The sequence below is a fragment of the Phacochoerus africanus genome, chromosome 14 (assembly GCF_016906955.1).
Source record: "Phacochoerus africanus isolate WHEZ1 chromosome 14, ROS_Pafr_v1, whole genome shotgun sequence".
NCBI classification, from domain to species: domain Eukaryota; kingdom Metazoa; phylum Chordata; class Mammalia; order Artiodactyla; family Suidae; genus Phacochoerus; species Phacochoerus africanus.
Window position 1 is genome coordinate 47,336,912 of NC_062557.1, and position 127,880 is coordinate 47,464,791.

Below are 127,880 nucleotides of genomic sequence, written 5' to 3' on the forward strand. Positions count from 1 at the left end.
TCCGATTAGAACCCAGGTCTCGACCCCATTCCCGAGTGTCTGGTCCTGCACGACACCACAGCTGCCTGGCTAACTTTGGAGGGATCATGCCACTTCTTTTTTTTTGCTGTTTTAGGGCTGCAGTCGTGGCACAGGGAGGTTCCCAGGCTAGAGGTCAAATTGGAGCTGTAGCTGCCAGCCTACACCACAGCCACAGCAACGTGGGATCCAAGCCACATCTGCGACCTACACCACAGCTTCCAGCAATGCTGGATCCTTAGCCCACTGAGTGAGGCCAGGAATCAAACCCGCATCCTCATGGATCCCAGTCGGGTTCTTTAACCACCGAGCCACCTGACGCCACTTCTTCAAGCTTTGGTTTCCCTGTCTGGTTCCCAGATGAAGGGTGCTCTGTGGCAGCACCCACAACGCCTGTGCCTGTGAGAAGTGGGCAAGTTCGAGGGCTCAGGGTTCCTCAGGTGTGCGTGTGTGCCAGGGGCAGAAGTTACCATGGTGACCTCGGGGCAGAGAGAAGAGATGGTGAGGTGTTTGGAGAGCTTAACCCGGGGCCAGGGCTCCAGACTAAGGGGGGAGGGAGTGCCAGCTGGGGAGCAATGAACCTCGAGAGCAGAGTGAGCACCTTGCTGAGAGCTCAGTCCCAGGAAACCCATCCTACCTACTCAACAGCAGAGTAAACCAAGTACCCAACAGCGTAGGTGACACGCCCCACCTGGGCCAGGGACCCAGAGGGCCACCATCCCAGAACCTCAGCCCATTCCCACCTGGGCAACATGTGTCACTCTCAGACACAGTCTAGCCTGGACGACAGGTCCCTCGTCCTGGGGTCCAGCCAGGGCCCATTACCATGTGCCCGCTCCCAGCACCATCATGACGGAGTCACGTGCAGTTGTAAAAGCCATGTTTCTAATTATCCACCAACGCAACAGCCACAGAACACAGATTGGCCATGGCCTGCTAGAAGCCAGAGGGACAGTTCTTTTTTTTTTTTTGCCCCCCCCTCCCCCACCCCTGCCCCTGATGGCATATGGAGTTCCCCGGCCAGGGATCAGATACGAGGCACAGCTGCTACCTATGCTACAGCAGTGCTGCTGGATCCTTAACCCACTGCACTGGGCCAGGGATCGAACCTGCATCCCAGCGCTCCACAGACACCGCTGATCGCACTGCACCACAGCAGGAACTCCGAGAGGGACAGTTCTTGATGGCTCCCAGGGTGGAGTAAGAATGCAGGAGTGTCCCTCAGTCGCAGGTGGCAGGATGGGAGTGACAGTCACAGAGCAGGCTCCCTGAGGTGTCTTCTCCAGGGAGAAGGGCCGTTGAGTCACCAGAGGCTGAAGGCAAATGGTGGGAATAGGGACAGGCCAGGCCCATGCAGCACCTAGAGAATGCTCTTGGAAGACCCCCGGGGCCAGATTCTCCACAACGGCTGGATTCTGGCTCTCCTCTCCACCTGCCCTCACTCCGAGGTCCCACAGCGCTCTAAAGAGAGAGCAGGGTTCTGGCCGGTGACAGCAGGTAAAGGTAGGGGCAGATGAGCTGGACTGCGCAAGGCCCACCCTGTGAAAGTCTGTGGCCACAGCTCCTCTACCACCTGCCAACACTTCACGGGAGGGCCGGTTGGGGGCACGGAGCCTGATCTACTAGCAGAAGTGAACCAGGGACCTATTCTCTGCTCACACCCTGGAACTTTCTGGGTCAGACTCTGGGGGTGAGGATGGAGGTGCTGGCGGAAGGACACCATCAGCCTGCCCACAAAACCTACGTAAGAGCCTGGGTGGAGGCCCCCCTCCATCCTGCCTACTTAGCCATTTGCTTCTGCAAAAAGCAGGGACCCCAGACCCTCTGCCCACCCCTCAGGGGGACAGGCAATGAGATGCCAAGACTCCTAGAACCCAATGCTGCCTTCGCCAACCAGTCTACGCAGCCTGCACAAACGTGAGCATCTCCCCCTCCCAGGCAGCCTAAGGCCCAGGGTGGCGTGACAAGAATGCGGGCCTGTGCCAGATGGGGCATGTGCCCGGCGGGCCTGCTTGGGCAGGACTACAAGTGTGTGTGTGGGGAAGATGGAGAAATGAGATGCAAGCTGGAGGGTCCTTCCTCCAGCGGACTGTCTAGAGCTTCACTGCTGACAAACTAGCTGGTTTCACTCACACCTGAGCCACAGAAACCTGTATTGAAGGGGCTGATCCTGGAGATCTGGACTGGGGAGAGTGAGGGAGTGTGGCTGGAACTCGCCCTGGGAGGTGGAGGAGACTTGCGGCCTCCTCAGGGGGCAGGGCTGGGCCCCCAGTGCTCCTGGCAGTGAAGGCAGAGCTGGCAGCCAGCGCCGGCCTCCGCCCGAGTTCACTCGCATCCTGGCTCAGATCTGTGGTTGGGCTTCATCCAGTGAGTCCTCCTCCAGGAAGGAGCGAGGCTGGATCTGCAGGAATAAAACAGGTGGGGAGCGCAAGGGGCCACCGCAGGCTTTTGCTCTGGGCCTTCCAGGGACCCCAGAAGGGGAGGGCTCCTCAGCCGGGGGCCTGGGGGACGTGACGATGGGCTCAAGTCTTCAGTGCCGCCCCCTCTCTCACTCACCAGCGTCCCTTACCTTGAAGGGTCTGCTTATCCCCACCACAGAACGCAGGCTGTTGCTATAGTAAAAGAGGAGAAACCCATCCTCAGTCTCAGGGATGTCGCTGAGGCTGATGTATACCTGCGGGGGGCGGGCAGACAGGAAGGGGGTCAGGCCCACAGCCCCAGGCCCAGCTCTCAGTGACAAGGGAACTGGCTCTGTTCCCTCCAGAAGACAGGAGCCCTCAGGCAAGCCTACACGCTGGAGGCGCGGAACACCTAGCTCAGGAGAAGGGGCAGGTACCTGGTTCAGCTGGTCGCCGAAGGAGACCTGGTTGTCCCCGACCCAGACATATGACACATAGTCATTAATGTGGCGCAGCCCCACCTGCGGGAGGGGGATCAGGGGGTCAGTGGTCTGGGAGGACCCAGGCCCCACGTCATATCCTAGGGAGAGGGTGGTCTCATTTCTGGGGCTGATCCTCTGCCTTCTCGGTGGGCAGGCACCCCTGGGGTGGAAGAGGGAGCTCCTTAGTCTCTGTGCCCCGCCCCGCCCCCACGAGCTCTTAGACCCCGGGGTGGGGGCGGGGTGGGGGCGTGGCCGACACGCTCCCTGCCCCGCCCACAGCATCACCTTGTACAGTCCGATCCAGTCCCAGGGGCTGCTGAGGAAGTCCGCGGCCAGGGAGTAGCTGATGAGCAGGTCGCTCTCAGTGGTGCACGGGCCCTCGGGGAGCAGGGTGATCAGCGGAGCAGATACCAGCGGCTTCAGCTACACACAGGGGAAGGGGGGTGAAATCCCACAGCATCATTCCCTTCTCGGAGAGAAACAGTCCGTACTGGGGCCTCCCAATAGGTCAGGGTCAGTGCGGGGAGGAGGGGCACCCAGGGTGCGGGCAGAGATCTCCGCAAAGCTGCCCTGAGGGCATCAGACCTTGGCTGGCCAGCTGGAAAGAAAGGGCCAAAGGCTTGTTGGACAGACAGCTGGCCCTGCCAAGGAGGATGGGACTGGGGCCGGGTGGGTAACCGAGCAGACAGCCAAGTGCTGAGGGGTGAGCGTGGGGGTGGCCGAGGTCTGGGGAGGGTGGGGGGGTTGCTGACAGGTGGGAGAAAGACGCTGCTCTCAGGCCTCCAGGGTTTCCGACCCAAAAGGGGCAAACCCAATTTGGGGGCCTCTGGTGAGCACAGCTACAGGCACAGGGAGTCACGATGGGATAAAGATGGACAAACAGCATGGACAGGTGAAGGCTGAGGGCAGCCAGCAGCTCAAAGGAGGTCAGCAGCAGCACCCTGGCCATCAGATGGTCATTACAAGGACAAGGACAGAGGGGCTCCCTTCGCAACCTGAGCCAGATGGGTTTAGGACAAATGAAAGGAAGTCCTACCTCACCCAGTAGGTAATAAGCATAATGGACCTCAGGAGCCCCAAGGGACAGAACCAAGAGGAAATGGAAACCTATTGACAAAGGGTTTCAACGGGTTTTTGACAGACAGAGCCATCAACAAGAAGAGCCGGGACACTTGAGCTGGGAGGCAGGGCAATCGTGTCCTCCCACAGGTCTCCCCTGGGGGATCTGCTGACACTGCAACCAGGGCGGGAGGGTTTGGGGACATGGCCCAGGGTGGCTGCTCCTCTGCCAGGTGCTGCCGGGCAGCTGGGCCGTTTACCTCCAAGTCAAAGGTGCCGGTGACAGGCTTGTGGTCACTGATGCTGTACATCATGTGGCTGACGTAGCTCCTCAGAACCAGGGAGAAGTGGGGCGCTGGCAGTGTGGGGGGGTGGCAGTCGGCCTGGGGCTGCCGCTTCAACCTCCAAAGGATGCGGTCGGTCCACGCAGGCTTGCGTTTTTTCTCACTGGGGGTGGGGGCAGAGGAAGGATGGGAGGAGAGGGGTCGGCACCCCCACGAGCTTAGAGGAGCCCCGCATGGCAGCAGGTGGGAGGGTGCCCCGTGGAATCAAGAGCATGCGGGCCTTTGTCAGACCCAGCCAAGGACCCTCCTCCGTCTAGCCCATACTTTGATGAATCAAATTGTGACTCAGAAACATGCCATTTCAAGCCTTTCCTATGTCTTAAACAAAGGCAGCCGCAGATCGAAGCTGAGGTTTGGATTTTGGAGAGAGACCTGAGCTGGACCTTGGCGTCCCCCTTCCTAAAGATGGAACCTTCGGTCAGGGAAGGGCAGCGCTGAGGGAAGGCTCGCTGCCTGCCTGCCTGCAATCAGCACCATGGAGCTCCCTCGTCACAGGCGGAGAAAATGAGTCTGAGGGGGAAGCAACTTCCCCGAAGCCTCCCAGCCACCGAGCGGGGCAACCGGGACTCAAGGCCAGGTGGCCTGACCGCACCGCATGGGCTCCTTATCACCAGGCCAACGCCTCTCGGGCCTCAGCCTCCTCCTTTGTAACATGGAGATAATGACAATAGTCATGTCACAGGGTTGCTGATGAACTGAGATCCAACACAAAACCTGTTCAGCACCGCACGTGGTACAACACAAGCTCTCTGTGGACACTGGCCACTATGAGGCTTTGTTGTCAAGAGTCAACCTGAGAACCATCCAGCCTGCTCTTCATCTGCCAGCTTCCCTGAGGGGTGTGAGCAAGGCCGCACAGCCTGGTCGGGTGATTCCCTATTTTAAGACCTGCAAGGAGTCTTCGCGGCCTCCAGAATAAAGTTCAAGTCTCCAAGTGCGGCTTTCAAAGTGGACAGGAGTCTGATGCCCCTGGGCTGTCATCTCCCACCTCTGGCGCAGACCCACCCCACCCTGGCAACCCTCTCAAGCCTCTGGGCCTTTCTTCTTGGAAGCTTTACTGCCTGGACACCCTTCGTCACAGGGAGAGGCCCAATGCCCGTGCTGTCTTTAGCATAAAGCCGTCCCTGACCTCTGCGTCCAAAGCATTTTGCACAAGTACATCTACGATTACACTACATCACAGTGTACTGTTTCCCAGTCAGCCCATCAGTCCGCGCGTGAGCTCGGAAGGCAGGCACTGGCTCTCTCGCAGCCTCCCGCGTATCCTCAGCCTGAGTACGGAGCCCTCGGACTAGGAGGGACGCCACAAGTGCTTGGGAAACCCAGATAATCCCCAAACCCCAAGCTCAACCCCTTTCCTTAAAAATGCCCATTTGGGAGTTCCTTAGTGGCTCATCGGGTTAAGGATCTGGTGGTGTCACTGCTGTGGCTTGGGTTTGATCCCTGGCCAAGGAACTTTGGTTGCAGGCATGGCCAAAAAAAAAAAAAAAAAAGCCCATCTAATCTCAATGTAAACAGTTTCAAACACTTATAATCAGTCCGAAATGCTATTTTTGTCTTCTGCTTTATTCACTTATTATTTATTTATTTTTTTTTTTGGGGTGTACATGCAGCATATAGAAGTTCCCAGGCTAGGGGCTGAATTGGAGCTACAGCCACAGCAACGCTGAATCCCCAACACACTGAGCGAGGCCAGGGATCGAACCTGCATCCTCATGGATACTAGTCTGATTTGTTTCCGCTGCACCACAACAGGAACTCCTGCTTACTACCTTTCTTTTTTTTTTTTAGGGCCACACTCATGGCATATGGGGGTTCCCAAGCTAGGGTTCAAATAGGAGCTACAGCTGCCAGCCTACACCACAGCCACAGCAACACCAGATCTGAGCCACGTCCGTGACCTACACCACAGCTCATGGCAACGCCGGATCCTTAACCCACTGAGCAAGGCCAGGAATTGGACCCAAATCCTCAAGGATACAAGTCAGACTTGTTTCCGCTGAGCCATGACGGGAACCCCATGCCTTACGACTTTTAACAAACATTTCTGATGTAGTCTGTTGCTTCGATAGGAATATGGTTTTCCAACCAGAGAGGCAGAATGGTGCCTCAGTGGTGAACTCTGACGCTAAAATCAGAGACCCACTGAAGGAAGGTTCTGGCTTGTTAATTAAGAGCTCTTCTGGGAGTTCCCGTCATGGTGCAATGGAAACAAATTCGACTAGGAACCATGAGGTTGCGGCTTCAATCCCTGGCCTTGCTCAGTGAGTTAAGGATCTGGCGTTGCCATGAGCTGTGGTGTAGGTCCCAGATGTGGCTCGGATCTAGCATTGCTGTGGCTGTGGTGTAGGCTGGCAGCAACAGCTCCGATTCAACCCCTAGCCTGGGAACCTCCATATGCCGCTGGTGTGGCCCTAAAGAGACAAAAGCCCCCCCCCAAAAAAAACCCAAAAAACAAAACTCTGCGGTTCCAGGATGAACACATGGAGATCTGGGGAGAGTGGCGCCTCGGGAGAGGGCATGGAAGCTTCTTGGCCTTCCCGACTTTGTCCTTGTCTTCCACCTGCCTGTTCCAACTTAAAGCTTTTTATAACAAATAAGTAATCCTTTTTTTTTGTCTTTTTGCCTTTTCTAGGGCTGCTCCTGCAGCATACAGAGATTTCCAGGCTAGGGGTCTAATGGGAGCTGTAGCCACCAGCCTACACCACAGCCACAGCAACGCAGGATCTGAGCTGCATCTGCCACCTACACCTCAGCTCACAGCAACGCGGGATCCTTAACCCACTGAGCAAGGGCAGGGATCGAACCTGCAACCTCATGATTCCTAGTCGGATTTGTTAACCACTGCGCCACGACGGGAACTCCACATTTAAATAAATAAATAAATAAATAAATAATAAGGTCTGCCCTTGGGCAAGTGACCTCACTATTCCAAGCCTCGGTTTCTTCAATCCTTAAGGGGGTGACAACGGTACTGACTTCAAAGGGACACTGTTGAAGGCGTGGTCAAGAAGTGGAGACTGGCCCAATCACCTCTGCTTGGGGCTCCTGGGTTGTTTCAACCTTTCACTCTTCTGGGGAGGGTTCAGAGGACACCGGAAGGTGGGATGTCCACCCGAGAAACGGCAGACACTAAATCTCCAGACCAAATTCCAACATTCAGCACCTAGCAATTCTTAACACTTGGTAATGAACCACATAAACGCATCGCTCTCCCCTTCAAAGCGTCCGTCCACCCCCACTTCCCTTTTATGGTAAGAGCCCAGGATTTTCCCCACATCCTGACCACAGCCTGACTCTCCTTCCCCTCCAGCATCTCAGCCTGTCTCCCCTTCCTCCTTTTCCATGGCCTGGTCCACGCTTGTCACGGGGCACCTGTATTGTTCGTTCTTTCAACAAGCTTTACGGAGTCTTCATTATATGCCAGGCAACTGGGGAATCTGCTAAATGGGATTGACAGAGTCGCTGAGGAGCTCATGGGACAAACAAAAGTCAGAAATACTAAAATAAATAAATGTTATATATATTTCCCCCAATTCTCCATTCCTAATAATAATAGCTAAACGTGGGGGTCTAAACGTGTTCTGATCCTCCCAACATGGGTGCTAAACGTGTTCTAATCCTAAACATCGGGCTCTTCTAACCCTCCCAACATGGGTGCTACAGGTCACATTGTCCTTCTTGCACAGGACACTGAAGTTGAGCGAGGTCATGCTGTCCAAGTGGAAGCCGGATGAGAGCTGGACGCTTGCCCAGGTTGCTGACTCGAAGTTGGTGCCCCTTCTTCCACCACACCTGTCTCCTGTAGCTTGCCCCATGGTGGCCCGTTCAGGGTGCCTCACCAGAACGGGGCCTTGCTAAACAAACTTTTTGCCTGAATGGTGGTGACGGAGTGCAAGGTTTGTTTCTGGAGATTGCAGGCACACCTCGTTTTATTGGGCTTCGCTTTTATTGGACTTCCCCGAAAATATGATTTTTACAAGCTGAAGGTTTGTGGCAACCCTGCATGGATCAAGTTTACTGGAGCCATTTTTCCAACAGCGTTTATTCTCTTCCTGTTTTGAGATCACATTTTGGCAGTTCTTGCAATATTTCAAGCTTTTTTTTGGTCTTTTTGTCTTTTTAGGGCCACACCCACGGCACATACCACAGCCACAGCAACACGGGATCCGAGCCGCGTCTGCAAACTACACCACAGCTCATGGCATTGCTGGATCCTTAACTCACTGAGCGAGGCCAGGGATCGAACCTGAGTCTTCATGGATGCTAGTCCGGTTTGCTAACCGCTGAGCCACAATGGGAACTCCAGGCTTTTTCATTAATTGATAATGGTGGTCTGTGATGATATTATTATTGAAAAAAAAAATTACAACCTGCCAAAAGCTCAGACAATGGTTAGGATTTTTTCTTTTTTTGCCCTTTACAGCCACACCTGTGGCATATGGAAGTTCCCAGGCTAGGGGCTGAATCAGAGCTGCAGCTGCCGGCCTGCACCATAGCCCACAGCAATGCCAGATCTGAGCCACATCTGCAACCTACACAACAGCTTGTGGCGATGCCAGATCCTTAACCCACTGAGCGAGGCCAGAGATCAAACCCATGTCCTCATGGATACTAGTCAGGTTCATAACTGGCTAAGCCACAAGAGGAACTCCCACTGAAGAAGCGTTTCTAAATTAAGGCATGTACATTTTTAAACATATGCTATTGCACACTTATTAAGCGTACAGCAGAAACATAACTTTTACATGTACCAGGAAACCAAAAAGTTTGTGTGACTCTCTTTATTATGACCTTCACTCTACTGCAGTGGTCTGGAACTGAACCTGCAGTATCTCCCAGGTATGCCTGCAGTGTGTCCTCACTTTCTAAAAATTAAAACCCTATGTAGCTCTGCCAGATTCTCTTGGCTTAAGAGCCTAGAAAACTTCAGCCAAGTTACTGACCCCAAAGTAACAGTGTGTTCCACTTGCAAGTCTGAAAGCACTCTTCCTTTGGCTTTGCAGGGCCAAACAGCAGCATATGGAGGTTCCCAGGCTCGGGGTTGAATCAGAGCTACAGCTGCCGGCCTACCCCACAGCCGCAGCCACACCAGATCCCAGCCGTGTCTGCGACCTACACCACAGCTCACGGCAATGCTGGATCCCTAACCCACTAAGTGAGGCCAGGGATAGAACCCATATCCTCACGGGTCCTAGTTGGATTGTTTCCGCTGTGCCCCAACGGGAACTCCTGGACTCAGTCTTGACTAGACTGATCATAAAATCTGCTCACTGCCCAGCAGAGAGGCTGACTGGCTGACTGGGTTGATTTCAACTGTAAAAGAACCTAATTGCAACCCCTGATTTTAACCGGATTTTCCACCTTTGACCCTTCCGCTGTCCCCTGACAGGTGGCTGACTTTGTTCCGCAAAGCTGCACACCCCGGCCCGCGCTCGGCTCACTCCCGGGGCCTTTGCAGAGCGGGTCAGCTGTGCTCAAGGTGCCTCTTCCCAGTGCTGCTGACTGTGCTGACCCACTGGAATGCCTGCCCTTCTTTCTGCCAACCCTGCTGCCTCCCTGACAACAGCCCTCATTGACTCCTCCTGGCTTCAGCTGCCCGCCTCCTTACCATTCGCTTCACCCTCCTTTGGCACTTCCGCACAGAGTTCTGGAACCTTCCACTGGCCAACTCTTGGACTTGAGAGTGTTTATTTGGCTCCCTTGCTCTGGGTGGGTCCCTCTCCTCAACTGGCTGCTCCTTAAATACCGTATCTGTTCCTTTTGTCCTCTCAGGCTCCCAGTTCAAGCACATGCCCGGCGCTATGCTACATACCAGGGATGGTCATAAATCAGGTCCCGTCGGTGCCCTGGGCATTCAGAGCACCTCAAGAAAGGCACGCTGTGTCTTAAAAGCAACACTGAAACCATGGTGCGGGCAAGGCCTGCAGGCAGCAGAAGGGCAGGGGCGAACTCTCTGGAAAATGGGCAAGGGAAAGCCTTCCAGCAGAGATGGTGTCTGAACTGGGTCTCCAAGGATGAATAAGAGATGGATTAGACGGGAATGTCTCTCTTCCCCACGTGGGGCTCAGGCCCTGCTCACCACAGGAACTCCCAGAGGGAATGTTTCAGATACGATGTCCCCCAGTAACGCCCCCTGTTCTGGTCCAGACATTCCTTCATTTCCTGGGCTCCGGGCAAGGGGGGAGGTGTGTGAGGCTGGAGTCACACAGACTTGAGTTCAAATTCTCTCTCTCTCTCTCTCTCTTTTTTTTGGCCTTTTCTAAGGCTGCACCTGCAGCATATGGAGGTTCCCAGGCTAGGGGTCGAATTGGAGCTGTAGCCGCCGGCCTACACCACAGCCACCGCAACATGGGATCCGAGCCACGTCTGCAACCTACACCACAGCTCACGGCAACGCCGGATCCTTAACCCACTGAGCAAGGCCAGGGATCAAACCCACAACCTCATGGTTCCTAGTCGGATTCGTTAACCACTGAGCCACGACGAGTTCAAATTCTTGCTCTATTACTTATTTTGTCACTTAGATCTTCTAAGACTCAGTTTCCTTATTTGTAAAAAGTCAGTATGAACCGTATCTCCCTGATGAGACTGCGTGGATTAAGGATGCAGGCAGAACATTCGGCACGAGGCCTGCTCTATGCTAAGTGCTCCGGAAGGCCGATCACAACATGGCCGGCATCTGTCGTGTGGATTGAAGTTTCGGCCTCCTCCTCAGCAGGCCTTTGCTCCCCGATCCTGCTCTCCTTCCTGCGGCTGCTGCTGCAAGACTGGCTGTGCATTCGGAGGCACTGTGGGCTAGAGGAGAACAGTGGGCAACACAGTCCAGAGAGCTGAGCTCCAGCTCCGCCAGCACTAGCTGAGCCACCTGGGGAAGGCCCCCAGCCTCTCGGAGCCGCTCTGTGCAGTCTCAGCGACTTCCAGTCTCCTGGTGTTTGTTTTCCCGGGGGGGTGTGGGCCAAGGGACACTTGGTCACAGGGCCTGTCAACAGGTCTCTTCCTGCTGAACTGAGGGTTGAAGTCAGTGGGTAGAGGGGCCCGGCCCCCAGCCTGGCCCACTGACGCCTGACGACTTCCAAGATGACCTTCGTTTCCAATGCATGGCTGGGGAGACGGGCAGCTGCGGACCCAGGCCAGCAGGCCAGCTGAAGCCTGCCCTCTAACCTTCTTTCAGGCTGGCACCGTTGCCCAGACTGGACCCTATTGCCAGTGTTCGTGGCCTCTCCTTATGTGCTCTGCCCCGGCTGTGACCCCACTCCGTCTTGCTCCACACTCGCGAAGTAGCTCACGTGTTCCCCCTTCCTTGGCGGGACGTCGTGGTGGCTCTGCCACACCACTGCCAGCACTGGGCCACCAGCTCCACCTCTCACACGCTAAGTCCCAGCACCCTGAGTTACCCTGGAGGCACCTCCTACCCCCCAAGTCCTGCTAGTGGAGCGCAGGAAGGAGCCGCACCTTGGAGATGAAATGAAATCCCATGATGTGCAGGGGGTTCTTCGTTCCCTTCAAAGAGATAAGGATCCTGGCCCTAAATTGGGCCAGGGACCTCTTGCCAGAGCGACTTTTGCCCCCCACCTAAGCCTAAGGTTTTCATGGTCGCCTGGCACCTTCTCAGCTTCTTAGACAGGTTTTTGGCAAAACTACCACCTGGGGACAAGAATCTAAAAATAACAACAGCAGTTACCACAGGGCTTACTGGGTGTGAGGTGCCAGGCTCAGCACATGCAAGGTCTCATTTAATCCTCAGCTCCACGAAATAGGTACTGTTATCAGCCCCCTTTTGCAGACGGCAAAACTGAAGCTTCAATCCTGTGTCCAAGGTCATGCAGCAGAGGGGCAGCGCTCCGGTTCTAACTATCAGAGGCACGGTCCCTGTGTCATTCCCCATTCCCTGCCCCACTGACAGCCCCAACTTCATCCTCCTCATACCCGACCCGCTCACAGCTGGGAAGGGGTGCTTATAACAGCAACAGGCTGAGCCAAGCTTTCTGCCCACTTCTCCGGGCAGGACCAGAAATCTCCAGGGAGTGGGGGCAGGGGTTCCCAGAATACTGCAGTACAGACCCACCCAAGTCACCCCTTAGCTCTTTTCCCCTCTCCTTTGGCTCCACCTGCCCTGCCCCCAGTTCCTATTCTTTTTTTTTTTTTTTCTTTATATGGCCAAACCCGAGGCATATGGAGGTTCCCAGGCTAGGGCTCAAATCAGAGCTGCAGCTGCCGGCCTACGCCACAGCCACAGCAACTTGGGATTCAAGCTGCATCTTGCACCCTACACCGCAGCTTGTGGCAACGCCGGATCCTTAACCCACTGAGCGAGGCCAGGGTTGGAACCTGCACCCTCATGGATACTAGGTGGGGTCTTAACCCACTGAGCCACAACGGGAACTCCTCCCAGCCCCTATTCTTGCCAGCACTGTCTCCCCTTTCTGCTTTTCCTGAGCACAATCTGGGACAGCTCCCATGGTCACCATCTCATGAAGGGGGCGGGAGGGACACTCCTGAGAGGTGATGGCCGCGTCTAGTCCTACTTCCCTGACACTGAGGCAGCTCCCACTGCCACGAGGGCCCCCCTAGGCCCACCGGCCTCCCGTCCCTCCTCCCGGGCTACTTCCAGATCTGTGACGACAGGCTGGTCCTCCCTGGTGGAGCCCCTCACCTGGTGTCATAGTTGTTGGAGTTCTTATCGAACTTGTAGGTGGGCGGGAAGAGCAGGGGTCCCTCCTGGAACTCCCGGAGCAGAGGGTCATGTCTCTTGGCAATGCTGAGCTGCAGAGAAAGGTACAGGCCCGTCTCCCAAGAGCCCCGACCCAGCGGCCCAGCACCACACTCCACCCAAGGGATCAGCACGTGTCATTGCAGCAGGCAGGACTCAGCCTGGCCACGCCACCTCCTCAGCGCCCCAGCCCCACTGCGTGGGGGGGGGGAGGCCCCCCCCAGGAGAGTGGCCCAATCCTTTTGCAAACATTACCCCACAGTCCCAGAGGAGGGAGCTGCCTGCTACTTCCCAGCTCTTGGACTAGAGGGACCAGGCTTTAAATTCCATCTCCCTGGGGGCCCCTAGCAGACTGTGTCAGAGGGGAGGCTGGGGTAGCCAGGGTCCCCCAAAGAGGTGACATATCCTCCAGGAGGCAAGCCAGGCTGGGGATGGGGAAGATGACAGGGACACAAGAGGGCTGGTACGCGGTGCAGGGCCACAGCGGGCCAAAGCCCTTCTCACTCCCCGTGTCAATCACACCTAGCAGCCGTGCCCCAGCCCCTCCAGGACTGGCTGCCCGACCCCAGGGGCCAAGCCCTATTAGACCCCGTCCGGCCTGGGAGCAGGGACGTCGTAGGCCTGGGAAAGGAGAAAGGTGCCAGGGAACCTCCCCTCGTTTCCTGCTGGCTCCCCCCACCTGGGGCTCAGCCCACCCCCTGGGGGGCCCTCCCTTCACCCGATACCTGATCCTTCTCCCACAGGTCACTGTAGCACTGATGTTTTATGGATTCCCGAACAAAGTGCAACCCAAAGTCCTCGATCCGAAAGTTCATGTCTCCAAACCAGAGAATGAGGCTTCAGAAAGAAAGGCAGGCAGGTGGCCTGAGGGTTTGTGACGCGGTCAGAGGAGGCGGGAGCTACAGGGGGTGAGCTCTAAGCTCACTCACTCAAGGACACAGGTGAGGAGACAAGGGCGGGGGCCCGACGGGGCTGTTCTCAAGAGACCAGCCGGAGGGGCAAGTGGCACATTTGGAGCAGGGTCTAGCCCTCCCCGCCCCCCTCAACTGTGCACCCGGCAAGGCTGAGAACCAGCCCTTCCGGTGACCTCAGCGAACCATGAGGTTCTTGACCCGGGATGTTCGGAAGCGTCCAGGGTTTCTAGGCGGGGAAGGGAAGGGGTCCCGGACTCCAGGCAGGCACAGCTGGATGGGAGAGCAGAAGGGGCGCCAGGAAGAGGCTGGGAGAGGGCGGGAGATGGAATAGACTGCCTCTGGCTGGGAAGCAGTGGCCAGGCAGAGCCCACTGAGCTGGGCTGGCGTGGGGGAGAGGGCCGGGGTGGCAGTTCAGCACTGCATGCTCACTCGTGGTCCAGGATGTTGGGGATATCCTGTGCCTCAAAATTCTGCATCTCCAGGATCCGGTCAAAATGCTCCAGCCGCTGGTCATTGTTGGCCATGTGTGGGGGCAGGTGGCAGTTGATGATGCTGACGTAGTAGCCGTAGAGCTTCAGGAAGATGTTGACGCCCCCTTTGTTCCCCTGGTAGGACAGGTGGGCAGAGGGATGGCGAGCTGCTCAGGGTGGGACACACCGCTCTTTTCCTGTCCTGGGCCTGAGGGCAAATGGTCTCACCTTTCAGGAATTCTCCCAGGGCCAGACATTCAGCTCCCCAGAGTGCTTCTCTGTCCACAGGGCCCAGCTCACCCAGCCAGCTGTCTCAGGGACCCTAAGCCCCGCTGAGGCGGGAAGGTGGCTGTGCAGGGCACTGGCCTCGACAGAGTGCTAAGATCCATTTCACACACACACACACCCCTATTTATTTTTTTGGCCCTCTGAGGCATATGGGGTTCCAGGGCCAGGGATCAGATCTGAGCCATAGTTGTGACCTAAGGCACAGCTGTGGCAATGCTGGATTCTTAACCCACTGTGCTGGTCTGGGGATCAAATCTGCGCCCAGTGCTCCCAAGAAGCCACCAATCCCATCTGGCCACAGTGGGAACTCCCTCACCCCCTTTCTTCATCGGCCCCGCTCCAAAGCCCCCAGCCCTTCCCAGCCCAGGGAGAGGCACCCCGAGCTCTTGACTCAGACCACAGCTCCATCCTTACCCAATACCCGAAGAGGCCAGTGGGGGTGGATTTAGCAGAGAGGATCTGGATAAAGGGCAAATGCTGGTACTTGGCAAAGACCAGTAAGAGGAGCCCCTGCATGCGGACGCTGGAGACCTGCAGGATGGAGGAGCAATGCTCATTCATGTGCCTCAAGGAGGAACTTAAAAGACACTATACGGGGGAGTTCCTGTCGTGGCACAGTGGTTAACGAATCCGACTAGGAACCATGAGGTCGAGGGTTTGATCCCTGGCCTTGCTCATTGGGTTAAGGATCCGGTGTTGCCGTGAGCTGTGGTGTAGGTTGCAGACACGGCTCAGATCCTGCATTGCTGTGGCTGTGACATAGGCCAGTGGCTACAGCTCTGATTAGACCCCTAGCCTGGGAACCTCCATATGCCATGGGAAGCGGCCCTAGAAAAAGGCAAAAAGACAAAGAAAAAAAAAAGACACTACACGGGCAGTGGCTCATGGCCAGCTCTGGGTTCAAATCCCAGCTCAGGCTGTTGTATTTGCTATTGGATGAGTCTAGCTTATTATTTTTTTTTAAATAAAAATTTATTTATTTATTTATTTTATTATTATTATTACTATTGTCTTTTTGCCTTTTCTAGGGCTGTACCCGCAGGCATGTGGAGGTTCCCAGGCTAGGGGTCTAATCGGAGCTGTGGCCGCTGGCCTACACCACAGCCACAGTAACACCAGATCCGAGCCACGTCTGCGACCTACACCACAGCTCACGGCAATGCCAGATCCTTAACCCACTGAGCGAGGCCAGGTATCGAACCCACAACCTCGTGGTTACTAGTCGGATTTGTTAACCACTGCGCCATGATGGGAACACCTCAGCTTATTTTCTCATTGATAAAGCAGGACTCTATCTCAAAGATGCTGGATTAACTGGCACCTATTATTTTTTGGTTTAAGGATTCTTCAGAGTAAATGTAGGGAAGGGACATGGGACAGTCTTCTAGGCTGCCATAAATATTCTCCAACGTGGCTGCATATGTTATAAAAATCCATCCAACAGTACACTTAATTTCTGCACACTGTTATAGCTCAGTGGAAATTAAGAACACGCTACTAAAAATACCATAGACTGTGGGCAGCTGGTGGCCAACGCAGAGGGGCTAAGAGAGAGAGCAGAGGAGGAGTCTGCGGGTTGGGGAGAATGGCTACCGTCCACTGACGGCTTCCCAGCGCACTTAACCTTCACGCCAACCCTTTAAGGGAGCGCCGTCCCTGTTCTGCAGATGGACTGAGGCTCACGAGACCGAGCCCAGGAGGAAGACTACGTGGATGACAAGGCCAAAGGCCCAGGCCTGCCCAAATCCCCCACTCTCGGCCACCACGGAGGCGGGGTGGGAATGGGCCAGTGACCCTCTCTCAGCCTCGGGCGCTCTGCATCCACCACCAGGAGCTATTTCCGGAGCCTGAGGTGCAGAGGCCAAGGAGGAAATCCCCGGGTGGGGAGCGTGTTCTGGGGCCTTCCAGGAATTATGAAACTTGATCCCACAGGCCGGGCGCTCTGGCACAGCGCGGGAGTCAAAGCAGGGGGAGCCCCACATCCAGGAGGTGCGAGAACCTAGGGATGGGCAGAGGTTGCTCCCAATGCGTCCCCCACCTCACTCTCCACCCCCAGGGCCCCCCTTTCAGGTGCAAACATGACAAGGGGGGTGGGGGAAGGGCTGGACCCTGAGGGGCTGACTCCCAGGGAACTGATAAAGATTCAGGAAGAGTTTCAAACTTAATCTTAACTCACAGAGCAGACTTGGGCCACCGGGGCTCCACCACCGAATCCACTTTGGGAAGAAGCAGGGAAGTGGGGGTGGGGCAGGGAGGATGGAGGTGGGGGTGGGGCAGGAAAGCTTCAGATTGGGAGAAAGGGTGGGGCTGTGGGGAAAGGCAGGAGACTTACAGGGGACATTGGAGCTGGAGGAAAGGAAGTAGGCGGAGCTAAGGAAGGGACAAGAGGGAGGCGGCTGGGAGCCTTGGAGCCTGCAAAGGCTGTCAGGCCCCGGGCTTCTCAACCCTCAGCCCATAGCTGGCAACTTCCGGCCCAAGCCACGGGTGGCAGGCAGGGCTCCCCTTTACCTCCACGCTTGGCTAGAGGAAGGACGGTCATCTGCTTTGGACGCCAGGCCCTCAGCCTGGTCTCCCAACCTCAGGAGGCCGCATGGATAGAATGAGCTGTGTCCACGCCACAGGATGAGCTAATTTCCTTGGCTCAATTCCATTCCACCAATCCCTTGCCAGTTAGCCGAGGTACAAGGAGGCCTCCAGTCTTGGGAAGGGAGTGGGTGGTGAGAGAGGAGTGGTTCTGCCCTCGGAGAAGATCGGGCTCTATGTCTGCAGGAAGAGGCCTGTGTGATCTGGAGGGAGCCCAGGGCCTGGGCACAGGCATTATCTAGCCTCAGCAGCAGGACCAAATCTCTCTCGAACATGCCTTTCTCAGGAGGACTCATAGCTCCTGCCTCAGGACTCTTAGGCATATTAGGGAGACAAAACTGATTCTAAGAAATCCAGTCACCCAGGAAAGGGATGAGAGGAATTCTGGTAGTTCCAAGAAGCAGGTGTTTTGAGTGGCAGTGTCTCATCCCTCAGCTGTGTGGAGCAGAAAAGTGAGATCCAGCAATCTAGAACCTGTCTGTAGACTCCCAACGGCTGAAAGATTCCCAAAGAATACTGGCCCTTCAGACTGAGAACCCTTTTCCTCGACATCTAGCTCCCCTCTCCTAACTGCTGCGCCCCTGAGAATTTGAGGTACCAGTCCCTTATGATCAGAGTGACACCCTCCGATACCAGCAGAGCTAGTCATGGGCTACCTGTCAACCTTAGAGACCACTAGTACGGTAATAAGGTATAGTAGTTAAAAACAAGGGTTATGGGGAGTTCCCTGGCCGCTCAGAGGGCTAAGGATCCAGCATTGTCACTGCTGTGGCGCGGGTTCAATCCCTGGCCCAGAACCTCTGCATGCCACAAGCGTAGCCAAAAACAAAACAAAACAAAACAAACCAAAAAAACCAAAAAAACAAAAAACAAGGGTTATGAAGTTTTCAAACTGGATTCAAATCCCAGACAGCCTGTATGACCTCTGAGTCTTAATACTTATATTTAAAGAGAGTTAAGGTTTTTCTTTTCTTTTTCTCTTTTTATGGCCTCACCTTCGTCAAATGGAAGTTCTTAGGCTAGGGGTGGAATCAGAGCTGTAGCTGCCAGCCTACACCACGACCACAGCAATGCCATATCCAAGCTGCATCTGCGCCCTATGCCACAGCTTGCAGCAGTGCCAGGTCCTTAACCTACTGACCGAGGCCAGGCATCGAACCTGCATCCTCACGGTGAAAGTTCCCAAACCAGGGATTAAGCCTAAACCTGCTGAGCCACCATATTAAAATAATGTATATAAGAGTTTATTTATAATGCTTCATATCAAGTAAGTACTCTATAGAGGACGGCAATCACTGTACTCCGGGCGGGGCATGTGAGTGGAGATGGGGTGGGGGCTGAGCCCTGAGGTGTTACTAAGCCCTGCTGCGCCTCCCTAAGGAATTCTCTCAACCTGAAAAATATCTAGCTGTTAAACTAGCCCCTGGGGTCCCAGCTCAGCTCCAGCTACCTTGGAAAGACACAAGGCAGGTAGGAGCCCCAGGGAACCAGCTGCGACTGCACCTGAGGTTGGGGCCTTTTAATAAAAGGGAAAGAGCCCGAGAGCCTGAGAGGGAGACCAAGGGACTAGGGATGAGTGCAGGAGGGGAGACACATTTCCCAGGTGCCCGTGAACTGTAAGTTACCTTGACGAAGCTCAGAGGGGAAAGCACATCCATGAAGAAACTGCTCCATGGGTCTTCAAAGGCAGTGTCAGAAAGGAGGCTCATGATCCCACAGTTCATTTCCTGCAAACTGCCCATCCCAGGTCAGAGGCCTTCCCCCCGCCAGGAGGGCCCTGCCTCTGCCTCGGACTTTTAGTCCTGCCCTCAGCTGGCCTCGGGTTCTCGTGACGGTGGTCTCCCCTCCCCTGGCTGATGATGGGCAGCCCCTTGCCCTTTATGACCCAGGAGAAGAGACGCTGCGTGGCCCTGATGCAGCCTGAAAGCTCCAGGCCTTCAGGCCCCAGAGGGAGGGTGTCCAGGCGACAGCGGTTCCCTACGGGGACAACTTGGGACCGGTCGGGCTTACCTGAGCTCAGACACAGGGATGGCGGACGGGCCCTGCAGACACCTACCCAATGACATACACGTCCAGATTCAGGTTCGGGGTGTGCAGCTGGAGCAGATCACTGAGGTCTGCAGGGGGTGCTGCAGAGGCCACGTTCCACGTCACGACATGTATGCTGAGAAGGGAAGCCACGGAGGAAGGAGGATGAGATGTCGTCCAGGTACCAGACCGGGGGGTTGGGTGGGCGAAGGGCTGCACCACAATCCCACAGTCGGCGGAGTGAGAATGGGAAACGCATGTTTCTGCATCCGGAGGAGGGCATAGGGCCCCTTCACCTCTGTCCCCTGAAGCAGGAAATTCCCACCCTGGATTGGCTCCTCCGTGTAGGCCCATGGCTGCCTATGCCTGGCAACGCCAGTGCAGAGCTGCCAGCACACTAGGAGAGCTACCAGCGTGGCCCAAAAGTCAGGCGAGGGGAGGGGTGGCAATGGGGTGGATAGTCCAGGGATTTATTCATTCCACCAGCCCCTCACACCTCAGCAGTCATCTATGGGTCAGTCAACTTCCAGCTCCCCACTCTCCAATCCATGGGTTCCGTCCACCACCAGAAAGATTCTGGAGGTTTCAATTTTCACCTTGTGAGACGGCTTAGGACTACAAGACAGAGGAATTTCAAAAATAACAGAGATAAAGACACCACATTTCCTTCCCACTCCTTCCTGGAGCATAACCAATTCTGCCAAGCATCTCAGAGAGCCTAAGAAGATTCCAAATAACAAGTTTCTCAACATATCAAGAGTCTAGACTCTTTTGGGAAAAGTCATCAGCTGGATAACATTTTCCATGTTCATACAAACTCTCGGGAAGCAACACATCTAATCAGAAGCTCTCAATAACACTGGATCCCATCTGAGGCTCCGGGGAAGGACAGACTCGCAAATCTCTTCATTTGAAGAGTTAAAGCAGCGCTCCCAGGAAGCCTCCAGACTGTGCGGAGTACAGGGCAGGCAGGGGCTACAAACCCTGCAGAGACCAATTAGAGCCACCAAGCCTCAGGTGAGTCCTAGGCACATCACAAGGAGGCGAATCTCTAACAGCAGTCGATCCATTGTGGGGGGTGGGAGAGAAGGACAGAATGTCCCTAACATCTCTTCCCCACCAGACGCTGTTCTTCGAGGTCCATGTTCTAAAAAGCACAACTACAAGAAATTCTTGGCCAGCGAACAGCAACTTCCTGCCCCTCCCGACGAACATCAACAAAACAATACAAAAACCACCTTCCCAGGCCCTCGGCCAGAGATTCTGTGCTTCGATTGTTTACGATCTCCCCCTGCTGTCCAATGGAGGAGGAAGGAAGGCAGCCCTTTCACTGCAAGGCTCCTTGTTCTTCCAGGGGCCTGCTCTAAGTGCATGGAGAGCCAAAGCCGGGATTTTTGGTTCCCACTTTTACGAAGGACGATTAGCAGCAAATCCTTGCATCGTGACCGGCTCTGAGCTGGTGATTAGCGTTGTTCCTCGTTAAAGAGCAGGCATGGGACCAGGCTATTATCACTTCACTAAAGGATCTTATCCAAATCTGATTTCGGATTTCAGGAGGTCACAACGGGATCAGGCAGACCCCATGATGTATGTGCTGATCCAAAGAATAAGATTTCTACTCCAAAGCTAAGGGGTGAATGCTTTGTTATGTTTTTAACTTCAAACACCTCAACAGTGCTGCCTCCTCAAGAAGCCAACTGGAACACCTACTTGGAGCCCCCAAGAGGGAACGAGCTTAGCAGCCTAAGTTTGGAGGGGGCGCGAGGTTCAAGCCCAACATAGCCCTCTCGTACTGACCTGGGAGAATGTGGGAGGCCTCTGAATTAGAAGCAGCCCTGTAGGTCTGGCCCCTTCTCTCCCAGTCTGGTTCTGCCCCAGATCCGCAGCCCCAACTGAGTCGGAGGCAGTGATTCCGCCCGGAGCAGGCGGGCCTGCCTGTAGCCGCCTTCCTCACCTGAGCGTCCTGCCTCTCGGTTCGGTCTGGGGATTCGTGGCAGCCATCGTCCCCACGCGGTGCCCCGGCTGGTTCGCGTCTCCCAGCCTCAGCGGATCCTGGCTTGATCTGCCCCGGTCGGGTAGCAGGTGCCGGTCAGCTCACTCGCTCGATTGTTTTTCTTCCGGATTCCGACCCTCCGCCTCGGCTTCCGTAAGAGGCGGGGCCTAGGCGCACGGAAGGCTCTGGGTGGCGCGGCCCGGGGGAAGAGGCGGGACTCTCCAACGAGCGCGAAACGGTGAAAGGCGGAGGGGAAAGGGGCCAAGGGGACGCGGGAACGCAAGGGGCGTGTCCTCCTGTCATCAGAACCCGACGCAACACTGCCCCGCCCGGCGGGGGCGGGGCGGCGATCCAGACACCGCCCCCGCGGCTCCCAGGGTGCCTCGCGTAAGGCCGGCCGGGAGGAGTCGTCTTCCGGCGGAAGTCGCTGCCACGCCCAAGCGAAGCTCCCCTGCGTGCCCAGGCTCACTGTTGCCGAACGTCGTCTCGGGCCTCGGGCCTCGGGCCTCATCGCTGCGTCCAGGTTCTCAATGCCCAGAGGGGCGAAGGGGCGCAACCCAGCCGTTGTCGGCCTATATAATCCAGTCTCCGCCCCCCCCCCCGCCCCCGTTACAGGTCATCTCCTTGATCACTGAGCGCCTCCATTCTCCACTCCCATGTTCAAGTGTTTCCAGCTTTTCAGACTCATGCAAACTATTACACATTGGACGTTTAGGGGCTCCTGAACTCTGAAAGTTACCCATCACTGAATGAAAACTAAGTCGCTGCCTCTGTTTTACGACCAAACGTGAATATTTACTGTGCCAAAGATTAACTATGATTTCCTTCAAATCACTGGTTCTTAACATTTGGGAGACGGAGGGGTGGGACAGTGCATGGGATTCCTTTGAAGACCTGGTGAGAGCCTTGACTTTCCCCAGAAACATGCACACTTTTACAGACAAGCTTCATGAGATTCCCAGGCCCAAAAGCCAGGGTAAGGACTCTCTTAAATAAATGTTTTGCTTGGTAGGATGGGAAAGGGGCGGAATGTGAAGAGGGAAGACAAAAGCGAAAAGGAAATATTGCCAGCAGAAAATGGTCAAGTTACATTCAGATATGGGATGTCTGCATAAGTAAACTAAGGGGATGTTTTAATTTACGGAAATAGACCTGCACAACTTTTCGGAGATATCCTGTACCTTTTCTAGTCCTTCCCCGGTAAAATGGGGGATGTCAGCCAGAGTTGGAGAATATCTAAATTGTAAAATGGACAGAAGGACATCACCAATAAGCTGGACTCCAGAAAGCTCTGTCTAGGATTTTATTAGACTGCTTTTTTCCCCCAATATATCTGTACTGGAAGATTGAGACAAAAAGGCACAAACTCACATGAAATAAACAAGGTAATCTAATCAGTTCTACAAAGTGTATTTTGTAAAAGAAGTAGCACTAGGAACCAACCAAAATAAGTCAGGGAGTCCCAGCAGGGACTGTAAGAGAATTTGGGAAGGTATACGCGTACCCACAATACTGACCCTGTCTCCAACCGCTCTCCATGAGAAGGCCAGAGCCCAGCACCCCTCCTACAGAGGCACTGCTGCCTCCAACTGGGACTACTGGCCCTGGAACTCTAATGGAAGCTGCTGGTCTGAAGGGGCATGGCACATCCTCAGTTGCCACCAGTGGAGCTGAGCCTTGTGTCATGTGCCTCTCGGAGTGCTAGTCAGTTTGAGGGGTGGAAAGGAGGGAAGGAAGGTACTTAAAAGAAGCCAACACCATTGCCCAGCAGCAACACTGTCCGTAGGGATGGAACAAACCAGGGACATCCCTTCTCAAGTTTATGTGGGCTGGAGCCCCAGATCCAGCGGACCTTTGGAAATTCTGGTTCAGTTCATGCAGATGCTTTTGAACTGGGACAGCAGGTGGAGGAGGAAGGAACCAGAGAAAAGAGCGAGACACCCCAGAGCTGGAGTGATACGCATGGATTTCAGAGAAGAGCTGAAAGGAGACAAGCATCTGCTGCCCCTCAAGCCACATCAACAAGAGTCTGCCTAGAATATCACTGTTTCTCCCAGGATAACCCACGGCTGGACTTCGCTTAGTTGATGAATGAAGAAGGGAAAGCTTTAAGCACAAATATAATTATAGCTAATACAGAGCTTGTAGGAAAACATTTACATTTTTCTCCAGTAGGAATGCCTCTTCGTCGTCTCCAGTCACATAAGTGCTACCAGCAGCTGGGATGCCTAAGACCAACTGAACCTCCCCATAGACCCCGCAAGGTGAGGAGCCTAAAAGGAAGGTGTAACAGGACAGTGGTCCCCAAGGGGCCTCGATGAAGGCAGGCGCTAACTATGCTGAGTCTGTCTACCTTTCCCCCAAGAGGGGCACAGGGAAGCAGCCATCAGGAAGTCGCGGGTGTCATCCTGTGAGATGCTCCCTTATTGCACTTAGACATGAGTAAGGCAAACTGACAAAAACCTAAGGACACACGATGCCATCCTACTTCTCACTGCCCCAACAGAGATTTGATCTCTCCTTAGCAGCTGCACCCAGGCTAGCATGGGCTTGAGTAACTGCACACTCAGCCAACATACTCCACAGGGTTTGGGAAACGTCAGGTGGCACCACAGCTATCTCAGATTCGCCCACTGGGAAGGCATATTCGGGTTCCGCCAAGTCATAGGGCACCATGACGCACTCAGCAGCTTCTGGGCCCCTGGAGCCTGGGCCTTCTCACCAGCCCGCTCTGGTAGAGTTCTGCTCTACGATCACTACTTGCTTTTGATTGTCCAGGACAGAACTCAGCGTGGGTGCAGGACGAGCTCAGCTCTTGGTCCCCAAATTCCTTTCCAGCAACTGGAGACAAGGGGTAACATATTCTGGGAAAAAAACCTTTTGCATGCTTGTTTTGTGCAGCATGAAGAGAGCAGGACTTCTTGTGTCCTGATCAGCCTCGGACAGAGGACAGGGATCTAAGAAAGCACGGAGGAAAGACGATTATTGCTGAGTGGCAGCACCAGCCCAAAAGGGAGGAGGAGTATGGACCTACAGAGCTCCTCGGGGGCAGACCAGTAGCTACGGATGGAGCAGACTCGATTCTAAGGGCCATACTGCACAGTTCCCTCCAGGTAGCGGGCTGACCTGGGCAGATTATGGGCTCTGCGGAGATTCAGACAAGAGCGGGCAACAGAAGGGCCAAGAAGCCTTAGGTATTTCTAGGGCTAGTGACCAGCAATGCAATGCCTGGGGTAGGGGTTATTTGTATTTGCTTAATTTTTGAAACAGAGACTGGCTGGGCCTTGGGTACTTTCATGGTGCCTAGAGCACTCTAACAAGGGGTTACTGGAAGCAGAGCTCAGAGTTACGAAGCCACATTGCTGTGCTGTGGAACCACGGGGGGCGGGGCGGGGGGAAACATCTGTATTTCTGACTCATCCCTTCTCCCCAGGTGAGCACTCCAAATTACAAAAATCTGCCCAGGAAGCAAAAGACCTCAGTTTATCCCAAGGTTGAAAACAAACAAACATAAATCATTTAAATCACCACATCACAAAAGGCAGCTATTTTGAAAGACTAAAAATGTCACTTGGACATAAGGGGGGTGGGGGCACAGAAAAATGAGAACACAATGGTTGGAGAGGGAGGAGCTGTAAATACAGCCACCTACACGCCACATATCTCGGAGGAGCAGGCTCCTGCGCACAGGGGCTTCATAACACCAGACGGTCTATTTGTTCACAATATTAAAGGGCATCTAGAATTAGCTACAGTGAGGGATCCAAAGTTGCCTGAAGAATGGGCACAGAAAGGCTGCGTCCGAAGGTGGCCTGTCACTTGGGAGGGTGCAGCTGCCGGGCCTTCCTGTTGACCGCTGTCTTGCAAAACTAGAAGAGAAATACAATTATTAAGGAAGCAAACAGAGAAAAACAAAAGCACACTGTAAATCATCGATTGGGGATTTTCAAAAGCAGGAAGGATGCCAGGCGGGGGGGAGGGGGGAGAGATCCAGGCCGTGACTGGGAGGCTGGCAGGGCAACAATCCACTCCATCCCCCCCTTTTATCTCCCAGAAGTCCTCCTCAGGCCTGCGGGGCAGGGCGCACGGAGGGAGGCTCACCTCACCCACTGGTGAGACCCCGGCCTCCTTAGCACCTTAGTACTAGAGCACGGCCAGTGTTTCTTTGGTGACATACTTTTTCTCTCTGATGGGGAGCAGGCCCAGGCTTTTCATGCCGCGACTAAGGGCCGCTGAGCCGCTGGAATAGCAGCAGGTCTGGAGGTGTGCAGGGCACTGGGAGCTAACGGAAGGAAGGGTCTTGGGAAAGAGTGATAACGTGAAACCAGAGACATCCCATCCTGGTCCTATACCAGGGCTGAAATACTCCAAGTATCTGAAAGATGCTGCCTCTGATGAGGGCAGCTACTTGGTCTGGGATCAGAGGGTAGAGCAAGGAGGGAAATGAAGCACCAGACCCAGAAGGAACACTAGGAAAAGCAGTCTGGCTGGTGAATTTTCTAAGGGAGGGGCAGGGAATGGCTCAGGCACAGGGCGTACAAGGGGCACCCAGAATGCCAGCTTCAACTTGAAATGGCTCAAGTTACAAGAGGAAGAGTAATTAGGGGCAGATAAGCTTTGATTCTCACCCACTGCCCCAGCCCAGCCCCGCTTCTCATCACCACCCTCGTGGCTGAGGGCTTCCTCACACAGTCACGTCTCCCTGAAATGTCTTAAGAGCCATAACCCCTTTCAATGGAAGCCCGAGAGCCATTTAGCGGGGCAATCATTCTTATGACTAGCACGCAGGACGCGGAACCATGCAGGTTCCTCACTGCATCCAGAAGGAGCTGCTGAGCTTCAAGGACCCAGACTGATTTGGGCATCCAGGACACGCTCCGTGAGAGTGCGGTACATACAGTGCAGAGGGGGGAAGGGTGGCTTTAGTCGTCCGCCGTCATTCCTTTCACTGGGTCCTTTTGTCTCATCTGGAACAGAAAAAAACAAACGAAAAATGGAAGGCTTCTGCCGCTGATGGAACTCCACCACAAATTCACTCCTCCTCCTCCTCAGTCCTGTCAATGGATGGGGTAGAGTGTTTCTTTGTGCACAAAGCAGATCAGAATAGAATTCTGCGTCCATACAGCCAAAGCCATGAATAGCTCTGTCTTTGGTCCCACCATCCGTGATTTCTGTTTCTCTCTCGTGTCCCAGTGTTGGGGCTTAGTTCTTCTCTTTCATTCATTCGACAAATATGAAGCATCTTTTTTGTGCCAGGAACTGCTCCAGGGCTGAGGCTTCAGACCAAGTCTCTCCCCAAGGAGCTCACACTCTGGGGCAGGGTAGGGGAAAAGAAACTGACTCCTCTATGGCGGGGCTGCTGGGGGCTGCTGGGACAAAGGAAGACTGCGGGGGAAGCACTATTCTATGAGGAGCTGCCTGGGGAGGGCCTCTCTGAGAAGTGACCTTGGAGTAGAGCCCTGAAGGAAGTGTGTGTGGCGGGAAAGCCTGGGGGATGGGCAGGGAGCATTCCAGGAACAGCAGTTCCCTCTCCTGAGCTCTGCTTAGAGGCCTCACCCAGTCACCCAGGTGGGCACAGTGTGGCACCAGGGCACAGGGATCACAAGTGCCGAGGAGGAGTTCCTGTTGTGGCTCAGCAGTAATGAACCCAACTAGGATCCATGAGGATGCGGGTTCGATGACCCTGGCCTTGCTCAGTGGGTTAAGGATCCTGAGTTGCTGTGAGCTGTGGTGTAGGTCGCAGATGCAGCTCGGATCCAGAGTTGCTGTGGCTGTGGTGTAGGCTGGCGGCTACAGCTCTGATTGGACCCCTAGCCTGGGAGCCTCCATATGCCGCAGGTACGGCCCTACAGCAAAGGAAAAAGAAAAGCGTAGGGGAGATCTCTTGCTTCAACGTGCAAGGATGCTAGAAAAAAGGACGGGGTCTTCTCAAAGCACTGAGCGGCCCCTGTCCCTGGCACCTTCCAAGCAGCAGCGACACTTCTTGCTGGGGAGACTGCGGTGGCGATTGCTCTCAAATCCTTTCCCCTTGAAACCTGAACATTCTATTCTGACTGCAGCATGTGCACTTCCCATTCGATACGTCTTCACCATCCATCGGTTTTCGGCTGGGCTTTCATTCTTTACTCATTCAACAACTTTTGAGCACGTAAGGGCCTAAGCGCCGGAATCAGATGGCGTGGATCACGTTCTGGCTCCATCACTAACTGTGTGCCCTTGAACAAGTCACTTCACTGCTCTGAGCCTCAATTTCGGTCATAATAAAAGAGAGAGAATAATGGCACATGTGCCAGGGGTTGTGGTGAAGGTTAGGACGTTCATGTAAAGTACTTAGCACAGCGGAGGGCTTGGCACCGAGTATGCGCTCTGAACGCGTTATCTGTGCTACGTCTTTGCTGCAAACGGCGTGCTGCGGGGAAGGCAATGTGTCCATACAGCTCTTACGAAACCAGACCTTTAAGCTATGGCCTCTTCGGTTATGCTTTATTCACTAGACTTTAACATGCCGCATTTTGCACATTCTGCAGAGATTCTATCTCAGACGGAGTGACTTTCCACTGGGAAACATTTTCAAATGACTTTCCGCCACCTCTCAAACCCACGTCTACTGATCGTGCCCCCCAACCATCACAATCAGTAAGTCCGTGTCTCCCCAGGGGGTGTGCTAGTTACACCAACGGTCTTAGCTTGGTCTTTTAGGCTAGAGTTTCCTCACACTTGATCAAGATAAATGCTTGGGATATTTGGAGGTTCATGGGCCCCAAACCTTAAGAATCAGAACCTAGGAGTTCCCGTCGTGGTGCAGTGGTTAGCGAATCCGACCAGGAACCATGAGGTTGCGGGTTCTGTCCCCACCCTTGCTCAGTGGGTTAACGATCCGGCATTGCCATGAACTGTGGTGTAGGTTGCAGGTGCGGCTCGGATCCAGCGTTGCTGTGGCTCTGGTATAGGCCAGTGGCTACAGCTCCGATTAGACCCCTAGCCTGGGAACCTCCATATGCCATGGGAGCGGCCCAAGAAATAGCAAAAAAAGACAAAAAAGACAAAAAGAAAAAGTCAGAACCTACAGGGGAGGGACCCTAAGCGAGTCATAAAGTCAGTTGGGGAGTTCCCGTCATGGCGCAGCAGAAACGAATCCCGACTAGGAATCATGAGGTTGCGGGTTCGATCCCTGGCCTTGCTCAGTGGGTTAAGGATCCAGCATTGCCGTGAGCCGTGGTGTAGGTCACAGACGTGGCTCGGATCCCTAGTTGCTGTGGCTCTGGCGTAGGCCGGTGGCTACAGCTCCGATTAGACCCCTAGCCTGGGAACCTCCACATACCACGGGTGTGGCCCTAAAAGGACAAAAGACAATAAAATAAAGTCAGTTGGTCTCGCAAGCCTTGCTTCTCATGGTCCCCAACAAAGATCCTCTGCTCCAAACACAAAGCCTATCCTCTGATATCAGCCAGCCAGTGCGTAGTCCTAGCTCTCACTGGAATGCCTCTCCCCCACAGATTTTGCTCAAAACTCACTTTCCTGAATGAGCATCTTTTAAATTTTTATTGCTCATCTAACTTCAGTTATCCACATGACTTAATACCTATTAATATACTACTTTTTTTTTTTTTGTCTTTTTGCCATTTCTTGGGCTGCTCCTGCGGCATATGGAGGTTCCTAGGTTAGGGGTCGAATCGGAGCTGTAGCTGCCAGCCTATGTCAGAGCCACAGCAATGCGGGATCCGAGCCGTGTCTGCGACCTACACCACAGCTCACGGCAACGCCGGAACCTTGACCCACTGAGCAAGGGCAGGGATCAAACCCGCAACCTCATGGTTCCTAGTCGGATTCGTTAACCACTGCGCCACGATGGGAACTCCTAATATACTACTTTAGAAAGGTCCATAAATTCAAGATTTTTCAACATGACAAACTGACAAATCTAGTAAGGATAAGGGAGTGTGTGTATATACATGCTTTTTTTTTTTTTTTTGCCCTTTTTTTAGGGCTGCACCCATAGTATATGGAAATTCCACGGCTAGGGGTCTAATCAGAACTGTAGCTGCCGGCCTACACCACAGCCACAGCAACGAGGGATCTGAGCTGCGTCTGCAACCTACACCACAGCTCACAGCAATGCCAGATCCTTAACCCACTGAGTGAACCCAGGGATTGAACCTACATCCTCAAGGGCACTAGTCGGATTCGCCTCCACTGAGCCACCGCAGGAACTCCTGCACTCAAATATTTTATAAGAGAGAAAGTTAGCCCTGTGGTGTAAGGGGTTGGAAGCACTGGTGTGAACAGAATATGTCAGATAGACAGAGAAATAACTACAGGAGTTCCCTTCGTGGCTCAGTGGTTAATGAACCCAACTAGTATACACAGCTCGGATCCCACGTTGCTGTGGCGTGGGCAGGTGGCTACAGCTCCTATTCAACCCCTAGCCTGAAAAACCTCCATATGTCGTGGGTGTGGCCTTAAAAAGACACAAATAAATAAATAGCTACAGAGGTTAAAGTTCCCAGCTCCACGCTCTGAGGAGGCCTGGGAGCAGCAGCACCCCAGCAGTAATGAGCACACCTAGCACCCATACACCACCCTCCAGTAAAGGAACCAGGGCTCCTTGGTGATACGGCCGATTCAAGGGTTAGTCATGGAAAGAGCAAGACGAGGCTGGAACAGCCTGCTGTGCTTCAGGTGAACAAAGGCAACTTCACCAGGACTGGACAGGGACAGGCAGAATGCAATGAAAGGGACTCACAGAGCCTCTGACGTTTTGGCCTAAAATACAGAAACTGGATCTAATCATGCACAGTCACTGGACAAACCCAAATGAAAGACATCTACAAAATGACTAGCCTATGACCTTCACAAACGTCAAGATCATGGTAGTCTTGGCAAACCGAGGAACTGCACCAGACCGGGAGGGCGCAGTGCGATGCTGGGTTGTACGTTTTCCCTTAAGAGAATGGGGTCTCTGGGGAAAAGGGTTCACGGGAGTTCTCCATACTCTTGTCATTTTTGCTAGCTCTGAAACTTTCAAAACAACATTTTTTTACGGCCACACCTGCAGCATATGGATGTTCCCAGGCCAGGGACTGAATCTGAGCCACTGCTGAAAACTTTAACCCACTACGCCAGGCTGGGGATGGAACCCAAGCCTCCACAGTGACCCAAGCTGCTGCAGGCAGATTCTTAACCCACTGCAACACAGTGGCAACTCCCAGAACATTTTTTTTTTTTTAAAGACAGGCACGTGCTCATTAAATGTATCTTCACTAATGACCATTCACATAAATTTTCGGGGAGAGGCCGAGATTTAGTACCTTGGGAACAAAGCTCCTTGGGCCTCAAGCTGATCCTTGTACACCCTGAGAGCTCACCTCCTTGCTTTAATTCACTAATGCAAAGCCAGTCCTACGGTTTGAAATTAGATGCAACTTCCCCTCAGGAAACATGATAGCTTCCTCTACGGCCAGAGACAAGGTCCCCCCACAGAGGGTGCCACTGAAATAAAAATGCATTAATTCATTCTTATAATGAAATGCTCCAAGAGTGCTTATTTCCTGTTTCCTGGGGCCTAAACAACACGAGAGATTTTATCTGATGTTTGCAGTGCTGCTCCGATCGAGCCACTGCAGGCTATATATACCCATGCCGTCGAGAAACATGAAAACAGAAGCGCCAGTCCTGGTTGGTTTGTTTTTAGCAGTGGTTTCCTCTAGGGAATGAGGCCAGGGGTTGGAGGAAAGGGACTTTTATTCATCTACGTATTTTATTTATTTGGATCTCTATTTTTAATATTTTTCTGTATCTTCTGAAGATCACTTTTACTGGCTGGGAGTTCCCGTCATGGCTCAGTGGTAACGAACCCGACTAGTACCCATGAGGACGAGGGTTCGATCCCTGGGCTCACTCAGTGGGTTAAGGATCTGGCGTTGCTGAGAGCTGTGGTGTAGGCTGGCAGCTACAACTCCAATTCGACCCCTCACCTGGGAACCTCCATATGCTGCAAGTGCGGCCCTAAAAAGTTAAAAAAAAAAAAAGAAAGAAAACCTGCTTTTACTATTAAGTATGAAATACTCCTCTGACTTAAAAAAAACCTGAGAGTTCTCTGGTGGTCTAGTGCTTAAGACTCAGTGCTTTTAGCACTGTGACCCAAGTTCAATACCAGGTCTAGGAACTAAGATCCCACATCAAGCCAGTGCACACCAGGGCCAAAAATGCAAACAAACAAATGTGTACAAGGATCAGTGTCAGTTTCTTGGATGTGATATTGTATCATTTATCGTTTTATAAGATACTACCATTGGGAGAAAGGGATCTCCTCCCTATTGTTTTTTTTTCTTTTTTTTTTGGTCTTTTTAGGGCCACACCCACAGCATGTGGAAATTCCCAGACTAGGGGTCAAATCAGAGCTGAAGCTGCCGGCCTACACCTCAGCCATAGCAACATGGGATCTTGTGGCAATACCAGATCCTTAACCCACTAAGCGAGGCCAGGTGACTGAACCTACATCCTCATGGATACTAGTCGGGTTCATTACTGCCAAGCCCCGATGGGAACTCCTCTATCAGTTCTTATAACTGGATGTGAATCTTATAATCTTCTCAAAATAAAAAGTTCCATGAGGAGTTCCTCACTGTGGTGCAGTGGGCTACAAGGATCTGGCATTGCTGCAGCTGCAGTGTAGGTCCCAGCTGTGGCTTGGATTCAATTCCTGGCCTAGGAACTTCCATATGCCATGGCTGTGGCCGTTAAAAAAAAAGTTCAGTGAAAAAATAAAGCTGGCAAAAAAAAAAAAATCAGTTTAAGACACAAGGCACATGTGGAACTGTTTCTAGAACCTCTTTAGAAAGCCATTCTCTTTACAAGCAGGTTTAGCCCTTTGGGAGAGAAATCTGGCACTAAATAACAAAAGTCTCAAATTCTCTAATTCTGTTGGTAGGAATGCTAAGTAAATAATCCTAATTACCCCAAAAAACAAGTGCACAAAAAAATCTTTTTTTACCACAGCATCATTTATAAACAGTGAAAGTCTGCAAATACCATAAAGGAAAATCCGACCACACAGGGAAATGACAGTACAGAGTGGCGTGTAGGTTGTCGTCAGAAACACGCCTGTGAATTAACTTTTTTTTTTTTTTGTCTTTTTGCTATTTCTTTGGGCCACTTCCGCGGCATATGGAGGTTCCCAGGCTAGGGGTCCAATCGGAGCTGTAGCTGCCAGCCTACGCCAGAGCCACAGCAACGCGGGATCCGAGCCGCGTCTGCAACCTACACCACAGCTCACGGCAACGCCGGATCGTTAACCCACTGAGCAAGGGCAGGGACCGAACCCGCAACCTCATGGTTCCTAGTCGGATTCGTTAACCACTGCGCCTACGCCGGGAACTCCTGAATTAACTTTTTTAGTGGGGAATGCTTTGTTATGTTTGAGAAAAAAGTGAGCGAACCATCCAGCACGTGCAATGGCCTCACCACTCAGCAAAAGCGTGCAGAGAGACTTAAAATGTTAACAGTGGTTGTCTTCAAATAGTGCGAGTACAAGGGGTTTTTCTTTCTACTCTTTGCTCTTTTCTGCAAAGATGTTTACAGCTTATATATTACCTTAATAGTGAAAAATGAAACTATTTAAAAAGAAAATAAAGCTGCTCTATTTCGAGATGTTGGCTGGTGTTCCAGGGGGTCTGCATGAAGCCAGTGGCTGCTGGGCAGTGCAGAGGGAACTCAAACGCCAGGAACAGGGATCTCTTGGCCTCGAAACCCAGCTCTGCTCTCTGCAGGCGCTATGGGAACCTCAGATTCTAATCTCCCACGGCCCCCCAGGTGAGCTAGGCCCTAGGTGGCTTCTCTTTATCACCCAATCCTCAGAAACTCTGGGACATAGTGTCCTGCCAGGCACCTCACTGCACAGGGACACTTACACAATTGCAGAGCCGAAGACTTAAAATCTAAAACTGATGGTGACCTATCAGTCGAAAAGCCACAGGATGGAGCAAGGGCCCCCTTCATCAATGTTCAGGTGAGGATAACGGGACAGGCACATGTACACGCAAGACCGGCCACAAGGAGGTTTGGAAACAGCCCCCAGGCTGGATCAGCAGAGCAAGAGCAGTGTAGCCTCTGAGCTCCAGCTGGAAATACCAAGTCCAAAGGGATGGGCTCTGGAGGGATCAGGGGAGCCATCAGGGACCTAGGGAGGAAGAACCACAGGAAAGGCTGGGAAAGAAAATGCTGCAGGAGTTCCTGTCGTGCAGTGGAAAAGAATCCGACTAGGAACCATGAGGTTGTGGGTTCGATCCCTGGCCTCGATCAGTGGGTTAAGGATCCGGCATTACCGTGAGCTGTGGTGTAGGTCGCAGACTCAGCTTGGATCTGGCGTTGCTGTGGCTCTGGCATAGGCCGGCAGCTGCAACTCAGATTGGACCCCTAGCCTGGGAACTTCCATACACTGCAGGTGCGGCCCTAAAAAAAAAGAAAATGCTGCAGAATCTTAACCATTCATCTTTTGCTGTTTTTCAGCAAATGTTCTGGAGGGTCCAGTAAACAGGGAAAAAAAGTTTTCTTAATTTTTTCTTTTTTTTGTCTTTTGTCCTTTTTAGGGCCACACCCGTGACACATGGAGGTTCTAATCGGAGCTGCAGCTGCCAGCCTACGCCAGAGCCACAGCAACATGGGATCCGAGCCACGTCTGCAACCCACACCACAGCTCACGGCAATGCCTGATCCTTAACTCATGGAGTGAGGCCAGGGATTGAACCTGCAACCTCATGGTTCCTAGTCAGATTCATTTCTGCTGCACCATAACAGCAACTCCAATTTTCTTAAAAATTTAAAAACGAGTCCTCTTCTCCTGGTTTCATTATCTATAGAGTTAACGACCAAAGGCCCAGGAGGTACCTGTTCACTGAATGAGAAGGTATCCTTAACTTCTCTGAGCCTCAGTTTCTCTATCTCTAAAATGAAAATACCTATGGCACTGGTAGCCATGAGGATTTCATGACAATATGTGTAAGATGCTTACTGCACACGGACAGGCACATGGTAGGACCTCAATAACTGTTAGCTTCTAGGAGTTCCTGTTGTGGCGCAGCAGAAATGAATGTGACTGGTATCCATGAGGATATGGGTTCAATCCCTGGCCTTGCTCAGTGGATTAACCATCCAGTGTTGCCATCAGCTGCAGTGTAGCTCACAGACGTGGCTCAGATCCCACGTTGCTGTGGCTGTGGTGTAGGCGACCCCTAGCCTGGGAACCTCCACGTGCCCATGGCACGGCCCTAAAAAAGCAAATAAGTAAATACATAAAGAAATAGATGTTCACATCCATGAATAATAACGATGTTGATTACCACTACGTTCATTAGACAATGAGCTCCGCATTACAGGAGGGGATCAAGCGCAAGCCGGGGGCGGGGGGGGGGGGGGGCGCTGCACTGGACTTGAGCACTGGCCACATAACTGGACTGAATGACCTTTCAGGTGCCTCCTTCCGCGTGTGGGAGGCCGGTTTCCTCAGGGAGCAGGAGGCACTGCCCCTCTCCAGGCACGCATTCCCAGACGGTTTTCTCTTGGGGGCAAAGGACTCATCTCTTGATCCCGGGTTTCGCAAATCCTTGAGGCTGCATCCAAGAGTGGGGGGGTCCACCCCGCAGAGGGACCAGAGATATGGCCGTGGGGACTGTGGCCTTAGAGGGACCTCTCATGACTCACGCGACGGTCCGCCCACACCAGACTACGGAGCATCCGTCTAAGACGAACAGTCAAATTTCTATCACAACTCGCAGTTAATCTTGGCAGACTGAATACACTCATGTACTGCGATTCCTCCCCCAAAACCCCACACCACGAGGATAGTACAGTAATAAAAACAAAGAAAACTACAAAGACAACAAGACCGGGGGAGACGATGGCAGATGAGAGAGGGGAGCAGCGTTCCGGAAGATGGAAAAAGGACGGAGGAGCAGGGACTGCCCCGAGCAGCAGCGGAAGCTGAGCCCGGCTGACAGGGAGGAGGGGGCCGAGAAGGAGCCGACCCGTGGGCGCTGCTGGTTCTCCAGAGGCTCGGGAACCGGCAGTGCCAGGTGCCTCCAAAAGTGGGAGTGCAGGTGGGGGTGAAAACAAGTGACTTCTTTGAAAGTGGGAATAAAGGAAAGTTTGGGCCTGCTGTCCCCGCTCCAAGCTCTGTCAAGCAATGCCCTCCTGTCCTGCAACAGCAAAGCCGGGGATGGGGACGGGGACGTCACTCCCTGGAGAGGCTGAGGGAAGCCTGAACCTGGGACCCCAGGCTCAGCTAGGGGTGAAGGGGGCACAAGGCAGGATACAAAGGGATTAAGTTGAAGCCACCAATGGCGCGGTGAGCCCACGGGGACCCGTCTCCGCCTCAGCTCCTAGGATGCTGGCCCTGACCATCTCCACAAGCAAAAGACTGGGGAGCCCTCTCGAAGCAAAATGAGCAGCCCAAGAAAAACAGACTTCTAATTTTTTTTTTTTTTTTTGCTTTTTAGAGCCACACCCGCGGCATATGGAGGTTCCCAGGCTAGGCGTCTAATTGGAGCTGTAGACGCCGGCCTACACCACACCTCACAGCAATGCTGGATCCTTAACCCACTGAGTGAAGCCAGGGATTGAACCCATGACCTCATGGTTCCTAGTTGGGATTCTTTAACCACTGAGCCATAAGAGGAACTCCTGAAAAACAAGACTTCTTTTTTTTTTTTTTGTCTTTTTGCTATTTCTTTGGGCCACTTCCGAGGCATATGGAGGTTCCCAGGCTAGGGGTTGAATCGGAGCCATGGCCACCGGCCTACGCCAGAGCCACAGCAACGCGGGATCCGAGCCGCGTCTGCAACCTACACCACAGCTCACGGCAACGCCAGATCGTTAACCCACTGAGCAAGGGCAGGGACCGAACCCACGACCTCATGGTTCCTAGTCGGATTCGTTAACCACTGCGCCACGATGGGAACTCCTGAAAAACAAGACTTCTGAAGCGGGGAACCCCAAGGGAACCACCTGACTACCCTTCAAAAGGCCCACCCCCAGATTCAGAGAGCTTCTGTCTGCTTTTAAAGCTTCACTCCTCACTGGGGACGGACAGTCAAGGACCACCAGTCGTTCCAGGGAAGCCCCCAACATGAAACACAGAATCCAACAGGAAACAGGAGCTCAGAGGCAAGAGAGACTCTCCAGGCAGCAAAGATACCTCAAAACCAAACACAAGACCCAACACCCAGGGACTTCCTGTCGTGGCTCAGCAGAAACGAATCTGGCTAGGACCCCTGAGGCTGCAGCTACGATCCCTGGCCTCCCTCAGTGGGTTAAGGATCCAGCATTGCCATGAGCTGTGGTGTAGGTCACAGACGAGGCTCAGATCTGGTGTGGCTATGGCTGTGGCGTAGGCCAGTGGCTACAGCTCTAATTCGACCCCTAGCCTGGGAACCTCCATATGCCACAGGTGTGGCCCCCCAAAAGACAAACAAACAAACAAGAAAACCCCAATACCCAGACCTTCAGAAAAGAAAAATGATGCAGGCAGAAAAAGGAATACAGAATAAATGTCTTAAATTCAGTAGAGGGGAGAAAAGATAACTTTAAAAAACCTCTCCCAGAAAGTAGACAAAAAGGGAGAGAGGGAAAAAAAAAAAAAGCAAATGACAAGGTCAATTCATGAAGTCCAATTTCAGACTAAAAAACCCTCCAGGAGGAGAACAAAGAGAACAGGGAGGAGAAAATGGTGACACAGGTAACACATAAACATTTTCCAAAACTGAAGAGATCTTTACATCAAAGTGCCCACAGCGTGGGAGCCAAGCGAAGGAGCCTGAACCAGCGTTAACTACATTATTGTGCAACCCACACAACCGACCATCCCGTGAGACTCCAAGATAAAACTTAATGACACCGCCGCGGAAAACCAAGCTCACAAAAAGAAAGAAGGCAGTGACCACTTCTTCACAAAACGAGAAAATTATCCAAAGAAGGAATGGAACAAAAGTATAATAAATGCTGAATAATGAGTTACCCCCAAATCGTGGTACTGAAGGATGGGCGGGAGGAGACTGTGAGGTGGGGGTGGAGTGAAAGATCGAAGGCATCCATAGGAAGAAACAGAGGATCCCCCCCCCCGCCCCATTTTTTGGCCACCCTGTGGCACTGGGAGCTCCTGGGCCAGAGAACAGATCTGAGCCACAGTCTCAACCTAAGCTGCAGCGGTGGCAACGCCGGATCCCCAACCCACTGTGTTGGGCTGAGGATCGAACCCCCGAAAAATTAAGAAATAAGAGGGTAAGTATATTATTTGGAAACATGGAAGTAATTAACAAAAGAAACAACTGTGAGCTGAGAATTGCAAGGGGCTCCTTCCCAAGCCTGGGATCCTGAGATGTAAAATGATAAAAATACTTGGAGCAGAATTCCTGCTACGGTGCAATGGGATCCGAGGTGTCTCTGCAGCACCAGGACGCAGGTTCAGTCCCTGGCCTGGCAGAGTGGGTTAAAGGATCCAAAGTTGCTGCAGTTGCAGTGAAGGTCGCAACTTCAGCTTGGACCTGATCCCTGGCCCAGGAATTCCGTATTTTGTTTTGGTTTTTTTAGAGCTGCACCCGTGGCATTGGAGGTTCCCAGGCTAGGGATCGAATCAGAGCTATAGCTGCCAGCCTACACCACAGCCACAGCAACGAGGGATCTGAGCCTCATCTGCGACCTACACCACGCTCATGGCAATGCCAGATCTTAGCCCACGGAGTGAGGCCAGGGATCGAACCCATGTCCTCATGGATGCTAGTTGGGTTCAAAAACCACTGAGCCGAGACAGGAACTCCAGGAATTCCATATTTTGGTCGGGTCCATTACTGCTGAGCCACGATGAGAACTGCCCCCCAAAAAATTTAAGTGAAAAAATAAAACTCTGATTAAAATATTTTTAGGAATTCCCGGAGTTCCCGTCGTGGTGCAGCAGAAACGAACCCGACTGAGAACGATGAGGACTCAGGTTCAATCCCTGGGCTCGCTCAGTGGGTTAAGGATCTGGTGTTGCTGTGAGCTGTGGTGTAGGTCACAGACGCGGCTTGGATCCCGCATTGCTGTGGCTGTGCCCGGCAGCTGCAGCTCCGATGAGACCCCTATCCTGGGAACTTCCATATGCTGTGGGTGCAGCCCTAAAAAGACAGAAAACATAAATAAATAAATAAAATATTTTTAGAAGAAGCAAAAAAAGATAAGTGAGCCAGAGGCTCAGTGGGCACACAGAGGTCCTTTGCAGTTGCTAATGGGGTTGGAACATGTCCCACGGTGGCTTGGCTTTCTCTTCCACTGCCAACTATTTTAAAAATGCTAATTCCAAAGAAAGTTTTCTGTGCTCTCAGTTATCTTGGAGGACAGAGATCATCTCAGCATAGGCACAACTCAGCAGAATGGAGAGACAGGCAAAGACAAGGGATCTGAGGGGGCAGATTTGGTGGATCCTCTGGAAAGCGTGACAGGCTATCAGCAAACACTTCCACGAACCCTGGCATCCTCTCGGCTGGCCTGTCAGGCGGCGAGCACGAGGCTGAAGCTACAGGCTAAACCCCAAAGGCTCTGTGCTCTTCTGTTGGGTAACTTTTCTTTTTGTCAGGACTTGAGCGACCAAAAGACTCAGGCCTCTCTCTGACAATGGTTAGAAGCACCGGCGCCCTGGACATTAAAACCTACCACTTCCTGAAGATCCTCAGCAGAAGGATCTGGAGTTGTGTCCCAAACTCTGCCACTTCCCTGCCAAATGGAGCTGAAGGAATAACTAAAACGTCTGCCTTCAACAGGGTCGCAGCAAACCACTGAACCAGCGGGTCGGCCCGGGAGGTGTCATCCTGGAGGCCAGAGCCAATTCCCCACGGGGCGCCCGAGGAAGGGAGAGCTGACCAGCCCAGCCCAGCAGGAGTGGAGACAGTCATGGGCAGCATGGCCCCGGGCCTGCATACCACCTGAGGCCCTGCTGGATGGAGAGCCGGGCAAGGCCGTGCAAAGCAACGCCTGCCAGACCCCCAGGCTCGGTGCCCGCCCTCCCAGGGCCAGGAGGGAGAAACCGATGGCAGGTCCTACGAGACAGAGCATCCTGCCTTATCTTTAGCCCCTCAGGGCAGGAGGGAGCCCCAGATGGCATTGAGAGGAAGAGGAGGCTGTGACCGAGAGCCATGACTCGTCCCCCGACTGTATCACCTGCAGGCTGTGGGACCCTGGGCACGGCCTTGAACTCATAGCCTCTCCCACCTCATCTGAGTGTGGGGGCGACAGCAGAACCTCCTCACAGGGGTTATGAGGATCGCAGATGCCGTCAGAATGTGCCTTAAAATCAGGAGGATGGGGCTGACACACGCACACGACCATACGGAGCACAGATGACCAAGGACCTACCATACAGCACAGGGAGGTCTACTCACTGTTCCGTAATAACCCACATATGGGAAAAAAAGAATGCACACGTGTGTGTGCACAACGGATTCCCTCTGCTGTAAACCTGAAGTTAATACATGTACATCAGCTATCCTCCAATCAAAATTAAAAAATAAAAAAAAGGTGCCTCGCACACAGCGGGGCCCGGGTGTTATTTACTGACAGTCTCCTCAGAGCGAGCCTTGCAGGGAAGCAGTCCCAAATTCCCCAAATGAGGCAAGAGCAGTGTTAGGTCTTCGGGCTCCCACGGAGCAGCAGACAGCTCTCCTTCTGGGATCCGTGCCAAGGACAAAAAAAAACACACACATTCGCACACACACAAAACCCAGCAAAGGCTCCAAACTCTAAAAATAGCTCCAGACAACCTTATAGCGTGGTGAGTTCTGTGCACGCTGCTGCCGAACCCGGTGGGTCGTGCACGAGGAGGGATCCGTGGGTGGGCCCGGCCTGCCTCCTCCCAGGGTCACCTCCAGCGCTGCAGCCCGGTGCCACTCCCCCACCCGGCTCGGGAACAGCGGCAGCAGCTGCGTTACTCACTTGGCATTCAGCTCAGCCCGCCATATCTGCCTCTCTGGATATGCCAAGACCTCGACTAGACTGCAAGTTCAAGAGCACAGGCTGCTTTCTTCCTTGTGGTTCCCACATGGCCTGGCATTAGACCTTACCCACCGCAGAGGCGGACATGTTCCTAGAACCACAGGACGGTGCCCTCAGGGAGCTGCCGGGCACGGCAGCCTCCTCAGGTTCACACAGCCATCCAGCCGACAGCCCCAGTCCCCCCCGCCCCCTGGAAGCCCACGCACCTCGTCCAGCTGTCTCTTCGTCTCTTCTTCCATCCTTCGAATGTCGTCCATGGTCAGGTCAACCCACTTATCGAGCCAACAGAACAGCTGCCTGTGGAAGTTTGTAAACAGACGCCTCTCTTGCTATAAAAAGGAGGGACCCAAGTTAGGCCGGAAGGTGAAGGCCATAGCTGCAGCCTCCCCCCACAACCTCTGTGCCAAGACCAACACCCACACTTGACTGGGGCAGTGGGGGAGGGACACGGGCTGGCTGGTCTGGACGCGCCCTCCGGGCCTCAGGTCAGGAACCTCTGCCTCCCGGGCCTGTCACGTACCGCCTCAGGAAGAAGCCCCCAGGAGAGGGCGGCTGCCCACCTCCCAGCCAGGCCACGTGCCCAAAGTGCTACCAAGAGAGGCAGTCCGTGAGCCAAGGCCCCAAACCACTGTGCCAAGTTTCCTCGTCTCTGGAGCCTAAAGCCAGGTTAAAACCGGCCGGCAGGAGTTCCTGCTGTGGTGCAGTGGAAACGCATCATGAGGTTGCAGATTCGATCCCTGGCCTCACTCCGTGGGTTAAGGATCTGGGGTATTACAGTGAGCTGTGGTTAGACCGGCAGCTGCAGCTCCAATTCAACCTTAGCCTGGGAACCTCCACATGCCATGGGTGCGGCCCTAAAAAGCAAGGAGGAAAAAAGTACTGGCTGGCAGCTAGGAGATGTCCAGTTTTACCAGACTCTCCCACATCAGAGATAAGGCTATAGAAACTCCCTTGGGTCCTTAGGGGCCAGTTTGGCAAGTTTCTCAGTTTTCCTGGGTCTCCCATGTATACACGTTATGACACTTGATAGTCTCTTGTTTAAAACAAAGAAAAGGAGGAGTTCCTATTGTGGCTCAGCAGGTTAAGAACTTGATGTTGTCTCTATGAGGATGCACGTTTGATCTCTGGCCTTGCTCAGTGGGTCAAGGATCTGGCATTGCCATGAGCTGTGGTATAGGTGGCAGAGACGCAGCTCAGATTCCTTGTTGCTGAGGCTGAGGCGTAGGCTGGCAGCTGTAGCTCCAATTGGACCCCTAGTCTGGGAACTCCCATATGCCACACTTGCAGTACTAAAAAGCAAAAAAAAAAAAAAAACCAAAAAACAAAAAAAAAACCCCAGGGAGTTCCTGTTGTGGCTCAGTGGTAACACACCTGACCAGTACCCATGAGGATGCGGATTCAATCCCTGGCCCTGCTCAGCAGGTTAAGGATCTGACATTGCCATGAGCAGAGGTGCAGGTCACAGATGTAGCTCAAATCCTGCGTTGCTCTGGCTGTGGTGCGGGCTGCAGCTCCGACTGGACCCCTAGCCTGGGGACTTCTATAGGCTGCAGGTGTGGCCCTTAAGAGAGAAAAAAAAAAAAAAGACACTGAGTTTTTTTTTTTTTTTTTTGGTCTTTTGTCCTTTCAGGGCTGCACCCTCAGCATATGAAGATTCCCAAGGCCAGATCCAACATCCAAGCCACGTGTGCGACCTACACCACAGCTCATGGCAAGGCCGGATCCTTAACCCACTGAGCAAGGCTAGGGATCGAACTCGCAACCTCATGGTTCCAAGTCAGATTCGTAAATTAGTGAGCCACGACGGGAACTCCCTATTTGTTGTTTAATCAGAGCAAGTCACTTCCTGTTTTCTTCTTTTGCCTCAGTTTCCTTCTCTTTCACATGTGCTACCCTTGGATGGACAACATGAAACCATAAGACAGTTAAGTGCAAGGAGAAGTGGGGGTCTGAGGTTGGCTCCCCGAGGGTACAAGCCACATGGGTTGCACGGTCTTCTCTCATTGGACAAAGCATCCCCCACCAACACACACTGGGAAGGCCTCGCCCTGGTCACTTACCTTATGTATAAAGTTTTCCACTTTGTTCTGCAGGCCCCACCACTTGAACTTGACAGTAACCAGTTTGTATGCACACATGTATGGGCAGTCTTTCTGATTTACAAGTTCTTGCTGTATTAGAAACACACCCACAGGCAGGCAAGTAACTAAGAGGGCAGACCTCGGGCTCTCCCTTAGCCCAGCAGGCCATTCCCCTCCTCCACGGGAGAGGCCCACCCACGCCGTGCCCAGCCCCCCCTGGTGGTGAGGGTGTGAACTGCACCTTCCAGTTGGGGCCCAAGGGTCCTCGGCCTGTTTTGATAGATTTAAATTTTGCTGGGTCTTCCTCTGCCTTGTAATCCTGAGAGAAGTCACAAAGTGGGAGAGGGAAGGGAAAAAGGGGGGGAAGGGGAGGGAGAGAAAGAGATCAGATTTTCCACCCGAGGACAGTTCATACCATTGATGGTGCTGGCACACAGAAAATATGAGAAAGTATTATAAACACGATATAAAACGGTTTACATTTGCATCAGAGGAGAGCTCTCTGTGATGGTCTCTGCCAGCATTTGTTTTCACTTTTACCAGACTGTGTGAGCAGGCACACATCTGCACCGTTTAAGAAGGGAATTTGCCATGTGGAGGGATCACCAGGGGAGGCGTTTTCGTAAGACAACGGACCCTTGAGCAGCATGGGGGTTGGTGTGCTGACCCCTGCACAGTTGAAAATCCAACTATAAACGTATAGTCCGCCCTCCGTACCCGCAGTTACTCTGCCTCCTTGGATTCAACTAACCATGGACCCCTAGCCTGGGACCTTTCATATGCCGCAGGTGTGGCCCTAAAAAGCAAAGCAAAACAAAACAAACCCCCCTGGAGTTCCCATCGTGGCCCAGAGGTTAACGAATCCGACTAGGAACCACGGCAGCTGGCGAGTACATCGCACTGCTAGACCGTAAGGGTGGAGGGAGCGGGGACCGGGTCTGTGCTGTCCGCTGCTCTGTTCCCAGGAGGTGTGTGTTTAGGCACGAAAAGGGTTCACTTGCCCCATTCCATACTCTTCCTACCAGACAGAGGCCTGACAGAGGCAGGGACAGACCTCCCCACGCTCTCCAATGTTATGGTCTAGCAGTGGACTGAACTTGCCAGCTGCCTGCTGCTGTGTTTGTTACTCTGGGAAGCGACCCCCAACTTCTTGAGGGCAGGGGACTCGTCTTTTCATATAATCAGCACCCCCCAAACCTGGAACCCACAGAACAGAGTATTCCCAACACAACAGACAGGAAATATATGCTTTTTAATTACAAGGTTGTAACAAGAACTAGTTTCGGGCTAAGTGTCACTTCAGCAGGGCAAATCGCCCTCAGGGCTACTGACAGTACTTGAATTGTGCAGTGACGATTTCCAGAGGCCAAACAGGACACTCATCTCAGACACCACTTTCCTGATGGAATTCCCAAGTTTAGCCATGGGAATTCTTTTTTCTTTTTCTTTTTAGGGCCACACCTGTAGCACATGGAAGTTCCCAGGCTAGGGGTCGAATCAGAGCTGTAGCTGCCAGCCTACACCAGAGCCACAGCAACGCTGGATCCAAGCCACATCTATGACAGCCCACAGCAATACCAGATCCTTAACCCACTGAGCAAGGCCAGGGATCAAACCTGCATACTCATGGATACGAAGCAGGTTCGTAACTTGCTGAGCCACAATTCGGAAACTCGCCAGGACAAGCAAATTCTTAACTCTCATTTAAAAAATAAAATAACCAATCCCCAAGAGAAAGAACTTCCCTTTGAGCCAAGTTGAGTGTGGTTCCTTGGCTTCTCAGACACTTAAGCATTCATTTCTGCATCTCAAAGGCCACCCATATGGCTAAACATTTCCTACCTTGCTAAGTACTTGGCTTCGATCTGCGATGTCTATGTATATGGCTTCCACGTGTTTCCATGCCTCAGGCTCCAGTTTATGCACCTGCAGGGACAAGGAGGACGGACCACTGTGTAGATTCTATCAGCTGCGAGGTACCTTTCCCCCAGAACGGAGGCCAAGAAACAGCTGTTCCCCACAGCCATAGATGTGAGATTCCTATCAGTATGCACAGAAATACCCAAAGGAGTGGGAGGAAGGATTTTAAGTGGACTTATGTTTGAGAACTAATGATCTGGTTTTTCAGGCTAAGTACGACTGTCCCAGGCCAAGACACGCTCAGGGCTCCCCACAGCACCTACGCTGTGGCCACACGTTCCCCTCTTGTAAAGATGTAGGCGCTTGGGGGATGCTGACTGGTTAGCCATATACTGCTTACTGTGATGATTTTAAAGATTAACTAATTCAAAACAGATTATTCATGTACATGATACAAAATCATGATACAAGTTCAAAATGTACAAAAGGAAATAACAGTCCGGCTTGTCTCCCAGCTCCCTCCCAAGCACCACTGCTACCAGATTCTACACATCTACAGACACCCAAGTCTGGAGGTTTCCCTTTTACTACAGACGGTAGGTAGCATATATACCTATTGTTTCACATCCTGCTTTATTTATTTAGGCACACCACTATTTTTTTGGCCATGCCCACGGCATGTGGAAGTTCCCAGGCCAGGGATCAAACCTGTGCTATAGCAGCAACCTGAGCCTCTGCGATGACATTGGATCTTTCAGCTGCTGTGCCACAAGGGCACTCCCACACTTTGCTTTTTTCATTGGACGATATACCTTGAGGACGGTTTCCTATTTTCTCTTTTTAATGGCTGCATACTATTCCACTACATGGCTGCACCTCAATTTATTTACCAGGGTCCTATTGATGGGCTCTTATATTGTTTTTAATCTTTGGCTACACAAAGAATGCTTCAGCTTCAGCTGAGTTCCCGTCATGCCTCAGTGGTTAACAAACCCAATTAGCATCCATGAGGATGTGGGTTCGAGCCCTGGCCTTGCTTAGTGGGTTAAGGCTCCGGCGTTGCCATGAGGTGTGGGGTAGGTTGCAGATGTGGCTCAGATCCCAAGTTGCTGTGGCTCCGGCGTTGGCCAGCAGCTACAGCTCCAATTCGACTCCTAGCCTGGGAACCTCCATATGCTGCCAGTATGGCCCTAAAAGACAAAAAGACAAAAAAAACCCCAAAAAACAACAAACAAAAACAATGCTTCAGTGAATCTCCTTGTACATAAGTCATTTCACATGTGTGAAAACATAGCTGTATTATAAAGTCCTTGGGGGGAATTGCTGGGGTAAAGGATAGGTATATTTGGGAGTTCCCGTTGTGGCTCAGTGGTTAACAAATCCGACTAGGAACCATGAGGTTGTGGATTCGATCCCTGGCCTTGCTCAGTGGGTTACGGATCTGGCGTTGCCATGTACTGTGTTATAAGGTCGCAGACTTGGCTCAGATCCCGTGTTGCTGTGGCTGTGGCATATGCAGGCAGCTGCAGCTCCGATTTGACCCCTAGCCTGGGAACCTCTATATGCCATGAGTGTGGCCCTAAAAAGCAAAAAAAAAAAAAAAAAAGGATAGGTATATTTTAAATCAGAGGAGTTACTGGCAAATTGTACTCTACAGAGGCTGTAATTTTGATGTTTTCCAAATACTGCTCCTCTGTGCCATGAGTTGCATTTTAGACCAATCCCAGCACTGGGAGAAGGCCTATAAAGAGTCTTGAAGATGTTATTTTTTAGACTAGAGACAGAGAAATCCTGGCCTGGAAGGATCCAGGCACAGGCTGCTGCCTTCCTGGCTAGAAAAAGGGGACCAGAGAGGGGTCCTTGGGAGGAACAGAGTCTTAACACCCCGCCCTGGGGCCTGGAAGTCTTCAGGGCTCTGGGGCAGTGCTACTTACATTCTCCTGGGTGCCAAGATCTGGTTTGTGCCAGGTTTCAATTTTAATCAGAAAGTCTTCTTTCATGTACTCATTCTGGAAGGGGGGGGAAAAATACCTCACAGTCACCAGGCTCAAAGCCGGACAGTCGTTACCTCCCACGACCCGGGCACGGGCAGTCAAGACTCCAGCCTCTGCCTCACGGTAACAGCTGACAGCACCGGGAGCCCACCGCACGCCGGGCGCTCCTCGTTCCCCTCACTCTGCCCTGCCAGGGCTCTAGGAACGTCACCCTCATTTTACGGGTGAGGAAAGTGAAGTTCAAAGGGGTGAGACTTGTCCGAGGCCGCAGAGATAATGACAGAGCTCGGCCTCGAACTCAGTTTTGTCTGACTTCAAAATCCATGTATTTATTAACCATGCATCTCTGCCGGGCACCTCACGCACGGGGTGCCAGGGCTGACGTCCCAGCCGAACAAACATGTTCAGAGCCCAGCCCTCTCCAGCCAGCCTTCTGCTGAGGCCTGAGCTTCTCTCCGCAGCGAGGCAACCCTCCACGTGCTCATTGTCCCCTTCCTCCTTTAGTCTTTTTAAAAACTGGAACTTCCCAAAGAAGGACCGACCGCATTAACCCCCAACGCCTCGGCGGGAAGGAGATTCCCAGAAAGCGCCTGCGTTTACCAGCAGGGACAAGGCACCTGCAGGAGGAGCTGAAGGGTGGACAGGAGGGGTGCTGACAGAGGGGACAGTCATGGGAAAGGCACAGTGGGGTCAGCTGAACCGGAGTTTCTGCCCAGCCCTGGCACATGGGAGACCCAGGGCTGACCCCACACTCCTGACGGCGGAAGCTTTCAAAGCCACCTGCCAATGCAGCTTCAGGCAAGAGGGCCCTTTGCCAGTTAACAAGTTTCTCATCAGGACTGAAAGGATTAAGCCTCGACAGCCCCAAAAGTCACCCAAGAGAAAGGGCACACTCAGGAACCTCGAGGGCACGCCCATGTGTCTCTCTCCTTCCTTACAAATCATCCACAACACCCCCCGCCCCCCGCGAAAATACTTACTGTAATAACTGCTCCGAGGCAAGGACATGGAAAGAAGAGAGAAAAAGATTAATGAAGATGAATACATACTTACCCCCTCACCCCCAGGGACCACGGAAGCAAAGAATGCTCCCCTCCCTGGGGCTTTGTCCACAGTCACCCGCCAAGCCCCAGGGACGGCGTCTGGTACCTCGAAGGCACCAGCCCTCAAGCTGCACTCACGCGAAAGTCCCCAAAGACCAAATATGTAATTTAATTAAAGTGATGCCACTAACAGCTCCTCCAGACTCTTCCCAGCTGGGCGAGGACAGGGACCAGGTCTGATGGTGACTGAGACCCGCCACTCTGCCATCAGAGCGTCACCTGGTGCCCCCTGCCTCACCCCCACTCCTGGGGGCACAGAACAGGGCGCTGTAGACCAGGCACTGTCTCGCTGCCCTCTGCCTCCTTCCTCTCACTGTAACCAAACCTCTCACCCCCCACCCTCCCGCTCATTGTAATGAGACCCCCTCGGAAAGCACTGCTCAATTATTTATCAGAGAAAATGACGGCAGCTCTCATGTCACTGGGGAAGCAGCTCTCCTCGTAACCACAGCTCAGATCGTTCTGCACCCTCTGAATTTAGCAGTCACCTCCATTCTGGGTGGATGCCACACTGCCACGTTTGGACAGTATATGAGAGTAAGTCAAATTCCATAACCTCAAAACTGAAGTTACCGTTACCTCTGAGGCTGAAATGAAGAAAAGGTGAAATATAAGGGATAAGATCCACCCTGCATAAAAACAACCTGGGGAGTTCCTGTCCTGGCTCAGAGGAAACAAATCTGACCAGTATCCAGGAGGACGCAGCTTTGATCTCCGGCCTCACTCAGTGGGTTAAGGATCCGGTGTTGCCGTGAGCTGTGGTGTAGGTGGCAGATGCGGCTCGGATCTGGCGTTGCTGTGGCTGTGGTGTAGGCCGGCAGCTGTAGCTCCGATTGGACCGCTAGCTTGGGAACCTCCCTATGTCATGGGTGTGGACCTAAAAAGACAAAAACAAAAAACAAAAAAAAACCCCACAACAACCTGGGACATTATCAGTAAATCACCTTGGATCCAGTGAAAAATACTTGGAAGAAAGCACCAGACTGAGATTACAACTAAGAGGCCTACTGAAATAACCGCCCTGCCAAGAGTCTGAAGAAAACCCCGTTCACAAAGGCAGAGAGGATGTGTGTGTACCCTCCCGAGGGCGAGTCCAAAGAGGCCGGTCTGGCAGCAACTCCCAGCACAGCCCTGGGAGCCGGAGCCCGGGCTGCGTGCCTGGCATATCCCCAGCCCCACCCTGAGGGTGTCAGGCTGGCTGGTTTGGGGACTGACACTAGCCACCCGATTCGGAGTCCACGCTCTCCAAGCAACCTTCTCCCACTTTGGCCTCTGCGGGTCAGAACCCGCCCGTCAGCAGACACCAGGGTCTGGTCACGGAAGCCAGTGGATGTCTTTCACTACAGGCGGGCCCTCTGGTTGTAATTCGCTCTCCACAAGGGAAGAACGCCCTACTCAGCAAATAGGAAGAGCTGGTTTCTTCAGTAAACTGTATTTCAATATAAGTTAATATATTGGCATTTGGGTTTGGTACGTTAGTCTGAGACCCTGGGCAACAGATCCACTCAGTTCTGACAAATGAGGCTCCTGAACTGACGAGGGTGATGACCCTCCCTGGCCTTTAATGCCACCTTGGGTGACCCAGCTCTCCTCCACCAGCCTCCCTGTCCCTCCGAACACCCCTGTATGCACAGCATTTCCGTCTCTTCAAACTGCAATCCTACCTATACCAGATTCCCGCTGCAGGTGGAAAACAGGGCTCTTTAAAGAGGCCATTAAGGGACTTTTTCATTTTTATTTACTTATTTTTAGGGCCATATCTGCGGCACATGGAGGTTCCCAGGCGAGGGGTCAAATTGGAGCTGCAACTGCCCGCCTACACCACAGCCACAGCAACGCGGGATCCAAGGTGCGTACTGCAGCTCACAGCAACACTGGATCCTTAGCCCTCTGAGGGAGGCCAGGGATTGAACCCGTGTCCTCACGGTTACTAGTCGGGTTTGTTACCACTGAGCCACAATGGGAACTCCTCTTTTTATTTTATTTTATTATTATTATTTTTTGTCTTTTTGCCTTTTCTAGGGCTGCTCACACGGCATATGGAGGTTCCCAGGCTAGGGGTCCAATTGGAGTTGTAGCCGCCGGCCTACGTCAGAGCCACAGCAACTCGGGATCCGAGCCTCGTCTGCAACCTACACCACAGCTCACAGCAATGCCGGAACCTTAACCCACTGAGCGAGGCCAGGGATCGAACCCGAAACCTCATGGTTCCTAGTCGGATTTGTTAACCACTGCGCCATGACGGGAACTCCCGTTTTTGTTTTTAATTAAATAATTTTTTTGGGCTGTGCCCACAGCATATATAAGTTCCCAAGCCAACAATCAAATGAACCCATGCTGCTGCAGGGACCTGAGCCACTGCAGTGACACCAGATCCTCAACCTGCTGAAGAAGGTACTTTTTTAAAACTATGATTTGAGACTGTATGACTGTATTCAGCCCACGGTTACAATTAGAGGGAGGCAGGAGGAGAAACAATTATTTCCTTCTTCCTACTTTTTTTTTTTTTTAAATGGGACGCTTCATGAATTTGTGTGTCATCCTTGCACAGGGGCCATGCTAATCTCTCTGTATCATTCCCACTTAATGCTCTGTGCTGCCAAAGCAAGCATCTCTTCTTCCCTTTGTTCACAGACTGGGTCCCATCATACCCTCTTCATGTCCCAACTCATGAGCATCAGGGGAAAAGAAAGAGAAATGAGGCGAGAGGAGAAAGAGCTGCTCATGAGTAGGAGGTTTCAAATCTCAAATCTCGCCTCATTCCCCTGAGAATAGGGCAGAGCCTTCAGATGGCGTGCGGAATGCCACGCCACACTCCCCTCCCGTCTCGCCTCCACCTTCCGTCTACTCAGGCCAGACCCAGGGGTCTGCACTAATAATCTTTCCCTACCAGTCCCCAGAGGGCACTGGACGCAGCCTTCCTTGTTTCTATGTTTTGCTTTACAAGAGCAACGACGAACTGAACAGATCTAAGATCCATTCTGGATGACTGATGGTGGGTTCTGCCTGTGAGGTTAGCGCCTAAGGAAGCCCAACCTTCCCTCCCCAGCTTCCTGTCTCTCCTCTTTGCGGAGCATTTACCAATTACGTTTTTCTTCTTTTGGCCAAGGATCAGAAGCAGATGCGAATGAACATCTGGTGTCTAGAGAAATGCCCCTGTCAGCAGGAGCACACCGTCCCCAGAATCACACGGAGGACGGCAGCATCTCTTAGGGGGCACAAGCTGTGTACCCAGAATCCTGCCCCAGGCATGCAGTAGCCCACGCTATCCATTTGCCTCCTTGATGCCAAGTTGGCCAGGGTTCGTATGACGCATGCTCAAGGGAACTCTCTTAGACATCAAGAAAATTCACCTTTGACCAGACACACCCGGCCACCGTGCACACTGTCTCTTAAGAAAGTGTGTGCATGCTTCTTTTCCAAGAATTAAACAGCTTCCTGCTCGAGGCTTAGGGAAGAGTGATGTTTGCATTTCAGCTGCAGCAATAAAACGCTAAGCATTACACATCCCAGGTCACGCCCATGACTGTGCATGTCCTGATACGAGGTTCTTGAACCCGTGGAGGGCTACTGAGGACTGAAGAGAGCAACGTGCTCCCTGTGCTCCAGGCTTTAGTCATTTCCAAAGTCTACAGGGTAAGGACCTGTGGGTGGAACATCCTCATCAGATCCAACCTCGAGAGTGCCAGACCCCGGCGAACAAGGCACGTTTGACAGAACACAGGAGTTCCCGTCGTGGTGCAGCAGAAACGAATCTAAGAACCATGCGGCTGCGGGTTCGATCCTTGGCCTCCCTCAGTGGGTTAAGGACCCGGTGTTGCCGTGAGTTGTCGTGTAGGTCACAGACACGGATCGGATCTGCCGTTGCTGTGGCTCTGGCGTAGGCCAGCCCACAGCTGTAGCTCCAACTGGACCCCTGGGAACCTCCATATGCTGTGGGTGTGACCCTAAAAAAAAAGACAAAGAAAACCCCAAAAACACAGTACACGGAAGCAGCGGCTGGCAGGAGGACCCTACAGCCAGACTGTCTGTGCCAACAAATGTAGACAGGCTGGGGAAAGGCCACTCAACTCACAGTCAAGTCATCCAAGGGACCTCTAGGGACCCCCTACTTTCCCCGAGGGTATGGACATGGATCAGTAACGACCTGGGCCCTCCAACAGGTCACTTCTAAATGGCCCTCAAGACCTAGGAATCCTGGAAAGCTAAGAGTCTAAACGACTCAAAAGGAATCCTAGAATGTCTAGATTAGAAAGTTCTCTATGGAGGTTCAAATCTTTCCTTGCCAGAAACTCCAGCTAGAAGACCAGTGAAGATTAAGGGAATCATTCCAATCCTACTTCCACCTTCAACTACAGAATGTGCTGGTTGAGTGGAAGCCATGGATTCAGGGCTCTTAGCAGTGACCTCCCTCCTGCCCCCCCCCCCCACCCGCCCCCAAATCCGGCACATGTACTGCAGGGAAGAGCTCTTTATAAATTCTTTCTCATGAAAATTTTGGCTTATTCCTGGAGTGGCTCAATGGTAAAGAACCCAACCCTAGCATCCCTGAGGACGTAAGTTTGATCCCTGGCCTCATTCAGTGGATTAAGGTTCTGATATTGCCATGAGCTGTGGTGTAGGTGGCAGCAGCTCAGGCGGCTGCAGAGGCATGGGTTCAATCCCCAGCCCAGAGCAACGGGTTAAAGGACCCAGAGATGCTGTAGCTGTGGCTTGGATTCAATCCCTGGCCCTGGAACTTCCATATGCTGCAGGTGTGAAATATACACATTTCAGCTCTTTTCAGAGTTCCCTGGTGACCTAGTGATTAAAGACTTGGTGTTGTCACTGCTATAGCTTGGGTCTGATCCCTGGCCTTCGAACTTCTGCATGCCAAGGGCAAAGCCCTTTTTGGCTGCCACACAGCATGTGGCGCTCCCCAGCCAGGGATCAGATCCAAGCCGCAGTCACAGTCTAAGCCGCAGCTGCTTTTCCCCAACATCAGGGTTTTCTTTGCCGTCTTCTTGGCGTGTAGGCCTGGCCCTGCCCCAGGGCAGGAAGGTCGTCCTACAGGTCCTTTCCTGTGACAGCCGCTCTCAAGAGCCCCTGGGCCTCGCTGCTGCTTTTCAAGCCAAACACGAGTACCTCACATTAAAACTGGAAATTTCAGTATCTAACAATAAAGGAACGGCTTAAAAAGATTCCAGCACATTCCTACAATGAAATATTATGCAGCCACTACAAATTAAAAAAAACAGGAGACTACGCAGTTGACAGAGAAAAGGTTCTCTTCTCCATTTACTCAGTAAAAACAAGCAATTTTGTGTATGTGTGTCTTTTTAGGGCCGCACCCACAGCACATGGAGGTTCCCAGGCTAGGGGTCTACACCACAGCCACAGCAATGCCAGATCCAAGCCACGTCTGTAACCTACACCACAGCTCATGGCAATGCCGGATCCTTAACCCACTAAACAAGGCCAGGGGTCGAACCCGCAACCTCATGGTTCCTAGTCAGATTCATCTCTATTGTGCCACAACGGGAACTCCCAGGATCTACTCTTTTTTTTGGGAGGGGGGGCCATAGTCGTGGCATAAGGAGGTCCCAGGCTAGGGGTCTATGCCACAGCAACTCAGGATCCGAGCTGCATCTGTGACCTACACCACAGCTCACGGCAATGCCGGATCCCCAACCCACTGAGAGAGGCCAGGGATCAAACCCACAACCTCATGGTTCCTAGTTGGATTCGTTTCCGCTGAGCCACAGTGGGAACTCCCTTTTTTTTTTTTTTTTTGTTTTAAACAAGCAATTTAAGAAGCTCTCAGGTGGCCTATTGGTTAAGGATCCAGCATTGTCACTGCTGTGGCAAGGGTTTGATCCCTGGTTTGGGAACTTCCGCATGCCACAAGAACAGTACCCCCAAAAAAGCAATTTAATAATCAGTATCATTTGACCCAAAATTTGCATAGAAAATGTGTCTGGAGATTTTATATACTGGAAAGTGCAGGTGGGACACAAACCCCAATTCCCTGCCACCCCTGGGCCTACCCGATCACAGCCTCCATCCATGTAGGGGCCCAAACTCCAGGTCAGGCCGGGTCTACACTCACCGGTTCTGCAATAAGGGTAGGCATTCCATGCTTTTTCATGGATATTCAGGGCTCCCTCCGGGGCCAGCATTCGAACAAACGTGGGCACTTTGCTGTGGTGTCGAGAGAAACAGAGGCGAGAGTTAGAGGACAGTGGGGCTTGAACGGCCCACGCTCCAGGCCGCAGCTCTGGCTTCACGGGGTGTGGGGGTTGGGGGGCTGACCCGCAAGTTCCCTTGAGAGTGGCAGGTTACTCGTGTGCGAGAAGCCCCCTGTCAGAGCCCGACATCCCAGCTCAGCTCAGGGCTAACATCCACCTGCAACCAGTGAGGCCCCGGGGGCTACCTGCCGTGGCTTTGCAGCCCTCTGCTATCATCCTGCGCTTTCCCAGAGCTCACTGGGCCCCCGCGGGGTACCACACGTTGCAAGGATGAGATGCCTCAAGAGCGGCCAGAGGGACTGGCCGACTAACTTGGAATAATGCATCCCAGCTGATCTGATCTGCTAAGGTCAGTTCTGGGCGGCCAGCAGGGCCTCAGGGCCATCTGCCTCCCAGGACAAAATATTTTCTTCAATTCTTCTTATCTCAGGTTATGGAACAGCAGGTACGATACGAACACACTTTGCTTCTTTTTTTAAAAAAAGGTGGAGTTCCCATTGTGGAGCAGTGGAAATGAATCCAACTAGTATCCATGAGGATGCAGGTTTGATCCCTGGCCTCGCTCAGTGGGTTAAGGATCTAGTGTTGCCGTGAGCTGTGGGGTAGGTCACAGACTAGGCTCAGATCCCGAGCTGCTGTGGCTGTGGCATAGCCTGGCAGCTGTAGCTCCCATTAGACCCCTAGCCTGGAAACCCCCATATGCTGCGGGTGTGTGGCCCTAAAAACCCAAAAAAACAAAAAATAAAAACATAAAAATAAAAAAGGTGGAGTTCTCTGGTGGCACAGTAGGTTAAGGATCTGGTGTTGTCACTGTGGCAGCCTGGGTTGCCGTGGCATGGTGTAGGTTTGATCCCTGGCTGGAGAACTTTCACATGCCATGGGCAAAGGCAAAAATTTTTTTAAAATATTGGCACAGGAGTTCCCGCTGTGGCGCAGAGGAAACGAATCCGACTAGGAACCATGAGGTTCCAGATTCGATCCCTGGCCGCGCTCAGTGGGTTAAGGATCTGGCATTGGTGTGAGCTGTGGTATAGGTTGCAGACGCAGCTTAGATCTGGCATTGCTGTGGCTCTGGCGTAGGCTGGTGGCTACAGCTCAGACTGGACCCGTAGCCTGGGAACCTCCATGTGCCACAAGTGCAGCCATAAAAGGACAAAAAAAAAAATACATTGGCACAATATTGTAAATCACCTATGCTTTAATACAAAAAACAAACAAAAGTAAATTAAAAGGTATGTATAGCCTCTTCCTTAGCTTTCATTTATTTTAATTTTTTTGTTTTTTAAAATTTTTTTTGCTTTTTTAGGGCCCCACTTGCGGTTTATGGAAGTTTCCAAGCTAGAGGTCAAATTGGAGCTGCAGCTGCTGGCCTATGTCTCAGCCATAGCAACTCGGGATCCCAGCCTCATCTGCGACCTACCACGCAGCTCACTGCAATGCAGGATCCTTAGCCCACTGAGAGAGGCTAGGGAGCGAAGCCACATCCCATGGATAGTAGTAGGGTTCTTGACCCACTGAGCCACAACAGCAAGTCTCCTCTCTTAGCTTTTAGCTGGTAATCTCTGTAGTCTTTAGCAGGCTCCAACAATCGCATCAGCTGTAGAGCCTGAGGCCTAAGAAAAAAGAGCTACACCCCGTTCGCCTCCTCCGCCCGCCCCCAGCTAACTCCCAGCACCCAGAGCAGCCGGCTGAGATCCAGGCACTCACAGCCACACTCATTCAGGTCAGTACTTCCACGTGCCAGGCCCAGGGATACAGAGAGAAATGGCACAGATGTGGATCCTACCCTGTCCTTCCGGTGAGGAGTGAACCAACCAGGCAGAGGCCAGCCCTGCCCAGTGAGCCACGACGGCAGAGCAGAGGGCTCAGGCGCAGAGAGAGCCCTGTGAAAGAACGGCCACGGGGAGGTTCGCCAGGGAGAGGACAGGGTACAGGAACACACGGAGTAGCCCGTGGGTAGGACTGAGCGAGACCAAGGGACAGGAGTGGGGTGGGGAAAGCTGGGGGAAGGAGAGGGAAGTTCGGAGTGGCTGGGGTGAAGGACAAGGCCGGGAACCATCAGAGGCTGGGTCATAAGGGGCCCTGCAGCCACATCAAAGAGGACGGACCTTATCCCCAGGGCAAAGGGCCGTCTACGGCTCCCAGGCTGGGGAGCACCAGAGCTGGAGGAACTCTGGGAGCTGTGGCAAAGCGGAAAGAGCACGGAGGCCGGTCAGGAGCTGCTGTAACAGTCCAGACAAAAGAGGACGGGAGGAAATGGAAACACTGGCGGTAACCAAGCAGATGGATTCAGAAGGACTTGATGTGATATGACAAGGAAGAGGGTGGTGGTGAAACCATGGTTTTTTGGTTTTTAGGGTTTTTTGGTTTTTGTTTTTGTTTTTGTTTGGCTTTTTAGGGCCGCACCTGTGGGCATATGGAGTTCCCAGGGTAGAGGCTGAATTGGAGCTGCTGCTGGCGGCCTACACCACAGCCAGAGCAATGCCAGATTCGAGCTGCATCTGCGACCTACACCACAGCTCACGGCAACACTGGATCCGTAACCCACTGAGAGCCCAGGGACTGAACCTGCATCCTCATGGATACTAGTCGAGAGCATAACCCACTGAGCCACAACAGGAACTCCGAAACCATGGTTTCTGATTGGGACGATAAGAACTAATAGCTACTGGGACTAATAGGTAACAGGAAGGCCTCTGTCCTCAAGAGAGGTGGTCACGGCACTTAGTAACATTGATTCTGTTTCCTTTTTGTCTTTTTGCAGCCGCATGTTTTGGGGTTAAGAGTAGTGACAGCAGGAGTTCCCGTCGTGGCACAGTGGAAATGAATCTGACCAGGAACCATGAGGTTGCAAGTTTAATCCCTGGCCTCGATCAGTGAGTTAAGGATCTGGCGTTGCCGTGAGCGGTGGTGTAGGTCGCAGACAAAGGTCGGATCTAGTGTTGCTGTGGTGTAGGCCAAAAGCTGTAGCTCCAATTTGACCCCTATCCTGGGAACCTCCATATGCCGTGGGTGCAGCCCTAAAAAGCAAAAAGCAAAAAAAAAAAAAAAAAAGAAAGAAAGAGTAGTGACAGCAGTTCAAAAGTTCACACCCTCTCCACAAGGAAGAGGATGAGGCAGGTCCCTCCTTCCATGGGCACAGACCTCTTCTCTGCCCCTCGGGTTGAACCAAGTCTTTTTCACTATTTTAAAACACGCTTTAGCTGCAGCACACAGTGGCTTGATGTAGGGTCTCAGTTCCCAGACCAGTGAAAGCACCAAATCCTCACCACCAGACCCCTAGGGAACTCCCCCAACAAAGTGGGTCTTGAAGAACCAACTGGCTCCTGCTACCAAACTCACTATCTCTTTTCAAAGTCCTCTTCAAAAAACACCAATGTGGAGTTCCCATTGTGATGCAGCAGAAACAAACCTGACTAGTATCCATGAGAATTCAGGTTTGATCCCTGGCCTCGCTCAATGGGTTAAGGATCCATCGTCGCCATGAGCTGTGGAGTAGGTCACAGACGCGGCCCAGATCTGGCCTTGCTGTGGCTGTGGTGTGTTATGCATATTTATCACAATTTGGAAAATACTGGGGGAGTTCCCACTGTGGCTCAGCAGGTTAAGAACCAGACTAGGATCTATGAGTATGCGGGTACGAACCCTGGCCCCGCTCAGTGGGTTAAGGATCCAGCGTTGCTGTGGTGTAGGTCGCAGACGTGGCTTGGGTCCCTCGTTGCTGTGGCTGTGGCGTAGGCTGGCGGCTACGACTCCGACTAGACCCCTAGCCTGGGAACCTCCGTGTGCTGTGGGAGCAGCCCTAGAAAGGGCAAAAAGACAAAAAAAAAAAAAAAACAAGAAAAAAAGGATCCAGACTTGCCGTGAGCCGTGGTGTAGGTCGAAGATGCGGCTCGGATCCTGCGTTGCTGTGGCTGTGGTGTAGGCCGGCAGCTGTAGCTCTGATTCGACCCCCAGCCTGGGAGCTTCCATATTGCCAAGGGCAGAGCCCTAAAAAGACAAAAAAAAAAAAAAAGATTCATGCAGAAGGTGTTTCACTGGAGCCTGCTCTGTAAAGTCTGAAGTGACTATAAATACGCCTCAAGAGAAGACTTTCCAGCAGCCCCTCTCTCCACAGACACTCTGTGAACTTGAAAGGAGTGAGGCCAAAGGTGCTGCCAGTGAAAGACAACCCTGACGATAAGAGGTCCCACCTCTGTCAGATGATAAAGGAAACAAACACCCATTCACAGACAGAGTGCACGCGCGTGCACACACACACACACACACACACACACACACACTCTTCTACACTCACAGGCAAGGGAAAGGCCCACAAGGAGCTAAACACTATCACTTCTGGGGACTAGGAGCCTGGTGGGGCAAGCACTACTTTGATTTTAAAATAAAAATAACAACAAAACCCTTGAAGTGAGCCAAGTATCATCACTTCCAGAGGTGAAGCAATGGGAGCAACCAGCTAATAAGCCAGAAACACCCCCAATTCTCCACCCCCTCCACTTCAGTACCAGGCCACCGTGGCTCTGCCCGGAGCCACCTACCTCTGTAAGTGGTAGATCTTGTGTGTGTACTGTCCTTTCTCACCGTCCTTCTCGTAGGGCTCGTTCACCAGGACCTCCACGCCTTCGCCACCGCCCGTTTCATTTTTGCTGGCCTCGGCCACAGAATACAGCTGCCCTACTTGATACTGAAGGAACAGAAAGACGGGAGTTACTGCCGGTACAGAATCTTCTCGATGGCTGCACACAGTCCAGGGGCCAGGAACTGTCCACTTAGATTGCTCTGGGATCCCCTGATCCGGGAGCTCGTCCCAGCTTCACACGGGGCCCCAGAGCCACTCCACGGCCTCTCTTTAGCCATCAGATGGCTTTAATTTGATCCTCCCATTTTCACCTCCTCCATCAAGGCTGAAGGAGGCAGGTGAGTCCATGTCATCTCATATCATGATACAGAAGACAGAGTCCAGAGTCCGAGGCAGCTTCTGCCCTGGAGCTGCCTTTGGTACCACATCCCCGAACAAGATCTGGGTTGGCTCCTAGAAGTCTCTTTATCCCATTCATTTAGACAGATGCTAAGACATGACTTCTTATAAAGAAATCCACCTCTGCTGTAAAACTGGCTTTTTCTCCAGTTTCTGGGCCCCTGCTCACCCTGCCAGGGGCTCCAGACAGTCTTACAGGTGCCCAAACCTCTGGCTACTTTCTTGACTCTTCACGCGGCTGAAGCAAGCGCCCTGCTGCCCGTATTAGATAGCACAGATTCCTGCCCCACGGTGCTGGCTGGCTGCACCCTCAGTGTTGGCACTTACTAGACGGCCAAAGCCTAGTTTTCCTTTATTTGGGTCGCATGCCACCCTATCAAGTCACCAGTCAAGATCACTGGCCTCCTCTGCCCCCTCAGGACAACTTGGTGTTAGGGCCAATGACCTGGGCAGTGCCCAGGCCTGGCCCTTCTGCCCCCTTCTCTCTGAGGGACGCTGTCCGGAGAAAAAAAAACGAGGGGAAGAGAGAATAAACAGAAACAGTTAAAGTTACGTCTTTCTTTTTTTTTTTGCTTTCTTTAGGGCCACACTGGTGGCACATGGAGGTTCCCAGGCTAGGGGTCTAATTGGAGCTGTAGCCACCAGCCTACGCCAGAGCCATAGCAACGCAGGATCTGAGCTGTGTCTGCGACCTACACCACAGCTCACAGCAACGCTGGATCCTTAACCCACTGAGCGAGGCCAGGGATGGAACCTGCAACCCCATGGCTCCTATCGGATTCGTTTCTGCTGCACCACGATGGGAACTCCAGAAAGTTACGTCTATGCGAAAGACGTCTTCTCCACCGCAGCCAATGCCACGAGGCACGACAGAGTATGAGCGAGAGAGAAAAAGGTATTTGATTACGGTTAGAGGGGAGGGGTGCGGATAAAAGTTTTCCTCACCCTCCACACCCTCCCCAAACTCCTGGTACTCCCAGGAGTGAAAGACAAAGGTTTTTCTCCCTTTGAGATTAAGACAGAGAAGCGGCATCTCGCGGCAGCTGCCACTGAAACCACCGCCTGCGGCCGCGAGGAACCGCACGGCTCACACGCTTCCCCTCAAACTCTACGGCAGGGACCTCTCCGGGCAAAGCACGGAAGGTGGAGCAGCGCCCCAGAACAATTCACTGTTCACCACGAAGCAGAAAGGACTCTAACTTCCAGAGCAAACGTGATGCAGGACGCTAAGGAAAGGCCCCCCGGCACTCGGTCGAGGCTCAGTTAATTCCGTCAAGGGGAACACCTGGGTGAGCGCCAGTGACCTTGACCTGGCTAATCCAGAGCATCAGGGCTGCCTCGATGCTCCCAGGAAGCCCAAGCTGTCCCTGTGCCTTTTCAAGTCCACCCCCTAACACAGGCAGACACGGAAATCCCTATCAGTGGGTCAGGGTTTGGCTGAGCTAGGGGTGCCTAAGAAGCAGCAGCAACTCCGTTTGAGAGAAGAGTCATGAGAACGTCTGACCACTGACTCAGCAACCCGAAAGGGCAGGCAGGGAAAGGGCCTGGTGGAGGGCACGGGCTGCTGGCTGCCATGCAGCGTGGGGAGGGCCCCGGGCACAGACTAATCCCCTTCATTTGGTTCCTCTTCAGCTGCAGGAATCAGAGGGCAGGTTCTAAGAGGATCAGTGTGCTGGGCTGGCATCTTCCCCTTTAATCTCTCTTGATATTCTGATCCTTTAATCCCAATGAGACATGTGAAGGCAGTTTTGTTAATCCGAAGGGGTAAGTAAGACTAGCCTCCATGAGCTACAAGTGAGGGATACTTTTCAGCCCAGAGGGTTCCCTTGGCACAGTGGCTCCACACCCCGGGAAAGTAGAGAGCAGCCAGGCTCAGATGGGGTGCTGAGGAGACCAGGATTCCAGCCTCCTCAGGCCTAGAACAGTGCTCTCTGCCCTAGAGATCTGTTCCCTTGTTCCAAGAACTAAGACAGCTCAGGAACACAGAGACTCCGCTGCTTTGGCAATCTGGGAGTTGGGGCCCAGGAGATGCAAGGGGTGGGCCTAAAACATGTCGTGAAAAACTGTGCAGCTCTCGGTTGTGAAAAACTGTGCAGCTCTCGGTTGGTCCCACCCCCATGGCCCTGCCAGGCCAGGTACCACAAGGGCCTGGTGGCGTGCATTTCTGGAAACAGGAAGTAAAACTGCCTGCCCGCAGTAAGGGGAAAGAGTGGGCCAAACTCAGCCAGGTGGACACACCACGTCAAAAAGCCAGGGCTCCCTTGCTCTGCTATAGGATGTCCAGAAACCCGGCACAGTGGGGGTCAAGCCAAAGGGTGGGGCTGGCCACAAGCTAATTTAACCCCCAAATGTGGATTCAAGCCATCAGGATGGTCATAAAGACAGGGCCTCCTTCTCCCTTCTCTTCCTGCTCCAAACGGTACATCTCTGAGGGCCTCAAATCGTGGCCTCCAGCTGGGAAATGAATCCAGCAGCCACGTGACACGGGGCTGTTCCCCTGGGAACTGAGAGTCAGGATGGGCTATTGGATAAAGACTCTGAGAAGGTAGGTCCTCACATCTGCTTTTTCGTTGGCTTTCCCATTCAAGACTTTCTGATCTCCTGGATCTACGGTTCAAGCCATCGAGAGAGCAGTTCCTGCTTCAACGCTACCCAGGCCAAGCCCAGGGGCCCCCGCACCCTGTGCAACCACAGGCTCTGAAACCTGCTTTCTCACCAGCGGTTGCTGGCTGCCCACCACCAGTTACAGATGACTCCTAACGAGTGCCTTCTTCCCAGGCTTCTGCTTTCAGGCTTGGGTCACCCATTCTACCACTTCCTCAAGGCTCCAAAAACAAACCATCACAAACTGAAAACCGCCCAGTGCGGACACTCTCCAGGTGAGTTCCTCTTTCCTGCCGCCGCCACCGATGGCCCCACTATAAGCAATCAGTGTTCTGGGCCCGCCAGCCTTACTGCTGAGCAGCCGAGGTGCCCCCGCACGGGGCTGGCCCTCCTAGATCTGCCACACTGCTCAGACAGCCCCACCTGTCATCCCATCAAGAAACTCCCTGTAAAATACATCCATTTCACCCCCAAAATGCCACTTTGAGGTGTTCCTGAGTTCCCGGGAGGCACTTTCCTCCCTGGCATGTGGTATCTTCCTGTACGGCAGAGAGGGATACATCAGACCCCCAAGGGCAAGAGGCAGGCTGGGCCTTGGTGCTTGGCCTCCTGGTTTGGAAAATCATTACTTCCTAGTTTTCCTAAGGAGAGCAGGGACCCCCCCTCTCCCCAGAGGTTGGTTAGCAGCCCCCGCTCCCCAAGCCAATGGCTGTCAGCCCAGGCATGTGGCTTCCTGGCCCCCAAGGACACCCCAGGGACCGCAGCATCAAGCCAGCACCCTCTTCCCCAGCTCCCCCCACCTCATTTCTCTCATCCTCCTTTCCCAAAACTCCCTCAGCATGTTCAGCACCCCCACCCCACCCCGCCCCGCCCCGCGTGCCAGGTCTCCACAGCTCGTAAAGGCACACAGCCCGCCATGGGACACAATCCGCCAGGGGCTGTGTCCGCCCACCCCTTCGGGGGCCAAGGGGCTTGGATATTTGTCTCATCTCAAGTGTGCTGCGGGCTCTGCTGGCCTGATTTCACTTTTCAAAGGTCCATTTCATATTTGGAACAGAGAGGCAGTTATCACAGGAGCTTCATGCTGACACTGCAGCCAAGGGAGCGCCGGAGGGCCCTCTCCGACCAACTTCACCCAAATGCGCGCCTAACTGGAAGCTGGGGAGCCTGTGGATGCAAAGGGTGCAAAGAACAGGGCTGTGCCAGGAGAGTGAGGAAAGGTCAGAGAATGGGCGGGACACTGGGTGCTCTGTGACAGTTCTCTGCTGTCCCAGAGACCAACTCTGAGTCAGCATGGCCCATGAACCTTCTTGTGGCAAATCCTGCCAGGTCCTCATACGCAGGCACTCAGGCCCAAGAGCCATAAAAGGACCGAGGGCAAGCCAAGCCCAAATGCCGGTCCCTGGTTCCCCGCCCTCTGCAGAAGGAGCGTTCCTGGCCTCAGTCTTCCCAGCAGCCACCTAGAGCGCAGCTAGGGAGGAACCCAGAGACGTCCGGCCCTGCTGGTTTGTTGCACAACGAACCAGAGCGAGCCAGGCCCACTTCCCTGCGAGTCACGGAGGCCACAGAAACACACGTCCTTAATTCCCCTCGGGAACACGCCCGCAAGCGAGCGGAGTTCCAGCAGGGAAGAGGGGCTGACGGGGCATCTATTCAAAGTCATCTCCCCAGCCAAGAGCCAGAGGCAGACCGCGCGCAGGCAGCCAGGCACGCAGGGGCCTTCCTTCACCGGAAAGTCATGCCTAGAAAATTCACCTGGAGGACTGCGTGTCTCTGTGCTGGAACGAACAGGAAAACCACATGAGGATACAGGTGCGGGCTACCTGGAGCCCAGCGGAACTGAGGGTCACAAGCGATTATGTCCAACTATGGATAAAAAGGAAGAAAAAGGACTTACCTCTTCTACTGACACAGGTAGGATGACTCGACTACGAGAGAGGGAAACAGAGTATCAACTTCAGGCTCTGAAACCTGCTCTTTTTTTTTTTTTTTTTTTGGCCAAAAAGATCTTTTTTGTTTGTTTGTTTGGTTTGGTTTTGTTTTGTCTTTTTGCCTTTTATAGGTCCACTCCCACGGCATATGGAGGTTCCCAGGCTAGGGGTCCAATCGGAGCCGTAGCCACCAGCCTACACCACAGCCACAGCAACGCGGGATCCGAGCTGCGTCTGCAACCTACACCACAGCTCATGGCAACGCTGGGTTCTTAACCCACTGAGCAAGGCCAGGGATCGAACCCACAACCTCATGGTTCCTAGTCGGATTTGTTAACCACTGCACCACAACAGGAACTCCCAAAAAGATCTGTCATATATTTTATTTTTAATTTAAAAAATCTTCTTAATTATTATTTCCCCAATACAATTTTTTTCCCTACGGTATAGCATAGTGACCCAGTTACACATACATGTATACATTCTTTTTTCTCGCATTATCATGCTCCATCCTAAGTGCCAGATATGGTTCCCAGTGCTACCCAGCAGGATCTCATTGCTCATCCATTCCAAAAGCAATAGTCTGCATCTATAAACCCTAAGCTCCCAATCCATCCCACTCCCTCCCCCTCTCCCTTGGTAAACACAGAAATGCAAAGCAAAACTACCGTGAGACACCACTGCGCACCAGTCACTTCCCAGGCCTCAGGTGTACATCTGGAGCTGTCTTCTCCCTCTCCTCTGCTAATACCTTCCCCAACAAAACCTGCCACCGTGTCCAGTAAAACCCTGCAAACTGCAGCTAAAATGAGGATCCAGGACCAAAGAAGTTGGCCCTGGGAATTTCCATTGCTGAGAATCCAACCTCCCAACAACAGCCCTCAAGGTGAAAGGCTAGGAAGAGGCCAAGCTCCTGGGAGAATTAATCTCCCTAAGTGCACACTCCAACCAGCTCTGGGGCTGGACATTACAACACAAACTACTACCACAAGGCCACAAAGAGAGGACAGCTAACTTGTGTCCTGACCTTGGAAGTTGTCCAAAGGCATCCCAATTCTTCATTTCAATGCCCACCAATTGCTGGAGGTACCACCAATCAATCACCTGATGGAGAAGCCTGTCAGCAAAGTCCCACCCTGATCAGAACTCCACACACAGGGGTACAAGGGCCGGCAGACCTCCACCGGGTGGCTTGCATTGGTAACACAGGGCACCGGCCAACCCAAGCCCCAGTCCAGAGCCGTGAGGTCAGAGAACTGAGACCAAAACGCCTGGTTGTATTCCTACAAATCAAGCCAGCTCCCAAGCCTAGAGTCTCAGTTCCCAGACCCTAGCTGGACCCCTCCCTGCCCCGCCCAGAGCCTCCTGCATCTTGCCTGCTTGCCGAAGCGTGGCTGCTACACCCTCCCTCCGAGGCAGTGCTTCTGCCAATGGGATCCCTGCTCCAGGCTGGTAAATAGCCCGCTCACTATTTCCCAGTCCCACAAAGGTCCCCAGCTAGCAAGAAGCACCCAGAAGGGTCTGAGGAAAACAGCACACTTCCAGGCAAGGCACCGAGTAGAAAAGCAGCAGGAAAAACAACCTGGGTTCCAAGTCATTACTGCCTAACTCCCCTCCTCGAGAATGAGTCAAATAATGTAGATCCTGTGGGTTACTGGCCGCCGCCACTCATGCTCTCCTCCCACCAGAGAAAGCCGACAGTGCAGAAAGATGCTTCCGACTTGGAGGCCACACTTGCTGCACCCTCAGAAGAAACTTCCTAGAAAACAATAAGCCTTTCATCTTCAAGAACTGCAGTAAAAATCACATCCAAGAATTTGCAGAACTCCGATCAAGGAGAATCCTGTTAGAGGAAGCGTCAGAAAGATCAACAGGGACAAACCTTCAGACACTGGGTGGACACCAAGGCTCCCCTCAAAAGAGCCCGGCACCTGCCAGGAGGCTCTGAGGCTGCTCTGTTACAGCGGCACCCCGGCACTCAGCAGCGAGAGGGGGCAAGGACAGGGCCGCAGAGGCCGTGCGGGGCTGGGACTGGAGCGGCTCACTTCAGCGTGACCTTCACGCGCGCTCTCCCCAGAGCTGCAGCGCTGCAGCCACAGCCAAAAGGCTCCGACGCCCCCCTCCCTGTGGCTCAGGGACGCACACCCCAGGGATGCACGGGCCGGGCAAGAAGGAAATGCAGGTGCCAGGCAGGCCCAGCATCTCGGGCCCTTGCACCTTTCCCTGGCAGGCTTCGAGGGGAGGAGATCAAAGACTGGGAAGGGGGGACTTCTCTCCACAGCTCACTCAGATCTCTTCGGAAGGTCCCCTCTCTGCCCTGCCTGGCCTTTCTGACAAAAACTACAGGTTTCAGAGTGGCCGTGGTTAATGAATCTGACTAGCATCTACGAGCACGGAAGTTCGATCCCTGGCCTCGCTCAGTGGATTAAGGATCTGGCGTTGCTGTGAGCTGTGGGCTAGGTCTTAGACACGGCTTGGATCCCACATGGCTGTGGCTGTGGTTGTGGCCCAGGCCGGCCGCTACAGCTCCGATTCAACCCCTAGCCTGGGAACCGCCATATGCCGCGGGTTTGGCCCTAAAAAGACAAAACAAACAAACAAACGACAGGTTTCTACCAACTCTACGATTTGACTGGGAATAGAAGAAGGAACCTGGAGACTGGGGAAAGCCTGTCAGCCAGAGAGTCAAGATTAAAATCCAAAGTGCACCACGCGGAGTTCCTGCTGTGGCACCGTGGGTTAAGAAGACTGCAGCAGCTTGGGTGGCTACAGAGGCACGGGTTCGATGCCCGGCCCAGCACAGTGGGTTAAAGGATCTGGCGTTGCCATAGCTGCAGCATAGGTAGCAGCCTTGGCTTGGATTCAAGCCCTGGCCAGGGAACTTCCATTAAAAAAAAAAAAGTGCACCATGCTTTCCTCTCCGGGCTTCCCAAGAGGGGGGGAAGATTCCTCTTTCTTCACCACACAAAGCTCTGAGGATGTCAAGAAACAGAGGAGGGAGGTGCTGTCATGGCTCAGCGGAAACGAATCTGACTAGCATCCATGAGGACGAAGGTTCGATCCCTGGCCTCGCTGAGTGGGTTAAGGATCTGGCGTTGCCGTGAGCTGTGGTGAAGGCCACAGATGCAGCTCAGATCTGACGTGGCTGTGGCTGTGGCTGTGGTGTAGGCCAGCGGCTACAGCTCTGATTTGACCCCTAGCCTGAGTACCTCCATAGGCCGCAGGGGTGGCCCTAAAAACAAAACAAAACGGAAAAAACACAGAGGTGGAGGGGCTTTGAAATAATGCTGTTCAGCTGAGGTGTCAGGCTGAGATGACACCTGGGTCTCTGTTCCCTTTGCTATCCAAAGCTCCACACCATGTCCCAAATGCCCTAGGCAACCTCCAAGGAGCAGAGCCAGATGCGAGGGGGCAAAGTCCCCTCCCTGACAAAATGGAAACAGCTCTCCACGCACCTGCTCGCTGCTGAGTGAGCTTCACCAGCTGCTCTCACCCGGACATCTCCCACTTCCGCGCTTCCCGGGCTTCTGGCCCGAGGCTGCCCACTTGCCCTCCCCTCCAGGGAGGCACAGTTTCACCAAAAGTTCTAAAAGTACACATGCAAGAGTTCCCATCGTGGCTCAGTGGTTAACGAATCCCACTAGGAACCACGAGGTTGCGGGTTTGATCCCTGGCCTTGCTCAGTGGGTTAAGGATTCGGCATTGCCGTGAGCTGTGGTGTAAGTCGCAGACGCAGCTCGGATCCTGTGTTGCTGTGGCTGTGGTGTAGGCCGGCGGCTACAGCTCCAATTCGACCCCTAGCCTGGGAACCTCCACATGCTGTGGGTGCAGCCCAAGAAAATACAAAAAAGCCAAAAAAAAAAAAATAAGTAAACAAATAAATAAAAGTACACATCCAATCCCTCGCTCTACCTCCCCACCCCACCCTGCCAATCTCTCCTCTTTGAAGAAAAAAGTCCTTAGATGACTACTTGGAACCAGGAGCTTCAGGAATGGGTCATCTCGTATTTGAGAGATTTAGCCACACAAACATCCCCACCTGTCACCCAGTGCGCTGGATTTCAGGAGCGAGCTCATCTCCCTGAAACTCTGACCAGAAGTCACTCGCTAACCCCCGCCCCGCATCACTCCTCTGAAACTCCTTCACTCTCACTGTCTTTCCTCAGTCAATGCCTTTATGAAAATAATTCCTCAAAACAGTTTCCCCATCTCTTTGCACCAAGACTGAGAATCCCCCAGGGCCATGTTGGCCCTGTCCCCTACCCCTGGCCATTATGTCCGGGACTCCTCACTCAAGCGTCTCCAAGTTCCAAGCAAACATCCTAAGCTCCCCCCCGCCCCCCCTCCCACCAACTCCAAATACTTCCGCCTCTGTGCCCACCACCTGGGCATCATGTCAGGCAACCAGTCCCCTCTGCTAACTCCTTAGACTCTTCCCCTGTCACTCAGCCCCAGTCGTCTTCCTGTGTCTACTGATTACCACCCTCCTAATGCCCAAGGCAGCCACTCCTCATACCCCAGGTTACCCTCAACACTCTTTCCCCATCATCTCAACTCCATTCTGGAAGCTGTCTTTTCTGATCTCCCAGTGCCCCTTGGTATTGTTCAGCCCCAAACCCTTTCCCACCACTGGCCGGCACCCTGGCCCTGCCTGCCCTTGTCCGCCTTTCCTCATAGGCTCAGACAACTCCTCCCTCTCTCGTGGGTACACTCTGCCACTCCTGCAGCTCTGGCTGCCTCTTGCCTCTCTCAGCCTCCACTCTAGGACCACCCCACATCTTACCCCGTGCTCCCGCTCCCCTCAGCAGCCCCCCATGTCCTGTCCGGCTCTCCCTGTCCCCTTGACCTCATCTCAGGCCTGTCCGGCCCTCATTGTCTCCGCGGCCTCTCCTCAAGCCTATTTGGCCTTCACAGCCCCTTGGACCCCACCTCAGGTGCTGTCTGTCCTTCTCTATCCCCGTCGGGCCCACCTCGGGCCCTGTCCGGCCCTCGCTGTCCCCCTCGCCCCCTGCTGTGCCGCCCAACAAGCCTGTCCAGGGCTTTCCATTCCGTCGGGCCCCGTCCGGCCGCTGCATCCCTTCTGCTAGACCATCAGCCTCCCTGGTCGTCATCCTCGACTCTCCCTCCCTCCTCGCTCCCGCACCGCCGGCTGGACACTCACTACTCCTTGAGCAGCACCATGTCGCTTCGCGGCTCGGCAGCTGCCCGCTGCCCGCCCAGCCTCCTGCCCGCTTCCCGGTGGCCGCTCTCCCCGTGGCCCGGCTCAGCTGCCTGTGCGCCTTCGTTGTGGTCTGCTCTGTCGCCGCCGCTCTCGCTGCGGTAGCCGCTCCGGCTCCTGCCGCCCCGGCCTCGCCACCTCCCGCGCCACTGCCGACGCCGCCCGGAGCTCCGGTTCCGCAGCGCCGCGCGGGGGCGGGGCGTCTCTGCGGCAACCAGAGCGTCACACGCAGCGCTGCGCGCTGACCTCAGGGCGGAGGCGGAGCCTTCCCGGCCCGCCCCCTCCCGTCCTTAAATGGGCCTGGGCCTGGGCATCCGCGTCCGGGGTGGACCGCAGGCATGCGCAAGACCCTGGCGGTAGGCGGAGCCGAGGGGAGAGGGCCCGCAGGGTCCTAGAGGTGACTGCAGCAGGATGGGATGCCCCTGTAGGGATGGGCCTCCAGGGTGGTGTGGTTTGAAATCTAGGAAAAGGCTGTGTCAAAAAATATTAATAATTGGGAGGGATAAATTAGGAGTTTGGGATTAACATATACACACTATTGTGTACAAAACAGATAACTAATAAAGACTTACTGAATAGCACTGTACTCAGTATTTTGCAATAACCTATAAGAGAAAGGAATCTGAAAAAGAGCATATATATGTATATATATTTCACTTTGCTGTACACCTGAAACTAACACAACACTGTAAATTTGCAGCATAGGTCGCAGATGAGGCTCAGATCTGGAATTGCTGTGGTGTAGGCCTCAGCTGTAGCTCTGATTTGACCCCAGCTGGAGAACTTTCATGTGCCACAGATGAGGCCATAAAAAGAGGGAAAAAATTTTTTTTTGAAAATAAAGAAAAACTATATTAGAATTCTCTTGTGGCTCAGGGGGGTTAAAGATCTGGCGCTGTCACTGCAGCGGTTTGGCATGTTGCTTGGCCACTGCTGTGGCATGGGTTCGATCCCTGGCCCAGGGAACTTCTGCATACTGTGGTCGAGGCCAAAAATCAAATTTGGGGGTTGAGGCACAGTAGGAGATGGGAGCGGGGAGAGGGTTGGACCCAAAGTATGCGGTTCCTGGCCAGTGAAAAGGTGTTTGGAGTCCATCCTAAGGGCAGGGTTGGGCATTTATGGCTTTTAAGCAGGTTTGCTGTCAGGCTCACTCTGACAGCTGGATGAAAAGGGGACCTAGGGAATCAGAGCAGAGGCAGGGAGACCAGTAGGAAGGCCTCTGCATAAGTCCAGGTAGAGGTGGGCTCGGATAGTGGTGGGAAAGGGGGGAAAAGAAGAGATGGGAGTTCCCATTGTGGCTCAGTGGTAATGAACCCTACTAGTATCCATGAGGATGCGGGTTCCATCCCAGGCCTCGCCCAGTGGGTTAAGGATCCAGTGTTGCTGTGAGCGGTGTTGTAGGTCACAGAGTCTTGGATCCCAAGTGGCTGTGGCTGTGGTGTTGGCTGGCAGTTGTAGCTCTGTCGACCCCTAGCCTGGGAACTTCCATATGCCGCAGGTTCGGCCCTGGGGGAAGAAAAAGAAGGAGAGATGGATTCAGGAGCAACTCAGGAGGTAAAATCAACCAGACCTGTTGACGAATTAGCTGAGAGAGTGAGAGTGAGAAAAGAGAGGCAAAACCCACCCAGGTCTCTGGCCTGGGAGCTGAGGGGGACAGCACTGACTTCAAGAGAACACAGGGAAGACAGACCTAGGCCAGAAAAGAAAATAACTCTGAGACGGAGCAGGACCCTGTGGGGCCTTTCTTGCTTGTGGGGAATAGGCTTCAGCTTCCTTGACCTTCCCTGAGTTCCAAAAAGTGGGTTCAAACAACCGAATTTGAATTCCCTCATCTGGGAAGGGAGGGGTTACAGAGACAAGGGAGGAGCAGCAAGAAACCATAGTGCAGTCTTGGGGCAGTGTTCTGGTTCCTCCTCAAGGAATATACATAAAAACACCTTTGAGTTCTGCTGCTGGAACAGGGTCCCCACACAGGTGGAAGGTGGTAACTACAGGCAGAAGACAAGATTCCTGGAGCCCCGCCCCATTACCTCACCACCAACCAATCAGAAGGAAGTCATACACTCTGCAGCCCTTACCCCCAATTTTGCCTATAAAATCCTCTCCCAGGAGTTCTCAACGAGATGGGCTCGGATCCAGTGTTGCTGTGGCTGTGGTATAGGCTGGCAGCTACAGCTCTGATTTGACTGCTAGCCTGGGAACCTCCATATGCCACGAGTGTGGCCCTAAAAAGAAAGAAAGAAAGAAAGAAAAAAACGTCTCCCCCAAACCATTAGGAAGTTTGGGGTTTTGAGCTCAAGCCGTGCGTTCTCCTTGCTTGGCCCTGCAATAAACTTTTCTCTGGTCCAAGCTCAGACGAGCAGTGCTGGACTCCAGGGGCACCCCGGTGATGATGAGGGGGCTGCCTCAGATAGGGACTTGGGATGGGAGGGTGGAGCAGGGGCCCTAATGCCATCAAGCTATGACCAGTGTCCCAGGACAGTCCTGAGTATTGCACCTGTTCACCATCAAATCCTAGAGCAGGGACATGGGTTGACCCAGAAACCCAAGCCCCAGGCCCCTTGAGGGAAGGCCAAGAGAGGAGATATTATGACTGAAAATTCCAGATGAAGTGAGTGGCCTGGACCCTGGTGCCCTGACCCCCCAGTGTAGGTGTAGGGTTTTTTCCTTCTCTGTTGTATCAGTACATCTTATTTCACAACCACCAATGTGCTGGCTCCCTCCAGAAGTAACCAAACCCTGCTGTCTGGAACTTGCAGTCTAGTTGGAAAAATCTAATCATTCACTCCATAAATATTGATGGAACCCCTGGCCCTGTCCTGGGCCTTTTTCTAGGCACTCACAATACAGGGGTGACCAAGAAAAACAAGGTCCTTCCCTTGTTCAGTGGGGCGAGGAAGAATATAAACAAATGCAGAAATAACTTCGAGTGGAGATGCGTGGTGTGAAGAGGCTGAACCAGGTGACTGGGCAGGGCAGGGGTTTCGGCGGGATGGTCAGGGGAGACTCATGGAAGGGCCAAGTTTAGGCAGAAACCGAAATGAGGGAGCTTGGAGAACCGTTCAGGGCCCTGGGGGAAATCGAGAGGAAAACAACCATGAAAAGAAATACCTGAGCCTTGTTTCTTAAGCTAAACAGCCTCATCTGGAGGAGCTCCCAGAGAGGAGGCCTTGCACTTGCAGGAAACTCTACCTAGACACCGAGGTAAATTACCATGAAGGTGACACACATGTGTGGCACGAAGGACAGGGCTGAGCGGGTCCAAGGAGTGGTGCAGCCCTTACAAGGAGGGGTTTGAGCCAGAGTTGGCTATGGAAGGGGAATGGCATCTTTGGAGAGAAAGGAACATGTGCCAAGATGCAGAGGCAGGATTTCACGTGGGTGGAATTTGGGGGCCAGAGTAGGGCCCCCAGTCAGAGCATGAAGCCTTCACGTGCTGGGCACACACTCCGGCAGGATGGCGTGTGGGGACTTGTGTGCCCAGTTAGAGAATGGTACCTCTGTCCCTGTTGGCCCTAAGGACTCCCATCCTCACTCCTCACCACCCAGAATCAACTGTGAGATTTTGCCGCTTTTGCGTCATCTTTTTCCCAAAGATTTTATTTTTAAAATTTTATTTATTTATTTATTTTTGTCATTTTAGGGCCACACCTGCAGCATATGGAAGCTCCCAGGCTAGGGGTGGAATCGGAGCTATAGCTGCTGGTCTACACCACAGCCGCAGCACCTTGGGATCTGAGCCGTGTCTGCGACCTACACCACAGCTCTTTTTTTTTTTTAATTTTTTTTTGTTTTTTTGTAGTCTTTTTGCCTTTTCTAGGGCCACTCCCGTGGCATATGGAGGTTCCCAGGCTAGGGGTCGAATCAGAGCTGTAGCCACTGGCCTACGCCAGAGCCACAGCAACTTGGGATCCGAGCTGCATCTGCGACCTACAACACAGTTCACAGCAACGCCAGATTCTTAACCCACTGAGCAAGGCCAGGGATTGAACCTGCAACCCTCCATCCCTGCTGTCTTAGTCTTGATCACTCTGCTCTGGGTCACGCACCTTCAGCCTGTGTTTCTTTCTTTTCTTTTTTCCCTTGGCCACGCCCATGGCATATGAAGTTCCTGGGCTAAGGACTGAACCTGCACCACAGCAGGGACAACACGGCATCCAGGGGACCCCCAGCCTGTGTTTCTTTCATCTTCTCTTTGCACAGTCTCCTCTTCCCCTACCTGTCTGCTCTCTTTGTTCTGTCTTGGTCTTTCTCGCAATCTCTCACGTCGCTTCTGGCTGGCCGGCCCTTGTTGCTGCCTCAGTCACAGCCACACCTGTAACCCATCTCTGGGTATCTTGGGGAGACCATGTTTCACAGTTTCCATCTTCTGCTGTGTCCCTTCCTGGCTGGTGGGAGGCTGCTCTTCTTCCAGTCTCTGTCTCAGTCTGTTTCCGCCTCTTTTCAGTTGATTTCTCTTCTCTTTTTATTTTTTTATTATTATTATTATTATTTTTGTCTTTTTGCTATTTCTTTGGGCCGCTCCCGCGGCATATGGAGGTTCCCAGGCTAGGGGTCTAATCGGAGCTGTAGCCACCGGCCTACGCCAGAGCCACAGCAACGCGGGATCCGAGCCGCGTCTGCAACCTACACCACAGCTCACGGCAAACGCCGGATCGTTAACCCACTGAGCAAGGGCAGGGACCGAACCCGCAACCTCATGGTTCCTAGTCGGATCCGTTAACCACTGCGCCACAACGGGAACTCCTCTTCTCTTTTTAAAAGTCATCCTCCAAATATTTATTTATGTAGTTAGTCTTTTTAGGGCGGCACCTGTGGCACATGGAAGTTCCCAGGCTAGGGGCCCACTTGGAGCTACAGCTGCTGGCCACAGCCACAGCCACGCCAGATTCAAGTCGCATCTGTAACCTATACCAGAGCTCACAGCAACGCTGGACCCTTAACCCACTGAGTGAGGGCAGGGATCGAACCTGAGTCCTCATGGATACTCGTCAGATTTGTTACTGCTGAGCCATGGTGGGAACTTCTCTTCCTCCAAATATTTATTGAGCAGCTCTTCCAAGCCAAGCATCATTCGAGGCACTGGAAGTACCATGGTGACAGAGGCAGTGCACATTCGAGCTCTCAGGGGGCATTTGTTCAAGCGGGGAGACAGACAGATGGAGCAGCAGACAAAGTGGCCAGGCCAGGGCTCTTGCCAATGAGGGCAGGTGGCTCTGCCCTGCGCTGGGCCTGTTGAGTCCCTGTGCCTGAGCACACTAGATCACTTAACCATTTGCTCCCTCGAGAGCATTCATAATGCACCAGGCTCGGGAGACAAAGGGAAGAAGAAAAAGGTCCCAGCCCACCTGGGGCTGCGGTTAAGACCAGCATAACGTCTGCCGAGTGGAGGGGACATTGGTGAAGTGGTGCCTGAGCTCCCCTCCTGCCTCTGACAGTGTCTGGCCTGCATATGCCGAAAACCTCCTCAGCAGCTGTGATGTTTTTAAAAACTTTTTTGAGCCAACATCTGAAAATGAGGATTTTTAAAAATTTATTTATTTTGGAGTTCCCGTCGTGGCGCAGTGGTTAACGAATCCGACGAGGAACCATGAGGTTGCGGGTTCGATCCCTGCCCTTGCCCAGTGGGTTAACGATCCGGCGTTGCCATGAGCTGTGGTGTAGGTTGCAGACGCGGCTCGGATCCCGTGTTGCTGTGGCTCTGGCGTAGGCTGGTGGCTGTAGCTCCGATTCAGCCCCTAGCCTGGGAACCTCCATATGCCGCAGGAGCGGCCCAAGAAATAGCAAAAAAAGACAAAAAAAAATTATTTATTTTGCTTTTTTAGGGCCACACTCACGGCATATGGAGGTTCCCAGGCTAGGGGTCTAAATGGAGCTGAAGCCGCCAACCTACACCAGGGCCACAGCAACACCAGATCAGAGCTGTATCTGCAATCTAGATCATAGCTTGTGGCAACGCCAGATCCTTAGCCCAGTGAGCGAGGCCAGGGATTGAACCCACAACCTCATAATTCCTAGTCAGATTCTTTTCCGCTGCACCACGATGGGAGCTCCTGAAAATGGGGGTTTTTATATAAAATCTGGATCTCCAGCTTCTCTTGAAAAAAATCAGAAGATAGGGCCATCCTGGGCTCGTTCACACACGGCCGTAATTGGTTGGAGCTGTGTCAGATCTGTCCCCTTAGATGGGGCTGTGGCCTCCAAATCCTCTTTTGACCCTGGCAGAGAGGTCCCTGTATCAACACAGAGCTTATGCTGTGGCTTTACTTTACTAATATTAGAGAACTACTTCTTGGGAGTTCCCTAATGGGTCAGCAAGGTAAGGATTCAGCTTTGTCCCTGCTGTTGTTCAGGTCACTGCTGAGACTCAGGTTGGATCCCTGGCCTGGGAACTTCCATATCCCATGGGCACAGCCAAAAAAAGAGAAGAAAAATATTTCTCTACAATGCCTCGATCAAAAGGGGGAAAATGAGCGAAAGTAACAGCAAAGGGATGTGGCAGAGCCCGGCTTCTGAACTTTCGATCCTGCCGCACAGGAGCCCTCCCACGCGTTCAACTGGCATCTCTGCCCTGGCTGCTATGACCCTGTCCCCACCTGTCCCAGAGGCCATCCACCTCCCTCTCCTGGGCTCAGTGGAGTCAGGAGCCAGGCCTCAGACACCCAGGCTGTCCGTACCCTCCCTGGTGGTGGGGGCCTCTAGGGGGGCTTCTCTGGGAAGGCCCAGAGGCTCTTTCCTGCTGCCACTGCCCAGGCCCCTGGCAGGAGGGGCCAGCTTGGTGGGAAACCTGTAGGAGGAGCAGACATGTACAGTGACCTGACCGCTGCCTTAGGACAAGGGGGCACGGAGGAGTGCGGGCCTTGGAACCAGAATTCCCAGCAGCCTTGGGCTTCTCTTACTCCACCCCTCCCCCAGCCCTGCGGAAGCCCCCGGCAAGGCTGGGCCAGTGCCACCTAGGGCACAGGTGGGGGTCAGGGAGCATGTGTCAGACAAGAGACAGGCAAGAGAAACGTGGCAAGGAGATGTGTGGCTTAGAGAGAGAGAGACAGGAGCTGGGGAGGAAGTGGTTCTTCGCCATTCACAGCAGACATTTATTGAGCGCTTACTGTGTGCTGGAAGTAAGCCAGGTGCTAGAAACAGCAAAGGGACAGGAAGAGTCCGGGTCAGCCACTGAGTCCTCAGTGACACTGCACTGACCCTGGTTGACATGGGAACAGATGAACCCTTCAGGCACCACGCTGACGACCTGGGCTGGGTCCTTAGATGAGCCTGCCTAGGCCTTTCCAGCAGCCAAAAGGGATTCAGTGGGTGAGACCCTGTCCCTCTTTGTCCAGGTCCAGAGGCATACACAGACAAGCTCCCACACACTCCTCCAAACACACCTCCAGCTTCAACGTGCAAACACACACACACACACACACTCACACACTCAGAGGCACGGGCAGTTTTACAAGGAGGTGGTGTGGAGGTGCTGCCTACAAGTCGTGCTGAGTCACCCACCTCGACATAAAACTGTCAGGGTGCCCGAACATCCACCATTGGGAGACCAGCTTGAGCAGCTTTTTGGGCCAAGCCTCTCGCCAAAATGTCAGAGACGTAACAGTGAACAAGGCGACAACGTCTTAAGGCTTTTGCTTAGAGAGGAGTTTGGAGAAGGGGAGGGGGCCAGTGGAGACAGACCTCACCGCCTTTACTTGGCCACAAGCCTGTCCCGGTCAGAGCTGCCTAACATGGGTGTCCTGTTATGTGGGTGGGGGGCGGGGGTGGGGGTGGTCCTGATGCCCTGGGTTACCCGTATTCCTCCGGGGTCATAAAAATAATGCCGTCACTTCGTAAGTGCCTCCGAAGTGCCGGGTACAATGATGTGCCGCTGCTTCACGTCCACGGTCACCCAGGGGACGTCCAATCTCCCAGCGAGGGTGTTACCGCCCTTCTCCATGTGAGGACACCGAGGCGCAAGACTTGCCTAAGAGCACGAGACACGTCGTGTGGGGGGGCCTGCTCTCCTCTGCCCTTCTCCTCGAGGCCTCCAGGCACAGGGAGACGGGGTCTGACTCTGGGAAAGGACGAGAGGGGCCGGGATCTGCCTGGGAGGCTGAGCAAGACGAACTTCAGGACTGGACCTGCTGCCTGCAGAGGCCAAGGGCACGGGCGGCGGCCACACCCGGGGGGAGAGGGCTGTGAGGACGCCGCACCTCCTTCCCACGCAGTGGCCTCAGTCCAGGGCCTGAGCGCAGAGAGCCTGCCTGCGCCCCCTGATCCCACCCCACCCCGGGGGTGGGCTCCAGCCTGTGGAAAGCCAACCCCCTCACTTTGGGGGTCCTGGGCTCCTAATTCTCTTAACCCCACGGAATTATCCCCCCAGAGGGAAGGGAGTTTTGCTCAAACAACCCTGGAAGCCTGACTCCACTGAGATTTCTCCGAGCCCCTCACCGTAGGATACCTGGAGCTTGACCCCTGCTCCATGGCATAGCTGCTTACATGCACGCAGGCTGATGTGCAAATGCATCAAAACTCACTGGACTGCGTTGCTGCGGCTGTGGTGTAGGCCGGCAGCGACAGCTCCGATTCGACCCCTAGCCTGGGAACCTCCATATGCTGCGGGTGTGGCCCTAAAAAGACAAAACAAACCAAACCAAACCCTCACTGGGCTGAATATCTGCCATAGTTCTGCACCTGTATGCCCGACACTGGCTGTCTCCCCATTTTCAGTGTGTTTGGGGGCCCAGGCAGCGGACGCCCTCTTCAGACGCAGGGTCCAGGGCAGAACAAGCAGGGCTTGAGGATTAGTCCAGTGCACCAGGCTGATACTGGGTACAGGAGGGGAAAGAAGATGGAGCAAAGCAGAAAGGAGTCCACAACCTGCGCCCCCGCCCCCCAGACGGGCGCGTGCAGCCAGAGCCGCAGGCAGAGGCCAGGAGCTTTTGGAGGGAGCCAACCCAGATCAGGCCCAGAGGAGCGGCCCCCACCCCCAAACACTCCTGAGGCCGGCTCGGCCCATTCCTCGCTCGGATCGAAGCTGCAGGGCCAGCACCACATCCCACTCCTTCCGGCCTGGAGCCTGGAGGCCCCGGGGTCCCTTCCACATCCCAGACCGCACCTCTGAGGGGTTGGGATGACCAGAGACTTGCTCCCTCAAAGTCACCACTGGCCCCCAAGGAAGCTCTTGGCTTCAAGAACTCGAGACGGTGCCCGTGTTTGCTTCCCTTCCTCAGGCTGTTTCGCCCTCATCTCAAGGCCTGGTGGCCCCTGGGGCTGCTGCTGAGCGGAATGTCCTGCTCTTGAGGGCCTTGGCTGCTGCAGTGACTGAAGAACCCTAAGGGAGTCCTGACTCTAACCTTAACAAGTCACTTCTCCTCCCTGGGCCTTGCTTTTTCCAGCTATAAAACAGAGAGGATGGTATCAGCGCCTGCGTCGTTCACATGATTCAGGGACGGTAACAGGAAAATAGGTAACCCATCAACCCTGCAGTCAGAGCAAAACGCCTGACAGGGGAATGGGGGGATGCGTGTGGTACCCAACCTTCTGGTACCCTGCTCCCATTTTCATGCCTCTAATCCCACTATTGGCCCAAGACTATCTTCCACCCTGAACTCGGGTGTCTCGATGCCTACTTCTTCCCACAAAGTGCACACATTCAGCCGGTGGGTGGGAGACGGAGGCTGCCGCTCCCACGTGGACGGGGCCTGGGAACGGCTGGGAACAGCACAGGCCTTGTCTGTACAACCTCAATACAGTTTCCCATCATCTGCATTTCCCCCAACCGCACTCCTCTCAGTGCATCTCAAATGCTGGGAGATGGGGCAGGGGGCGGGGGCGGGCACCAGAATCACAAGGTGGGGCTTAGCCAAGCACGGTCTCCAAGTTTCCCTCTTGGTCACAGGCAAGACTCAGAAGCTACGTCATTAACAAGCAGCGCGGAGCTCCCAGTGCACGAGGTCACTGGACCACACCTGGAGGGCGGCTGGGGTTGATAAAATCATTCCTCAGCCACACGCCACAGCCTCCTCCCTCCTGCACAGTCCAACAGACACTGGACCTTATCTCAGCGTTTCCCAAATATGACTCTAAAACTTTCTTTTTTTGGCTGCTCTGAGGCACATGGAGTTCCCAGGCCAGGGATCAGAGATCAGAGGTGCAGCTGTGACCTATGCAGCAGCAACGTCAGGTCCTTAACCTACTGTGCTCAGGATCAAACCTGCGTCCCAGGGGCTCCAGAGCCTGGGCCAATCCCGTGGAGCCACAGCAGGAATTCCAAAACCTTTTAAAAAAACTTAGAATAATGTTAACATCTCACAGAACGAGGAGAGGAAGGCTTTGCGAGTTGATTTCATTCTTTCCTTTCCAAAAGCTATTTGCTCAAAACAAAGATTTCCTTCTGAAAACCTGGGTGGACGGACGCCTCGGGGATTAGGTGCGTCCAAGGGGCCCGACTGACTGAACTCTGGGGTCTGGGCCTGGGCCTTCCTGTTGTCCACCCGCTCCTCCCACTGCATCCTGGCTCTGCCCTTTGAGCCTGCGGCTCTCCGGGGGTCACCCTGCGTCCTGACCTCAGGAGGAACCCGCAGCCTAGGTGGTGACAGGAAGTCTGTCTGGCTGGGATCAGCAGCAGAGGAGAGCGGCCACACTTCTAAGGCCTCTGCCCGAGCCCCATCTGTTTGGGAGCGGATGGGGGAGGAAGGTCTTTTCCGGGCCCACTGCCCCTCCTGAGGCGACAGTCAGACTCTGAGAGATGGTGAGCAGCTGGGTACGACTGGGGCCGGTCAGCGGCAGAAAACCTTGTCTTGCCTTTTCTTCTCAAGCTCAAAACAGGCACATGTAGTCATTAACTGACATGCCAGGAGGGGCATCCCTTCCCAGGAGGAAATGGATTTATTGCTTTATAAAAAGGCATCTAACAAAACTTAAAAGAACCAAAACAATCAACCTCATGATCAACCCACTCTTCTCAGAGCTCCAGGAAGTCTCACATCTCTGAGGGCGGTCAAGGTGGGTGAGTTGGTGAGCCAGGCCCGCCGGGCAAAGGGCAGCGGCTCCCACGGAGCAGCTCCAGGGCCCTGGAGAGTCTGCCGGCAGGGGGCGCTGCGACCCCGCAGCAAGGCTGGCTCCTGGGCGCTGGGCCTGCTGTGGGCCTGGCTGGCTCGGTCAGGGGAGGCTCTGGGAGGATGAGGGCAGACACCCGGAGCACACACCCTACCCCCCCAACACACACACCCTACCCCCCCGCACACACACTTCTCTCACACAGACACACGTACACACACCCACGTGTGCACAGAGCCCTAGGTCTCTCACAAACCCACTTCCTGACCCAGGCCTGGACCTCCATGTCCGTCAGCCACAGCCTCACTTCCACCCCCACACAAACAGCCGTGTGTGTGTGTGTGTGAGTGTGTGTGTGTGTGTGTGAGTGTGTGTGTGTGTGGCTGTTGGTGCCCTTTTCACTCCCTTCAGGTCACAGACTGGACAGAGGGTGGCAGTGGAAACGTGCTCCCTGGTCAGGCCCTGCGGGCAGAGGTCCGGACTGCACGGCCCTGCCCACGGGATGACCGGCCAGCCCTCCATCCCCTCCCCAGGCTTTACGCCAGGGGGGCTTCTCCACAGGCCACGGACAGGCCACAGGGGGCTGGAATCACAAAGGAGTTAGCACCAACAACAGGAAGCGGGTCCTTCCTTCCTCAGGCAGCAGACGGGCCGGGGAGGAGGTGAGGGGCCAGGCGAGGGGGGTGCAGGCAGCGCAAGCCTTTGTCCTCAGGCAGGCGTGGTCGGTGGACATGCAGCCGAGGGGCAGGTGGTGGGCAGTGGATGGCCGACTCTGCTTTGGCAAGAGGCAGGATCCAGACACTTGGGGGAGAGGGCCTGTCTGCCGGGTCCTCCTGGCTCCTGCTGCAGGCGCCACGGAGCCCGAGCGCCAGGGCCCCTCGGGGGGTGGCAGTGCCAAGTCCAGAGCGCCTCTGCTTCCAGCCGTAGGAGAATCACGTGTCGGGGCCCTCTCCCATCCTTCCACCGCAGAGCTCCGAGGCCGGCCCAGGGCCCCGGGCGGGAGCGTGGGCTCCGACATGGTGAAGGAGAGGGTCCTGGGGTGCGCGGGGGTCCTCCGAGGGCGGTGGGGAAGGGGGACCCCGGTGAGTCACTGAAGCAAGGCAGGAGGCCACAGTTCCGAGGTGGTGGCGGGCGCTACACGAAAGCCTCCCGGTTGGACGAGCCGTTGAGCTTGAGGAAGAGCTTGCCGTCCTCCCGCTTCTGCTGCAGCTGCCTCTCCAGCTGGCGCCGGTAGCAGATGAGGTAGAGGGGGAGGCAGAAGCCCAGCATGCTCAGGATAAGCAGCCCCACGTTCACCTGGGGGGGCAGGGATGAGAGGCGCCATCACAAGGGGCAGGGGACCGGGTGGGGGCTGTGGTCTCTGCAGAGCCCAGCTCCAGACCCCTCCTCGCTGCCGGGTTCGGGAACGGGGAGAAGGTCACAGGAGAGGAGACGAAGGACAAAGACGTTTCAAGAGGACCGAGGGCCCGTCGTTCCACATTCCAGCATCAGCATTTCCCGGCTGTGCGAGGATCTGAATCCCCAGGGGTGGGACCGGGACTGGGACAAGCTCCCAGCACCTGGTTAAGAATCCTGGCCTTGGGCAGGAGGGGCAGGGATGGCAACTCGGTTCTGTTTAGCCCAAAGTCGGGTCCAGGAAGGACACGCTGCTCCTCCTGCTCCTCCAGCCCATACACAAAGGCTCCTAGAAACTGATCCTAAGCAAAGTTCCCAAGTGCCTGTCCCGGGGGTTCTGGAAGCCCCTGAGTGATGGCTCCCAGCCCCCAGTCAGCAGAGCGCGGTGGAAGCCCGCAGCCCCAGCGCCCCCGACCCTTCTTACCCACAGAGGGTCTCCTTGGAGGGGACCCATCATAGCGAGAAACAGGGGCTGCTGCAGGAGGGCGAAGAGCGCGCTGATCAGGGACTGCAGGCCTGTGAGGCTGCCAAACTGCGTGGAGGGGTACCTGCCAGGGCGGTAGAGAACCTGTCACCGCAGGCGCCCCTCTCCGCCTTCCCAAACGCTCCCCGGCCTCAGGTGGTTGGCCCCAGGTGCTGGTGCCAGAGAAGAGGCAGGAGCAGCCCCGGAGCACGGTGCGGGGCCGGCCCTGGATGACTTGCTGCTGAGCAGTTCTGCAAAGTGATGTGCTCTTTTGGAGCCACCTGAGGCCCCAGACTCCGGGGGGACCCCCACCGGCCCAGGTATGCCCTGGGGGCCCATGATGGTGTCTGGCCGAGCTGAGTGGAAACTGTGCTGCCAGCAGGAGTCTGCGGCCTGGGACGCAGGCCCAGGGAGCAGGCTGGAGGCTGGGCCTGGCTCGACTGCACCCTCATCCAGAGGAGCGTTGTGTAATCACGGAAACATAGCCTCACAGCCCTCGGCCGACTCCCTCAGACTCTGCCAGGGCGGCCGCAACTTCCTCCAGGCCTGGGGGGCGGGGGTGGAACACGCAGACCTGGAATGACCCCCATGGGATGCTCTTGGGAGGGGGAGAGTTCTGGCAAAATCTTAGCAAATGTCAGCATCGTGGCTCCCGAGGCGGGAAGAGACTCCTAGTGAGCAATGGGCTGGTCTCGGGTCAGAGAGACACAGTGGATTGGTGTCTGGGTTCTAGTTTTTGACCCTCAAGCCCCAGCCCAAGGAGAGACGACTGTGGTTCTGGAGGCACATGTGGCCTCCTGGCAAAGGAGGCAGGTTTCTTTATGGCCATGGCTGAGGAGGCCTTGGAGGTCCTGGCGGAGAGGGGGGGGGGGTTCTGTCAGACACAACCTGGGCTCAGTCATCCCCGTGGCTGCCGCTGCTGGAGGCCACTGGAAGGTCAGCACTTAGCTGTGGGCAGCCAGATCCCACCCCTGCCCTCCCCATGCACAGCCAGGGGCAGCCCCCGAAGCGATAACGAGCTCCACAAGGCGCTGACCCTGGCCAGGGAACTGACTTCGGGTTAAATGCCGGGGCTGTGGGCACCGAACTGTCTGCCCACTGACCCACTCCGGCCAGGTATGGCCTTCCCCTGACACACCCGACGGAAGCCCTGGGACCGGTCCCCTGAGGCAAGGGGCCCGATGGCTCTGCTCAGGACCCGATTCCCACCACGGACCCCCTGCAGGTCAGTCCCTCGCCCTCGGCCACCAGGCCACCCACAGCTCCCAGGACTTACACGGCGGCGTACAGGCCCCCGACGGCAGAGTGGATGAAGCCTCGCACGATCGTGTGCAAGATGAAGGAGAGAATCTGAGGGACAGAGAGCAGAGTGTGAGCAGGAGAGGCTGAGGGCCTCGCCTTGGGCCCCCGCCCCACAGCTCCCAGGGTCCCCAGAGAGGGCAGCCTTGGCATCCTGGAGTCGGCCTGTACCAGCTCCCCGGGGCCAATTCCTGAACTGCTAAGAATTCCGAGAGCCGGCTGTTAAACACAGCCATTACCAACAACTCAATTGTAAGAAATGTACAATTAAACCAGTTACAAGTCAACCTCTGAACAATGGGGGGGTTCGGGGGGCCGACCCTCCCATGCAGTTGAAAATCGACACAGAACTTATGGTCGGCCCTCTGTATCCATGGTTCAAGCAACTGTGGACTGCGTGGCACTGTAGTATTTACCATGGAAAACAATCCATAGTGGACCCACGCAGTTCAAACCTGGGTTGTTCAAGGGTCGACTGTACATTGAAAACAAAGTTAGCCAATGCTCAAACCCATCCCATCCTAATCATTTTACTGTTTTACTATTATCTGTGCTCTGAAGATTTTTTTTGGCTTTTTTTTAAGGGCCACACCCACAGCATACGGAAGTTCCCACTCTAGGGGTCGAACTGGAGCTGCAGCGGCCGGCCTACACCACAGCTCACAGCAACACCGAATTCTTAACCCACTGATTGAGGCCAGGGATCGAACACTCAACCTCCTGATTCCTAGTCGGATTCGTTTCCGCTGCGCCACAACGGGAATTCCCTCCACCCCCATCTTGAGCCCACCCTTACGTGTGGGTATGGGTGTCGCTCTAAGCAGGAGGTCATTAATCATGGCTCCTGCCTTTGCAGACCTGAGGACTGGGCCCAGAGTTCTCCCTGCCTGGTCACCCAGGCCCTATTGGCAGAGAGCTGTCCTGCTCCCATCTAGCTCTGCTTTCCTGGGGAAATGCCACTGCTGGCAGGGTCAGCAAGCTCTGAGAGGCACTCGTTAATGATTTCTGAGAGCCACAGGCCGTCCACTTTGCTACTAGGACCCAGTGTTTGCTCTTTGCACACAGCCCTGCCCTTGGGCTCAGTAGCCAAGAAGACCCGTTTCCAGGAATGTAGGCAGCGGGGGCTGCTCTCTGCAGTGGTGCAAGAGGCCTGTGCCCGAATGTGCAAGCTGCCCTTTTCCACACCAAATGTCTTGCTGCTTTTTTTACCACTTGTCTTTCAGTAAGAATGGGATCAAACAAAAAGCAGACGATAGCGCCCGTGGGTGGTGCACGCCTGGGCGTTCCACGTACTTCTACGTGTGGCCACTTGCAGAAAGGAAGGGACTCTTGCTTTCCTTTTGGACCTGGCCCAAGACACCATCTGGACTTGGGCTACACCCATCTGGAAGCAGTGCCATCACCTGTATTCCTTCAAAGTTCATACACTTGGGGATTGGAGCTAGCAAACTTCTGTGGACCTAAGGGTAGAACCAAGCAGGTAACAAAGTCTGCCTTTCTTTTTTTTTTTTTTGTCTTTTTTGCTATTTCTTGGGCCGCTCCCGCGGCATCTGGAGGTTCCCAGGCTAGGGGTCGAATCGGAGCCGTAGTCTCCGGCCTACGCCAGAGCCACAGCAACGCAGGATCCTAGCCGTGTCTGCAACCTACACCACAGCTCACGGCAACGCCGGATCCTTAACCCACTGAGCAAGGGCAGGGATCCTAGTTCATGGTTCCTAGTTGGATTCGTTAACCACTGCGCCACGAGGGGAACTCCTAAGTCTGCCTTTCTTGAACTCTCTGCCAAAAGTCAGTTTCCAAAAGCACTGGAAATCTTGTGCAAAGGAATTACACTTTTTTTTTTTTTTTTGTCTTTTTGCCATTTCTTGGGCTGCTCCTGCGGCATATGGAGGTTCCTGGGCTAGGGGTCGAATCGGAGCTGTAGCTGCCAGCCTACGCCAGAGCCACAGCAATGCAGGATCCGAGCCGCGTCTGCGACCTACACCACAGCTCACGGCAACGCCGGAACCTTGACCCATTGAGCAAGGGCAGGGATCGAACCCACAACCTCATGGTTCCTAGTCGGATCCGTTAACCACTGCGCCACGACGGGAACTCCGGAATTACACTTTTGAATCCAGATGCCAAGCCATCATCAGCGTCCTTTTTCTGCAGCCCCCTGTACCAGAGACATACATGTTCCACCAACACCACAAACTGGCCAGGCCTCTCTGAACATCAGGTTTCAGCTGTGTGAGCAAATGCAAAATGAGCAGCCACACAAACTACACATGGTTCCAGAAACGGTAAGATGATGGTACTCTTGGCATACACGACCCCTGAAGACGGGGACGAGAGATGCTTTCACAGAGGAGAGTCCTCGGTGACTTGCAATGCAGAGTCTCACTTACATCTCGTTCCCAGCCCTGCACAGGGCCTGGCAGGCAGGAGGCCCTCGGTCAGTCACGCTGGGCTGGCTGCTAAGTTGAAGTAAATGACGGCGAAGTCACCCCTCTCTCTGCGACGGCTCTCCCACGACACATCCCACACCTTTCGGTCTCGTCACCCCGTATCCCCCCGGCCTCTCCCTCTCCCCACACGCACCTGTAGGGGCAGGTTGGGAATGAGGCAGGTCACCCCAAAGCCCACGAGCAGCAGGTTGGTGAAGGCGAAGGCCCGCATGGCATTGGTGATCTTCTGGATCTGCCGGTCCCGCTTCTTCTTCTTCTCACCTCTGTGGAAACGCAGAGCACACGCAGGAGCTGGGGGCTCCCCGAAGAGCAGGCTCTCCCAGGAGGTCAGGCCGAGGGATTCACGGCTTGTGGCCAGCACAAGACTCAGGGACCACCCCCAGGGGCGTATTAGCGACGGCGGGGGTCAGACCAGCACGAGGGACCCTCCCCACGGCGCCCTCTGGACGGGGTGCTGAGTGGGAACCTCAGTGGAGAGGCCGGGCATCAGCACCCCGCACTGCATCCCTGCAGACAGAGGTCAGACAGCGCAGAGGGAGGGGGACAGGGCACCCGGGCAGGACGTGGCAAAGCCTCCTTCACTCCTAGCTCCAGCTTCACCCAAATCCTGCAGGGAGCTGACGAGAAGCCAGATAAGCCAAATAAGGGAGCGAGTGGGCTTCCCCTTGGGGGGCGGGCAGGGGTGAAGGCGAAGGGCGTGTGCTGCAAATGGGACTGGGCACGAACAGCCTTGTGGCGGGAGAACCCAGATAACAGAGCTGTCTCTGTAATCATTTCCTTGTGAACTCGCTATTACCGATTCAAGTCTCACCACCCACACAGACACCCTGCGGACAGCTGTGTGCCATCCAAGGACAGCCAAGGGCTCGGCGGAGGAGGGCAGGGAGGCCCGGGCCCGCCATGTCCTTACTATGTGGCCTCAGGCAGCCACTCAAATGCCTCGCTTCAGTTCCCTCATCTGTGAAATGGGTATAACTCCTCGAGTGCTGTGAGGCTTACCTGAGAAGTGGGCATTAAGTGCTTGGCACAGGGCCTGATTCAGCAAAGAATAGCTGAGTATACTAAGGTGGAGTCATAGAAGATGGCATTTAACTCATCCTCTGATCTTAGAGCCCAACCCTTCTGTAACCAGGGCTCGGTGCCTTTTTTTTTTTTTTTTTTGTTCACGATCATGAACAAATCAATTAACACTTATTAAGGTTATAGCAGTTACACTCACACCCAGGGAGCAGACCCTGCAGGCAAACAGCTATTTGACTAAGGATCTGAGCTCTGTTTTTTGGTTTTTCCTGCTTTTTAGGGCTGAACCCATGGCATATGGAAGTTCCCAGGCTAGGGGTCGAATCAGACCTAAAGCTGCCAGCCTACACCACAGCCAGAGCAACTCGGGATCCAAGCCAAATCGGCGACCTACACCATGGCTCAAGGCAATGCTGGATCCTTAACCCACTGAGTGAGGGATCAAACCCACAACCTCATGGATGCTAGTTGGATTCGTTTCCGCTGCAGCACCAGGGGACTCCCGCGCGAGGTCTTAAAAGCAGAAGAGTCTGACGGCCGGGGTCTGCACAGACCTTTCTCTGGCTTCTCCCCTTCTCCCTTCACCCTGGTGCTTCCCCAGCTTTCACATACCCAAGACGTGCCATACAGAAGTGACAAACCAAAGCGTGCGCTCCGCTGAGCCAGTGCCAGGGCAGCTCTGAGCACAGCCCTCTCGCTTCTCCTGCTGACTTTTTTTTAGGGCCACTCCTGAGGCATATGGAGGTTCCCAGGCCAGGGGTTGAATCAGAGCTGTAGCTGCCGGCCTATGGCAGAGCCACAGCAACGCAGGATCCGAGCCGAGTCGGTGACCTACACCACAGCTCACAGCAATGCCGGATCCTTAACCCACGGAGCGAGGCCAGGCATTGAACCCGCAACCTCATGGAGCCTAGTTGGGTTTGTTAACCGCTGAGCCACGACAGGAACTCTTCCTGCTCCCTTTAAAACCTGCCCTCGAGCCTGCTGCTGCCTCACACCCTACCCGGTGGGCTTCCCCGTGGGGGGGCCGGGGCGGCCCTGCCTACGCACTGGTTGGGGTCTTTCTCCTCGGGCTCCTCAGAGGCGTCTTCACACTCTTTCAGCCTCCAGTCCATGATGTAGCCGATGACAGGGGCCGTGAGCAGGCAGAGCAGCTGGAGCACCCCAAAGATGGAGGTGTAGAGGCCCACTGAGGGAAAAGACAGCCTGCGTCACGGGGGCGCGGGAGCTGCGGGGAGAGGCTGGGGCGCGCGCTGGGCCGAGTCTGCGGCCCCCCAAGCCCTGCCCGGGTCTTCCCCAGACCCCCCTCTGATCCCTGTGGGTCACGAGGGCAGCCCGGAGAGCTTAACCTCTGAAATCAAAGCCAGAGCAAGGGGCAGGCCATCGTCTTCTTTGCTCCAACCCCCTCGCCTACTTCTAAGAAACAGCTAAAGAAATCCAGAATGTCACAACAGCCACCCCCAGAAGCCCCAGGAAGTCTCTGTGACTTGGGAACCACAAAATTACCAAGGACTGGGACAGAGGCTTTGTGTGTGACTGGCCATTAGTTTTCTGCCTCTAAACACACCAGGGAGGCACCATCCACAGGGGCTCTGACGTCAGGGCTCCCATCTTCAAAGAGCCTTAAGTTACGATGGGATTTTCTCATGCAAATAAAAGCTGAAAGCTGGCGCCCCACCCCCACCCCCCAGTTCTGGCCACTAGGGCAGGGCGGGCGGTCTGGAGTTCAAGGAGAGGCAGGAGAACAGACTGGCTGGGAGGGGATGCTGTGTGCTCCCCAACAAGGCCCTCGGGCTTACCGGTAGCCATCACTGCACCAAGAAAGCAAAAGTGAAAAAGCAGAGAGGAGGGGGGTTAGCAGCAGAAACGTCCAAGGCTGTGACCGAGTTGGGGCACCGGGACAGGCTAGCTCTGGGCCCAGGGCACAAGCTATTTCCCAGCAAGCCCCAATGCTCAGTGCACTGGGGGAGGCCGAGCTTGAGCCATGCTTCTGGGAGTGGAGGCGGGAGAGGACCCAGCAGGGGTGTGTGCTGACGTCTTCCTGTCTGCTGGGGCCTCAGTCATGTGCAGCTGGTGCCTTGTCACAGGCGGGCTGGTGAATCAGGACCGGGGTGCTTGCCGGGGACCGTGATGGGGAAGTGGCATGGGCGCAGAAGACCTGGCAGAAGCAGGGCCGCGTGTGTGTGTGTGTGTGTGTGTGTGTGGTCAGCACAACTGCTCACAGGAGCAGGATGGGGAAAACCGATGCCGTGTCAGCTGTGGACCGAATTTCCTGGCCCAACTTCCTCGACTTGAAATGAACTTTTTTAAAGTGGGAAACAATTGGAAAAAATGCCTCTTGGGCAGCAAACGATTTCTCAGAGTAAAAGGCCCTGACTCAGCAGCAGGGAAATTTGCCTTCCAAGGGCCAGTGAGGGCCTTTCTGTGTTCAGCGGGCTCTCCACCTCTCTAGGCCTGAGGGTTTTTACAACAGGGGCCATTTAGATATGATAAACCGGCTTTCCCCTAAGTGTGGGGCACAGATTTTAATGAATGGTACATAATAGCAGGGTTCCTGGGGTCCAAATTTAGGAAAAGATCATCGTACAAAACAAAGCTAAACCAGCAAACAAAAAAACCAAAGCTCAATAAGTTATTTTTTTCCCTCTCTTCCTGTTTGCTACACATTTTTGCAAAGACACATGATAGGGTTTCCCAATGTTGCCTTGGGTCCAAATCCCCATTTTCAGCACAGAACCAGCACTGTCTGTGCTCTTTTGTCATCTTTCCATTTGGTTAAGGCTGGGTTTCTTATTCTTTGTAAAAACTGTGTTTGAGGAGTTCCCGCTGTGGCATAATGGGATTGGCAGTGTCTCGGGAGGGCTGGGACTCGGATTCGATCCCTGGCCCCACACAGTGGGTTTTAAGGATCTGGTGTTGTCACAGCTTCAGCTCAGGTCTCAACTGCAGCTCGGATCGGATCCCTGGCCTGGGAGCTCCGTACGCCGCAGGGCAGCCAAAAAAGAAAAAACAAAAAAACGACTTGATTCTTAGGATATCTTCCCATGGGGAAAACAATTCAACCAACCAAAAGTTGCACACCCATGAGACTGCCAATAAAAAGGATTTACAGAACGTGTTTGTCCCGCTCAGGGATGACTAAAGCTGACTCAGCTCAGGCCCTGAGGAAGTACCGACTTTCTTTGTAGAATCAAAACCTCTAATCAGCTGAGGACCTTCTGTGCTCTTTTGGGAAAGTGGCATGTGAGTTATCAGTTCTGTTTACCAGAAGTAGCAAGCCTGGACTGGATTACACACACACACACACACACACACACACACACACACGCACGCACACGAGGAAGGCTGCCCTGGCCTTGCTTCCCAGTTCAGAGCACAGATCCCAGGGCAGGCCCAGGTGTCCCAGGCTCCAGCTGCAGCTGCCGGGCCCCCACCTCGGCCCCCAGCCCCTCCACGCACCGCCCCTGCGGTTTCCCGGAGGATTCCTGGCTTGGGGTTGGCCTGATCGGCTTTCAACAAGCTCTCAGGTGGAGACCGTGTTCTGGGCAGCGTTTTCATTTACAAACACCACGTCAGCCGTCCCCTCCGGCAACGAAAAACACTGTTCCGCCCAAACGCAGGCAGTTATTTGAGTCCCCCTCCCGCCTCAACCGGGAAACTCTGCAAGAACACTTGGGGCGGCTGTGAGGACGCGGCTCTGACAATCAGGCCCTTGGAGTCTGCCCTCTCCCGGCCCCACGGGGCCGGCCCGGCCCCGCCCGACACCCTCCAGCCGGCTGGGCAGCGGGCTTGACCTCAGGCGGGCGGGAGGGACCAGCCCTCCCCGGGGCGGGGCGGGGGCTCTCCCGGGGGCGGCACAACGGGGCCCGGGGCCACCTACCGATCTCCTGGTCGCCTTTGACCAGGAACTTGAGGATGTTGTTCATGGCGCCCATGTAGAAGATGAGGCGCAGCTGCGTCACGCACATGGTGACCAGGCTGAGCAGCAGGATCGGGCTGAACACGCTGTGCATGAACGAGGGGGCCGCTGCGGGGAGAAGGCGGGCACTCAGCAAGAACCCGGGGGCTGGGCACGGCGGGCGGAGGAGGCGGAGGGCACCGGGGCAGGAGCTGGGTCCCCGGTTGCAGGAGACAAGCCGGGCGGATCCCTGACCCTCTCTGAGCCTGGGTGGGTGGTGCCGCCCGCCCTTGGGGGATGAAGTGGGAATTAAGGAGACGGTGCCCGCAGCGCTCTCAGCCGGCACTGGTCCCCGCCACCGGGGCACGGCCACATCTGCCCTGGTGGCCCCCTCCACGTCGCCGGGGTTACGGGTGTGGGTGTGGGTGCAGACGCTCCTGCTGCGTACCTGCAGCCTCGGGCTGGCACTTGACCTCCAGGTCGACGGTGGACAGGCACAGCTTGTGGCCCTCCTGCAGCGCCGCCTGCTCCTTGGCGCTCCGCATGGAGCTGCCCACGCTGAGGCGGCGGCCCACCGTGGTCACCTGCTTGTAGAACTGCTTCCCTGTGATCTTGTGGTCAAAGCCCAGCCAGCTGAACTTGATTTTCACCCTGGAGGCCAAGGGAGAGTGTCTGTCAGCGCTGCCCGGGCCCCGGGCCGGGGCGGGGGGGTGGGAGCAGACGGCATGTCCACTTACGTGTAGTCCATGTCCTCTGGCCCCGGGAAGGGCTCCAGGGGCCAGTTAAAGAAGCAGTTGAGGAAAACCAGCCCGGAGCAGCCGGCCCAGGCCACGAGGATGACGATGAAGGAGGCACCAAAGTCATAGATGACCTGAGAGGCACAGGGGCGGGTGCGGGGCAGGGTGGAAGGCAGGGTTAGCGGAGGGCAGCAGGTAGGGGGCACCCGGCAGTCCTGCTCCCCCTGGGCTGAACTGCAAGGGGAGGTTGGCCCTGTGGGCCTGGGTGTTTGGTCATCAGACACCCTGTGTGCCAATAACGTCAGCTCGCCCTGGCACATCTTAACCCCCTGTGCCTCCAGCTTGGACCAAATCTCATCTCCTTGGGAGAGGCTGGCCCTGATCACCCATCACTGTCACATAGCCAGCTCAGCCCTGGCTGAGTTTGATTTCTTTCTTTTTTTTTATTCAGGGCTGCACCCACGGCATATGGAGGTTCCCAGGATAGGGGCCGCAGCCGCTGGCCTACGCCACGGTCACAGCAACTTGGGATCTGAGCCGCGTCTGCGACCTACTCCACAGCTCATGCCAACACTGGATCCTTAACCCACTGAGCGAGGCCAGGGATCAAATCCACGTGCTCATGGATCCTAGTTGGGTTCATTAACCGCTGAGCCATGACAGGAACTCCCGGAGTCTGATTTCTTGATTCATCTCCTTGTTCATTAGGAGTCCAGCTCCCTGAGAACAGGAACCTCTAGGACTGTCCACTTGTGAACACACGCTAGGTGTCCCCCAAATACTCAAGTAATGAACAGCTGGATACCTCACTTTGCTCCTCTGTGAAATGGGACCAGCACTGGCATGTACCCTCATGGTGCCAGGATGAGGGGGCTAAGCGGGTATGATCCTGGTAGAGGGCTCCTCATCAGGCCTGGCAGGTGGAAAACCCACCAAGCCTGTTACTGTCATTATTACTGTTTATTTCTAGCACAAGTGTCCCCAGAGTAGTGGCAGACAGCTGCCCAGCTCCCTGGGGAGGGGACCAGCAGTTAGATACGGAGAAGAGGAGGAGGAGCTTGTAGTTTCCTCTGTACTCGAGGATCCCCAAAACCCAGGGGATGGCTGGTCCCAGCTCTCCAAAAACCTGGATGCCCAGGTGGCTGGCCCTCCTCCCCCTCCTCTATTGCCTGACGCCCCCCGAACCTCAGGAACGGGAACTTATTTATTTATTTTAGGGCTGCACGTGTGGCACATGGAGGTTCCCAGGCCAGGGGTCCAATCAGAGCTACAGCTGCCGGCCTACACCACAGCCACAGCAATGCCAGATGCAAGCCACATCTGCGAGCTACACCACAGCTCACGGCTACACCAGATCCTTAACCCACTGAGCGAGGCCAGGGATCGAACCTGCATCCTCATGGATATTAGTCAGATTTGTTACTGCTGAGCCACAACGGGAACTCCTGGAAAGGAGATTTATTTGATGCTGGGGCCACAGCAGGGAGAAGCCCCCTCTGAAGCCCTTTCAGGAGCAACAGGATTTGCAGCAGGAACTGGGACTGATGGATGGTGAGTTGTTTGCTCCACCCTGACCCTGTGTGACTTCCATGGGCTCAGAATCCTGCCTGGGAGGGAAACAGCTGAACCAACTTGGCTGAGAGCAGCGCTCTGGCAATGGGGAGCAACAGCCCAACAGCAACAGACCTGGGGGTGGGGCGACTGGAGCTGGACTCAGACTGGGGACTGACACTCACCCCCATCCCCCACCAGCCTTGAAAGGCGAAGGCAGCCTGCAGCAGTCACACCTTGCAAGGCTGTGCTTGAATTTCCCACCCCCACCCCTCTGGCCCAGCGGGTTTCTCTTCCTACTTGGGCGGCAGGCGGGCACGGGCGGGGTGGCAGGTGCATCCTCCCAGGTGGGGGGGTGGGAGGGGAGGGCCCCAGCGCCCACAATGACTTCCCTCTTCAGCGAGGGTTGAAGGTGTCTTGGGAGAGGCCTCGGCACAGAGGCTATACACGCCCTCACCTTGACTCCCGGGAAGGTGACCGCCGAGGAGGCATAGGATCCAATCATCAAGGCAATAAACGTGGACCGAAGGTCACCGAACATGTTGGGCAGCTGAAAGACAAGAACAAGGAGACTTCTGTTGAGAGAAGGGCCAGGACGGATGAAGGAGGAGGGAGAGAGGCTGGCGTCGGGCACCTGCTCTCCCCCCTGTGTAATTTGCGGGGCCATCAGTCCAGGGTCATTACGGACGATTCGAAGTTCTCTCTCCCCAGACGGAGGCGGATAAAGGAAGGGGAGGCACTGCAGAACTTGGACTGCAGGCGTGAGGACAGAGCTGGTGGGCTTCCTGGCTGGTGAGCGGCCCTCTGCTCTGCTCCGGGACCAGGCCAGGGCACGAGGAGATGCACAAGGAGATGCCAGAGAGCGAAGACGGGAGCCTGAGGCCGCCCTCGGAGGCAGCGCGCCCGTTAAAAATAAGCATCTATTTGGGGATGAGAGTGTCATTTTATAAATAAAAATATCAGTGTCCCAGAAGGACCAGATGTCAGCCAAAGCTGCTTGTGGTTCTGGGAGGAGTAGGTCTCTGGAAGGTGCCCACGGGCATTGTCCAGCCCCAGGGGCCGACGACGTGGCTGGCCTGGGAGCCCAGCTTCGGAATTTCTAGGTGCAAGGAGGGCTTTCCCTTCGCCCCTGGAGATCAACGGCAAGAAAGGCTCAGGCTCTGCTCCCCACAGGCCATTCTTCCCACCTCCCAGCAGCTCCTTCTGGCCCCGTCCCCCGCCCCCGACCTCAAAGCTAAAACTCTCGGTGACTCCACACAGATCCAGGCATGGTAAACATGGCAAGACCCTCAGGGACTCCGACGTGGGGCAGGGTGCTTCCTCCCAAATGGCCAGGCTCGGCTTCTCTCGCCGACCTCAGGAGCGCTGAGAAAAGTCCCCATCCACAGCCACAGGGTCCCTGGCATTGACACCTGCTCTCTGGATCTGCCAGCCTGCTTCACTGAACTTGGGCTGTTTGCAGGGACCTAATCTATGTTCCTCTCTCCCCACCAGTCTGGAGTCATTTTGGGTTTCATCAAACATGGACCATGTCATATGAGGCTGCGGGGGAGCTAATCCACTGTTGCTGAACAGAGGCCCCACATCATTTCTGCTGCTTGTGATCACAATTAAAAATGAGGAAGGTATAAATCAACTATAAAAAAAATTTAAAAAACATTAAAAAAAAGAGGAAGGAACACCATCAAAATTTAAAATGTTTGCACTTCAAAGGGTACCAGCAAAAAAAAAAAAACAACAAAAAAAAACCAGGAGTTCCTGCTGTGGCACAGTGGGTTAGGAATTCAACTGCAGAGGCTTGGATTGCTGCGGGGGTGCAGGTTCGAACCCCAGGCCCATGCAATGGGTTAAAGGATCTGGTGTTGCTGCAGCTGAAGCTCAGATTCAGTCCCTAGCCTGGGAACTTATATATGCCATGGGTGTGGCCAAAAAAAAAAAAAAAGAAAAGACAGAGTTCCTGTAGTGGCTCAGTGGTTGATGAATCCAATTAGGTAGGAACCATGAGGCTGCAGGTTCGATCCCTGGCCTTGCTCAGTGGGTTAAGGATCCAGCGTTGCCGTGAGCTGTGGTGTAGGTTGCGGACGCAGCTCGGATACCGCAGTGCTGTGACTGTGGCATAAGCCAGCAGCTACAGCTCCAATTGGACCCCAGCCTGGGAACCTCCATATGCCACAGAAGCAGCCTTAGAAAAGGCAAAAAGACAAAAAAAAAAAAGACAGAAAAAAGGAAATTTTTACAAATCATTTATCTAATAAGGTTCCTGTATCTGGAATATATAAAGAACTCCTACAGCAAAGGAAACCCTAAACAAAACGAAAAGACAACCCACAGAATGGGAGAACATCTTTGCAAATGAATCAACTGACAAGGGATTAATCTCCAAAATTTATAAACACCTTCTGCAGCTCAATACCACAAAAACAAACAATCCCATCAAAAAATGGGCACAAGATCTAAACAGACAATTCTCCAAAGCAGACATACAGATGGCTGAAAAACACATGAAAAGATGTTCAACATCACTCATTATTAGAGAAATGCACATCAAAACCATGATGAGGTACCACCTTACACCAGCCAGAATGGCCATCATCCAAAAGTCTACAAACAGTAAGTGCTGGAGAGGGTGTGGAGGAAAAGGAACCCTAGCACACTGTTGGTGGGATTGTAAATTGGTGCAACCACTGTGGAAAGCAGGATGGAGATTCCTCAGAAAACTCAAAATAGAATGACCATTTGATCCAGCAATCCCACTCCTGGGCATCTATCCCAGAGAAAACCACGACTCGCAAAGACACATGTACTCCAGTGTTCACTGCAGCACTATTTGCAACAGCCAAGACATGGAAACAACCTAAATGTCCATCAACAGAGGGGGGGATAAAGAACATGTGGTATAGGAGTTCCCGTTGTGGCTCAGTGGTTAACAAATCCGACTAGGAACCAGGAGGTTGCAGGTTCGATCCCTGGCCTTGTTCAGTGGGTTAAGGATCCGGCGTTGCCGTGAGCTGTGGTGTAGGTTGCAGATGCAGCTCGGATCCCGTGTTGCTGTGGCTCCAGCATAGGCCGGCAGGCCGGCAGCTACAGCTCCGATTGGACCCCTAGCCTGGGAACCTCCATATGCCGTGGGAATGGCCTTAGAAAAGGCAAAAAAAAAAAAAAGACCAAAAAAAGAACATGTGGTACATACACACAATGGAATATCACTCAGCCATTAAAAGGAATGAAATACCGGCATTTTCAGCAACATGGATGGACCTAGAAATTATCATGCTAAGTGAAGGCAATCAGACAATGAGACACCAACATCAAATGCTTTCACTGACGTGTGGAATCTGAAAAAAGGACAGAATGAACTTCTTTGCAGAACAGATACTAACAGACTTTGAAAAACTTATGGTTTCCAAAGGAGACAGTTCGGGGGGTGGGGGGATGCGCCGGGGTTGTGGGATGGAAATCCTATAAAATTGGATTGGGATGATCACTGTACAACTATAAATGTAATAAATTCATTGAGTAATAAAAAAAATAAAAAAAAGAACTCCTACCACTCAATAATAAAAACAAATAACCATTTTTTAAATGGGCAAAAAAAAAAATAAAGGAGTTCCCAGGAGGCTTGGCAGGTTAAGTATCAAGCACTGTCAGTGCAGTGGCTTGGGTTGCTGCTGTGGCACAGGTTCAATCCCTGGCCCAGGAACTTTTGCATGCTGTGGGTGCAGCCAAAAAAAGAAAAAAAAAAAAGGAGTTCCCATCATGGCTCAGCAGAAATGGACGTGACTATCATTCATGAGGAGGCAGGTTTGATCCCTGGCCTCGCTCAGTGAGCTGTGGTGCAGGTTGCAGATATGTCTCAGATCTTGCATTGCTATGGCTGTGGGGTAGGCCAGCGGCTACAGTTCTGATTCAACCTCTAGCCTGGGAACCTCCATATGCCGTGGGTGTGGCCCTAAAGAGACAGAGAGAGAGAGAGAGAAAAAAAAAAAAGGCAAAGGCTTTGAACAGACATTTCTCCAAAGAAGATACACAAATGGCCGATAAGCAAATGAAAAGATACTCAGTATCACTAACAATAGAGAAATGCAAATCAAAGCCACAAAGAGATACGGCTTCATACCCCCTTGGATGGCTATAATAGAAACAAAAGATAAGGACAAATCAACAAATGTAGGTGAAGATATACAGGAATCAGAACCATCCTCCACTGCTGGCGGGATTGCAAAATGGAGCACAGCCACTTTGGAAAACAGTGTGGCAGTTCCAAGTGTTAAACACAGTTACCATCTGACCCGGAAATTTCACTCCTAGGGATACACCCAAAAGGAATGAACACATATGTCCATTCAAATACATGTCCATGAACATTCACAGCAGCATTCTTTATAAAACATGGAAACAACCTCCATGTCCATCAGTAGAAGACTGGATAAGCAAAATGTGTTATATCCATGCAATGGAATATTATTCAGCCATAAAAAAGAAGTACTGATACATGCTACATGGATAAACTTTGAAAACATTAGGCTGAGTGAAAGAAACTAATCACAAAAGGCCACATACGGTATGATTCCATTCATATGAAATGTCCAGAAGAGGCAAATTGATAGAGACAGAGAAGAGGTCAGGGGCTGCCAGGGCGGGGGTAGAGGAAGACGGAGGAAATGCTAAGAGGTACAGAGCGTGATCTGGGGTGATATGACTGATTCTGGGGATGACTGCATAACTGTGAACACACTAAAAACCACTGAATCGTTTACTTCAGGAGGATTGTGCGCTATAGGAATTGTGTCTCAATGTCACTGTTAAGAAAAAACAAAAACACCAAATAAACGTTATGAGGAGACTCGATATGTTTTGGGATCCCAGAATTGGAACGGAACATGAATAAATCTACAGTGCATGGCCAACAAAGCCATCCTAGCGCATGAGGCCAGGGCTTCCCAAAGAGGGTCAGAGGGAGGTAAGGGGCCTAGGGAAGCCCCGCCAGCAGAAGGAGAAAATGCGATGCACTCACGTACGCCCAGGCACACCCGACACCAAAGGTGCTCAGTCTTACTCTTTGCACACCTGCCTCCCAGGTATGCCACGGTCCAGAGGACACGCCTTGGTCCCTGAGCTCACATATTCACGCTGCCCCATGCTGGCTACTCCAGCAAGGCTGCCTTGCAGGCCAGGCATCTCTGGCCCCAGGGAGAATCCAAAGTTCTGCTTCTATGGAAGGAAGAAACTGTTCCCAGCCTGGGATGCCACTCCAGCCAGGGCGTGAGGGAAGAGGGGTCAAGCGGGCTTAAATCAAACCAGAAGAGCAGACGGAGAATAAGAGCCTGATGTGGAAAAGGCCACTCGGTGAAGAGTCGAGCCAGGATACACTTTCATTGTGACCGTCACCTCTGGGTACAAAGAGTGTCCCCACTTTTTTTCGTTGTTTTGTTTTGCTTTTTAGGGCTGTACCCGAGGCATGTGCAAGTTCCCAGGCTAGGGGTCACATCGGAGCTGCAGCTGCTGGTCTGCACCACAGCCACAGCCACACAGGGGCCAAGCCACACCTGCGACCTACACCACAGCTCACGACAAGGCCAGATTCCCCAGCCCACTGGATGAGGCCAGGGATCGAGCCTGCATCCTTATGGATACTAGTCAGGTTTGTTACCACTGAGCCACAACAAGAACTCCATGTCGCCGACTTTTTGACAAGGCGAGGGGACACTTGTGAAAAGCAGATAGTTTGCTAGCTGCACCCTTCCTTCCACCCTCACCCAAGCTAGAGGCCAACAGAACAGCAGGGGTTTGGGGCTAGCATGCAACTCTGACTTATCTTCTGGCGTCTTCTCCCCAGCACTGGATCCAGGCCAGGGAAGAACGAGAAGCTGGGGGAGGAGACCGACTTGACATCTGGCTCTGGATGAGACCCTTGCCCTCATGTCTGGACAAGGGCAGGAGCCTCCCAGCTGCCCTCCTTGCCTGGAACATTCTTTGCAACACCCTGAAAATTCTCCTCCCTAACGTGTTATTTTGGTCAGCGGCACCACTCCCAGGGAGTATGGAGCCTCGGGGCAAACCACACCACAGCCTTCCCACCAACGTGGACATCTCGTATTTTAAATTACGATTGTTTTTCCTGATTAGAAAAGCAATGCACGTCCACTATGAAACATCTGGAACCAAGTATACATAGAGAACGAAGTGAAAATTCCCCTGATTTAGCCATGTTACCATTTTGATATATTTCCCTTCAATCTTTTTCTTATAAAAGTTTCTAATAATTTTTAACCAAACTGGTTAAAAATTATTTTTAAAATAATATATACACGCTATATATTATTTTATAAACTTTTTCTTTTATGCTTGATACATTATAAATATTTTCTATAAATGTTTTTGAATTTAGGTTTTGTCCTTTTTTTTTTTTTTTCTTTAATCTTTTTAGGGCCGCACTCTCGGCATATGGTGGGTCCCAGACTAGGGGTCCACCACAGCCACAGCAATGCAAGATCCGAGCCCTATCTGCGACCTACAACCACAGCTCATGGCAATGCTGAATCCCTTTTTTTTTTGGTCTTTTTGCCTTTTCTAGGGCCACTCCTGCGGCATATGGAGGTTCCCAGGCTAGGGGTTGAATCGGAGCTGTAGCCTACACCACAGCCACAGCAACGAGGGATCCAAGCCGTGTCTGCGACCCACACCACAGTTCACGGCAACACTGGATCCTTAACCCACTGAGCAAGGCCAAGGATCGAACCTGCAACCTCATGGTTCCTAGTCGGATTCATTAACCACTGCACCACGACAGGAACTCCCGGCAATGCTGAATCCTTAACCCACTGAATGAGGCCAGGGATGGAACCTGCATCCTCATGGTCAGATTCGTTTTCGAGATGGGAACTACTCAAATTTAGTTTTCATCATAATTCCTAACAGGTGTCTGGTATTTCCTTATCTAGGTGGTTTATAATTTATGCAATAATTTCTCTGATGTTGGACCTCAGGTCCTTTTCAATTTTTTACCATAGGACTTCCCAGGTTATGAACAGACTAGTATCCATAAGGATGTAGGTTCAATCCCTGGCCTTGCTCAGTGGGTTAAGGATCCAGCGTTGCCGTGAGCTGTGGTGTAGTCTACAGATGCAGCTCGGATCTGGCATTGCTGTCACTCTGGCATAGGCTGGCAGCTTCAGCTCTAATTTGATCCCAGCCTGGGAACTTCCAAATGCTGCAGGTGCAGCTGTAAAAAGACCCAAAAAAAAAGTATAAATTTTTTATCATAAATAACTCTTTTATTATGAATATTCGGTTTTTTTTGGTTTTTTTTTTGTCTTTTTAGGGCTGCACCCATGGCATATGGAAGTTCCCAGGCTAGGCGTCAAACTGGAGCTACAGCTGCTGGCCTAGGCTACAGTCACAGCTATGCCAGCTCCAAGCCAAGTCTTTGACCTACACCATAGCTCACAGCAACGCTGGATCCTTAACCCTCTGAGTGAGGCCAGGGATCGAACCCGAAAACTTATGGTTCCTAGTTGGATTTGTTTCCGCTGTGCCACGACAAGAACTTCCTTTTACGAATTCGTGAAGATAAACATGTGCATATAGCTATTATTCCCTTAAGGTAAAGTCCCCAAAGTAGAGTCATTTGGCAAAAGGGAAAACACATTTAAAAATTTTTGTGATACTCCGTGCCAAACTGCCTCTCAGAAAACTTACACCAATCGATACTCCCACCAGCAGCGTAGCAGTGTTCATTCAGTGCAGCCACTCCCCTATTTAATATTTGCCACTTCACCAATACTCTTGAGTTTTTTGTTTTTTGGGTTTTTTTTGTCTTTTAGGGCTGCACTGGTGGCATATGGGAGGCTCCCAGGCTAGGGGTCGATTGGAGCTGTAGCCGCTGGCCTATGCCAGAGTGACAGCAATGCCAGATCCGAGCTGTGTCTGCAACCTATGCCACGGCTCACAGCAACACCGGATCCTTAACCCACTGAGTGAGGCCAGGGATTGAACCCACGTCCTGATGGATGTTAGTCGGGTTCATTAACCACTGAGTCATAATGGCAACTCCACTCTTGTGTTTAAATCTCTTTCGTGTGTATATGGATGAAACGCATCCATGCCTGTTATTTGCTTCAAAATAATCTAGATGATAGGTGGAGGCAGAAATGGAGCAAGATTGGTATGAGTTGACAACTGTTAGGTTACAAGTTGGGTACCTGGGGTTCACTATACTACTCTAATACCATGTACATTTAAATTTTTCCATGATTAAAAAAAGAAAGTGAAAAAAAATGTACCTTTATTGCTTACTAATGACTTGGAACATTTTTTTCTTTGCCGCACCTGCAGCATGTGGAAGTTCCCGGGTCAGGGACTGAACCTGAGCCATGTCATCGACCCAAGCTGCAGTGACAGTGCCAGATCCTTAACCCACTGCACTGCAAAATAACTCCATGGAGTTCCCGTTGTGGTTCAGCAGAAATGAATCTGACTAGTATCCATGAGGACGCAGGTTCAATTCCTAGCCTCGCTTAGTGGATTAAGGATCCAGCATTGCCATAAACTGTGGTGTGGGTCACAGACGTGGCTCAGATTCAGCGTTGCTGTGGTGTAGGCTGGCAGCTACAGCTCTGATTCAACCCCTAGCCTGGGAACGTCCATGTGCCCTGGGTGTGGCCCTAAAAAAGCGGACAAAAAAAAAAAAAAGAAAAAAAGAACTCTATGAACATTCTTCTTCTATAATCTTAAAAATCAGTCATGAGGATGTGAACTGGTTCATATTGATTAGACATAAGCTCTTTACATATTAATGGCCACCACAAGGTATCTATATACTCTAGGCATGTTTTCCTAGTTTGTCCTTTAACTTCTTAGTTCATGGTGGTTTTCTTTTTTTCTCTTTTTAACCAATGTACGTGTTTGAAAGGTAGTCAAAGCTTTTGGGGACTACCTAACATTGTGTCAGATGAAATCTCTCCTTGAAAACAACATCAAGGATGACCTTGATCAGTGAACTCAAAGCATAAACATCCTGGCAGCAGTCAATGTTTGGTCACAAAATAGCAAGCCCAGGAGAACAGGTTTCCCTGGGGGCAGTCATTATTTTTCAGATGTTAATACTAATCCTGTTTTATCCTTTAAGCCACTTCCTTCCCTTCCGCCCGAAGCTGTCAGGCCTGCCAGAGGAAATTTCCTCATGTGCTGTGCCCAGGAACAGCAGGATCAGAGGATTTTTCCTCATTATTAAGTTAGAATATACAATAATGTAATATAGTTATGTTAATATATTAAGTATTATAGCATTATTATTAGAACGGCAGCTATTACCATCTTTAAAACCCTCAAAACATCCTTACCAAGTAGGTGTCACTTACGACCCTCACTTAATGGTACAAAACGTTAGGATTAGAAAAGTCAAGGGACTCTCTCAAGCTGGAAAGGGTCAAATTCGGGATTCACAACAGGTCAGGCTTCTGTGACAGCCACTGGGCTTCTCCGCCTCTTAGAAAACTCACAGGGCCCCTGAGAGGGGATCAAGGCAGTTACCCTCACCTCTCACCCCTCTTTGTGTTCCTTCTTAATCATTCTCTTTCTCTCTCCACTAGAGATTTCTTACATCCCTTCCGATGCTCCTTTTATTTTATTTTTATTTATTTATTTACATATTTTTTGCTTTTTAGGGCTGCACCCATGGCACATGGAGGTTTCCGGGCTAGGGGACCAATCGGAGCTGTAGCTGCCAGCCTACACCACAGCCACAGCAACACCAGATCCGAGCCCTATCTGCAACCTACACCCCAGCTCACGGCAACGCCAGATCCTTACCCCACTGAGCGAGGCCAGGGATCAAACTCGCAACCTCATGGTTCCTAGTCGGATTTGTTGCCGCTGAGCCACGACAGGAACTCCCCGATGCGTCTGCCCCTCTCTCTCCCCTTGGCCACCCTCCCCACAGTCCAGGGCCACACTGTCAGATGGACCTGCATTTGGCTGTGGACCCTCTCCTGTTTCATCCTGTGCCTGAGTCTCCTCCCCCACCGGCCTCCACACACCCTCCCTCTCTCTTCTGCCTCCACCCAACCTCAGCTGCACATAAAGGCCACTCAGAAGTCCTGAGGATGGAGGGAGTGACGGCTGAGGACTGAGCAGAGCGCCCCAGTGCCAGCCCGAGGGCCGCGCAGAGAGGGAAGGACGAGGTCTGCTGCCAAGTGGGAAGCTGGAGCCGAGCTGCAGCCAGATGCCAGGAAAACACTCAGCAGAGGTGGCTTCCTGCCTCTGGGTTTCACAACTGCACTGGCAGGTGGGGGGCCCGGGCCCCCTCCCCGGGCTCTGACGCTTCTCAGCACCGCGGCTGCTGCCTCCGGGAGGATAGGGGCTGGAGTGGGCTCAGCCGGGCAGAACCCACCCTCTGCGCTGGCCCCGCTGCTCACACGGGGATGCCATCCCCGCGTGAGCCGGTGGTGACTCATTCTCTCAGCCCCTGAGCTGCACTGTAAACAGGCTGTGTGACCTTCCCCGAGGGGAAAACAGCAGCTGCAGAGGCCCCTCCCCTGGAGTGCTGGCTGCGGCACACAGCTACTGGACAAGAACCACCAGACGCCTAGGCTCCAGGATGACCCTCTTCGAGAGGTCTCTACTCCCAGGGGCCCCCAGACAGGCCTTGGGCTTGCTGGCGGGCAGGGACCGAAGGGCCACTGTGCAGCCACCTGGTACTGGCTTTCCGAATCAGTGACTTCTTGAGCCCACCAGCTGGGGGCACCCCGTGGCCCCCAGGGAGATGCCGTGTGCCTCCCACGTCCAGGCTGGCATGCTGGCCCCAGGCCCCCCCCCCCAGAGCTGAGCCTTGTCCTTAGGTGTCTCTGCGCAACCTGCCCAGGCCCGGATCCAGGTACCAGCATGGACAAGTGGACTCAGCAAAGCTGGGTTATTTTCTAGCCCCCCCGACCTGCAAGCACACACTGTCAGGAGAAGGTCCTTGTGGCCCCCTCCCCACTTCACCGCTGAACGGGTGGGGAGGGGGGCTCTACTCGCTCGGCCACGTCACTCACCTTCCCGGCCAGGTCCAGCCCTGCCAACGCCCCCACTACACGTTCCATCCACCCCAGAACGCATCACGTGCCAGGACAACGCCGCCAGGCGGAACTCTCTGGTGGGAGAATTTTTCCCAGGCTGATGGCGATCAGGTGACCGACGGCTTTGGGTTCTCAAGGCACAGAACAGAAACGAGAGGTGGAAACGGCTCCGGGCAACGGGAGGGCCCTGCTCACCTGGCACCTGGGGTGCCTGGCGTGCTGAGGGGACCCTCCTGGCTGTAGAGACGGGTTAGCTGAGCAGAAACGCTGAACCCCCCCACTGCTGTCCCCTGGGGGGGCATCTGCTTCACTGCTGTACCCGGAATCCTTCCGCTCCCCGCCTCTCAGGTATCCGGAGGGGGATATTTACTCTGTTCTCTGCAAACACAGATCCCGGCACCCATGGGATCGTTTCTTGCTCGGGTTCAAAGTGAAGACTTCGGTGAGTCCACAAGGAAAAGCCCAGCGAAATTTCTCATTAAGGAGCCGGGCAACATTTTATAACCACTCTTCCGGGAGGGTTTTCGCTCAGGACTCCCCGGGCCGCCCACGCTGACGGCGCTCGGAGTAATGAAGTGGAAAAGACAGGCTCACAGTGTTGGCGGCATCTGCTCCCATCTCTCAGCAACCCCGGCCCCGGACAGTCGGGTGGCGGCCCCGAGACGCTGCCTCGGCCGCCAGCCGGTGTTTTCCTCCAGCCGATGAAGCGAGTTAAAGAGCTGTACAAATGCAAGGCATTGAGCAAACAGACCAGAGCGGGTGCTGTCCAGATGTCCGGGGCGGGGGAGGCTGAGGCCAGGCACCTCGGGGTGCGCCCTGCACCACCCAGCGCCCTCCTCCTCCGAGGGGGTCACGTCGCCCGCGGCCTCAGCAGCAGGGACCTAGGAAAGCCAGGTGGAGCCACCAGGCAGCCCACCTGGCAGGGGATCCAGCCTCCGTGCTAGGGGACAGCATCACCCACAAGCACACACCCTTCGGACTCTGCACGGAGGCCTACAGGCCTGTGGGGGGGGGAGGCATTCTGCCAACTTGGAGCCCCCTCCCCACCAACAGGGATAACAGCTCAGTCCCTGGTCATTCTTATTTATATCACAGCCCATGCAACAAAAAACCCTTTGGGACTCAGAAAGTCCCCAAATGAAGGTTTCCCTGGCAACACAGTCCCCCCAGATTCCCAGGTTATCACACACAGTGATTCTCCACGGCCCCTGAGCTATTCTGGAGAGTTGATTTAGGAAGCTCCCAAAGGCAACCCTGAAGGCTCCTTTGTCCCCCACATTAGAACATGGGTGGGAAACACAAACAGAAAGTGCCATTGTGCTGCTAGCTCGGCATCTCCGCAAGCCGATCCTGACAGTTCTGCTTTTTAAAGGCCTGGGCTGTGTCAGGATGAGATTCAGCGCTGCTCCGCAGACGCCACAGCCAGCGCAAGAGCTCCAGCCCTGCCCTCGCTGACCTGCTTCGCATGCCCATTTTGGGGTCTGTTCTGGAAAGGAGCGGCCACCCGAGCCCTTATCTGAGGCCTCACGGGACAAAGGAACACCCAAAGAGGTCCTTTGGGCCGGGGGCAGCAGAGAAGGAAAGAGATGACACACAACGTGTTTAGGAGTTCCCATCGCGGTTCAGCGGAAATGAATCCGACCAGGATCCGTGAGGTCGCAGGTTCCATCACTGGCCTCACTCAGTGTGTTGGGGATCAGGCGTGGCTGTGACTGTGGCCTAGGCAGCTACAGCTCCAATTCAACCCCTAGCCTGGGAACTTTCAAATGCCATGAGGGCAGCCCTTATATATATAGGGCGTCAAGCCATGTAACTAGATGGGGGGTCGGCTGGGGGCAGGTGTGGGGGGTGCCAGCCCCTGCCTAACAACAGGGAATAGTGATGGAGCAGCTTCGAGGTGTCTCTAGACCAAAGGTTGTCCGACTTTCTGTAAAAGGCTAGAGAGTAACTACTTGAGGTTTGCAGACCATGTGGTCTACAACTCCTTCCCTCTGCTGTCACAGCACAAGAAAAACCAGAGGGAGCGGCTCTGTGCCAGGAAAACTTTGTTTGCAGAAACCTGCAAGGATCTGGATGCGGCCTGGGGGCAGCAGGTTGCTGACTTCTCCTCTAGACCCAACAATGGGGACCTTAGAGGACAAGCCACTAGGCTCCTCTAAAGAGATCTCGGCTAACCAAACGCTTCGGGTGATGATCAGCTTTCTTGCCTGGTCAGGCCCTGGCCCCCCTGTGGGACACTGAGCAGCTCATAGGCACTCCCGCTGCAGAGCGTTTGGCCTTCACACAGACCTGCTGGAGGCTGATGGACGCAACGGACCCAGCCCTAGAAAAACACACCTGTGTGGCACATGCATGTACACGCACACCCACACCCACACAACCTGCTTGCACAGAATCTCAAGGAAGTGGCCGGCCCTCCTGAAGCTTATTAACGGATCACCGAGAGGTCTCTAAACCCCAGAGCAAGACCCCCTGCTCACTTAGACAGAGAACTGATTTTTCTGTATAGGAAAGAACTCTCACAAAACACTCGAGAGAGAGAGAAAGAGAGAAACAACCCTGTACAAACAACACAGAGAAATAATTGCAGAAGAAATGCAAAAAAAAAAAAAAAGTGGCAAAAAGATATTCCATCTCACTACCAATTACAGAAAAAAAATCAGAGTCTATCCTTTTTGACCAGGTCAGATTGGCTAACACTTACAAGACAATGGCAGGGCACGGGAAGGGCTGTGGAGCCAAACCTCCCAGACCTGCTGGAAAGCCAGCATCCACGTAGAACCTTGTGGGAAGACCATTTGGCCATCTTATATTAAAATTACAAACATGCTGATCCTGGGGCCCAGCCATCCTACTTCCAGGAATTTATTTTACAGAAATATATGTACAAGGATGTTCACCCCGGCAGTATCATAAATCAGAAAAATTGGAAACCAACCCAAAAGTCCATTAGCAGGAAACCAGTTAAATAAATGATGGTACATCTCTATTACAGAATGACATGGAACTGCTGAATGATGAGGCCACTCTCTAGAGTTTAAAATAATAAGGTAGATTTCCAAGGACTGACAAGATAAGATATAAAAGATACACTGTTAGGTGAAAAACAAGCAAGTTGTAACAGGATTTCTTTTAAAGAGAGTAACATTCCTTTATGCTGTTTTTTGCTTTTTTGTTTTTCTTTTGTTTTTCTTTTAATACGGAAGAGCTACATGCTAAACTGATGAAGTTGGGCTCACAGAACCTCATGGTGCACATTTTATATTTCTTAAACAGCGACTTTTCAAAATAAAACCTTTGTGTTGGGACTTCCCATCATGGCGCAGTGGTTAATGAATCCAACTAGGAACCATGAGGTTGCGGTTCGATCCCTGCCCTTGCTCAGTGGGTTAATGATCCGGCATTGCCGTGGGCTATGGTGTAGGTTGCAGATGCGGCTCAGATCCCACGTTGCTGTGGCTATGGTGTAGGCCGGTGGCTACAGCTCCGATTGGACCCCTAGCCTGGGAACCTCCATATGCCGCGGGAGCGGCCCAAGAAATGGCAAAAAGACAAAAGACAAAAAACAAAAACAAAAACCTTTTTGTTGTATCATCATAGGAAAAGAAAGGAAAATGCATCCTTATAGGCCTACGAGCCTTCCCTAAAGGTTTCTTGGACAAAAGCTATGAACTCATTTTAAAGACATTCTTAAAGGGGATTCGTGGGCTAGTGTTTTTCATCTATTTGCCTTGGGCTTTACTACAATAAAGCCTCTTTCTGTATTTCAGAGCATAAACTCCTGAAGTTCAAGGACAAACTCTTTTATCCTGAAATTCAGAACTGTCATGACATAGGCCTGGGGTGGCTCAAAAATGGGGGTGATGCCCGATTTTTATTCTTCCTTTTGATGAAAGAGTTAGTGGGTGTTCACACAGTCAAAACACAAAGAGAACTGTGCCTCCTGCTTCGCAAAACACACAACTTAGTGGAACTGGTATCGTTTGACAGTTCTTTTTTATTTTATTTTATTGGTCTTTTTGCTATTTCTTTGGGCCGCTCCCGCGGCATATGGAGGTTCCCAGGCTAGGGGTCTAATCGGAGCCGTAGCCACCGGCCTACCAGAGCCACAGCAACGCGGGATCCGAGCCGCGTCTGCGACCTACACCACAGCTCACGGCAACGCCGGATTGTTAACCCACTGAGCAAGGGCAGGGACCGAACCCGCCACCTCATGGTTCCTAGTCGGATTCGTTAACCACTGCGCCACGACAGGAACTCCTCGTTTGACAGTTCTAACTTATTTCTTACAGTTCTAACTTTGTTTTTCCCTGGGAACTTGAGAGGGAGGGCGATACATGTGTTGTTTAAAAATGTACCTTTAAAAATACAAACATAAAAATGCAAAAAAGAAGTTCCCGTCATGGCTCAGCGGTTTGTGAACCCGACTAGCATCCACGAGGACGTGGGTTCGATTCCTGGCCTCATTCAGTGGGTTAAGGATCTGTGTCACTGTGAGCTGTGGTGTGGGTCACAGACACGGCCCGGATCCCATGTTGCTGTGGCTGTGACGTAGGCCAACGGCTACAGCTCCAATTCGACCCCTAGCCTGGGAATTTCCATATGCCACAGGTGCAGCCCTAAAAAAAAAAAAAAAGAAAAAGAAAAGACCCCCTCAAAAAGCAAAAAAGAGTTCAAAGTAAATCTCCTTCATACCACCAGGAGCAAAGTGACAAAATACACGTGTCCCCCACACCCCAAACACACGGCCCCTGCCAAGCCTTTCTCACCCAACACCTGATACTGAGCATTTCATTTCCATGGACCCAGACCCAGGCAGCTGATCCTCCCCACAGGACCAAGTTAACGAGGCCAAGCACAGAAAGGGTGAGCAGAAAAGGCACTGGGCCGAGCCTGGCCTCTGGCTCACAGCCTGCAGGCAAGGAGTCACAGAGATGTCAGGACCTCGTCCAGCTCCTTAACAAGAAGACCAGCAAGTCCAGGACTCCGGCGAAGCTAAACAAAGGCCCCTGGACAGCATGACTCCTGACTCACGGTGGAAAGAGAAAGCAAAAGCCGTGCACGGCAAAGAGTGTTGGGAGGAGAGTTCCCACTGTGGCACGGGTCACTGCAGAGGCGTGGGATCGATCCCTGGCAAGGCACAGTGCGTTAAGGACCTGGTGTTGCGGCAGCCGTGGCAGAGGTCGCAGCTGCAGCTTGGATTCAGTGTCCGGCCTAGGAACCTCCACATCCCATGGGTGCAGCCAAAAAATAAATGAAAGTGTTGGGAGACACTGCATCATAAAAACTTTCTCAAGGGGAAAGTGAGGTCGGCCCGACCTTCCTGTTGGACAGAGACATTTCTCTGAAAGCCTAGTGTTCTCGCTTCTTTCCTAAGGGCCAGCTCTGAAAGGCACACCTGCCTGGCCAGGTAAGCCTGCAGAGAGTTCCCCGCTTCCTCCTGGGGAAGACTTTTTTTGGCCTGCTTTGACTTTCTTTCAACCCGCACCTTCCTGCCGCTTCTCCTAGTTCTAAAAAAAGAGCACAGGTTTTGGCATTCTGATGTTTCTAGAAGAGCATTCGCAGCATCCCCAGAAAGCATCTCTCTCTCGGGAAGGGCTTCCTGTGCCGCGCATTTAGCAAACCAAGCAGAGGGCCAGTTTGTGTCCCCTTGGAGTGTTTCGTTCAGTTCTGAACAAAGCCACGGTTAGGGGACTGATTTCAAGGAACCTGTGTTTTTAGGTTGCCCTGTAGCCAGAGCTGCCTTAGAAGAGAGACTAGAAAGTGGGTGGTAGTGGTTTTCCCCCTCCCTGCTCCTGTCTCTGGGCCCAAGGCTAGTGAGCTGGCTTCCTCAGCGCCTAAGTCAAGGTCAGGGGCGGGGGGGGGGGTGCAGAGGACGGGGCCCTCTGAGAGCCGAGCTCTGCTGCCATCAAGTGTGCCTGCAGGGCCTCCCCAGCTCACGAAGCCCCAGCTGCCTCCACTGCCCTGACTTTCCCACCAGCAACCCTCTACTGCTCGGGATGCAGGCAGACACAGGCGAGTGGAAGGCAAGGGAATGGAAGCCAGTAAGAGCTGCTTCAAATTCGCAACAAGAGGACGGAACGAGAGATGGTCTTTCAACAACTGATACTTACTGTCAACGAGGTAAAAGTCATGCACATCCCACCAAAGCCATTCAGAGCCAGGGCGATGAAGATGAGCACAGAGAGGGCTGGAAGGAAGCAGAAACCTCATGAGTGGGGACCTCAGCCGAGCGCCAGGGCAGCCGCGGCCGGACCCAGTGCCCAGCGAGGAGCCAGCTCCAAGCAAATGCGGCCAAGTGACTGCCCAGCCATCAGTCACTTCGTGGGACCCCTGGGGAGCTGGACCAGTTCTTCCTCATCCTCCTCTGGCCTGTTTTAGGGAGCCTGGGCTCTTACCAAAGGTGCATCCCTGTCCTTTCTCCACTGACCTTAACGGTAAGGAGAGAGGCCTCAAGAAGCCACTTCACTGAAACCAAAAACGCAGGTACCCCCCACCCCCAAATGAGGAGATGAGCCCAGAGGAGATTTTGGCTTTTGTTCTACAAGTCCCTGAAGCATAAGCTCTACCTGAACAGGGCTGGGGACCAGGTGGCTTCTAAGCCATCCTTAAAGTGCTGGCCTGGGCTGCCTCAAGGTGTTCAGCTCATGACCTTTGCACACACCCTGGCAGCTTGGCCTGGTTCTCAGGTTGGCATCGATGAGGCCATGGGGACTGGCCCGGCTCGGCTGTGAGATGGGAGTTTCACCACCCCCGCCCCGGGAGCTTCTCTCGGGCACCTGACTGGGCCGATTATTCTCTTACCCAGACACCCGTCTGAGCTCAGTCACTGGGTAAAGGCCAATAGGTGTCCCGCTAACTTGAGCAGGGAGTACCAGGCCTGGCCCAGCGTCCCAGAGCTGGTGGCCTGCCGGCCCCTCTGGACGTTCTCTCCCCAGCACCTGACAGAGGAGTAGAGGAAAAGCAGACTCACAGCTGGGGTTACTCGCTCCGTATGCAATCAGCAAGCAGGAGACGGCAAAGCAGGCACTAAAAAGAGAAGAAAGAGTGCGTTAGTTATTGTCAACGCTGTTTATTTGCGGGTGTTTGCTTTCAGAAAATTTACACTTAATTTAACAATTCTCAAAAAAAGCAAAAACAATTCTAAGGTATATAATTGGCTCCATTTTATTGATAAGAATAAAACTCAAGGAGTTCCTGTCGTGGCTCAGTGGTTAGCAAATCCGACTAGGAACCATGAGGTTGCGGGTTCGATCCCTGGCCTTGCTCCGTGGGTTAAGGATCCGGCGTTGCCACGAGCTGTGGTGTACATTGCAGACGTGGCTCTGGCGTAGGCCAGCAGCTACAGCTCTGATTCGACCCCTAGCCTGGGAACCTCCATATGCCAAGGGAAGTGGCCCTAGAGAAAGCAAAAAGAACACACACAAAAAAAAGAATAAAACTCAAAATAATAATAATGATGATAATAATAGTAATAAAAGAGAGAATTAAATCCTCCAAGGTCTCCCAGCCAGCAGGTGGCTAAGCTGGAATTCAAGGCCAAAGCCAGATCTGGTGAACATCACGTGCACAGTCCCCTCCATTCTCCAGACCAGGGAGGGCCAAGGCTGTGACGGGACCAAGGGCACACTCCGTCTTCCAGGCTCCTGTGCCTGCTCAGCCAGGGGTGGACCGAGCACCACAGAGCAGCAGGAGATGGGCGGCAGCCTCCAAACCCCCTCTACTGGGCTCTACCCTGAGAACCAGGTCCTTGTAAGCTCTAAAGAATGAATGACACTGTTTCCCCCCACATACCCCAATTCCCTGCAGGGTTACAAGTCTTGCTCATTGCAAACCTCCACCCTGCACGATGCTCACTCCCAATGGGACTGGCTTGGAAGGACCTTGGCCAGAGAGGGCCAGCTGTTTGGGCTGACCCTGAGACTGGCAGACTAGAGCTTTAAAGACCAGGAACAGGAGCTCAGTGGAAACAAATCTGACTAGCATCCATGAGGATGCAGGTTCCATCCCCGGCCTCGCTCAGTGGGTTAAGGATCCGGCATTGCCGTGAGCTGTGGTGTTGGTCAAAGATACGGCTCGAATCTAGTGTTGGTGTGGCTGTGACATAGGCCAGTGGCTACTGTCCTGACTTGACCCCCTAGCCTGGGAACCTCCATGTGCCACAGACATAGCCCTAAAAAAGCAAAAAGCAAAAAAAAAAAAGACTTGAAACACATCCCAGGAGGTGCATGAGATGACCCACTGAGATGACAGGGGTAGGGAAATGCTATTTTACAATTTTAGAAATTTTATTTTATTTTTTTAGGGCTGCACCTGCAGCATATGGAGGTTCCCAGGCTATGGGTCTAATCAGAGCTGAAGCCGCCAACCTATACCACGGCCACAGCAACGCAGGATCTGAGCTGCGTCTGAGACCTACACCACAGCTCATGGTAATGCCAGATCCTTAACCCACTGAGTGAGCCCAGGGATCGAACCTGCAACCTCATGGTTTCTAGTTGGATTCATTTCTGCTGTGCCACAAAGGGAACTCCTAATTTTAGAAATTTTATAATTTTCTATTTCACATTTTTAAACCTCAGCCGCTTTAGTTTTTTTGTAGAAGCATCATAAAGCCCATAAAACACTATATGAGGTGATGGATGTTCAGGAGACACTGTGTTCATTTCACGATGTGTCAGATCATTATCCTTCGCACCTTAGCTTCTTTTTTTTTTTTTTTTTGGTCTTTTTGCCATTTCTAGGGCCGCTCCTGTGGCATATGGAGGTTCCCAGGCTAGGGGTCTAATCGGAGCTGTAGCCACTGGCCTACACCAGAGCCACAGCAACACCAGATCCCAGCCACGTCTGCAACCTACACCACAGCTCACGGCAACGCCAGATCCTTAACCCACGGAGCAAGGCCAGGGATCGAACCCGCACCCTCATGATTCCTAGTCAGATTCGTTAACCACTGAGCCACAACGGGAACTCCCTTGGCACCTTAGTCTTACATGAGGCTACACCTCAATTACATCACAATAAAGCCAGAAGAAAAAAAGCACATAAAATTTTAAGAATAATCTATGTGTGTATTATTTATAATTCCTTGTGCTTATTATAGTAGAGGTATGTATTCAAAATCCTTTTTCTAATGGAGATGTAAGGGCCACACTCACGGCACATGGAAGTTTCCAGGCTAGGGCTCAAATTGGGATCTGAGCCACTTCTCAACCTACACCACAGCTCATGGCAGTGTTGGATCTTTAACCCACTGAGCGAGGCCAGGGATCAAACCTACAACCTCATGGACACTAATTAGGTTCATTCCCACTAAGCCACAATGGGAACTTCCAAAACCAATGTTCTTTTTTTTTTTTTTTTTTGCTTTTTAGGGCCATATTCGAGGCATATGGAGGTTCCCAGGCTAGGAGTCAAATTGGAGCTACAGCTGCTGGCCTACACCACAACCACAGCAATGTGGGATCTGAGCCACGTCTACGACCTACACCACAGCTCAAGGCAACACCAGATCCTTAACCCACTGAGCCAGGCCAGGGATCGAACCCATATCCTCATGGATCCTAGTTGGGTTCGTTAACCACTAAGCCACAAAGGGAACTCCCAAAACCAATGTTCTTGATGACAAGCAATTCCAGGCCTGAGCCCTGACTTTGTCACGGAAGACCAGCACAATGCAAGGATCACAGAAGCTATTGATTTGGTGGCAGATGAGGTAGGACCCCATTCTGGGTGGGCATTTAGGGAGCTCCACAGTGCCTCTGACAGCAGGTACCAGGATTCCCTACAGTGGGGAATCTCAGCCCAGGGTCGCCCTTGCACGCCCCACCCTTAGAACTGACCTGCCCAGCAGCCTGAGCTTCCTTGGGCCATACTTGTCCATGACGATGCCCAGGGGCAGGGTGATGGCACTGAGCAGGAAGGAGCCCACGGTGAAGGCCAAGTTCAGCATCTCATCCTGGGCCTTGCAGCTGAGCCAGCCATTCATTCGGCTCACCTCCTCGTGCTCCGGCTCTGCCGTGCCTCCCACTGTGCTGTTGGTGACATTTTCTGTGGGTACAGAGGGAGGGGAACCTGATCACAGGGTCACGGCAGGGATCCCCAAAGGTCAGAAGGGTAGGTGCCCATCCAGAGCCAGTCCACGGGGAACGCAATGCCACGGCTGGCTCTGGGACCCTTGAGGGCTCTGGCTACTGCCACCCCCGCCATCCCCCACCCTGGAGGCTGGGGGTGTCCTGGCCAAGCACCCTGGAGCAATAATAACACGCAGGTTCTTAACTTCTGTAGGGACCACAGACACTTTAAAGAATCCAATAAAGACAGCTCTGCTCCTATTCCTAAGTCTTTTATTTTTTGTCTTTTTGCCATTTCTTGGGCCGCTCCCTCGGCATATGGAGGTTCCCAGGCTAGGGGTCTAATCGGAGCCATAGACACCAGCCTACACCAGAGCCACAGCAACAAAGGATCCGAGCTGCGTCTGCGACCCACACCACAGCTCACGGTAACTCGGATCCTTAACCCACTGATCGAGGCCAGGGACCGAACCCGCAACCTCATGGTTCCTAGTCGGATTCGTTAACCACTGTGCCATGACAGGAACTCCTGTTCCTAAGTCTTACCCTTAGTTTCAGGGGCTTCATGGGTCCCTTGAAGCACCCATGAGCCCCAGGCTGGGATTCCTATTCTGGAGTCACCTACACCTAGAACACCAGGCTTCGGGACCCAGCCTGGGCTGGGGGGCCCCAGGCTGGCTAGAACCTTTCCTGCAGCTCTGTCCGTGTAAACAAGCCTGCCGTTAGTAGACAGGAGGCTGACCCCAGCCCACTTGGGAAGGTCAAGCTGTTGGCCTCACTGCGCTGTGCTGCCTCCCTTATGGCACAGGAGGGCAGCTTTCACAACGTGCCACACCTGTGGGAAATCCTCCCCTGAAGTTCTCACAGCACCAACCACTGCATATACCGTGTCGTGGAACCCCCTGGGGGAAGCTAGTTTTTGTTGGGTTTTTTCCTTACTATTCCTTTTTCTTTTTAGGGTGGCACCCACGGCACATGGAAGCTCCCAGGCTGGGGGATGAATCAGAGCTGCAGCTGCCGACCCACACCACAGCCACAGCAACACCAGATCCGAGCTGTGTCTGCGACCTACACCACGGCTTGCCGCAACGCCGGATCCTTAACCCACTGAGCAAGGCCAGGGATCGAACCCTTGTCCTCATGGATGCTAGTTGGGTTGTTACCGCTGAGCCACAACAGGAACTCCCTGTTTTGTTTTTTTAAACAGTTCCAAGTCATTTGCTTTCACTTGCTCAAGTCCACCTTTCTTCTTTTTCTTGCTGGGGTCACTGTGTCGCTGTCCCCTGTGGCCACGCCTGTGCAGGACTCCCAGTGCTTGATGATCCCTCCAAAGTCCACCCAGCACCCAGACAACGAAAATAGGGAGGAAAAATGCTGCGGTAGCGGAGGGCGGAGGACAGGCCGGCACGCAGCTCTCCTCTCGGGGCTGCTAGTTAAGAGATGCTGACTAATCCTGCAGAGAGAGGAGCAGCCTCTGATTAGACGCGAGGTCACGCTGGGAGACTCAAGGAAATACCTCTCTTCAGATAACCGTGTGCCTCCGAGGGCAGCCCTCTGGCGCCAGGGCTGTAAAGCTGAGGTCTGCAAGGCCTGCCCGGGCTTCTCTTGGGGTGACCCAAAGTCACGGAAGAAGATGCACTTTGGCTGAGTCATGCTATATGCCAACCTCCGACCAGCAGGCCTATGGGGGACACGGTGAGGGTGGGGTGCTGGGACCCAGCCTCTGGGTTCTAATTATTTTTTTCTTTGTAGGGCTGCACCTGTGGCACACGGATGTTCCCGGGCTAGGGGTTGATTCAGAGCTGCAGCTGAGGCCGGAGCCACAGCCAGAGCCACACTGGACCTGAGCCACCTCTGTGACCGACACCACAGCTTGGGCAACGCCGGGTCCCTATGGGTTCCCATTTTGATCGCTTCATTTCCTATCTGTATCACCCTGGAGAGGGGGCCTCCATCTTGCTCTGTTTCAGTTTGTTTATCTGTAAAATGGGCATAATATAATACCAGTCTCTACCCCCCTAGGGTTTGGGGGAAGAGACATGAGAAAGTGCAGATAGCATTCTAGAGCTCACACAGGCCTAGAAAGTGCTCAGGAATCAAGAGCTAAAAGCTACCATCACTGTCCCCTCCATCGGAGGCTCAGAATCGGGGGGTAGCGGGGCGACTGGCTGGCAGCAGAGCCGGTCAGTCACGAAGAGCAGCTCCCCTACTGCATTCACCCACCCATGAACTTATGTCTAGTCTCCCCCTGGGCTGGGGACCCCGAAGGACAGGGACTGTGTTCCAGTCACCTGTGGTCCCCAGCACCTCCCATAAATCCTGGGCTCAGTCGTCACGTAATGAATGCATGGACACAGTGCCATCGGATCACACTGGCCAAGAGGCTCAGGAAAGAAGAAATGAAACAAACAGGACACATGGAACCGACCTGAAGACAGAGGGGAATGGAGGAGATTCGAGCCACAGAGACAAACCTTAACAAGCCAGACTGCCACCCTCCCACCCCTGCCACCTTCTCTTGGCTTCCCAAAAGATGCACCACCACCCTGGCAGCCAAAACCCATGGCGTCATCTGAGGCCCCTGGGATCCAGCTCAGCCCTGTCACACTGCCTGAGCCACGGCCCAAGCGGCTCATGCACGGTGGGAGGCCACTTCTGGAAAACCAGGGCTGCTTCACAGGTTGGCACTGGTTTCAGGTGCCAGCTCTGCCGGCAGCAGCAGGAACTGGGTGTGGCGTGGGGGGACAGGGTCTCCACGAAGCAACAGCCACCTCCAGGTCAGGGTGCAGGTGTGAGCGACCCACGGCAGGCGCAACTGGGTGGGTGGGGGGAAGGGCCCCGCAGGGTGTGGAGCCTGTGGCAGCACCAGAGGACACGGAATCACGCAGGGCACGCCTCGGGGTCCGCCGCCACGAGCAGGGGGCCACGGCCGCACCGTCTCTGAGTAGAGGCATCGCTCCGTCTCCCCAGAGAGGGACCACGGCTGCACCCCTAACTCCGTGACTGACTCCCCAACAGAGAGATGATGAGCCAAGACAACACCCTGAAGGCAGTCTCCCTGACCTGCTGGTAGTGAAGATGGAGACAGAAGCATCTTGATTTGTTTAGAGATCTGCTCACCCCTTAACTAGGCAGGGGGGTCGTGGGGAGGGAAGTCGGAGCGGAGGGAAGGGTTCCAGTTCCTCCCACCTGTCATCCTAGAGCCACCACAACAGGAACTCTTTGGGCCACCAGATTTCTCTTTTTCTGGCCACACCCACGGCATGTAGAAGTTCCTGGGCCAGGGACGGAACCCCTGCCACAGCAGCAAGCCAAGCCACTGCAGTGACAATACTGGATCCTTAACTCCTTGTGCCACAAGGGAGCTCCCACCAGCCTTAAGGTCTGCCGGTGGGACCACCTGGCCCTCTGCCCTCCTTGCTCCGGACAGTGATGTCCAGCAGCGGATGAGAAGCTGGAGCCCCGCGGCCTCTCAATGGCCCAGGCAGTGGTGTGGGTGCCCCCTGGCCCAGAGGGAACAAAACCTTCCGTGTGCCCAGAAGCTTTTGCTGGCAGTAAACAGCCCACAGCAACAATCACAGACCTGGCAGATGCCCAAACCCTGGCACACCCAGGGGGCTCCCGTCCCTCTGCTCCCAGCTGGGCCACCGTGGGCCAGGAGAGACACGGATACCCAGGAAGTACCAAGCCCCCAGGTGTCCCTCTGCCGTCACCCTAGCCCAGCCTGCTCTGGGCCTCACCTGCGCTTGTGCATTACAGATGCGGCCAGAGCAGCCCGGCCAGTCTGGCCTTGCCCAGCGGGGGAAGGCGAACCGAGAAGACAGGCGAGGAACTGGCGTGTCCAGTGTGCAGAGAATGGCAGAGGCCGCAGAGGAGATGCCCCGGGGGCAGGGGAGCGTGGACAATACCTGTTCGGCCCCACGCAGAACTCACCCACAAAGATCCTCACAGAGCAGAGGGTGTGGTGACCCCATTCAGGCTCCCCTGACCCCTCTGCATCAGGGAGGGGGCTCCCCCCACCCTGGAAAACAAACTAGAACAGCTGATCGGGGGGTGCCTGAGGGAGCAAGAGGCCCCTGCAAAGACCTGAGCAGCCCCCCACCCAGAGAGCAGGCCCCTGGCCCTCCTGCTGACGGCCTCTGCCCCAGGATCTCCGGTCTCCCTCAAATCCTTCGTCTGTCCGGCAACAGAAAGTGGCATCTCGGGCTGGCAGGGGCTATATGGGTGAGAGGTCAGCCCTGGACACAGCAAACAGGAGGCAGGTCACACACAGGGGACCATGCTGGGCAGGCCGGGGCCTAGCCTTCTAGCTGTGGTCACAGGGTGCTGGCCTGTGCTGGTCGCTGTGTTCTGTGCCACTGGCTCCTGTGTCACGGACACCCGCCCACCCCCACCTCATAATCCACATCTGGATGCCAGGGGTGTCAGAGCAGGGAAGCTGCTTGCCCAAGGGCTCATAGACGGTCACGGGGAAGGGAGACTGGAATCCAGGCTGTGGGACCTCAAGGCTCCTGCTTTTCATCTCTAGGCTGTGCTGACGCTGCATGACCTGGGTCCGAGGCGTTTCAGGGAGAAACTGCGGAGAAGAAAGACTCCCAAGGCCGCCAGTGTTGGGGCAAGGCCAGGTGGCCCTTCACGCCACTAGAGAGAATGGGACCACCTCCAAGATGCTCTCGCCAAGTGGCTGAAGGCCAAGCAAGACGGACAGGACCCTAATGGGACACCAAGAAGCCAGGTGGGGCCAGTGGACATGAAGGAGGGCAACTGGGTCACAGGAAGGAGGAAGGCAGGGTTGCTGGGGAGGGCCGAGGGCACCAGATCCTCTGAGACACAGAATCAAAAAAAAAAAAAGAACCCAAGATACACTGAGGGAAAAACTGGAAAGAATCCTACCCGCAGACGTAGAAGTGAAAGGATGGGTTTTCAAAAGCTTCCGCCAGGGGCGGCGGGGGCCGGAGAAGGGCATAAAAACGGAGGGCCCTGAAGTGGCAGGGACAGCTCCTGTCCACACCTGTCGCCGTGGCTCAGCCTGGCAGGGACCAGGCCTGGCCTTGCCCTCTCAGGGTCCCAGGGGCCAGCTTCCCAATTTGTTTCAGTGAGGGCACAGCTCCCCACCACCACCACAAGCAGCCTAAGTGCCGTGGTCAAGGGCACGGAACTAGGGTCTGTCTTGGGCTCCAGGGCTGGGCTGGGCTGAGACTTCTTCACACAGAGCCCGCGTCTCCCACCTGCAGAGCCCCCACCCCGCCCACTGCCTGGCACATGGCAAGCCTTCAACAATTCACAAGAGGCTAATAGGTGAATCTGGCCATCTCTTCTGCCTCAGGAGCTTCTTCCTGCCTTGAGAATAAAATCCAATCTCCCCAGAGGCTTCTCGGGCCCTGCAGGCCTTGGTCCCTCCTGCTCTGTCATCTCCTGCCCACCTGTCCCTCCTCTCTTCTCCTTGGACATGCAGCCTGCCCAGGGCTCCTTACCTCTCCTCTCTTTCTGCTTTTTTGTCTATTTTTTTTGCTTTTTAGGGCCGTACCCCTGGCATATGGAGGTTCCCAGGCTAGGGGTGCAATCGGAGCTGTAGCCGCCGGCCTACGCCACAGCCACAGCAACGTGGGATCTGAGCCACATCTGCAACCTACACCACAGCTCATGGCAATGCCGCATCCTTAACTCTCTGAGTGAGGCCAGGGATCGAACCCACAACCTCATGGTTCCTGGTCAGATTCATTTCCACTGTGCCACGATGGGAACTCTTCTTTTTGGTTTTTAGGGCCGCACGCATGGCATATGGAAGTTTCCGGGCTAGGGATCCAATGAGAGCTGCAGCTGCCAGGCTACACCACAGCTCACAGCAATGCTAGATCCTTAACCTGCTGGGCGAGGACAAAGATCAAACCCGCATCCTCACAGACACTACGTTGGGTTTTTAACCCGCTGAGCCACAAGGGGAACTCTGCCCCCTCCTCTCTTGAGCCACCCCTTCTGGGGCTCCACACTCCTGCCTAAACATCAGAGAGCCCCCCTGGCACCTGCTCTCTGCTGGGGTATGACAGCCACTTGGAATCCGTGTGTCTGTGTAGGGTGGTCTGTGTGTAACGACTCTTTTTTTTTTTTTTTTTTGTCTTTTTAGGACCGTACCTGTGGCATATGGAGGCTCCTAGGCTAGGGGTCAAATCGAAGCTGTAGCCGCCGGCCTACGCCAGAGCCATAGCAACGCAGGGTCTGAGCCACATCTGTGACCTACACCACAGCTCAAGGCAACACGGGATCCTTAACCCATTAAGTGAGACCAGGGAATCGAACCTCCAACCTCATGGTTCCTGGTCGGATTTCTTTCTGCTCTGCCATGGTGGGAACTCCTGTGTGTGACGACGCTTTGAGGCTGCCAGACTGCAGACTCCCTGAGGACCCAGATCACCCTGCTCCCGACACAGCAGCTCAGAAAATATTTGGGTGTAGGTGAGATGCCAGAAGAGATTAAACCTCCCCAGGTAGCACCAGCCCCCTGAGCTGACCCTGTCGCAATGCAGACGGAAAAAATGAAGAAAGAGCTCAGGCGTGGGTGGCTGTGGCAGCCATCCAGGGGCCAAAAGGACAGAGTCGGCCTCCTGTCCCCACAGGGGGGCTGGGGAGGCCAAGCCGAGTGCCCCGGTCTCCAGTCCCAGCCGGGGTCATCCATGCCACGGGCGGAGCTGAGGAGCCAAGGGGAAACGGAAACCCCAGGTCCCTCTCTCCTTCTCCCACCTCACCCAGCGGGAACCCGACACCGTGTCTGTGGCGGCCGGATTCTGGCTGAAGGCCCGAGAGGCGTTCTGAGAACCTTTCAACAGGTTCGGGCAAAATTTCTCTTCGAGAACCAAACTAAAGCATCAGTCCCTAAAAGCAGCAAAAGCTGACAAATTTGCATCTCAAACGGCCATAGGCCGATCAGCTTTTCACAGGCCCAGTTCAATAAATGCAATAAACGAGCCCAACTGCATCTCCGCCAATGCAGCCGTCCACCGCGCACGAAAACACCACGCACGAAGCAGAAATCTTGACCCTGCACCAACCCTGCAGGCACTCCCGGTCCGGCAAGACACAGGGACTCTTGGCCCCGAACGGCAACAGGTTCCTCGGGCTCCGAGAAAGCCCGAGCAGGGAGGCCAGAGAGATAAGCTCTGCGGAATCAGCAGGGCTGCCTGGCGGGGATGCTGGGTCAGCGGCTTCACCAGATAGTTGGAAAAACCAAAATCAGGGGCGGGAACAAAGGCGCGGGATAAGAAGTTGATGTTCAACCCACACGCCTGACCCTTCACCTTCCCTGGGCTTTACAGGAGGGACCAGGCGAGGCTCGCAAGGGCTGAAACACCAACTCAGCACTGCGTCGTCGGCACAATCGCCAGGGCTCCTCCCACTCTCGTGAAGGAAGAAGCCAAGGTTGAGGCAGGACTGAAGTGACCAGCCCCGGCGCTGCCAAGACCATGAAACAAATTAAATCAGTGAACAATGTGGGAGAAAAACAAACAAACAAACCCCAAGAAGCTGACCTTCTGACACAAGGAGAGGTCAGGGGGGGAAAAAAAAAAAAAAAAAAAGGACCCATGACAGTCCTCCCGTCTGGACAAGATGCTAAAAGCTCCATCTGGGGATGATGCTTCTGGCTATTTTTTAACCTCTCCGGGGAGCCTGAAAGACTCCATCAGAGGCAGAGGCAAGCAGGAAGGGTCACGATCGCCAAGGGAGGGGAGCGGAGGCGCCACACACTCTAACCTGTTCCTTCCCCAGAGTCGCTAATCTCACTTCTCTCGGGCAGAGCAGAAAGCTTGTTCAAGGAACAAGGTCTGAGTGACTCTCCCATCTCCCAAGATTTCTTGCTGATGTGGGGAAAGATCTGCCAAGAACCCTCAGGCTATTAGGAAATATTTCTGAGTGGCTAAAGGCTAAAGGTTATAAATGATATACGCTCTGCCCTCTCTCAGGCGGCCTCAGTGTCCCCTCCCTTTCTGCTGTCCTTAACCTCTCCCAGGGCAGCTTCCCTAGAGACTGGAAAGCTCAGGAATCTCCTGGGAAGATCAGAGCAGGGAATCAGAGAGGATTACAGGCAGCACGAGATGGTCCCCAACTTCCCCTTCCCCCGACATCTGGGCTCTGGGGGAAAAAGGCACGCCAGTGGGGCCATTCAGGGGGTCAGGCCTGGGCTGTCTCCAACGAAGGGGACTTGGGCAGGGGCTGGCTGAAAAAGGTCCTGGACAGAGAGACATTACTGAGCTCAACCATTAGGGAGCCGCTGTTGGGGGGCAGTGAGGGGGCAGAGGGCAACATGTCCTATCAAGGTTGCCTAGGAAGAGGGGTTAGAAGGGTCGAGATTGGGAGCCACTTGGATCCCACAGTTAGGGTGAATCCACTGACCTTCAGCAACCAGGATCTTTAAACAAGGTCAGGGGGTGTGAAGGTAGGGGTGGGGTTTAGATTTCCGGTAGGCAAGCATCCCCAGCCTTCATTCAACAACGCCCACATGTGGCAAAGGGTGAGGACAGGCTTAGTGTCATTTCCATAAATACCCCCCCTTCCCCTCCCCCCCCCACGGAGGGAGAAGGCCACTGAGATGTTCTCACAGCCTGTGGGAGGAAATGTCCTTTGGAAAATCGTAAAGCAGCAAAAATAGACAAGAAATTGTATCTGACAAGCCCTTAAGAGACTCCATAATGGCCCGACTGAAAAACATCTAGATTCTAGATGAACCTTCCCTGGGGTGGAGGCCAAGCCACTTCCTCTCTCTTGCTGCACCCCAGCCACTGAGTCAGGAGTTCCTCTTTCTTACAGTCCGAGAGCAACATGTTTACTGCAAGGCCAGCGGTGTGCCAGGCCCTGGGAGGAGAGGAGCCTCATCATGTTCTCAGGTGATGGAAAGAACACCCTGGACTCAGGGATTCTGGATCTATCACAGCCCGCAGCTGTGTGGCCTCAGGCAAGCCTGAGCCTGAGTTCCTTCAAAAAGGGATAGCGCTATCTATGTACCCAGCAGTGCTGAGTTAGGATCCAATGGGCCTTTTGCGAACTAGGAGGTGCTGCGCCGTGAGGTGGTCTCGCTGGCTAGATCTACACCGCCAACCCGCCCTCACCCGAAGCCCCCACTCCGGGACCCACCGCGAGCCCGAGCGCCCGTCTTACCTGGCTCAGAACACAGGTAGGAGTAAAAGCCCTCCGACTTGAGCATGATCAGCAGCGAACCCCAGCCCAGGAGGACTGCCGAGAAGAGGAGGTTTTCCAACACGGCGGTGCAGGCCATCCACCAGCGGCGCCGATGGGCTGTGGCCAGGGTGGGCGCCATGGCTCGGCGCGGCGGCCCGGCTGCGGCTCGGGCTCGGGCTCCGGCTCTGCAGGCACCTGCGCAGAGATTTAGGCGTCAGCGCTCGGCTCGGCCGACCAGAGGCTGCCAACCCGGGCCGCTGCCGCAGCGCGCGGAGCTTGTCACCCCTCTGCGCCCAGGAGGCAAGAGCGCGCAGCGAACGAAACCCCAGCCCTGTCCCCCTGGTGTCCTCTGGGCCACTCTCTCCGCCGCTGGCTTTTCCGCCGGCCCGCAGTTCCGGGAGACCTGCCCGGACCAAGCAGGGAGACTTCCTCCGCGGCTCAATCGGAGGGAAACTGAGGCACGGAAACTAGAAGGGACTAACATCTGCTTAGGGACATGAAATTGGCCCTGGCTCCCAGCAGGATTGACACAGGTTGGGGGCTGGCAGGGGAGGCAGCTAGAGGTCCGAATACCTGGGAAAGGGCATACCTGCGGGCTGCCACTCCCTGGGACCCTCACCGGCGCCCGCCCGCACAGGAGACCCTTTCCCAGACCCTGCTCCCTCAACCACAAAATCCGCGCACACAGCTCCGAAACGGCCCGCCCACGGCCCGCTCATTGGCCTGTCGGCACAGGAACTGCATTGCCATTGGCTGTTGTCTAGGTCGCTAGGCGCTGCGGCCACGCGAACCCCGCATGGGAGAGGCGAAGCCGGTTCAAACCGGCGGCGCGAGCCACCCGCGCGACCCCCGTCCTGGGCCGTTTCCTTGGCAATTAGTTCGTTCTAAGGAAGTGGGATCCCATCTCTCCATCCCCCTACTCCCGTCTCGATTCGTCATCTTTCCTCCTGGCTCCTCATCCATTCAGTCTCTCTCCTTTCATATGCACACATCTTCTCCCTACCCCCTTACTCTTGAGCCTTCTACCCGCCAGCTACCTCGCCCGGAGCCCAGGTCCCCAGAATCCAGCTCACCCAGCTCACCCAGCTCCTACTGGTGTGTATCGGGCCCGGCCGGCGCCTTTTCTGCCCCCCCCTTTTATTCCAGCCCTTTTATTCTGACCCTAAGATGAAAACACTGCCGCGCGCTGATTGGCTGAGTGGGGGCTGGAAACAGGCGTTAACCAATCAGCAGCCACCCGCCCGCCCCGCCGCGAGCAGAAGCCGGTTCCGGCCGGACTAGGAGACAAACAAGAGAGCTGGGGGCGGGGGGGGTGCCGGGGGGCAGCGTCGGCCCGAGTTTTTGCTCGGCTGCCTTAGAGAGTAGTCACCGCCCGTCCGGGAACCCCCAACGCCATTGCCTCATCGCCCCTCCAGAGCCTCACCCCGAAGCTCTGTCTCTTGATTGGGTCCCCTGCTCGGCGTTTCGGCGCCCCCGGACGTCCCCAGTTGCACGCTGGTCCCCCTCGCGCACTCCTTTGGGCTCCAGCATTCAGCCTGGCTCCCGCGCTCTGCTCTGCTCTGGCCGGCTGCGTTGTCCCCAGTTTCCCCGCTGCCTTGGGCACCACGCGGATGCTCTGGCTCCACTTCGGTCCTTCCACTCTCGCCACCTCCACTGCCTCCTTCCCATGCACCGCTGCTTTCCTAGCTGCTTTGGGCTTTGTGTCCTGATTCTTTGCTTTCTTGCTGCCGGCAACTCCCATCTAGGTTCTGTCTGCACATCCCGCATCCCCGGACATCTATGCAAGCATGGAGTGACTCTCTCCTAATTCACCGACCCCCCTTATGGGTGCCATCTGCCCGATCCCTCAGGGATCCCCAAGTGGGAGTTGGGGGCTTGTCTGCCTCCTAAGTTATTATTTCCTCAGGTACCCCATCCAGACTCTGACCACTCCCCCCACCACCCCATTTTTCGCTCTCCTTGGTCCCCTCGGGGGCTCCCACCAGAACAATCATCTTGGTGCTCCCTGCCCGAGTTGCCCACTCCATTCCCACTGCCCTGCGCCACCTCCATCCCCTTACACCCTGTTCCCTGACATCTTCAGGTTAGGGCCCTTTCTGCAGGGTTTCGGGGTGGGCAATGCCAAGCTGCCAACACAAGTCAGGACTCTGGGAGAGCACGTAGGGTCGGGAGGGTTCCAGGTTCCCGGTCTGATCAGAGACCTGGACATGCCCAAGGAACAGCCAGGGCAAGAGAGGGGGAGCCTGGGCTCTGGAGGTTCAGCTGCATTTGGAGGTTCTCCCCCATTTCAGGCACTGGCCCGACCTCCGTGGGCCGTTGGTGTCCCCGATTCGGCTCTTAGATTCATATTTGGGTTCTCAGATTCGGGTCTTCTTGGCAAGCTCCGGGAGCCTGGCTTATCACACCGGGGCTGTGGGAGCCCCAGCAGCATCCTGCTTCACATCCCCGAGACCGAGGGCGCCCCCTGCTGCCCTGAACCTACCGCCGGCAACCTTGCTCAAAGCACACCTGGCATTGTGGGCTTGGGGGTTCCTGGTTAGTCAACTATCCTGTTAGGACACCCTGAAGAGCTTCACTGCCTCAGAGGGTTGCAGCTGTCACTTGACAAACTTCAGTCTTCCCCTCCCTCCATCCTAGAGCCACCTGCTTGAGGGCTGTCTCCAGGCAGTTGTTCCATACACATTTCTATAACATTTCAAACACCTCTCTAAAATAGTTCACTTCCCCCCTCCGTGGCAAACTGTTCCTCCCATGCTTTTACAGATAATGGCACCACTACCTTCTGAACTTGGATATCGTGAACCATCCCGGTACCTGCTGTTATTCTCCCTCTCCTTCACCCCACTCCCACCCATACAATCCCTGTCTCCTAAGTGGTTCTCTAATTTGCCCATGTCTGTCCCTAGCACTGCATCTGCTGTTCCTCCAGCCTCCAATCTCAGCCACTCAAATCCAACTCTCCACCCCACTCCATCCCAGTGAACGATGGGAAATGCAAAGCTAACCTTGGTAAATCAGCCCTCTGCTAAAATCCTTCAGAAACTTTTGTTCCCCCCAGGGCCGCACCGCAGCATATGCAAGTTCCCAGGCCAGGGGTCCAATTGGAGCTATAGCAGCCGGCCTACACCACAGCCACGCCAGATCCAGGCCACATCTGCAACCTACACCACAGCTCACAGCAATGCTGGATCCTTAGCCCACTGAGCGAGGCCAGGGATCGAACCTGTGTCCTCATGGATGCTAGTGTGATTCATTGCCACTGAGCCACAATGGGAACTCCCCAGAAGCTCTTTACCATTTATCCTGCTGGATAAAGTTCAAGTCCTCCTCCCCCTCTCTGGTCGATCAGCCTGCTCCTAGATGCTCCAATCACACGGAATTGCTCGTCCTTTCTGCGGGCAGTGTTCTCTCACCTCTGGCTCTCAAACATAGTGTGTTCTGGAACAGCACCTCCTCCAGGAAGCCTTTCCTAACCACTCCCATCAATAGTCTCCATTGTCTTTGTCCACTGATTGCTTTGTTTTGTAATTATCTGTTCATCTGTTTGTCTCTCCCTTTTCCCACTGACTGTGAACTCTTTGGGGACGTGCTCTTGTCTTAGGCAGCTCTGTATATCCAGCCAGCCCTTGATAAAGAAGCAAGCACAAAGCAGATGCACAGCGAGTTTGCGGAATGAACACATGAATGAATGAAAAGAGGACGAAGGATTCAAAGCTGGGAGAATGATGTAATACAGTAATAATGACCCCCTAGGAGTTCCCTTGTGGCACAATGGGTTAAGGACTCACCACTGTCACAGCAGAGGCTCAGGTTGTTGTGTGGGTTTGATCCTTGACTGGGTCGAGGAACTTCCAGATGCTGTGGGCTTAGCCAAAAAAATGACCCTCTATTGAGAACTAAAAATTTACCGGGTGCTTTGCATACTTTGTGTCTTTTTTCTTTTCTTTTTTTTTTTTGTCTTTTGTCTTTTTAGGGCTGCACCCGTGGCATGTGGAGTTTACTAACCTAGGCGTCAAATCGGAGCTGCTGGCCTACACCACAGCCACAGCAAGCCAGATCCGAGCCACATCTGCAACCTATACCACAGCTCACAGCAACGCTGGATCCTTAACCCACTGAGCAAGGCCAGGGATTGAACCTGCGTCCTCATGGATGCTAGTCAGATTTGTTTCTGCTGAGCCATGACGGGAACTCCTATTTTGTGTCATTTAATCTCCATAATAACCTTGGGAGACAGCTACATCCCCATTTTCCTGATGAAAAAACAGGCTTTAAGTAACATTTCCAAAGTCACAACACAAGTATGTCAGAACAGAGATGTGAATCCAGGTCTAATTTGCATGAAATTCTAGGTTTTGGGTTGTTTTTTTCCTCCCCTGGTCTTTTTGTCTGGAGTGTAAAAGGCGCCACACCAGCACTGCTGGTACATCATAAAGAAATAAACCATTATGTATCAAATAAGCTACACGGATATATACATACATACATACATACATATATATATATACACACACAGGGAATATAGCCAATATTTTAGAATAACTATAAATGGAGCATAACCTTTAAAAATTGTAAATCACTGTATTGTACACTTGTAACATATAATATAGTACATCAACTATAGTTCAGTTTAAAAAATCATAAATAGGGAGTCCCTGTTGTGGCTCAGCAGAAACAAACCCGATTGGCATCCATGAGGATGTGGGTTTGATCTCTGGCCTCACTCAGTGGGTTAAGGACCCAGCATTGCTGGAAGCTGTGGTGTAGGTCGCAGACGTGGCTTGGATCCCATGTTGCTGTGGCTGTGGCATAGGCTGGCAGCTGTAGCTGTGATTCCTCGCCCCTAGCCTGGGAAACTCCATATGCCACACCTGTGGCCCTAAAAAGCAAAAAAGGAAAAAGAAAAATATAAATAAACAAAGCCACTAAAGTACTAGAAGAAAATGTAGATTATTTCACTGATTTTAAGGTACAGAAGACTTTTCCATTTTTACATTAAGCATGAAATTAAACCCTGAAGTCAAAAAGAAAAAGACATGTCTAAATGTTTTTGGGGGGCAGGGGAGGGGGTTGCCCATGGCATGTGGAAGTTCTCAGGCTAGGGACTGACCCCATGCCATAGCAGCAGCCTGAACCCCTACAGTGACAACACCAGATCTTTAACCTGATGCATCACAGGGAACTCCTAAGACTTGTCTAAATTTAATTTTTAAATTCTATAGAGAAAAAGAAGAAAAGAAACTATAAGCAGAACTAAAAGACCAATCACAGGAGTTTCCACTGTGGCACAGTGGGTTAAAGATCTGGCATGCCACAGCTGTGGTGTTGGATCTGGTGTTGCCACAGCTGTGGTGCTATGGCTCCTGACCCAGGAACGTCCATATGCCACAGATGGGGCCAAAAAAAAAGAAAAAAAGAAAAG

At 53.8% G+C, this 127,880-nt stretch overlaps 3 protein-coding genes and 1 non-coding gene across 15 annotated transcripts; all 4 read right to left on the bottom strand.

Annotated features, from left to right (window-relative positions):
• Positions 1-883: 883 nt before the first annotated feature.
• INPP5K (inositol polyphosphate-5-phosphatase K) lies at positions 884-21,524 on the bottom strand. Of its 6 annotated transcripts, none has more exons than XM_047757307.1 (12): positions 21,253-21,522; positions 19,327-19,434; positions 18,896-19,004; positions 15,102-15,218; positions 14,359-14,534; positions 13,741-13,852; positions 12,959-13,068; positions 4,219-4,405; positions 3,185-3,322; positions 2,855-2,938; positions 2,588-2,692; positions 884-2,419 (listed from the first exon to the last, which is right to left on the bottom strand). In XM_047757307.1, exons 1-12 carry the CDS (start codon positions 21,297-21,299, stop codon positions 2,360-2,362), a joined length of 1,353 nt encoding a protein of 450 aa, XP_047613263.1. In that variant the 5' UTR covers positions 21,300-21,522; the 3' UTR covers positions 884-2,359. The 6 variants fall into 6 exon arrangements, with proteins under 6 accessions (XP_047613263.1, XP_047613264.1, XP_047613266.1 ...); XM_047757308.1 differs by having other exon boundaries at positions 2,155-2,419; positions 2,588-2,630; positions 21,253-21,524; XM_047757310.1 differs by lacking the exon at positions 21,253-21,522 and having other exon boundaries at positions 2,155-2,419; positions 18,896-18,997.
• A 1,056-nt stretch (positions 21,525-22,580) lies between these two features.
• Positions 22,581-68,504, bottom strand: PITPNA (phosphatidylinositol transfer protein alpha). Its single transcript, XM_047756954.1, has 12 exons — positions 68,248-68,504; positions 63,053-63,083; positions 58,112-58,257; positions 53,432-53,523; positions 47,221-47,228; positions 46,181-46,255; positions 44,229-44,312; positions 42,628-42,705; positions 42,366-42,476; positions 40,512-40,634; positions 26,190-26,258; positions 22,581-25,160 (listed from the first exon to the last, which is right to left on the bottom strand). Exons 1-11 carry the CDS (start codon positions 68,265-68,267, stop codon positions 26,214-26,216), a joined length of 813 nt encoding a protein of 270 aa, XP_047612910.1. The 5' UTR covers positions 68,268-68,504; the 3' UTR covers positions 22,581-25,160; positions 26,190-26,213.
• LOC125115391 (U6 spliceosomal RNA) lies at positions 49,850-49,951 on the bottom strand. Its single transcript, XR_007132098.1, has one exon. It is a non-coding gene; the product is annotated as a U6 spliceosomal RNA (small nuclear RNA).
• A 6,864-nt stretch (positions 68,505-75,368) lies between the features above and the next one.
• Positions 75,369-123,596, bottom strand: SLC43A2 (solute carrier family 43 member 2). Of its 7 annotated transcripts, none has more exons than XM_047759243.1 (14): positions 123,532-123,596; positions 122,438-122,653; positions 113,060-113,267; positions 110,191-110,246; positions 109,331-109,407; positions 92,618-92,710; positions 90,610-90,743; positions 90,321-90,523; positions 89,855-90,001; positions 87,025-87,163; positions 85,088-85,217; positions 82,482-82,555; positions 81,167-81,290; positions 75,369-80,643 (listed from the first exon to the last, which is right to left on the bottom strand). In XM_047759243.1, the coding sequence occupies exons 2-14, from the start codon at positions 122,595-122,597 to the stop codon at positions 80,482-80,484; spliced, it is 1,707 nt and encodes a 568-aa protein (XP_047615199.1). In that variant the 5' UTR covers positions 122,598-122,653; positions 123,532-123,596; the 3' UTR covers positions 75,369-80,481. The 7 variants fall into 7 exon arrangements, with proteins under 7 accessions (XP_047615199.1, XP_047615200.1, XP_047615198.1 ...); XM_047759244.1 differs by having other exon boundaries at positions 123,541-123,559; XM_047759242.1 differs by lacking the exon at positions 123,532-123,596 and adding an exon at positions 123,048-123,146.
• Between the last annotated feature and the right edge of the window lie 4,284 nt (positions 123,597-127,880).

Bases quoted from the DNA above. Each gene is read 5' to 3' on its own strand.
- PITPNA (XM_047756954.1), bottom strand. From the start codon at position 68,267: ATGGTGCTGCTCAAGGAGTA. The intron at 53,524-58,111 runs GTAGGTGGCTCC...TCGACACCACAG, and splicing joins AAGATCTACCACTTACAGAG to CAAAGTGCCCACGTTTGTTC. The intron at 26,259-40,511 runs GTGCGTGGGCTT...TTTCTGTTCCAG, and splicing joins CGAAGAGACAGCTGGACGAG to ATGAGACAAAAGGACCCAGT.
- INPP5K (XM_047757307.1), bottom strand. From the start codon at position 21,299: ATGGCTGCCACGAATCCCCAGACCGAACCGAGAGGCAGGACGCTCAG. The intron at 19,005-19,326 runs GTAGGTGTCTGC...TGGGATGGGCAG, and splicing joins CTGGACGTGTATGTCATTGG to TTTGCAGGAAATGAACTGTG. The intron at 4,406-12,958 runs GTGAGGGGCTCC...CCCCACCCCCAG, and splicing joins TCCAACAACTATGACACCAG to TGAGAAAAAACGCAAGCCTG.
- SLC43A2 (XM_047759243.1), bottom strand. From the start codon at position 122,597: ATGGCGCCCACCCTGGCCACAGCCCATCGGCGCCGCTGGTGGATGGCC. The intron at 110,247-113,059 runs GTCAGTTCTAAG...TTCTCTTTTTAG, and splicing joins AAGCTCAGGCTGCTGGGCAG to TGCCTGCTTTGCCGTCTCCT. The intron at 85,218-87,024 runs GTGCGTAGGCAG...GCGTTTCCACAG, and splicing joins GAGGAGAAAGACCCCAACCA to AGGTGAGAAGAAGAAGAAGC.